We start from the raw sequence: 144,179 nt of genomic DNA, 5'->3' as shown, positions 1-144,179 counted from the left end.
ATAATAGGAGAAATTCGGTCACTGGGGTTTTGCCCTAGGAATACATATCTGGTCCCTGGCACTTTCCTGTCTCTCTTTGCTTTGGGGATGTATTGAGGTGAGCAATTCTCCTTCACTATGTCCTACTGCCACGATTTTCAGCCTTACCACAAGCTCACAGCAATAGAGCCAGCTGACCATGGACTGAAATCTCTGATATCATGAGCCAATATAAACCCTTTCTGCTTTAAATATATTTCTCAGATATTTAAAAAACAGTGATGAAAAGTGGACCAATACAGATGCTAAAGTTCCTACCCTTCTGAACCTAATCACAAGTTCTTTTTTATTTTATTTTATTGTAAGGGTGATATACAGAGGGTTGCAGTTACATGAGTAAGGTAATGAGTACATTTCTTATTGAACATTGTTCCCCCACTCCCTCATACATGTATAATGTTTCTCCAGGAACATACAAGGGGGATGGAGGAGATTCAGCTCTAACAACAAAGGGAAAGTGAAGGCATAAAACTGTGACTGATGGCCTGGAATGTCCAAGCTCAAGATCAAATTTGGAGGCAAGAGAGCCCCTAGGAAGAACCTTACCACACACCACTGGAATCTGCAGAGGTGCGTGGGACTCACTATCAGGTCTGTATCTTTGCTGATCCCAAGGATCTATTACCATGGGAGAGCTTTGGGAAAACGTCTGTGAATATAGAAGTTAAAGGAGCTGTGATATTAAATGGAAATGTGACACTGGGAGACCTTCCTTCCTTCCTTCCTTCCTTCCTTCCTTCCTTCCTTCCTTCCTTCCTTCCTTCCTTCCTTCCTTCCTTCCTTCCTTCCTTTCTTTCTTTCTTTCTTTCTTTCTTTCTTTCTTTCTTTCTTTCTTTCTTTCTTTCATTAGTTGTGGGGCTTGAACTCTGGGCCTGGGTGCTATCCCTTAGCTCTTTAGCTCAAGGTGAATGCTCTACCACTTGGGCCACAGGGCTACTTCGGTTTTCTGGTGGTTAATTGGAGATAAGTGTCTCACGGACTTTCCTATCTGGGCTGGCTTTGAACTGTGATCCTCAGATCCTCCTGAGTAGCTAGGATTACAGGCATGAGCCACTGATGCCTGGCTGACATTTATACTTATAACAGGCTCCACACTAGGCTGGGTAAACTGTCAGGTCTATGCAGTAGGGCTACAAAGATGGATGGCTGTGTGTTGATGGAGGTGGTTACAGGGTTGACAACAGGCACAAGGGTCAGCGGAAGGATGATTCTGTCACAAGCACATGGCTGGATTGTGGGAGTTTTCAGCCTGGTACTCAGTAGCAGTGAACTAGCTTCCACTGCCATGAAATGCTGGAGGTGCAGGCTGCCAGAATGGGCAGAAGTAGAAAGGGCCTTGTCTGCATTTCCTCAGTCACTGCAAGAAATTGGTAATGATGACTAGTCCACAGATGCATTCGAACTGTTTTAGGGCAGTTCTGAGATATTGGGAGAGAGCTGCTCTGGAAAGGACTGAATTTTTAACTAAAAGCAGCTGGAGATTGAAACCCTTGTAAGCTAGATATAATAATAAGTATGATTTCCATTGTATTCAACGGTTGGTAAAATGAAGGGTGGATTCATCACATAGATAAATTCAAGCTTGTGTCTGTTAAATGCCAAGACACATCTTTCTGTGTTAGTCAGGTTTTGATTACTATGACAAAATGCCTGAGATAACTTAAGGAAAATGTATTTTGATCATAGTTTCAGGTCCCAGTCCTTGGGCTCTGCTGCTGTTGGGCCTATGTTAAGGTAGAATATCAAGGCAAGAAATACGTGGTGAAGCAAATCTCTTCACCTCATGGTGGCCAGGAAGCAGAATGAGGAGGAGGTCAGGGACAAGATACACACTTCCAGGGCATAGCCTACTTTCTCCAACTGATCCACAGCTCCTAGTTTCACCCACTTCCCCAAAATCATGATTCCATAGATGAGGTCAGAGCCCTTAGGATCTAACTACTTCCCCAAAGCCCACAAGCTGGCATCAAAGCCTTTGACACATGAATCTTTTGGAGGATATTTCATATAGAAACAATAATCCTCCTAGATGGTCATTTGTGGATGGGACCAGAGTATAGTAAACTGCTACTGGACTCTATGTGGATAAGCCTAGGTGTTTTCAGAGAGTCCAGTAACAGATTACTCTTTTCTGATGGTAGTTGGGTTATGTTCATTCCTGTCAATGCAACTGGCAATAAAGCCTTGTATTTCTGGCTACTCAATCTGTGTGTGTGTGTGTGTGTGTGTGTGTGTGTGTGTGTGTGTGTGTGCGCGCGCATGCGCGCACTTGCGTGTGCATGTGCACACGCATGTGCACATGCATGTGCACCTGTGTGCATGCCAATCCTGGAGCTTAAACTTGGGGTACAATCCTTGAGGTTTCTTCCCCCCCCTAAAGCTAGTATCTTCCATTTGAGTCACAGCTTCACTCCCAACTCTTATCTGGGATGGGAGGGAGGAGGCCATGTCATCTCATGAACTTTTCTGCCTAGCCTGGCTTTGAACCATGATCCTCACTCAGCCTCTTGAGTAGCTAGGATTCCAGATGTGAGCCACTGGCACCCGGTCCCAGCTACTCATTCTAGTGGCTGGCTACCCAAGAATGTATGGCAGTGGCTGCCCTAGGATACTGACCCAGGAAGCCTTGAACATCACACCCATTTCCACCCAGCTCAGTAGTTAACCAAGTTCTTCCATTGTCCCTTTTCCACAGACAGCTCTGGCAAGAAATAACAATTTTTGTCATCCATTTCCCTTTATACTCTGTAGAGCTGAACTATAATAAGCTCAAACCTAGACCAAAAAAATCTAAATTTTCTGACCACAAACTTTTTTATAAATTGTGAACTGGGATTTTTTGGGAAGTGTTGGGCATGATTTCTTTCATCATATTTAAGACTCAGTGAAATTTATCTCTGAGGAATTTGTTGAAGTGGATAGAGACAGAATGAGCCAGAGACTTAATGAACTGCTTTCCTGTCCAATTTCCAGGACTTTTGTAACAAGTGATATTTAAAAGTGCTGTGGTTTGAATGTTCCCATGAAAAGTCCTGCAGCAATTTCGTGCCAGCTCCATGGAGCTGACAGAGCTATTTGGAGGTGAGACCTCTGAGGGGTAATAAAGGCTAAATGAGGCCAAATATTAAAGTAGAGTCACATTCACATTGTGACTCAAGAAGAGGACATCCTCTCACGATGTGGTACCCTGGGCCAAGTCCCAGCAAGAATCATCCCACCAAACGCAAGCATCTGATCCTGTACTTACCAGCCTTCAGAACCTTGAGGTAAATGAACTTTTATTCTTTTTTTTTTCCTTTTAGCATTACTGAGTTTTGAACTTAGAGTCTCATACCTATTAGTTAGACTCTACCACGTGAACTACACCCCCAGCCTTTTTGCTTTGGTTATTTTTGAGATAATGTCTTGCCCTTTTGCCTAAAGCCATACTTAAACTGAAAGAACTAAGATCCTCCTAATCTCTGCCTCCTGAGTAGCTGAGATTCCAGACATGAGCCACCACTCCCAGACCTTTTTTTTTTTTTTTTTTTTTTTGTCGGTTGTGGGGCTTGAACTCTGGGCCTGAGCACTGTCCTCAGCTCTTCAACTCAAGGCTAGCGCTCTACCACTTGAGCCACAGCCCCACTACCAGACCTTTACTCTTTATAACTTACTCGATCTGTAGCATTTAGTCACAGCAACAGAAAATAGACAAAAGAAACAAGTATACAAAGAAAAGCAACAGCTGGGCATTTTCCTTTGCCTCCTATGGAGGCTACTTCATTTTAGAGAAGTTTATTTTAAACCTCGAGCATACACTTGGGAATTTGTGCTTCTGGGAAGCCTTCAGCTCTTCTCCTCAAAGCTGGAAAAAACTGTGACTAGAAAGCATTTCTACATGCGGTGAACGAAGGAACACCAGGGTTGAATGAAGTGAAAGTACTACCTTTTTGCTTGCTTTTTTTCTCTCTCTCAGCCTCCCATCCCACATTTTTAAGTGTCTTTTTTTCCCCTGTGCCTCTACAAGACTGGTTAATAAAATAGAATAATTCTGGATACAAGTCTGAGCGAAACAGTGGAGTATAAAGGAGCTAATGAAAGGCACTTGAATGGATGTCATTGTCTTCCACAAAGCATCGTTGTATCTCATTGTGTGCACCTAAGACTTCTTGCAAAACAACAGGCCTTGCAAGTGCAGGTGGGCTGCTTTACTCTCCAAGGACTGACAGACATTATACCTGCTCCTGCAGGGCTGAGGCTGGAGCTTCAATCATTCCTGCTTTATTTTCTAGGGTTTTCTTTCTTTTTTTTTTTTTTTTACCTACATAGCAGCAGCAACAATGACAGAGAATTCTTAGCTCCATCCACTCCCACTCATGTCAGAAGAATGAAAGCAATGCTTTGGTCAAATTGAAGTACCCTGTTTCCAATGAGCATGTCTGGACAGCATAAGAAGTGGTCATATTACCATGGAAATGAAGAAACTGCACACAACCAGGGCATGATTCTCCTTCATCTAAGAAGATAGAGCCCTTCTTGTGATATTACATTGGGTGAAACAAACAAACTATATACATACATATATACGTAGGTCTTTCCAAAAATAACCAGATGATGTAGGTTTTATTTCATCTCCTTTTTACCTTGTGAGAGTATCAGCAGGCGGTTTGGTAAATTATTTTCACTATGATGCTGTAAGACCCCTGCCTCTCTATATTCACCTATTTAAAGTCCTGGTGATATAAATATTAAGGAATGTAGTTATAGAAGCCAGGGGACTCTTTTGGGGTCAAATGGTTATTTACTTTAAGAGCCTGAATCAGGATTGTTCCAAGAGTCTTGCCTTTCCATCAGTTTTCATTAGAGTTGTTTGTTCTTGAAGCTCAGCAGGAGACGCTAGTGAAAGAGCAAGGTGGTGGCCTTCTAACACACACACACACATACACACACACACACACACACACACACTGTAAGAGAGAAAGTATGGAACAAAACAGATTCCAAAGTCCCATTTTACAGCACTCTCCTGCACTTTGACTGCATTAACACATATGCAACACTTAAATCAGTGGGTGCTCAGTAAGCATTGTCTGTCCCCATCATTATTATAACTTGCCCATGGTTATGCGTGTATGACATGAACATATGGACTAGAAATAGGAGACGTTGTCTTTCAGCCTCAAGGCCGCCAACAAAGCTTATGATAGAAGAGTCTGAAGTGAAGCAAGAAGCTTCCTTTCCATTGTTGTCATATAGACTCAGCATAGAACTTATCACTCCAGACACTTTTAAGTGGGCAGTTCAGTGACATACGCTTTAAATACTAACTTCCCATTTTTCCTCCCCCAGTCACAACCATGATCCTCCCACCTTCTGTCCTTTAGAATTTGATTACCCTAAGTATAAGGAACAACCGAAAAGATGCTTTTTGTGGGTTCTGTGAATTAAAGTCCCCCAACTTTGTATGTGTGCCTTTTTGATCTGAACTATACTCTGTGGCAGTCGCTTTGCAATCACTTGGGTTCCAAGAAAGAGAACATTTACTTATAAACATCCTGTGTGGAAGGCAAACTGCCCCTTGAACAGACCAGGCCTTTTTATCATCTTAAAGGTGACAGCCAGCAACTCAGGAGGCTACCTTGTTTCTGTTCTGTTTGAGTCATAAAGTGAGAATAATTCTCCAGAACTCCTTCAGGGACAAAGATTGAGGGAATGATCAACCAGGCCACCTCTGTGACCTGGGACTGGTTTAACTATGCATATACTTCTCCTCTCCCACCACTGAGTCCCCCTGTTAAACCTGAAGTCAATGTCTGTACCTCAGAAGACAGCTAAAGATGTCCTGAAACACTGCCTTCCCATGATTGCCAGGTATGAAATTTCCTTTCTCTGACATTCACCATGTGTCTTTACTTAGCATATGGGGGAAGTGGCTGGATATAACTTGGGACTCCTGACTTTGGGCCTGGGGGCTAAAAGCCCAGTTTTGTAGGTACTTCCTGTAAGTGGAATCCTACAGTTTATCCTTTCCTGTCTGGCTTATGTCTTTTAGTACAATGACCTTAGAGTTAATTTACATGGCTGCAAGTGTCAGAATTTCATTCCTTTGGAAGGCTGATTAAGGAGGCTTCATCTTAAAATTGAGGTATTTTGGGAAGACCATATGGCTATAGCTCACCTAGACAATTATTTCCAATCCTCTATGCTCTCTTTTGCCTCACTGTATGAATATTATAATGAGATTTAATAATAGGACTCCCAGGTGATGTCTTTCTTCCAGGAATGGTTTTGCCCTTGAACTTGGGCGTTCTGAGTTAGGTAGTTGTATTTGCATTTGCAGCTGAAATCTGACACTTATGAAGTTTATTTCTAGCTAATAACTAGTAATCACTCTACACCTAGTGAACCATATGATATAAGACTATATTTAAGCTATATAGGATTATCTATATTTGATCCTCTTGCATATCCTAAAAGGACATTTCCATATGGTTCCACCTAATTCTTTACCTATCTACCTAGTTCTATAAACTATAAGGCTAAAAATGTGCTTGCCTTGTAGTACTGTTCTAGGAACTGAGTGGCCTGGGATAGATGTTTTGCCCCATCACGGAACTAGCTACTGCTCCCAGTGGAATATTGCCACCTGTTGTTGGGAACAGATCTCTTCACACAAGTCCAGTATCATGCGTTTCCTTGTCACCTTCCTGCCATCTCTCCTTCACCTGATTGGATGTACCTTCATCAACTATCACCAATTTCTTGAGAATTTTAGGGGATTTGGCACAGTGAATGCGAATACTAGGCTCTGTCTTCAGACAGTTGACATCCTAGGTGAGGAGTAAGAAAACAACAAAAGAAAGCATGTGACATGATGAAAAAAAAGTATAAGAAGTGACTGGTGACACCTCAGAGAAAGCAAGGAGGGTGGTCTTTCTCTGTTACCTGAAGCTTAGGCTAATTCAACTTACCTGTTTCTGATGGAGCTTGCCTATGCATATGGCTTTCTGTTTTAGTTGCTTCTTTGATTCTAGTCTCTTCTCAGTGAAATCTCCCTTGGATTTTATTGGTGTCACTCCTGCTTGAACTCTCTGACCACTACTATTTTTCTCATTCCCCTCATCCTGATTCATTTTTAGTATTTCAACCTGATTTTTGTTGTGCATTTTCTACCTGCTTATCATTTGTTCCTTTAGAGCAGCGCTTCTCAAGCTTTGATGTACACATGAACCCACGTGGGGATGGGAGTAGGGGCTTGTTAAAATGCAGTCTGTGTTTCTTTAGATCTATGAGGAACTGAGTACTTCTAATAAGCTGACAGATGCTGGCACTATTTCCAATCTGGGATGGAATTTGGAGCATCAAGTCTGAAAGGTAGGCTGCACAAAACTCAGAGATTTTTCTGTCTTGCTACTGCTTAACTCTTGACACAGTCTTTGACACATGTTGAACACTGTGAAGTGAAAGATTGATTTTTTTAGGAACAAAACTTCCCTCTTTTGAAAGAGAAAAGGATCAATCACTGTAATGGAGGATAGAAGAGGAAAAGGTGAATGGATTATGTGGGAGTTGAGAGTAGAGAGAGATGTCAACAAAGGCATCTAGAAAATTTCAGAAAAGCAGGAGGGGAGGTGTCTTGAGCTGACCTGAAGGACTAGTAAGCTTGGAAAGAAGATGAAGGAGACCCCTAGGAACAAGTGAAAAGAATGAAAGTCAGCTTTTCAGGAATGGTGACTGAGCAGTGAAGGTAAGAGTAGTCAGAATGGTCACAGCAGCACCTTGACCTCTAATGTGCTTCTCCCCTGGCTGCCTCTGCCTGTTGCTTGTTTGCTTGTTCTTTCCTTCTCTTCTTCTTTCACTTCTTTCTTTCTCGTCTTTCTTTTGTTCTTTTTCTTTCTTTCATCTTTCTGTCCCTCCCTCCCTCCCTCCCTCCCTCCCTTCCTTCCTTCCTTCCTTCCTCCCTCCCTCCTTCCCTCCCTCCCTTCCTCCTTCCTTCCTTCCTGCCTGCCTGCCTGTCTTCCTGCCTTCCTTCTTCCCTCCCTGTCTGTGCCCTGAGCACCTCTCTCAGCTTAGTTTACTTTTCAAGGGTAGTTGCTTCTACTAACCCCTGAACTCCATTCAGATGCTCGCTCCTCAAATCCTGCTATAAGCTGCTTCATTCCACCTCTCTAGCTCAGCCTCTATTATGAATCAGGCTCTCTTGTGCTCAACTAGAAGCTAGTGAAGGCCAACATGGAAGCATAATGCTCTGTCTGTCTTCTTCTCTTTCATAACCCATGGATCACCAAACATCTTCTCATGTCCCCTATCTACTGCCCTCAGTCTCCTTGCCAACCAGTCTTCACTGCTGAATCTTGCAGAATTTCAGGACCACACCATCAGCAAAACTCAACTGTCTGTTTCCCAGAATTCCAGCCAGGCCCAATGCAGCCTGATCCAAGCTAATTAGAGAAGGGTGTTCTATTTTCACCCACCATGTAAATGAGCATCTCCAGGGCCTAGATCTTTCTTTACATAAAAAAAATACAGCTATGATTTACAAAAGTGCACCTATTAAAATATGTACATTTCACTACTGCTTTTACACTTGGTGTGTGGTTAATTATTTTTATTCTTGCAAGGCCCATTGTGTAGCAGTGATGCTGTTGTGAGTTGTGGGAGGGCTAGGGGATAGCTGAAGAGACTGAAGAGGCTCTGTTGCCTTCTACCCAAGTAGCCTGGGAACCCTTCTTGGATCTGAGATGACAGTGATGAAGGGCCGTGGTGAGGGACTGGTGCTTGTCCCCCATGCTGCCCTGTGATGCTGCCTCTCAGGCCCACCACTGACTCAATTCTTTGCTCAGAAAACGCTGCCTCATCCCTAATGGCTGCTCAATCAGGAAAATATTATTTTCAGATGTTTTAAATGTGTGCAGCAAGAAACATATGTCCTGCCATATGGAGCACAATAGGAGCTAGTTAAGGCCAAAGTAGAAACCAGGATTGGGAGTTCTCATTATTTCTGTTTTTGAAGTCAGGCCCTGCAGGCCAGATTCCCCTAACCAACAGACTAAGCTGTGCTCTGAATTAGAGTTCACAGAGAACCATGTGCTCTAAACAGGCAAAAAGCTAGCTTCCCTCCTCCCTTCTCTCTGTCTCTCTCAGCAGCACATCCAATTAGGAAAGCTACCATGGTGTGGCTGTAGCTCCATCTGGAAATAAGTCACAGACAACCTTGCAGATGGACCATGACATAAAGTGTTAAATATACCGTCTTCATACTAAGATAGTTGCACTAAAGCTGTACCTTTTGTTTTATAATTTTTTGGAAGTCCTAGGGTCTTGAGTTTGCTAAGTATGTGCTCTACTACTTGAACCATATCTCCAATCCCAAACTACACATTTGATTTGTGCAATTTTTTGGTAATTTAGACTTTCTTTAATTGGAGCTAGAAAAAATTGGGAGAAGGTCTTCATTCACGTAAGACATAAAGGTAAAAGCCGGGTGCTGGTGGCTTATGCCTATAATCCTAACTACTCAGGATGCTGAGATCTGAGGATCAAGGTTCAAAATCAGCCCAATCAGGAAAGTCTCCAATTAGCTACCAGAAAACTGAAAGTGGAGCTGTGGCTCAAAGTAGTAGAGAGCTAGCCTTGCAACAAGGAGATGTACAAGTCGTTACGTTGAAAAACGAACTTTACAACTTTGGTGGGGTGGGGAGGATCGGGTGGGGGGAGTATGGGAAGGGAGGGGAAGGGGAAACAAAGAGGAAGCAACAATGCTTGATAAGAAATGTACTCATTATCTTGCCCATGTAATTGTAACTCCTCTGTACAGTATTTTCACAATAAAAAAAAAAAACAAAAAAAAATAAAAACAAAAACAAAAAATTTTTTAAAAATTAAAAAATTAAAAATTTTAAAAAAAGCTCAGGGTCAGTGCCCAGGTCCTGAATTCAAGATCCACAAATGACAAAATAAATTAATTAAATAAGATATGAAGGGATAAGAAGTGACTTAATTGTGTTTACAAATCATGTGTATAGCACTTGTGCATGTGGCCAAGATTCACACTAAACTGAACGCATGTTCCTTGCAAGTTTGATGATCAAGGGATGGCTTTTCTCTCCCTATATTTTGTAAACTCAGCCATCTGGACAAAACTTACTTTTTAACTTAAAAAGAGTAGGGCTAGGTTGTAGCTCAGTGGTAGCTTGTGTAAGTCTCTGAATTTGATCCCCAGCATAAAGAAATTAATGTATAAATAGATAGCTAAAAATGGCCACCATTACTTACCTTTTTAAGAAAAGACCATGTGTTCATGCTGAATGAAATAAGCCAGTCCCGCCAGTCTTGGCAAATATTGTATGCATTATTCCATTTGTAGAAGCTTCAGAGGTGTGTGTGGGCGGGGGGGGGGGTTGACAAAACCAAACAAACCATGGTCATGAAAATAAAGGGGCATGACTAGAAGCAGAAAGGGGAGAGAGGAGGAGCAATAAGAAAAAAAAATGGAAAGGGTGAATATAATACATCACACTGAAACATCACACTGAAATTCCTTACTATGTACAATTTAATATATGCCAATAAAAAGTAGGGGGAAAAAGACTACTGTGAACTCAGAACAGTCAAGTCACCATAGTCCCTTTATACTTCTGCTAGCCACAATGGTACAAAGACAGACCTTTTATTGAAAAAAAAAAAAAGAAATGTTTAGAATGAATTTGTAGACTTTTAAAAATTAATACTAATAGGCCTTGCGAAGAGAAGTATTCCGAAATTTCACACACTTAAAAAATAGAGCTAAGAAGGAAATATGGAGACTTAAAAACTTCCAGTATAGAAGCCCTGGCAGCCAAAACCCTGATGAGTGGTATAGCTTTAACCATTTGTTTTAAAAATCAAGTTCCTAAAGCCTCTGTGGTAATAGTATTGGATTTCAGTATTTAATCTGAGAAAGAAATGAAAATGACCCTAGAAGATGGAAAATAGCATTAGGGACTCAGCAAGTCCTTAACTTTGTGCTCATCCCAGATCTGGGTCTGAGGAAGAATGCTGTGTCACACAGGGCCCTGCTCGTAAGAAGAGCTTCCGAGTCACCTGGCACTGGCTTTGCTTTCTGCAAATGCTTGGCTCATTTCTTGGACTGCTCCACATTATCAGATGTTGCTCAACAAGTTCTCATAGTAGCAGAGGCAGAGGAAAAAACATAACTGCTTTACATGCCCCAACATCTATGCTGTAGATAATTATGCGGTGTGAAGGGAGCTCAGTGGCAGTCTCAGGATCAGGACACGAGTCAGAGAAGGCTTCCAGAGGGGATGGCACCCACTTTGCTTCTAAAGTGTCCCCACTCACGGAGAAGATGGTGTTCAGCCTGTCTCTATGATCCTGGGTTGGCAGCCTCGCTATGGCAGATTTTCTTTCCCTGGAGCCAGTGGGCTAGAACCAGATTCCTCAAGGCTGCTGTCTATCCTCCCCAACAGAAGGATCAGAATCTAAACTCTGTCTCAAAGGAACACCCCTACTGTATTTCTGTTTCTCATCTACTCTCAGTACCTGTACAGAGCACCCATATTTGGTGTATCTTAAACATTTGCTTTTCCTTTGCTCTGAGTACCCACTCAGGCCTTTTAGGTAATTTGGGTTTCCTGTACTCCCTCCCATCAAAGTTGACCACTCAGAATCCTAACATGATAGACTTAAAATGGAAAAATGGTCCTTACAGACAATCAGAGGTAGCTATTCCCTCAAAGGAAGTGGTAGGGAATGACTCAAGGAATGAAATCAGGGCCCAATGAGGAAAGACTTTTGTACTGTACTTCAAACAAGAGGCTAGTGCTGGTTCTTAACTAGAGGAACAAGAAGATATAATGGAGTTCTAAGAAAATAGTTCAATGATGAGATACGTAGCATGAATTAGATAAGCAAAAGGACCAGACACAAGTAGATAAACTAGAGTATGACATGTTTAGTGACATTACAGTTTGGGCTTGGAACAGAGGGGAAAAGGAACAAAGGAAGAAGAGGAAACATTCGGTAAGGATGGGAGAACATGGAATGGAGAAGAAAGGCAACCAACAGTTGAGCTACCCAATCATATTAAGTATGGCTCTTACCTATTTGATTATTATTTTAAACCCTTGTGCTAATAATGAGTGTTTTCATGGAACATGACCAAATGCTTTAAGATCGAATATTTGGGTTTCCCAGTTTTCCTTTTTTCCTGTCTTATGTTTGTCCAGGCCTGGGCTGTGGTCCCTATCCACCTGGCATAAGGGTAAGCAACTGAACTTTGGTAACAGGTGCAAAGAGGCTGGGTCCTGGAAGGAGCAGATAAGCATAAATAGACTGAGCTTATAAACAAGGGGTGGGCTTTCAGTGGTCTGAACTGCATGCATTTCATAAAACAGATGGCTTTGCTCTAATGTAGAGTTTCAAGGGCAAAATATTTAAATTCAGACTCCTCATTATTTGAAAGTAATGAAAATTGATGTGTGGTTGCTATCACTTTCTTATTCTGAAACAGAATTGCCTTAGCCATTTTTAGTTCTATCCTTAAAAATATCTGTCATGTGTCGGGCAAGATTCTTTCAGAGCACAGCAATGGACTCTTCAAGACCTGTGACCTTAGCTTTATTTTGAAAGGTAAAGCACTTCAAGGCCATCTTGTTAAGAACACGGGCCACTGCATAGAACTCTTTGAGGTATTGCATTGCATTTTGAGTACTTAAAAGCCCATCAAGTGGAAAACTCAGATCAGTCTCAAAGAACCAGCCATTTGTTGATAGCCAACTTCCCCAAGCAACTTTAACCTCTTCTTTTATGTCAGACCAGTGTGAAGCCAGTGCTGAAAAAAGTAAGCTTTATGTCTTTGCTGCTTTTGCAAGTTCTGTTTGGTCCATTGGTGCTGTGGTAATCAAAGACTCATGGGAAATGTAACATCTGGTGCTAGTTTCTAGAGCAAAGAAGCTACAGTTGATTGGAACATGGAAGGCTCCTTGTAGATGCTATAAATTGCATTGTCGGGTTAGTGTAAAGTTACTAAAATAACACCAAAGTCTGTTCTGCAGCCCTTCAAGAGCTGATATCCAGCAGGTGCAGATAGAAAAACTGAGGAGGGGAAGTAGAGGTGGTTCAAGTGGTAGAGCGACAGCCTTGAGCAAAAACAAGCAAGAGCACAAAGTCCTGAGTTCCAGTACAAGAAATAAAATGAAATACGCAATGAAATAAAATAATGAGATAAAATAAACAACTAGTGCAAAAAATATTTAGATCATTCGCTTAGCAAGCATCAGGCTCTAATATCAAAGCTCTAATACTGCCAGAAAAAGAGAAAGAGCAGGGAGAGAAAGTGGGGAGGGGGAGGAAGAGTAGAAGAGCTCAAGGGATAACACCCAGGCTCTACGTTCAAGCCCCACAGTCTACAAAAAAGAAAGTTGTGTTGCCTAATTGTAATTTGGGATAATACATACATTCTGGAAATGTATTAATGCAACAACTACAAGTTTAACCATGTTATTAGCAAAAAAAACCCCAGAATATTAGAACATTAGAGAGAGAGAGAGAGAGAGAGAGAGAGAGAGAGAGAGAGAGAGAGAGAGAGTGTCAAAGAGAGGGAGGGAGAGAGAAGAATAATTGAGAAAGAAGAAAAGAGGAGGCAAAGAATCTTTAGCTAGAACAAGAAATGAAATGCTCTGAATAAATCCCCAGAAAACTTAGTTGGCTAAATCGAATATTTCATGCTTGAAATGTTAAATTACAGATAAGTAGCTGTTTGAAAACATTTAGTAGATAGGATTTTTTTTTATTCAAGATGGTAAAATTAAGCAATTTGAACACAAATTCTTATTGTCTTCTATTAAAACCATCTTTCAAAAGATGGACTAGAAAGACACAAAGGTACTATTCTAAAAGACAGAATTAGACAACTCCTTTTACCTGGTCAATTATTTCAGGGAAAGAGATAAGGCTTCTCATTAAGCATGAGTTTCATAAAAGTGCTTTGAGGAAATTAAACAAGAAAGAAGGAATGGAAAACAGAAAACAGTGGCCAGGGGAAATTTTTCCACATTTTTCTAAGTATTCACTTTATTTCATGGGAAAGAAATGGAATAGCAACCCATTAGTGGGTTGGTCTAGTTTAATATTTACCTAAAAGCATAATTTTATTTCCTCTAAAGTTCTTGAGAAGAAGTAAATGAACATTAAAAGGCATATTTTGCGAGATACCAGTGGCTCATGACTATAATTTTAGCGACTTGGGAGGCTGAGATCTGATGATGGAGGTTTGAAGCCAGCCCAGGCAAGAAAATCTGTGAGACCAATTAACAACCAAAAAGCTGGAAATGGAGGTGTGGCTCCCAAGTTAGAGTACTAGTCTTGAGTGAAAAGCTCAGGGACAGTGCCCAGGACACACACACACAGACACACACACACACAGACACAGACACAGACACAGACACAGACACAGACACACACACACACACACACACACACACACACACACACACACACACACACACACACACCACACTCCCTTTGGCCTTTCTGTGTATCAATGGCTGTGTTAAAGAGAGAAAATATTTGTCAATTTCTTCTCACTTCTTGTGCGTGATGAGAGGTAAACGAAAGGGTAATGCAAACAAATAGAACAGAAAATTCAGGTAGAATCAGAGAAAGCTGTTCAAGTAACACATTAAAAATGTAAGATGGCTTGGGATTTATATAAGAAATAAGTAACATCATTTAAGTTACCTCGATGATGGAAAATCATCTGTCTCCCACCTCTCTGAATCATGTACTTCCTTCCATGGTTATTCTTTTTTTTTTTTTTTCCATGATTTTTCTTCAAGAGTTTTCTATAGATAAGATGTAAACAGTAATCGCTCTTCCCCATCACAGAGGGCAGTGGTGGCACTGGGGGTGATAAAAGGGAAATTTCCAGTTGACATTTTGATAACCCTTTTCTGAAAATCACTTTTTCTTTTCTCTTTTTTTTTTTCTAGGTCGGTTGTGGGACCTGACCTCTGGGCCTGGGTGCTGTCCCTCACCTCTTCAGTCAAGGCTAGTGCCCTACCTTTTGAGCCACAGCACCACTTCCAGCTTTTTTCTGTTTATGTGGTGCTGAGGAATCGAACCCAGGGCCTCATGCATGCAAGGCAAGAACTCAACCACGGAACCAACTTCCTAGCCCTGAAAATCACTTTTTCAATGTGAAGTTTCTGGTGTGGTTGCATTGTCTAAATTATTCTTACTCTTGCCCCATTTTAAATCAAACTTTAACTTAATGTCTGTTTCTATTTCTGTGCATGTGTGTATGTGTGTGTGCGTGCGCGCATGGATGTAGGGTGTAGTAGTTCACCTGGATGAACTGTTACTGAGGTTCAATCACAACCCCTACATCATTGGCTTAGACCTGGATGTTTCAGAAGGAGACAATATATGGACATATATATGAATGAACATCATGTGGATGAAGATGACAGTTGACTCCTAATATCTAGAAGTAATATTAATCAACACTATTATGGGACTTCAATTACTTCTACTTTTAGAGAGCAAGATTTTAAAAAGTTGTATTGTCACCTAGTCCTGGTGTCTCACGCCTGTAATCCTAGCTGTTCAGGAGGCCAAGATCAGGATCACAGTTTGAAGCCAGGCTGGGTAGGAAAGTCTATGAAATTCTTATCTCCAATTAACCACCAAAAAAAACCTGGGGCGTGGAGTTGTACAAAGTGGTAGAGAGCTAACCTTGAGGAGAAAGGAATAATGCACAGGCCCTAAGTTAAGGATCTACAAAAAAAAAAATAGAAAATAAAGTTGCACTGTCTAAATTTGATCTGGAACAATACTTTCTGGAAATGTCTTAATACGATGTCCTAATACAAAAATGTCTTAATACAACAAATGTAAGTAGGTTTAACTATGTTTTTGGACATTGTACTCTACCAAGCCATTGATCTGAATAAAATTAAGCTTTACTAGCAAGACAGCATCAGAACAGAGGCAGGAGAATCCTATGATCTAAGCCCTTGCTTCCTGTTTCTATTTTTGAAATGGAAATCACCAGACTCTCCTATACATGGATACTGTGTTGAATTCACATCTATCTATGATGTTTTATTTGACAATAACAGTGATATTCTATGCCTGATTCACATTGATTGACACGGGAATAACAATCTTAAGTTTTATAGGGAACATTTTCCCATCTTATTTTGTTCTTGTTCATTTAAGCCAATTAGTTACCTCTGGGATGAAAGGCCAGGCTCATGGAAAAAACAGGAGAACTCAGGTGGAATTGCCAAAAAGCCAATTCCAGGCTTTGGAGGAAAGATGCTCTGATGGCACAAAGGGTATGATATTGAACTGACAAATATGCTAAGGTTAGTTCATTACTTTTGGATTTGACAATGATTTTGCCAAGAAATGGGTACAATCAGTGCTTCTCAAGCCTAATAGATTTATGTGGACCTTGTTAAAATTCAGATTCAGCCTCCATGTCTTGAGAGGACTCCAATTTCGCCTTTTGTACAAGCTCCTGGTGATGTTAAGAATACAATAACAAGAGATTCAGTTTCTTCTAGGAGACATTTGGTGAAGGAAGAGAGTGAGTATAAAGGGCTAGAAAGAGAAAAGATCTAGAAAGGATCCTGGATGGAATGTGGAGGCATAGAGGGTGGGATTGAAGAAAGGAAGAAGGGTAGATTCTCAGAAAGCAGATCCAGTGCCCAGTGGGACTTGTGGCTAGGACAGAGTGGCCAGGCTTGTCCTCAAAGCCATCCCCTTGGAGAAGTAGCACTTCTCATGGAATAGGCTGGAATCGCCTCTAAAACTGATGGGAGAAGCCACTCTGAAAATCTTTGTGCCAGTAGATGGGTTGAGTCTGGCTTTATGACTAATTGTTCACTAATTATGAACAATTTCTGGGAAGGTTATCTTCTCTCAACTTTAGGGTTTTCATGGCTAATATGCTATTCAAATGTAGTGGTGGCTATTCAAATGTAGTTCTCTGTCTTGAAGAGATCCTAAGAATCAGGCTTAGTACATAAACTGACTTACAGGAGCTGGACTCCAGGGTGGATTGTATGAAGTCTGCTTATTTCTTTCCTGACTATATTATTTTTTGGATCCTGTCCTTGGAATTCAGGCTTCAGTATTTATATCAACTATGATGCTATTTGACTGAGTAGATAAATATGGCATATAAGCCTATTTTCTAAATCTATAGAAAAGCCCTGTGAATGTGAGTTTGACGTGTTTCTGGGTAAGAAAGATGTTTGGTCTCAGAGAGAAAGATGTTCAGTTTGTCCAAGCAGGGTAGTTAAGAACAAGATGGAATTTGGCCTGAGGGACAGGTGGGGAAGATATTGCATAGGTCCATGTAAACCACAAAGGAGATTTGACTTTTATGTTTTAGATCAGTATGGGGGTTTGAACTCAGGGCTTCATGTTTGCTAGGCTGGTATAATACCTCTGAGCCATGCGTACAGCCCTGTTTTTCACCGGTTATTTTCTCTCCCCAGCCTGCTGTGCCTGGCATTTGATCCATCTACATTCAGTTTCCTGTCATTACTGGAATCACATGACTCATGTCACATCCAGCTTCACTCTGTGGAGAGAGAGAATATGGAAACTTTTCTGTTTTAGGCTGACCCAGTACCGCAATCCTCCCAATCACAGCCTCCTTCTTAGCTTGAGATGACAGGTGCATGTCACTAGACCCAGCTGTGGGTTGAAACGTCTTGCAAATTTTGTTGCCTATGCTGGTCTTAAAATTCTCCTATTCTCAGGCTTCCAATGAGCTAGGGTTACAGACAGAGCCACCAGTATCTGTTGAGGGTTTGCCTTTCTGTTTTCATTCAGTTTTGTATTGTTATGATAAAGCTGATGTACTAAGGGGTTATAGTTTCATAAGTCAGGTAATGAGTACATTTCTTTTTGGACAATGTCACCCCATCCCTCACTCTCTCTCAGTTTTCCCCTCCCAGCTCCACCCACGAGTTGTATAGTTCATTTTCAACATAGTGTCTAGTAAGTACCATAGCTACATTTGTGTTTGGCTTTTATTAAAGCAGCAGGGGTGCAATTGAGATCTTTTAGGTGCTTAATGATTAAATGAAAGTAGTTGTGATAGTTAATGTCTTCAATACCTTATGGAACTCTTACCATAAGCCAGGCTAGGGATTTATATTTACTGCATTAATGCTCACCCATTACATTAACTGTGGGGGGTGGTATCATCATTATCTCCATTTTCTACATGATTATAAGTTGAGGCTTAGGAGGGTAATAAAAATGGCCAAGGTAACTCAGTTTGTAATTAATAGAAAGCAAGATGCTACCACACTGTATACGTTCTAAATCCTCCTACAGTTGATTTCCACCCATTGTTTCAGTGTGTGCTGATTTTATTTGTAATGATTTCTGGTGTTTACATTAGCTGGTGGCTGCCAGGGACACTGATTCCATGCAGTAGAGGTTGTGGTCATCAACCTGATGCAGGTGAGTTGGTTATACCTGAGAGAAACACAAGCATCTTCTCACAGGACATCTTGTACTTTCCCCATCCATATGTTCCTGTGCACACCTGTGAGCAAGTGTGTGTATGCCTCTAACCTCTCATCCCTCAGGCTGCAGCAACTCATTGCTTTTCATTAGATAGTGTGATTAACCTATCTTCCCCTGACACCTCTGAGCTGCATCCCTTTACCATGCACATCTGGTCATATCTGGTCACATCTGGTCCTGTGATGCCACCAAAAGCAGGACCAACCTCTTAGGAAACAGTCTCTAGGAGAGAATCTTTTTTTTTTTTTTTACATCAGCAGTATTTCTGCTGTTCTCTCTGGAAAAGCCAGCTCCCTGTAGGAAGGTTAGTGGGAAGAGACAATATTCCTGAGTACTTAGAAGCAATTTCGAAGAGCATTCATTTGACAGGTCTCCTGGAGTAACAGACAGATGATGACTGATGACAGGTATACATTTTATGGACTTGATCAACCATCTCTTTCACAAATGTAATCCTTAGCGTTTTGTCTGCCATTCCTGAATGAAACAAATATAGCAAACTGTGGCGTTAGGTCACCAGTATGAAGAGAGTCCAGGCTGGTGACTCTGTAGACCACACACGTCATTCAGAAAGTTGAAAGATTTACCCCCTAAATTAAAAAAAGAAACGACAAACCTGCCACTGACAATTCATATAGCATATTTGAGACCCCACTCAGAGTTGTCAGAAGACAGCAGGATCAGATGTCTCTCTTGGTCCCCAACTTACAACAACTATTACTTACTGTATGGGCTCATAGGAATTGGTGTATGAAGAGATTTCAATAATAGTATCCAAACAATGAGGATAAAAATAATCCCCTCATACCTCTGTTTATGAGATGCAGGCACATTTCTGGGAAGTTCGAAGCATATAATAGCCATTGTCCTCTTAGAAATTGCCTTGGTCCCCAAGGGTGCTTGTGGAAAAGAGTTTTAATGAGCTTTGACTCCCTAGAAAAAGGAGCTGAAACAAAATGTCTATTGTTCTCAACAGAACCGGAAAGATCCCTAGGACTTGAAACCCTAGAGTTATGAAGGAAAGAGTCCCCATAACTGGGGAGTAGGAAGTTCTTTCTATTACTAGACTTACTTAAATAAAAAATAATGTACAGTATCTTCAAAAGGTGTAGCAAACATTTCATTATGCAACCATTTACTGAACATGTACTAAGGGCCTGTAATATCTCCATCTGTAAGTATGACAAAAATACTTGCTTTAATGGGCTCTCACTCCAGTAGGGTATAAGATAATAACTAACAGTCAGAGAAGTAAAACACAGAATGCCCAGTGCTTTGCCTAGAATTAATTTAAAGAAGGATAAACGAGGTCCTGGGGTGGTGGGGGAGTGAGCTTCACACTGATAGCTGAACATTGAAGAAGAGGCAAGTATCCTGGAAAATGGAAGAACATTTCCAGTAAGGACACAGCTCTTAGTCTCCAAGGTGAGTGTGATGCATATTTCAAGGCCTGGCCTGGTTTAAGCAGGATAACTAAGAAAGAAGAATGGACAATGTGAGCCTTGGACACAGGAACTGCCACATAGGACATGGAAATATTTTGGATTTTACTACAAATATACACATAATTATAAAAAAAACATAAATGAGGAAAACAAACCAACTGATCAGATGAGAGCATTGTCTTAGGAAGTTTTTATTTGGATATAATTCAAACTTCTAAAATGGTTGTGTGGATAGTTAAAGGGGAACCTAGCCTTATCCATGGTTTACCATTTGTCTCCTTTTATTTTCCTATCCTTATGAGTTCCTATCTATCTAGGCATAAATTCCCAAACCATCTGAACATAAAATGGAGACATTATACACCAAATACTTCAAATATACATTTTGTAGCACCAAAGACACTCTCTTACATAATTGCAATAATAATAATAATAATAATTTCCTAATAAAAATTAGGAAATTTAATACGTATTCTTATTTTTTTGCCACATATTTCTCCTAGTCTACAGTCCATATTGAAGCATCATCCAAGATCCCAATAGCTACTATTTTTGTCAGATTAAATACACAATCCAGGTCCAGATATTGCATGTCCTCATTTATGTATTTTTAATGTCCTTCAATTTAGAATAGCCCTTCAGTTTTTCTTTGCCTTTCATAACCCTGATTTAAAAAACAACAACAATAACAATGGCACTGGGGTTGAAATCAGGGCTTCATGCATGCTAGGCAAGCACTTTATCGCTTGAACCATTCCACCAGTCCTTTTTTGTATTACTTATTTTTTAAATGGAATATATTTTGTCTAGGTGGACTTGGACCATGATCCTCTATTTGGGCTTCCCCATGCAGTTAGAGACAGGCAAGAGCTACCGTACCCAGCCATTGGTTGAATGATTATCTGTTAATAAAATAAGATAATGAAGCACCTCTGATATTTCTGGTCCTTGCACAGGTTAAATGAACTTAACTCTAACCATGTGCTATGTAAAATTAAAGTAGGAACCTGGATAGCTTACAGTAAAAATCATACATAAATTCTATATTTTATGGGACCCAATAACTTTCTTTTATTATATACAATAATTCTGTTGGATTAAAGTAATACAGTAAAAAAATAGTACAGTAAGAACAAGCTTCCCATAGGCCTTTGCTCCTTTAGAAGCTGCCCTTTGAAGAGTTGATGACTGAGGAGAATGAGTTTGTTGGGCATAAGACTCTGGTAAGGATGGCTACCATGTACTTCCCACCTGGCACTCAAGTGCCATGGAGCTGTAAGCATTTGTGATGGTCTACCTTACTGGAGGTATAGAGAACCAGAAACTACAGGGCTAGAGCTAGGCATCGGTGAGCTAGGGGATTCCACGGTGATTGTGGTGCACGTATGCACACTGAAGGTCAGTAATTGCACGTGAAACAAAACTCTTGGGTTTCCTAAACATCCACGTGTATGCATAAATTCATAAGTATATGTTCATTTTCATTACAGTATTTAGGATTAATTTAGTGCCAGTAAAGTATGTGCTCCTGAGAGTTGATAGGAAGTCAAAGTGACTCGATTTTTTTTCTAGCTAGGAAAGCAAAGCATTTTAGAAACTTGTCACAAAGCTAATTATCTGATTAAGAATTTTCAAAAGTAAGCATATAAAAAACCCCTACGTCACAAACAGGATGGTATTTTCCTTAGAAAATTAAGAAGCCCCAAAGTAAGCAGACAGCTCAGTGTTGCCGATGAGAATCTAAGAATGTTCTTGTGGCTGTTCAAAGGTCAGCCTATTACTCATGGCTACAACATGGCTGTTTCAGCTCCGTACATCATACTAAGGAGGAAGGGAAGAGAAAACTACACTAGACTTCTTTTCACCAGGACAGAAGAGCTCAATCCACCTCCCTTTGGCTATAACCATGCCTTCAGCACTATCTTTTTCTGCTAGCAAGGCTGCAAAGTGAGTGGCTTTTTTTTTATTCTACAGAGGAAAAAGAATAGGAAGGAAAGATAGGAAAGGACAGCCAGTGAAGTTTTTTTTAATTTTTATTTTTTTATTGTGAAAATACTGTACAGAGGGGTTACAATTACATGAACAAGATGATGAGTACATTTCTTATCAAGCATTGTAGCCTCCTCCTTAGTTTCCCCTTCCCATCCCTTCCCATCTTCCCCCCACCCCCCTCCTGCACCAAAGTTGCAAAGTTCATTTTTCGACATAACGACTTGTACATCTCATTGTTGCAATGGATCCACCTGTATCCCTATTTGAAGTTCTAGCTGCCTGATCTATCAATTTGCTTTTCTAGCTTTTTGTTTTTTGTGCCAGTGCTGGGGCAAGAACTCAGGGCCTGGGTGCAGTCCCTGAGGTTTTCTGTCCAAGGCTAGAGCTTGACCACTTGAGTCACAGCTCCATTTCTGACTTTCTGGTAGTTTACTGGAGATAAGAGTCTCATGGGCTGGCTTCAAACTGCAATCCTCAGATGTCAGTCTACTGAATTGCTAGGATTACAGGCCAGAGAAGTCATCTTAATATACCTTTCAACCATCCAGACTTTCCTACTTCTTTTACTGCCTTCTCTAGCTTCCCTCCCCAATGTCAACAGAAAATACAACTACCATTTATTGGCTACTTACTATATGCTAAGCATTGTGCTGACTGATCCTGCCAGCTTGCCTCCAAAACAGCTAGATGGGGGAAAATGCTGCCTCTATTTCTCCAATAAGGAAACTAAAGCTCAAAAAAGGGTGCATGGTTTGCTACATACACAACTACATACTAAAAAGTGTCAAGAGTTAGAATTTGAACTCATATCCATATGGCTCTAGAGCCTGTGTTCTTCCCAACACAGCCAATGCTTCTATATCTGGAGCCATAAATAGCCTTGAGAGATTCACACACCAAGTTATCTCAATTTGCATAACAGCTATACGTTCTTTTCATAAAAGGCTCCAAGTATTACTCATTTGCTGCTCCAGTACAACTTCTTGAAGTTATTCAAGAGAGAAAGATGACATCTGACCTTGAAGACATCTCCTGGAGATGTCAGGAGCTGAGCAGATGTCACCAGCTGCCCCAGGATGAAAGCATGATTGCCCCAAGCATCACAGCCCCACTGTGCTCCCTGTCCCCTACAGGATAGATGCACTGCTTGGCAGATCCCTTGTCATCATCCTCCTAGAAGCTCTGAAAGAAGCTCTGAGGTAGATGAGACATCCAATCCAAAATGGGAAGTTCAGGGATTGTATTGATTCTTCCATTAGCAATAGATTTTTCAGGGGCAAGATCAAGCCCAGAACTGGGTAATCCTGCTCTAAGCAGAGAAAGTTTGGTGTGGTTGTGCACAGGGAAGACAGAGAAAGAGAATCATGAGTTCAAGGCCAGCCTGAGCCTATGGGCTAGCATAGGGAGTGGACCCACTCCAGGCAGAGTGGAGTGATCGCCTTGACGTCTGATTCTTGGGAGATGTGTCAAGGTGCAGCAGAAAACTTCCAGAGGCTTTTCACAGTGCCAGCTGCATCCCTGAGGCATTCTTTCTGTTCTGAAAAACCCATGGTGGCATTTTTCCTACTAACTTTAAAATACAAGATCCTTTGGCTTTATAGTCCAGCCTGTCTACACAGTCTAGGATTTCCATATTTCTATATGGCCTTCTCAGTCTCCAGAAATGCTTTTGAGGTCCCTGCTGTGTGGTCTTAACATTCAGAAGGGAGGTGTGGGCGGAGACAGTCTATGAAGGATCTATTTTAAACCATGAAAGGGAAGCCCAGGTAATTATAACAAGATCGGCAGGCTAGTCAGTGCTAGAATTCTCCTGAGACTCAAAGGCAATTCAGAAAACATCTTTCCTGTTTTGACTCTTGCAAACACTCAGTTTTGCTTGTGATTATACATTAATTGCTTGCAATGAAGGAGGCAGATGATCAAAGATGACCCCAGGGACAAAGGTTCTTTTGTCTACGAAGGGGCTCCCTATAGCCTCTGGCATCTTAGATTGGTGGGAGCCACAACCAAGACTTTGTTTCAGAGAGCATAACTTGCTGTTTATCAGGCTTGGATAGCTTTGACAGTCAGCCCCTAAAAAGGACCCCAGAGACCTAGAGCCACAAACACATGTATGCTCTGCTTTTGGCCATAACAAAGAAAGTAAGTCTAGATGCCAATGCCATCTCTCTACCTTAGTTCAAGAGCAAGGAATCCCACCTATCAGGGCTTTCATGTCTACTGGCTGCAAATCTGGAGGAGTGAATTTTTATGCTCTTAAGGTCAGCTCAGGGCTCAGCATTACCTCATAGCCTCATCTGAACTACACAAAGCTGCAGAAGAAGCTGGGCGCTGGTGGCTCACACCTGTAATCGTAGCTACTCAGGAGGCTGAGATCTGAGGATCACGGTTCAAAGCCACCCAGGCAAGAAAGTCCAATACACCACCAGAAAACTGGAAGTGGCTCTGTGACTCAAGTGGTAAAGTGCTCACCTTGAGCTGAAAAGACAATGTCCAAGCCCAGAGTTCAAGCCCCACAACTGACAAAAACAAACAAAAAAACAAAGCTGCAGAAGATTCTTACAGTACTTTGCTCTAATCATGGGATCTCAGTATTTCTAAATTCATATGTTTAAAATATTAGTCATGTCCTTTTCAAAGGATAAGGCTGTAGAGACTGGAGGGTCTTCTAAACTAGTTCTCCAGGCTCAAAATTCTTCTAGGTTTTCCTTAATAGCAGGAGGCTGGGGGCTTAACAAATTTCCCATTCTTCATTTTGTCTCTAGTAGAAGGAAATAAACTGATCCCTACAGCTTCTGCCATTATATCATCCAGTGTTTCATGCATCGCTCTGTCCTGATCCTTTACTTCTCTATGATTCTTTTTCCAAGAAAGTCCTTCAGTTAGAATTGGGAAGCCAGTTTGCTTTTCCTACAAATGAGCAGCCCTCCTTCAGAACTGGAAACCTAGCCTATGGTTTAGGGAGTGGTACATCATTTGTAGTTATTCTGAGTCAATGCATGTTGGGTGTTTTCTTTCTTCTTTTCTTTCCTTTTTGTTCCAGACTTTCCTTCCTCTTCCCCTCCTTCCCTCTTCCCCTTCCTTCCTCTCTCCTTCCCTCCCTTCCTCCCCTTTCTTCCTTCCTTCCCTCCCTTCCTCCCTTTTCTTTCTTCTTTCCTTCCTTCCTTCCTTCCTTTCTTCTTCCTTCTTTCCTTTCTTTGTTCTCTCTTTTTTTCTTTCTTTTGGTGGTACTGGGTATTGAACCAGAGCTTCATGTTCACTAGGCAGGCACTCTACCACTTGAGTCACATCTCTAGTCCTTCTTTATTAGGTAAGGTCTTACACTTTAGTCCAACTGGCCATAGACCATGATATTTCTACACCTTCCATGTACCTAGGCTTAGAGGCATGTACCACTACTCTCAGACACTACTGGACAAGTAGGATCTGAGCACCACCGTATCTGTCTCTTGCCTTCAGCAATTCATCAGAACATTAGCAGTAAACCACTGTCCTACAAATGTGTCAGAGTTGGGATGGAATGGAATTGCATTTTCCATGGACATCCAACAGATGAAATCACCTGAACAGCTGGAATATGACTTATAAACAAAATCAAAGTATAAAGTCCTCTCAAGAATTCTAGTGGTTGGGCTAGGAATGTGGCTTAGTGGTAGAGTGCTTGCCTAGCATGCATGAAGCCCTGGGTTTGATTTCTCAGAAGTGGCACTTGTGGTTCACATGCTAGAGTGCTAGCTTTGAACAAAAAGAAGCTCAGGAACAGTGCCCAAGCACTGAGTCCCAGCCCTGGGACTGGCAAAAACAAAAAATAAAAAACAAAAAAAGAACTCTAGTTGCAAATATAGAAGTCCATAAATCTCTCTAGCGGCAGATGCATTTGGCGATGTCTCCATCTCAGGATGATCCCCCATTCCTTGGAACTGACTTTGACCTTCCCATCCCACTCACAGGGTTGGACTTCTGTTAACCATGCTTATATTTTCTAATGACCAAGTAATAGTCAATTGGACCCAAGTTGGATACCTGGAAGAAGCTGGACCAATCAGAGCTTTTCTCTGTGGATTTAGCAGTACTCTAGGTTGGTCTCTATGGTAACTGAAAGTCTTTCTTAGAGCGTACCTTGTCACTGAAGACTCCTTTGGCCCATGTTAAAATTGAATATTGCCTACCCTAACTCCACTTCATATTTCAGATTTCCCTTATTCCACTCCATTTTTCTTTCTTCAGACTTTCTATCCTCTAGCTTCTACTTGTGATATTTTTGCCCTCTCTCTTTTTTTCTCTCTCTCTCCCTCCCAAATGTCAGCTCCATGAAGGCAAAACACTTTGCTTTGTTGATGCAGCCCAAGCCAGTGCCTGATGCATTCTGTATACAAGAAAACAGTAGCTGATATGAACTCAAGCTTTAGGGTGACCAGATTTTATCATGTGAACCAGAGAAGCAAGAAAAGCCGGAATATACACAGAGAAGAAGGTAAAGTTATATCAAGGGGTAAACAGGAGAGCAAGATCTCTCTCCTTGAATTCTAAACCCTACTGGCATCCAGGCTTCCTTTCTGCCCTTGGATTAAATGAGTTTTTCTAGTAAATTGCTTCCCTTTCTCCCTATGCTGACTGCTGTTGGTGTTTTTGACTTATAACCACAGGTTTTGGTTACTTCATCAAACAGACACACAGTCTTCCTAGAGCTTACATCCTACTGCACACAATTTAGTAAAAGGTCCAAGCGGCCAGTATGGCTATAGCTGAGTCAACAAGAGAAGATAAGATGAGGTCAGAGGCACAAATGAACTGGGGAACTGGGGGGCCTGGAACAAGGCTGTGTAGACATTTTCGTTTCTCACTCACTTTGTGTGTGTGTGTGTGTGTGTGTGTGTGTGTGTGTGTGTGTGTGTGTGTGTGTGTGTGTGTGTGTGTGTGTGTGTGTGCCAGTACTAGGGCTTGAACTCAGAGTCTCATGCTCTCCCTTGGGTTTTTCTAGGGCAATAACCACTTAAGCTACACCTCTACTTCTAGCTCTGCTGGTTAATTGGAGATAAGAGTCTTAGGGACTTGTTTTCCTAGGCTGGCTTCAAACCTTAATCCTGTCAGATCTCAATCTCCTCAGACATGAGCCCCTGGTGCCCAGCTTGTGTGGATGTTTTAAGAACATTTCCTTTTACTCTGTAAACACACACACACACACACACACACACACACACACACACACACACACACACACACACACACACACACACACAAAACGGAAGTCACAGCAGGTTTGGAGCAGTTTTATATTTTTAAAGGCTCTCCTATTGTCTATTGTAAAGCAGCCTAGGCAAACAGGAGTCCCAGGAAGATGCAATAACCCAGAAGATAAAAGGTGGCTCTTAACAGGGTACAAGCCAAGAAGGTCTACTCCCATTGGTCAGAGCTGACACTCCCAACCTGCATCCCCATTCTCTGTAAGCACTGCACTGAGTGGTAGCAGCTGGACACTGGATCCTCTGCATCCTGCCACCAACCTCCCCCCCAAACCTGTCCCCATTCTATTAGCCCTCTGTATCTACTGAGAAGCTTGTAGTAAATAAATCCTGTGCTAGCCTCATGCATTTTCCACCCAAGTCTACTCAAGGGGAAGCTTTATCATACTTGTGGATGTGGTGTGTGGAAACAGAACCTAGGTGGTAAGTGAGTTTGGATCTAGTCCTGCGCTAGGCTCTGACTTCGACCTAATTTTTCTCATCTGGGAAGGGAGGGGTCTGGCTTCCAGGATTGGCTCTGGCCCCTGTAAGCTCTTATAGGCTGTCCTTCTGGAGATTTGGGGACTTGGTCCACTACTGAACTCAGGGCAAGGCCAAGGATGCATCCTAAGGCACAAAGGAAATCCTGAGTCACTGTGGGGTGCCTGGACAGATGGAGGAACTCAGCCCTGTGTGGGGTTCACTGTTACAACTCATGAATATGTGATGTATCATTAACGAGGAAGGAAAGGGACAACAGAACTATAGCTTAGACTAATTTTGACAATCAGGAAGAAAAAAGGTAACACCAGATTGAAATAACAGCAAGGACATTCTTGGGTGACAGATATTTTTCTTGAACTTTTCTACATTTTTCAGATCTTTTAATATGATCAAATATATCCCCCCACTATTTTGACCCATCTCCCTGTAGCATAGTTACCCACTTCTCCTCCTCTTCTTCTTCCTACTTTTTCCTTCTTCTTTGGTGGTACTGACATTTGAACTCAAGGCCTGGCTCTGCTGGTTAATTGGAGATAAGAGTCTTAGAGACTTGTTTTCCCAGGCTGACTTAGAAAGTATCCCCTTAAGGGAAGGTGGCTCAGTGGTAGGGCGCTTGCCTCACATGCATGAGGCCCTGGGTTCAATTCCTCAGCACCACATAAGCAGAAAAAGCCAGAACTGGCACTGTGGTTGAAGTGGTTTTGGGTTCAATTCCTCAGCACCACATAAGCAGAAAAAGCCAGAAGTGGCACTGTGGTTGAAGTGGTAGAGCGCTAGCCTTGAGCTGAAGAGCTGAGGGACAGCGCCCAGGCCCAGAGTTCAGCCCCCACGACCGACATTAAAAAAAAAGAAGAAGAAGAAAAAAGAAAGTATCTCCTTAGAAAGTATGTTTTCTAAGCAGATACTCTACCACTTCAACTATGCTCATCACCCATTTTACTTTAGTCATTGTCCCAACAGAGCCTTGCCTGTTTTTGCCCAGGGCTACCCTTAGACTACAATCCTCTTATCTATGGCCTCCTCCTGGGACCAGAGGCATGTACTAACATGACCAGCTTTTCATCGAGATGGGGCTCCTGCTAACTTTTTTGCCTGGGCTGTTCACAAGCTTCAATCTTCCTGATGTGTGCCTCCTAAGTAGCTTGGATTATATGAGTGTGTGCTGACTTGCATGGGCCCAACACCAGTGCTGCTAATGCAGTCACACAGCACTCATTCACCTATTTTCATTGGAAAAATGACACCAAATCACAGCCTTGAAGCTTCCAGCAAGCACAGGATCATCTTGTTTCTGATTCATTTTTGATGGGCCAAGGAGAGGGGAACCTGGGGAGATTCTGTTTCGTATTTCCTGACAGAGAGTCAAAAGCCCGAGGACTCATAGGTTGGTTCCTATTTGTACAATGGTTGGCAAGATTGGAGTAGCTTTACAGTCGGCTCCAGACTCTAACTGAGGGAAAATCACCACTGGAAATACTGCCTTAAAAGCATGGTTCTTATGCAGGGAATGAGGAGGCTGCATGTATGAGATGGGAACTGGAAGGTAGGCTGACAGCAGGTCAGTTCCTGAATAAAACTGTCCTATTCTTATATAGAAATTGCCAGACCCTTCCACACACCTAAGGGAAGGGCTATCCAATAGCCTAGAAAGCAGGGAAGGTGGCAGGAAAGACTCTCCCACCCCCTTCATACTCCCTCCCACCCTATCCCCTGGACAGGAATGGGATGTAGGAGGAGGCCAAGTGACAAAGCCGGATGTGCACTGGGTCATTTCCTGACAGGAGAGTGGCCGTTGATCAGAGATAAAAACAGAGGATAAAACACCAGGCCACCTCAGCCCTTTGAATCTTTCCTAGAATGCATATGTTTATACATACATATTTGTATATGTCTGTCAGTGAGTGGTTTTCCCCTTTAACACCACTGACTGGGATTTTCGTGTGGGGGGTAGGGGGGGCGGGGAGAAGAGCTCTTATGAATGGAAATGTGTGGACATTGCTAGGTTCCCAGGGGAAGGTCTGAGAAACTGAAAAGCTTGGAACTTCAGTCTATGGGGAAGGAAGTAGATGTAAACATAGTAGATGTAAACATAGCCACTGAGTGCACTGAGGGGACAGGCACCCCAGCCCTCTTCACAGGTGAAGAAACATGTTCAGAAATGCTAAAGAGAAAACCCATGGTTGCTCAGTGACCATTAAACCCAAGCTCATTCTACAAGTGATCTGCCTCAGTAAAACGAGAGAAATCAGCTGGGTGCTGGTGGCTCCTAGCTATTCAAGAAGCTGAGACCTGAAGGTCATGATTCAAAGCCATCCTGAGCAGGAAAGTCTGAGACTCTTCTCTTCAATTAAGTACCAAAAAGACTAGAAGTGGAGCTGTGGCTCAAGAGATAGAGTCCTAGCCTTGAGCAAAATAGCTCAAGGTCAGCTCTCAAGCCCCAGGACTGGCATATACACACAGACACAGACACAGACACAGGACTAGAGACATAAAGGAGACAATCTTCTTTTGTCATAATAAAACACTGCTCATTGATTTCTCCAAGCAAAACTAAAATCGTTATGAGTCCCTTTACCTATCTCCTCCCTCCTTCTCTTCCTTCCATTCTAGCGGTAATTGAACCTAGGGCCTTATGCATTGTACTCTGCCCCTGAGCTCTATCCTCAGTTCTTTTTTTTTTTTTTAATTTAAATTTTATTTTATTTTAAATGTTACTACAAGTCAGTTTCGCACTAAGTTGCCCAGGTTGATCTTGAACTCACTATGTAGACCATAAAGGCCTTGAATTTTAAAGCTTTCCTCCTTCTGCCTCTGGAGTACTAGAATTCTGGGTGTGTGTGGCTGTGCCCAGCTTCCCTTTACTTGTGATCTTCATCCCTTGTGGGTGGGGAAAGTTGGCTCTGTGGCCCAGTTGCCTTCAGATCTATCCTGTGAAGTGAAAATCTTCACTTGTGGTTTAAGATTTTCATTCTTGGGAACTTTATTTGGGGAAAGTCTAAGGGAGGGGGTGTTGGCCTGAAGTACAGTCTTTCAAAATACCTCAAAGAATTGGTTTAAGGACATTACTTACATGCCTGAAGTTTGTCTCCTTGAAGGTTATGAAATATAGTAGGGGCTTTCCTTCTATTTGTATAAATCCACTGCATCAATAGCTTCTGTGTTAACTTTTTTTAATTTAATAATTTACGGGGAAATCTCTTTATCTTAATTTCAAGAAAGACTTTCTTGAATTAGGAACTGATTTAAAGTTGAATGCTTGATAGGAAATGTACTCACTACCTTACTCATGTAACTGTAACCCCTCTGTACAATATTTTTACAATAAAACACTTATTTTTTTTTTAAAAAAGACAAAAGCCCATCAGGCTATGGTGGCTTACACTTGTAATCTTAGCTACTCATGAGGCTGAGATCTGAGATCGCAGTTTAAAGCCAGCCTGGGCAGGAAAGTACATAAGAATCTTATCTCCAATTAATCACAGAAAAAGTTGGGACTGGAGATGTGGCTCCAGTGGTAGAGTAATAGTCTTGAGCAAAAGAGAAAGACAGCAGCCAGGATAAGAATTCAAGCCCTATGATGGGGGTGGGGATGGGGAGAAAGCCAAGTATGATTTTTACTTAATTGATTTTTGAGACAAGTATTAAATCTTGTAATGAGCATCTCCAACTCTTGATATGCAATAGTTAATATTCAATAGGCGTTCATTAAATATCTGTAGGATAATTGATATGAGTATTCTGGAATGCTGTAAAGTCAGTATGTCTTTAGTGGTAATACAAATATCTCTTTATTCTTTCTTTGTTGACTTTTTTTTTGCCAGTTGCAGGGCTTCAAGTTTGCTCAGCTTGGAGCTGGGAAGGTGGCTCAGTGGTAGAGCACTTGCCTTGCATGCATGAGACCCTGGGTTTGATTCCCCAGCACCACATAGGCAAAAAGAAAAAAAGGCAGATGTGGCGCTGTGGCTCAAGTGGTAGAGCGCTAGCCTTGAGCTGAAGAGCTGAGGGACAGAGTTCAGGCCCCACAACCAGACCCCCCCCCCCAAAAAAAAAAGTTTGCTCAGCTTGCTTACTAACGGCGGGCACTGTTCTACTGAGCCCATCTGCAGCATGGATTCCTATGTGGGTGTGTAGGTGAGTAGGTATGTTGGTTGTGGGCACTGTCTTTGAGCTTTTTTGCTCAAGGATAGAGCTGTACCATTTGAGCCATGGCTCCATTTCTGACTGACTTTTTTTGCTACTTAATTGGAGATAAGAGTCTCACTTTTCCTGCTTGAGCTGGCTTTGAATCATCTCTGCCTCCCGAGTAGCTAGGGTTACAGGTGTGAGCCACCAGTACTTAGCCTACCAGCTTGGATTTTTTTTTTTTTGGCTTATTTTGGAGATGGAATCAGCCAGACTTTTCTGCCCAGGCTAGCTTCAAACTGTAATCTACCAGCTCTCAGCCTCCTGAATAGCTAGCAGTACAAGTGTGAACCACTGGTGACTACATGTTTATTCTTTTTTTGTGTGTGTGAAAATACATATAGAGGGGTTACATGTTTATTATTTAAAATATAAATTTAAAATTTAAAATTATTTATTATTTAAAATATAGAGGGGTTACATGTTTATTCTTTACTAAGTAAACAAAAAGAAACAACTGTGAGATTATTACTAAAATAGTTCATCTCTAGAGATAGGCCAGTGGAATCAAAAGATCACAGACCCCAAATTCTCAGAGTGTTCAGGAAATTTTTATTCAGAGCTGCTTTTTTTTTTTTTGTGAGTCATAGGGCTTGGGCTCAGAATCCGGGCACTGTCCCTGAGCTCTTTTGCTCAAGGCTAGCACTCTACCACTTGAGCCACAGTGCCACTTCTAGCCTTTTCTGAATAGTTTAGATAAGAGTCTCACAAACTTTTCTGTCCAGACCAGCTTTGAACTGCAATCCTCAGACCTTACCCTCTTGAATAGCTAGGATTACAGGGTTGAGCCACCAGTACCCAGCTATTGAGAGCTATTTTGTGATCTCCGTTCTCTGAGATGTCTGACTTCTCACACAGTAATACATAGAACATGTATCTTCTTTTTCTTTTCTTTTCTATAAAAAAAACAAGAACAAAAACAGACAAATCCTTTGGAAACATATAATGGGTAGGATAATAAAGAAAACTGTCTTCAAGGTATCCTTAGCTTTGGCTTTCACCTGGCTATAAAAATCTGGTTGATTATCTTCATCCAGACAGCCAACCAACCACAGACTGAAAATATTTGGGGGGAAAAAACAAAAAAACAAATGTACTAAGCATGTAATAGGATTATTTTTCTCATTAGTATTCCCTAAACACTATAGTAAAACAAGTATTTACACAGCATTTACATTGTACTAGGTATTAACAGTAATCTAGAGAAGAGATTATTTAAATTGAATAGAAGGATGTGCATAGGTTAAATATAAGTAGTACAACATTTTGTGGAGGGGACTGAACCCCAGCGGATTTGGGTATTCTGGAGATGAGTATTCAATTCCCCAGGAATATTGAAGCAAGTGCATGCATGGAGGAGCTGAATGTTCCCCTAAGGAATCAGTAATGGCAGAGCTGTGTGCTCCATGTGCAGAGATAACGCCTGATCTCTCCATCAGCAAGAGAGGCATTGGCTGGCTCCTGCCTCCTGTCAGACTCCTTCTTCTCCACGGCCGATTTCCCTGGTGACCCATGGCACCCTCCACTAGGGAGAAGAGCCATGAGGCTATACAGACAGGCTCATGTGTAAACACCCCTTCTCTCTTGGTCTGGATCAGACTATCAAAGAACACGTCTCCCTGTCACAATCACCTTTTCGGTGTTCTGCTTGAATATTGCTTTAAAAAATAATTTGCTTTTCAGAGATGCTGGCCTTTTTAGAATACAGCTTCTGGCATGAACCAAGCCATTTTGTGACCGTGAGCTCTGTGAGAAAGCAGCTTGTCTGGGGAAGCTAGCAGTAGAGGCAACGGTTGCTAAGGGAACAATTGAATTGCTGACACAGAGACGTGTAATGTGACTGAAGCCACGTGGAAAAGAAAGTAGATGAGTCCCTCTCAGGGAATGGCGGACAGTCCTTCCTGGTCCTTTCTGGCTTTTAAGAAAATTAAATACCAAAAATAGCTTATTAGTGAACCTAAAGAAGAGTGTAGTGGCAGCAAAAAACTAAGAAATGCTTAGTGAGTGGAGGCTAAAACCACCACTCCTAGTGGCCTTCCTATAGGAAACCCCCCCCACACACACACCAGAGAATGGGGACAAGGGGAACTAACATGGGGCTTGAACTTGGGGTGTGGACACTTCCCCTTAGCTTTATCCACGTCAGGCTTTACCACCTGAGCACAGCTCCACTCCTGACTTTTTGGTGGTTAATTGGGAATAAGAGTCTCATGGACTTTTCTGTCCAGGTTGGCTCAAACAGTGATCTTAAGATCTCAACTTTCTGAGTAGCTAGGATTATAGGTGTGAGCCACTGGAGCCTGGCCAGGAGACTGACCTTCAGCCACTGCTGATGGCAAGATGCAGAGGTGGCCATATGGAGATCTTTGTTTCTTTAAACTTTGAAATGTTTTTTAATTGATTGCTTCAGGCACTCCATTCAGTTGACATCGTGGAGAATCTTGTTTTCAAATATTTTTGTTAGTATAAATTAACTGTACAAGAGGTTTCACTGTTATTTCCAGACATATATGTAAAGTACTTTGATCAAACCACCCTCATTAACTCTTCCTTTATCTCCTCTTCTCCTTCCCCTTTTAAAACAGTGTTAGTGGGCTTTATTGTGTGATTTCCAAGTATGTCTCTCTCTAAAATTATATATAACATATGTATGTATATATGTATATATACATGTACATATAACATACAGGTTTCATTATGCCATTCCCATATATATTATATGATACATATGTATGTATGTATAATATGCGTTTCATTATGTTATTTTCATATATATATGTGTGTATAATATACTTTGATTATATTTGCCCCATCATTTCTTTTCCCTTCCTCCATTTCACTGGCTCCACAACATTCCCCCTTTTATAATCATGAACATCTTTTTTCAGCTGTAACTGATATACTTTAAATTAATTACAATTGCATAGTCTAGAGATATTGGAGAGGTTAACATTTCAGAGTTCTGTAATATTTTTTCTAATCCAGTTGTAGAATATTCCATCTCAATAAAAAGTCTCTCCCTTTGCTCACTCACAGTGAGGCCTTGCTCCCAGCCCCAGGAAATGCTTATCTGTTTTCTATTCTATATATTTGGTATTTCTAAAAATTATGTCTAATGGAATCACACAACCTGCACTTTCCTGTGTCTGGATAATTTAGTTGGCATTTATGATTATGTTTTTGATGTTCATGTTTTACCACTTAAAATAACTCACTGTATTTTAAATACTAAAAAATATCCCATTGTACAATGTATCACTTTGTCCACTCATCAGGAGCTGGACATTTGGGGTGTTCCTAGTTTGGGATGGTTTAAGTTCCCATGAATACTCATCATAAACATGTTTTCTTGCTTTTTGGGTCCACAGCTTAGATGAGAACTCTTGGATTGGTATACAATTAACCTTTTAAAAATGATCAAGATGGGTGTCTCATGCCTATAATCTTAGTTATTCAGGAGGCTAAGATCTGAGGATCGTGGTTCAAAGCCAGCCTGGGCAGGAAAGTCCACGAGACAGACTCTTGTCTCCAATTAATCACAGAAAGTGGCCTTGTGGTTCAAGGTGGTAGAGTGCTTAACCTTGAGCAAAAAAGCTCAGGGACAGCATCCAGGACCTTGAGTTCAAGCCTTATGACCATTCCCCCCCTCCAAAAAAGATCAAATTTCATACTCTCATCATCTTTTGGAGAAAATTCGAGTTCCTTACCTCCTTCAGCTATGTTTGGTATTGTCAGTCTTTCTCGGGATAGTCATTGCAAGGTATATAGCAATATCTCATTAGAATCTCAAATTGTATTCCTTTTCATGTCCTAAATGTTCATTGTTTTATTTGCATACGTATTTGAAATAATAGGATTTTGGTGGAAAAATCTGAAATCCCAAGAGCATAATGCCTAAATATTCTCCATTGGCATGCATAGTAGAGTTGCTTATTATCGGCTTCTTGAATCAAAATTACCCAGAACATTTGCTAAGATGCAAATTTCTCCTCATCTGCAGAATTTGCACCTGATTTAGGGGTCCCAGGGCCCACATTTTTATCTCTCTGCTTGCTAATTCTCATGTATCCTGGAGTTTGAAAGCCAGCATCCTAAACCCACTACACTTTTGCTTGTCTGGTAACCATAACAATGACTGCAGATCCAAAATCAGTACTCAAGCATCTTCCAAAAATAAGCCATAGTGCATGGGATACTTTTGCTTCACACATCATGAACTTAATATATGAAACTAATTTCAGCAAAGTCATCTTTCTGACCCTAGAATTCTTCCTCTGGAAACGGGTAAGTTATAAATTGACATACTGGAGCCACGTGATCCTTGTGTGCTGCGGCTATACAAAGAAATGGAAGGACCTGGCTTTTGTCTCCATTATAAGGTGGAATAGACCAGAGAAGATATGTATTGAATGTATGTTCAAGTATGCAAATACAGTCTTAACCAAGCTCATGGAAATATTTGACATTTTAGACAAGTAACTGTGTTTGTGTTATTCCCAAAAGAAAAGCTGTAACACTGTAGCAGAAGGCTGTCATCCCTCTGAAGGATTGTGGGTCTAGTGGTTAGGTAGCATACAAGCAAGCATCGAGTGTGAGTGTGTGTGTGTGTGTGTGTGCACACGCACTCATTTGTGTGCCAGTAATGGGGCTTGAACTCAGGGCCTAAGCACTGAGTTTTTGTTCAAGGCTAGCACTCTTCCACTTGAGCCACACTTCCACTTCTGACTTCTTTGCTGGTTAACTGGAGATAAGTCTCATGGACTTCCTGCCTAGGCTGGCTCTTAACCCCCTCAGCCTCCTGAGTAACTAGATTACAAGCATTAGCTACCAGTACGTGCATCTTAATCTTCTCCCTGGCATCTCCAATACTTCCCTAAGACTGAGCCACCTCCATGATCTAAAATCAGCTCTTAGGCTCAGGGTTTATTCCTATTGGTAGGGCATATTATATGCATAAATTGGTAAACATTAGTGTAGTAATCCACTCTCCTGCCTAACAAACACCCATTGTGCCACAGCTACTCCAGGCTTGGGGCTGTGGCTTTACTTTGAAAAGATTTAGGACTTGAAGGGAAGCATGCTCTACGTGAACGTGTTAATAAAACGGGTGGGAAAGGTTCAAAAAGGCTCAGTGTGGAGCTGGGTAAGGGTGACCTAGAATCTTACCCAGAAGCTGCTTTGCTTTCCATATGAAGTCAGTCTTAAAAAGAATCTCCTATTTGTACTCCAAATTAGCTATATATGTTTCCAACCTCCTGCTAGACACCCGCCCTCTGTCTGGTAGCCGGTGGAATGGTCTGTGGTGGCACCCTAGGTAGCCAGTACACCATTGTGCCTCTTGCCATCTCTCCAGGGACACACAGGATACACACACTAAGGACGATAGGACTAAATACTGTCACTACCCGAGGTCTTTGTGGGATTACTCCCCTGCAAATGGCTACTACTAAGAGGCATTGTGAAGTCGAATTGTTTTGTCAGAATCCAGAAATGCAAACATTTATGGAACTACGAGGCGTAAATTACTTGGCACTGCATATTGGAACAATTAGCAAACCTTTGTGACAAAGGAATGCTCAACGTGAAACAACTTGAGAATGGAGGAAAAATGGCCCCATGATTCTTGGATTCAATTAAGTGTGCAGAATATTTTCAATATGCTTTTGCCAAACAGTGTGAGGGTGGGTCTATTCATAAGCAAGATGGCCTAGCCTGAGCTAGCACCAGCTCTGGTTTGTTCCAGTAAAAGGAAAAAAAATGGGTGCCTTCCCATGGAAACTCATCAGCACAGATCCCGTAACGCAAGTCAAATGATGCTCATCACATTGAGTTATTTTCTTGTAATAGCCACGTATTTTTTTTTATAGAAATTAGTGATAGATAGAGAAATGGGCCTTCTGAAATAACACCAGTTAGCAATGTGACTTTTCCCCCTTTGTGATAAGTCCAACTTATGGACATACTGTTCCTAGATTTGCCCAGATGGTTAACTAGACATGTCAGTTGGAAATGAGCTTCAAAATTGGCACATAATTACAATCTCTGTCCTACTAAAATAAAAATATCAAGTGGTCTGTTAATAGAGATACACTTTCACAAAGACCATAAAACCCTTTTCCAGCTCGTATATGTATATTTCAAGCAAGTCATCTGTATAATGTGGGAAGCCAGTAGCCAGTGGTGGAATGCTTTCTTCAGAGGTGGGAAAGTTTGGAGGTATGACCTGGGACTCAGGTCCTTCCCTGCATGTCAGGACATTTTTGGCATTGGACTTCTTGTCCAGTCCTTGCCCTAAAGCATTCAATCTCAAGAACATGAAGAAACAACAACAACAATAAATAAATAATGAAAGAGTAGGCATTTGAGAGCTGGATGGGGCTGCCCCTCTTCTTCTAGCTTTCTGTTATCTCCGCAGGAGCTTCTTTTTGGTGATCCCTTGTTCTATCACCTCTTCGTCTCTCACTTGCTGTATGTTTTCCCATTGAGAGTCATCTTTGTTGTAACACAAATATTCACTTCCATTTCTCAAATAAGCGTTTACTGATTCTTGGCGGTTCTCTTGCATGTATGCTGGTAAAGTTATTTCTGTTTCAACTTGGACATTTTCCATAATTAATATTTTCTTGAAATTTTTAAAATTTTGTAATAATTTCAGGATGAATAGACTATGCAAGAGTAGAATTCTCACACATTCTTTGCCCAACCCTACCAATTGTTACAATTTCCCCACACTTGCTCTGTCATTTTCTCTGTGTTTAGACATATTATTTGCTCTCTGTGTGTGTTGTTGTTGTTGTTGTCTAAACTATTTCAGAATCAGTTTCAGCATAGTTTCTTTTGGGCCTCTACATATTTCAGGGTGTTCTTTATTATGAGAATTATTGCCCACCTTTGTTGAAGAAAGAAAAGAAAAACAGACGAAAGAACGAAAATCCATCTGGAATCTCACCACCCAGAAATCAGCTTTCACTCTGTAGTCTTCCAACTCTTTTCTAGGAATATGTTCCCACTTTTTGCACAAATGTGCTATCATACATATAGTTCGGGCCCTGCGGTTAGAGGCAGGCTTGTGTGGTGGGCTCTGGGGCTGGAGATGGTGATGCAGATACCAGCCTCCTGTGTTATTCCCTAGCTGTGTTCTTTTCCTGGGTCGACCATAACTAACAACCAAACAACCACCACCAAGCTTGAAGCAATGGCAATGGATTTTTCTCACCATTTGGGAGGCCGGAAGTTTGAAGTCAACATGTTGACTGGTTGGTTGCAGCTGGAGGCTCTGAGGGAAAATTGGTTCTATGCCCTCTCTGGCCAGCAGAAATGGTTTTGCTCCCGTTGGCCTGTAACCAAATGACTGCACTGCCCATCTGTGTCATCACGTCTAGCTGTGCCTCAATCACTCTCCTTTCTCACATAAGGGCATCAGGCATTGGTATAGGGCCTTCTCTGAATCCTGGGAGATTTTATCTTAAGATCTTTAGCTAATTACATCTGCGAAGACTGTTTGAAAATAAGGTCACATCCTGAGGTTCTCAGTGGTCGTGTATCTTGGAGTAGCAGTTTATTCTGATCCTGGGTTTATGCATCTCTGGGTATATTATTCTCTCTGAATGTAACTTTGAGGATCAATTGTGATAATATATAAAGCAATTATCACAATACCTAGCATACAATAAACATCCAATAAATGATTGTTGTTGATTATGCTATAATATGATTCGAACATAATTTATTTGTCTGATCACACATTGCTTAATTATGCTTTTTTTCTCTTCTTTTTGACAAACTCCTAGTAAACACTCTGTGAGTATTTTTTGAAAATTTTTTGCATGATTCATGATGATTTCCATAGCATAAATCGCTAGAGGTACTTTACAAAATTCTAAGGCTCTTGATTTAGTAAAGTCTCCTTTTTTTTTGGACTGCATAGTTTTATGATTGATTCTTGTTGCACAGCTGTCTGGAGATGACTCGTTATGATTTGCATATTGTTTTCTGCTCCCAACAATGTAGAGATCAAACACTGGCTCCTCATAGTGATGGCAGAATGGGACCTTTAAGAGGCAAGGCCATGTGTGAGAGTCATAAGTCACTGTGGCAGGTCTTTGGAAGGCCTGCCTGAACTAAGGTAGTTCGCTTGGGACCCTTTGGTAGTTCTCCAGGGCCTGTTATAAAAACCTGAGCTTAGCATACCCCAGCTCTCTGGCTTCCTAGTTTGAGATGTGACCTTTCCCCTCCTGTTTACACTGAGAGGGAAGAAGAGAGAGTCCCCAGTACTTTCTCCATACTATTCACAGACTTCAGCCTCCTAAGAGTGGCGCGAAATAAACCTTTCTTCATCAGTACTCTGTGTTGAGTAGTTCATTATGGTGACACGAAGCTGACTCTTTAGGTCTCCCAAACCAGCATTCCCTAAGTTCTCTAGGCCTTTCCAGATGGCACAAGGGTAACTCTCACCTGGAGGGGATGTGTTAGTGTGCTTGTTATAGTGTGGCACAGGGGTGTGGCTGGTGGACAAGGGAGAGGCACCTGGCTGGATGTTACAAAGCAGTTTGTGTGTGTGTGTGTGTGTGTGTGTGTGTGTGTGTGTGTGTGTGTGTGTGTGTGTGCCAGTCGTAAAAACTGAACTCAGCCTAGGCCTGTCTCAGTGCTTTTTTGCTCAAGGCTAGCACACTACTACTTGAACCATAGCTCCCTTCCAGCTTTTTGGTGGTGATAAAAGTCTCACAAACTTCCCTGCCTGGGCTAGGTTTAAATCCTGATCCTCACATCTCAGCCTCTTGAGTTTCTAGGATTACAGGCGTGAGCCAGTTTGCAAAGCAGTTTTGAACACTCAGGTAGACGGTAAACCACAACAACCAGGGCAGGAAAACAGCTTACCACAAACAAAAGCCTAAAACCCTGATTCAATTCAGTCTTTAGAACAAAATTGCTCAGCAGTTCAAACCTTCTGGCTCAATGACCTCTGTACAAATAAAGGAGTCCTAGGGGCCACTGGTGGGGTGAGCCCAGGTGTCAGATGATTCCAGACCAGCCTTCAGAGGCCACAGAACCTTCTAGAAACTTCCCCTCTCCTTCTAAGTGCAGTAGTGAGGTGGGCTACATATAAGCACAGGGCTGCCATCTGAGGATGCTGGATTTCAGTCGTAATGCTTCTTTCCAACAGGTTAGGATGGGGAGACGTTTGCACATCTGAACTCACATAACCAGCAACCAGGTCATAACTGCAAAGGCAGAGGGCTGCCACATAGGTCAGCTTCCTCCTGGGGCACAAGCAAGCCTTTCATCAGATGCTCTGGACCACAATAGAAAACCTTACCTGTGGAGTTGACCACAATGATATTTTAAGGCACCTCCCTCCCATGGTACAAGGAGTTCAAACCAGACAAAATGCTCCCGGCTTTCATACCCAGCTTGGATCCACCTCCCACACGAAACTATTTTCCTTTGGTTTGATAGCCTTTTTTTAAACAATATTTGAAATAGTTCTAAAAAGTCTTGAATTCAGAGGTGACTTGGTCTATCTGAAAAAAAAAATCTATATTTAGCCCTCCACCCGTCTTGAGAAAACTTGTTTTATTTTGATTGCTGTGGGTTTGCACCCTTGGAGTTTCGTTTTGACTTTTAGGGTTAAACGAGCATCAAAATGAAACTTGTCCAATTGTCAAAATTTCCCTCAATTTTTAATGTAAAGAAAGGGAGCCTCTCTTATTCCACCGATTCTATGTTTCTCCAGAATTCTTTACTTGCCCCTTCCCAGGCCACTGCCCCCTTCCCAGTGCTTTATCCCTCCTCTGTCTACTGCCCTGCTTCTGGAAGCAACAGCAGTGGCCTGGGGAGCTGAGAATATGTGCCAAGCTCATGTTCTTATTCTTGGGTGGTAAAACGAACTTGACCAGATTGGTGCCTCAGTTTCCTCAATGGAGTAAGGTTGGTGCCTCAACTTTCCCAATAGAGAAAGAGAGGACAAAGAATACTTCCTATTTATTTCTTCATTTACTTTTATTTTGCATTAGTGGAGTTTGAGCTCCAGTCCTGGAGTATTTCTTTTGAACTGAGTTCAAGCTCCAGGAATGCAAATAGTAGTTATTTCTCCATTACTTAATAGAGTAACAGAGGGCTTAGCGCTTGCTAGGGAGGTGCTCTACCACTTGAGTCACACCCCCAGCCCTTTTTGGTTTCATAATTTTTCATATAGGATCTCATGCTTTTACCCGAGTTGGTTGAAGGTTGATCCTCATCACCTCTATCCCCCCGTCCTTGGCCTGGCCTGCAGAGCTGGAAATACAGGACTCCCCTTTCTATATTTAGAGTACTGTAACCAGAAAACCAAGTTGACCTTGATTGCCAAGGAAAAATATTCCTTCTAGTTACAAGTTGTCATTACAGAGAGGAATTCAGAGCCAAAACACCTTTGTTCTACACCTAAATCCTCAAGGCTCAGTGTTGGAAACTCTTCTAGGAAAGTACATCTTCAGATGGGTAGGTGCGTGATTGGCAAAGCAAAGAAAATTACTGAACCAATCGGTAAAGAGATAACAAGGTGAATGAGCTGGCCACACTCCATCCTTGGTCTCTTTTCATATTTCCTTGAGATTACTTTTTGAATGCCCATTAAGCATTATGCAAAATATTTAATAAACTAGGGTTACATTCAGCTTGTGTTCATTTCCTATTGCTGCTGTAACAAATTACCAGCAATTTAGTGGCTTTAAAGCACAACACAAATTCAGGATGTTACAGAAGAATTCCATGATCTGTTTCTCCTGGGCTAACCTCAAAGTGTGGCCATGCTGTGTTCCTTCTGGAAGCTCCAGGGGAGAATATTTCCTTCCATTTCTAGCTTCTAGAACTGCCTGTATTCTTGGCTTTGGGTCTGCATCACTGTAACAACCTATGTCTCTGCCTCCTCAAGAGATAGGACCTATCCACAAAATTCAGGTCAATCTCCCCATTGCAAGATCATTTACATAACCACATTTCCACAATCCTCTTTGCCATCTACGGTAAATCTTCACTGGTTCCAAGGATTAGATGGAGACATTTTTTTTTGGAGGGCCTAGGACATAGACTATTATGGTCTATAAATGCGTGGCCACAGTCTTCCAGGCCTGCTAGTTACTTAGGATACAGTTTGTTATGGTTGGCACTTGGTTAATATAGAATAGAATAGAAACTTCGGCAGCTCAGTGCATTGGATGCTTACTATCTATTATGAGCCAGAGCCAGATGTGCAGAGCTGCCCAAGAATGCAGTGTGGTGGGCAGGCAGCATGCACAGCCAGGAGCGCCGAGAGCAATTCTGCCCATACCCTAGGACTTTCCCTCACTGCTGGTTACTGCCTTCTTTGAACACATGGCCTCTGCAAATGTGATTACTTGTATGTGGATTGACTTGCTTCTAGTTCTTGCTCTGCCTGCTAGTCTTGGGAAGTGCTAAGGGTTTCTAATGAGAGTCATTAAATTAATCAATAATTAACTGTCTGCAGAACATCCCATTCTTGCCACCTGCTCAACTCAGGAAATGCTCAGGAGGTTTGATGGTGATCAGAACTACAGTTCAAAAATTCAAAACAGGGTAAATGGATTTCCCGAACTGGCCTGGGAGCCGAAGCAATGCGCTTTATTGATTTTTCTGTACATAGCTTTTACATTTTAAATGGCATCAGAATACTTGGATTTCTCAGCGGTGGGCTGGGGATGTGGCCAAAGTGTAGAGCATCTGCTTAGAAAGAGCAAGGCCCTGAATTCAAACCCTAAGACCGTAAGTAAATCAGTAACAAAAACGAAACAAACAGAACTGTGTACAATATCCAGAAGCAGGAGCTGGATTTCTATTACTCAACTCAGGATGACCGGGAGTTATAGAATACCATAAGGTGCTCTGCACACACATGTACAGATGCAGGAGACAATGATCTACCTTGGTCCTTGTCTCTTTCCTTCCCCTTTTCCTTTCATTTTGCCTTGCTGTCCCTTCCCTTCCCTTCCCTTTTCTTCCCTTCCTTCCCCTTCCCTTTCTCTCTTCTCCCCTTCCCTCTCTTCCTTCTCCTCCTTTACTCTCTCTCTCTCTCTCTCTCTCTCTCTCTCTCTCTCTCTCTCTCTCTCTCTCTCTCTCTCTCTCTCTCTCTCTCTCTCTCTCTCTCTCTCACACACACACACACACACACACAATCTCTCTTCAGTCAGTGTCTTTTCATTCTTTGTCTGGTGGGTAAGCACTCAGCATGAGGACAGAGTCCCGCAGAGGTGAGAGGAGAGAGTTCTGAGCCAGTAAATGCCATGGAGGACAGAGTGGACATGGGTCCTAACTGCTCAGACCATGTCTACACAAAGGTTACACAAAAGACAAGGTATGAAGCCAGGCGCTAGTGGCTCACACCTGTAATCCTAGCTACTCAGAAGGCTGAGATTTGAGGACTGTGGTTCAGAGCCAATACTGGCAGAAAAGTCTGCAAGAATCTTATCTCCAATACACTACCCCCCTCCTCCGAAAAAAAAAAGCTGAAAATAGAGCTGTGGCTCAAGCGGTAGAGTGGTAGCCTGAGCAAAAGAAGCTCAAGGACAGTGCCCACGCCCTGAGTTCAAGCTCTAGGATGATCACACACAAAAAAGCAAGCTCTGTCTGATGTTTGCAAGCCCCATTCCCCTCAAGGACAATGGGCTCTGGCAGAAATACATACTTAGCCACGTTTGAGAGGTTGATGGGTGCTGCCAGTTAAGATGTCCTTTGTGGTTAAATTGTGAACACATTGGGTTCAAGTGCTGTCTTGAAGCCCTTGCCTTTCCTTCTCCTGTTTGTTTAACTGATAACACTCCTGGGCCTGAGTGTGCCTCTGTTCTGCCCTTTGAGGAGGGGATATTGGGGGAAAAATACAGAGTGCTAATCCCACACACCTGCTTTCAATTCTCTCCACATGGGCTTGCGGCAGGCTTCTTTTCTTCCACTATTTCTAGACAGTTTTCAAAACCTGCATCTTTTCATGCAAACACATCTCTTCTGTCAGCACCTAATTGGGCATGCAGGCACACACACACACACACACACACACACACACACACACACACACACACAGATGTGCACACAAGGTGTCAATTTATTGTCTCAAAGGAAAAAGTCAGTGTGTGCGAGCTATAACAACCACTAGATGGCAGCACATTAACCACACCCACATGTGCTTGGGGGGAAAGAAGGTTGAGCAGGGACCACCCAGAGCTAAGGTTCTCAGATTTAGGACTGTAAAAGACGTTTTTAAAAGCTCCGGCATTGGTGGTGGTTCATGCCTGTAATTCTAGCTACTCAGGAGGCTGAGGTCTGAGGATTTCTGTTGGAAGCCAGGAACATCTATGAGATTTGTATCTCCAATTACCACCACAAGGCCAGAAGTGGAACTCAAGTAAAAGAGAGCTAGCTTTGAGCATAAAAGCTCAGAGACAGCGCCCAGACCCTGAGTTCAAGTTCCAGGACCAACACAAATAAAGAAAGAAAAATAGATAAATAGATAGATAGATAGATAGATAGATAGATAGATAGATAGATAGATAGGATACAGGAAAAAATAAAAGAACATCATAAGAATTCCAAGCTTATATATTTTTTTCAGGGAATGTAATCAAAATATAAACACCCACTGATCCCTGGGAGAAGAATTTTAACTAAAGAAAAAATAGGAAAGACAAACTCACAAAGGAAATCACAAATGCAGTTTCATGGAGAATTTCTTATATTATACTCCCATTCTCATTTTGATGCTGGCCAGTAACAAGCATAGAGAACAAACCCTTGGGAAGCCAACCTAGAGAAAGAGCTACAATTCCAAGATGTCTCCAAAAGTGAAGTTAACACCTCTGGCCTTGTGCTATTCTACCTCCAAAGTGATTCTAAGATCTACGTAGGCCTCAGACAGAAGCACACGGGAACAGCAGGAGCCTTGAAACTGATGGTTGAGATCTAGAGGAGCCCTAGTGAATATTTGCACATAACTGCTGAGCACCTGCACTGTAGCCTACTAGTCAGGATAGAAAGTGACCATCACTGAGCACCTTTGACTCTGAGGTGGGTCCGTCTGCTGTCCCTCGGCTAAGCCGAGCTGTGGGAACTTCTTAACAGTCCGATCCTGGTAGCAAGGGCCAGGCCCAGGCTTCCATGTTGACATCTAAAATAGACCATGAACTCTACATACCCTGTTCTGTGGCAAGGTGGGTACATGCACTGTTAAAGACTGTACTGAAGATTTATAAAGTGACACCAAAAAGTTGTAATAACTTTTAATCAGAAAGCTTGGATCAGATTCTAGAATTTGGATGTCTGTTTTACCTCTGCCTCCCTCGGCCTCCACATTTGAAAGTCGAGACAATAACAATCCCCTACCTTTTGCACTTATTGTTAAGATTAAATGAGGCATTCTATAGCAAGCACAGTACATCATCGCAGTTATTGCGTGTCAAATATGTTTTAGGTAACATTGGTGCTTTTGTTTTGGCTCAGGCACTTTTTAGCAAGTGGGCTGAGTTATCCCCACCGAGGCCCTTCTTTGAGAATGCGAGTGCTATGATCATAGGGCTGGAGCTGTCTTGGCATGAAAATATGGGGAATCCAGGTAAGCCTTTCCCTCATTCATTGTGCTCAATTCAGTAGAAGGTTCCATAAATAACACACTCAGCATTTCAGCAATACCATGCACACAACACCTGGTAAACTTCAGGTAACCAGGGTTGTGATCCCACAAAACTTGCTGTCATAACGAGGAGCGGTTGTGGGTAAGCAGCCCTTGGAAAGTCTATGCTTTTACTGTCCCCTAGTGGTCATAAACGGTAAAGCTTGGCCTGGAAAGAGGGATCCTGGACCTGCCGGGGAAACTCTTTTTCAATTATCACCAAGTACCAGAAAAGTTTATCACATGAATACTCTATTAAAAGTTTTGCATGTCGACTTTCTCCTTTAATTTCATCGCTCCCCCCATCCTCTGAAAAGCTTGTGAGACTCAAGGCAGGACTCTATCACCCCTAGGAGTCACCAACTCAAGATTGGAGCAGCAGTTCCAAAGTTTCATCTTAGAACAAATGGAAGTTAGCAATGCCCAGGGTCTGGGAGAAGCTCAGTGGCAGAGTGCTTGCCAAGCATGCACAAAAACCACCTCGATTTAACCCCAAGTCTACGTAGATCGTGGTTAAGAGCTGATCATACAGCTACCTTTTCTCCCCTTTCTCCTATCTTTATGACTTCTAAACACATGCAGTTTGTTGTTCCTCTTCTGTTAATGATCCTACATGAAAACAATCCTTCATTTAATTTCTGGATTCAGAGGAATGTTCTTTTATCTCTAGAAACTTTTTTTTTAATGTGTGTTTGTTTAGTTGAATACCTGGCCCTAAGAAGATCCTACAGTGCTTCGGTGAATAGTTTCCTCCTTCATTCGGCAACTGTGACTACTTGCTCAAGGTCTGCCCAAGATCTTGAATATGAAGTGAGATGTTCCTGAGGGCCTGGCCTGGCCCTCAAAACCCTGTGTTCTATATAACAGGTTTATGTCATCATCCTGGGGTTGTTAAACCTTGCCTTAGTTCCTGTCATCTGAAACTTGCTAATGGTATCAATCTGTTGTAAAAGTAGACACCAGGTACAGGGTATGCATGAGCATACTAGTACTAGTACTCGGCTTGAACTCAAAGCTTGGGCTTTTTCACTCAACATTCTACCACTTGGGCCATATCTCTACTTCTGGCTTGTTGGTAGCCAATTGGAGATAAGAGTCTCACAGACTTTCCTATCCAGGCTGGCTTCAAACCATGATCTCAGCCTTATGAGAAGCTTAGGCTTGTAGGAATGGGCCACTAGTGGCTAGCAAGATTTTTAACTATGGAGCTGTAGAGAGAGTAGAGCACAGGAAAGACACTCCAGTGTCTTTGATCTAATCTCCAGCACTCTAATCCTCAACACATTACTTAAGGTCAGCATCCTTTGGTGAAATGAGACTTCAATAAGAAATCCTGGTCAGAACGGCCAGTAGGAGCAGGTATATCTATACCCAATACAGTCAAGCACAAAGCAGAGCTCGGCTTTGTTACTGTTTGCTATGTTTCTGTATCAATCACAGTGTCTAATGCTGGGTCCCACCTTACCTGAGGTGTACCAGATATACACGCCTCACACACACTGCTACCCTAAGAGCCATTGTGTTTAAACCATTGATGAATCTACCTAATATCCCTTTTGAAGAAGATGTAGTCACAGCCTATGTGGTTTTGTGAGCCAGCAAAGAATAGTTTAATGGTTCAATTAGCTCCTTGAGGAGATCCTCAATGCTTGAGATATGCCAAATAAGCAGCATGCAGCCTCTGTGGGGAAGAGGAGTCAGCCGCCTTCTTGTGAAGACACTGCTTCCTGCAGAGCCAGATGTGGTTTGCATTTTCCTCTTGCTTGTTCCCAATAGCAGTGCTCAGGGGGGATAAACTTTACTTAACCTAATTAATTTTAATCACAGCTTTCAAATCTCATACTGTGAAAAGAATTACAAATTGGAATACATTAATAGGAGCCAGGGTTTATGCTGCAAGCTAATCATGAAATGGGCATTTACATTTTCTGCATGAGTTTGCAATTACCATTAAAATAAAATTCTGGTATGTCCTTTTAAATAATCAAAATGTGAGTCGAAGATTGAGCCTAACACATTTGTGTGTGTGTGTGTGCGTGCGCGCGTGCTTGCGTGCACGCGTTCACGTGCGTGCTGACTTACTAGAAGAGTGCCTAAATTTCTAAGAATTTGATGGCTTCTTTCATTTGAGTTGCAGCAAGGAACAATGATTTTCAGTCGACTGCTCCAGGCAATTTCTGTTTTTAAATAATAATCTTTTAAATTGATGGTGCAAATGTCTCTCTTACCTGCTTTAGCAAGTAGTCCTTTGAGTTTAGCACAGAGGCATAATTATGTCTGAGAGCACGTGTCATATATTATATACATCTATATATCTGAAGGCATGCAATCTTGCTGTAGGTTCTTTATGGACTGTTTTGTTTAATGCATGCATGTATGTCAGTAAATGCCAGCTGGTTCTTCAGAGGATCTGAGATAGTTTAGAAGAAACACAGAGATATAATAATAAAATGTTAATAAAAAGTAAATTTTTAAATTAGAAAAAGAATGACAAGATACTTGCAGAGTAGCATCAAGGCTTTTATGTAGTACCTTGGTAGTTGTTTTAAAAACCTTCTTTTCCATTCTTTCTATTGCTTGGTCTTCACAGTTATGTCCTGTGACAGCTTCCTGGTCATGACTGCCCATTCCACAAAAGAGAAAACAGAGACAGAGTCTTTGAAGACTAGTGAGCATGTCAGCTCCAGGCTAAGGTTCTTTCTATAGAATACTCTGTGTGTGTGTGTGTGTGTGTGTGTGTGTGTGTGTGTGTGTGTGTATGCGCGCATGCGCATGTGGGCCAGTAGTGGGGCTTCTCCCTTAGCATTTTTGCTCAATGCTGATGATCTTCCACTTGAGCCACAGCTTCATTTTTGTTTTTTTTTTTACATGTTAATTGGAGATAAAAGTCTCAGGGACTTTCCTGTCCCCCCAACTGGCTTTGAACCTCAATCTTCAGATCTCAGCCTCCTGGGTAGCGAGGATTACAGACATAAACCACCAGTGCCCAGCTTAGAATCTCGTGTTTAAAGTAACCAGATGAGGAAGAAGTAGACATTCACAATGACCACGTGTCCACTGCATCTTGACATCAGAATGCGAGTGAGGCACCATCGTTCATACCTCGGGGATGCTCCTGTACCATGCAGAGGCTGCTTTGTTTGGGCAGCTGGATGGACTATTATTAGACTGTTGCTTAGGAATGTTTCACCTGTAGTCATGCCTGTGTGTGTTCCTAGCATTTTGCTTACTGGTATTCGAGCAATGCATAGAAGTAGACCATGACAGCAATAATGAAGTCATGCCAAGTGCATGACTGAGACTCCTACAGAAAGACTCACAAGAAAGAAAGAAAAATGAACATTCATTTAGTATTATGTGACATGAGAGCCTTCATAAATGAAGCGTCTAAACAGAAATCTGTACTTTTAGAATTAGATTTCACAAAGGAGCATACAGATGAAAGGGCTATAACCTAACAACTAACTGGGGGCAGTTGGTATGGGCTGCTTGTTCAACTTTTTCTCCACTTCTTTGGGTCTTTTGATCCTTTTCCCATGGGCCCAGTTATGATCTTCTGAATGAGGGACTATGATCTACTTTAGAGGAAGGTCAGCAGTTTCTTTACCATGTCAACAGCAGGAGAAGTTCTGCTTTCTCAAATGTCAGGGCTCCATATTTTGTGGCAGTGTGTTCTGAATTTCACCATCATCCACAATGATAGTAAGTAACAGCTCGTAATTACTGTCCTAGGCCCTCAGTCATAAGAGTGTTCCTTCCATTGAGTTCTCTCTCTTCTTTTTTCTCAGAGAAAGAATTCATTTCTGACAAAATGTCTACTTGGTTGGCTTCAAGAATCTACCCACTCGGCTGGCTTCGTGGAAGAGTGCTTGCCTAGCATGCATGAAGACCCTGGGCTCAATTCCTCAGTTCCACATAAACATAAAAAGCCAGAAGTGGCTCTGTGGCCCAGGTGGTAGAGTGCTAGCCTTGAGCAAAAGAAGCTCAGGGACAGTGCCCACACCCTGAGTTCAAGCCCCCCCAAAAAAGAAAAGAAAGGAAAAGACAAAAAGAAAACGAAAACGAAGAAGGCAATTTACCCACTGGTTTGCATACATCAGTATGTGCAGAGACCATAAGCTGCTGTAAACTGCTGAGCTGGTCTGTGTGGATGCAGGTCGTTTGCTGGCACAGGAAGGGCAGGCCAGGTGGTACCAGCCCAATCCCAGACACTCAGCGTTCTTCAGATAACTTCTCATAACCTGGTGCTTGCTTCGTTCATGACTCATGTCACTTGCTTCTCTGTTCAGGTATCTGAAGACCCCACCCGGGGGAACCTCAACCACCTTTGGGAGGGACAGCAGGGAGTGGGAGCGGCCCCAGAGATCTGGGCTTTTGGATCACACAGATTGGGGCGTGTACCGTTTGATTCCATCGAGTGCCAGCTGCGAAGTCCGACCATGTACTGATTTCACGTTGCTTGTCTGTTGGCAAGGCTTTAAACCTGTGTGCAAGGACCTGATGTAAAGGATGAAATGTAGAAGCATGACGAATCAGTGCCTGGAATAGCAAGGAGGCGTGGTTCAGGGTCGTGGTTTGCAGGCTCTGCTGAGCCCCTGCCTAAGCGTGCAAGTCCTTCTTCTGTCTGGTGGTAGCGGACCTAGTTCCTCCTATTGGGCTCATTTTCTATGCAAGCCACAGCTTCCTCCTTCCTCCTTATTCCACCCTCCAGAACTAGGCCCGCTCGTGGACCTGCCTCGGAGTTGCAGCGCGCATCAGAACAGGATCGCCAGGGATTGCTATGGTGACCAAAACCTCTGAAGCCCTGACTGCACCCCGCTCCCGGGAAGCCAGGGTTCCCTAAGCCCCGGGCCAGGAGAAGTGCAGACAGGTGTCTGTGGTTTGTCCCTCCAGAGGTCAGCGTCCCTGACTGCACACGCTGCAGTATGATGGCAGGTGTCCAACTACACAAACTTATTTATAAAGGAATTGTTTCTCCTTGTAGCTGGTTAAGCCCTTGAATGCCATAATCCACATGGGGTTCTGGATGGACCCTGCTTCAGGTTAGCTTGCTTGCCCTCAAGCGGCTCAATTAGCTGTCTCTGAGCTATTTCACTCAAGGCTGAAGCTCTATCACTTGAACCACAACTCCACTTCCAACTTCTTAGTGGTTAAATGGAGATAGGAATCTCACAGATTTGTCTGCCCTTGATGGCTTGGAATGATCCTCAGATCTCAGCCTCCTTAGTAGTTAGGATTACAGGTGTCTAGGTGCTGTCCTTGAGCTTCATTTTGCTTAAGGCTAGTGCTCTCCTACTGAGCCACAGCTCCACTTCCAGCTTTTTCGGGGTTATTAGGTAATGGGTTCCACGGACTTTCCTGCCCAGGCTGGCTTCAAACTGCAATCCTCAAATCTCAGCCTCCTGATTAGCTAGAGTCACAGGCATGAGCCACCGGTGCCCAGATCATCCATCATCTTTTCATCTCCCATCATCAGCACAATGTCAGGCATGTAGTGGGGGCCTTGAAAATGCTTACTGCATACGAGAGGGAAAAAAAGCTTAGCTTGTTATAGTGGCTTTGCATTTTGTTCTTTGAAGTTTAATTAGAATGAAATAAAATTACTGCAGACTCAAAGCATTTGGGAAATTTCTGTAAAACCTTGCAGCCCAAGCGGGGGGGGGGGGGGGGGGGGGGGGGAACAGATCAAAGAGAAATTAGATGGCAATTTGTCTTTTTTTTTTTTTAATGTGGTGGCATTTTAATTAGAGAATATTCTTCTCATGGAAATGAGGAACTCCCAGGGAAATACTTGAGAGGTTGGAGGATCCCTCTTCAAACTTTTCCTCCAGCTATTACAGGACCTGCTGAGAAACACAATAAAGACTCAGCACTTAAACAGCTATTGGCCATTGTAACAAGTAAGCCTTTCAACCCTCCCCACTCTGCAGAGGAGAGAGTAAGCATTCTGGACTACATTTGCTGGATGAACTAAGAGACTCTGGGAACAAACTTACTCAGGGCTTATTCATGCAACTGGGCTGTCACAGGCATAAGTTAGAGTTTGGGGTTCTCTTCTTATGTCATGAAGTTATTTTGTTTCTTCTTAGAGTTGAATCCTTTCTGTCAAACATTGCTCCTGGAACCTATGGACTCTCTAGTAGGCCACTCAGAGCCAACTGCTGTTTACTAGATTTTCAGAATCCCAGATCACTAAAAATTTCGAAACTATATGTAGAGAGACAAATATAGGATTGCCATCTTTTTATCCTGCTAATTTAGGAATGCTTTAAAAAAAAGATGATCAGAATTATGCAGTAACAAAGTATCTTACACTAAAATTAAGGAATTGTCTAAATAAAGCTTAGACTTAAAAATTTTGACTATATTAGGCTTTCTGATGAACTTCTGGTATTGTTATTTTCTGTTTCCCTGAGGATCAATGCAAAGAAGCAGCTATTTGGAGTTGTGTTTGGGAACCTCTGACTTCCAGAATCTTTCATATGCTCTCTCTGTGTATTCTGATGAAACTCTAAATCCTGGCCTTCATTACAGGAAAGTGGGTTAAGGTTCATGGGTTGGCATTCCCTGGGCTGGCAGTTACCTACTTCTCCTACAACTATAGAGGGATCACTGGATTTTTTTTCCAGAGCTGCTTTGTGCTCACTGAAGAGAGAAGGCCTCAATGGGTTAACATATAATTTTTTCTTTGTACTTAAAAATATATTACCCTTAAGCAATTGTACAATTCAGTATGTCAGTTTGTGATTAAAATACATCTTGATCAATGTCACCCCTTCCATCAGTCTCCCCCATCACTCTCAAACCCAACCATCCCCCTCAAGTTACTGGTCCCATTTTCACAAATGGGCATTGAATACTGTGACTACATTTGTCCACCCTTCCTTCCTTCCTTTGTGGACGCTTCTCCTCTTGACCTTGGCCCTCTCCTGATAACACATGCTCCTGCTTCTTGGGTTTTCATTTTGTTAAACTGTAAGTTAGTTGTTCAGGGGAGTTACACTATTCATTCTTTCATACATACATATTTATAATTTAGATCTAACTTCTACATATAAGAGAAAGCCTTTGTCTCTCTGAGCCTGACTTCACATAAAGTTTTTCAATTCCATCCATTCCCTTGTACATGTCATATCATCATTCTTCCTTATGGCTGAATAAAATTCTATTCTAGATTTATACACGTAGCACATTTTCTTGATCCGTTTGTCTATTGAAGGTCATCTGGGCTGTTTTCACGCCTTGTCTATGGTGCATAGTGGAGCGATGAACATGGGTGTGGAGGTCTCTTTACTGTATCCTGATGTATAATCTTTTGGATAAATACTCAGGAGTGGTATAGCTAGGTCATTGGGTGGTTCTATGTTTAGTTTTTTAAGGACTCTACGAACTGTGTTCCCCAGAGGTTGCATAGTAGTTCATCTTCCCACCAACAGTGTACTCAGGTTCTTTTTCCCCTCTGTCCCTACTAGCATCTCTTGTTTGTATTCTTTGCCATTTGAACTGGGGTGAGATGGCTAGTGTTATAGGAGGCCTTTGATAGGACTTAACTCCTACAATAGGTACCACCAGACCAAATCAAAATAGAATTGTGTGTGTGAGAGAGGGGAAGAGGAGAGGGAGGGAGGGAGGGAGAGAGAGAGAGAGAGAGAGAGAGAGAGAGAGAGAGAGAGAGAGAGAGAGAGAGAGAGAGAGAGAGAGAGAGAGAGAGAGAGTCAAATAACCAAGCAGGATATTTTAGCAGACATAGTAAGGAAATCCTACTGCTTTAACTTTTATTTAAAAAAAACTAATTTGAAATAATTTCCTTTGACCTCTTCTTGTCACTGAATACTCATTGTCATGTTACGGGGATGGAGTTATTCGAGTCTCTCTTCTGCTTCTCAGATTTGTCCAATTCTTTCTAAGCATTCTTTGTTCAATTCAACTTTGTGAAATCGGTTTTGTATAAGGTTTTTCTCTTATCAAGACGTTGCAGAAACGCTGTACTTTTTATTGTTCTTCTGGTACGTGGCTCTTGGAGGTGGCTGCAATACCTGAGGAAATGTAAGCAGCAGCTCACACAGAGAAGTCTGTGTGCAGGCACTGTGGTCACGGGCCAGTGCATGCCCAGCATGAACTACCGGACTGCATGTGAAGAGCCTCGAGGTGGCTCCAGCTCCTGTTTAGTCATTTGTGGTCTTTGAGTCTTCCCAGAGGAAACCTCACAGAGGAGCCATGGCCAGCATTCACCTTCAGACCCTTCCCCCAATTTTTCTGGATGACAACTGTATAATTTTACTTTGACTATAATTTTGAGTACTTATAGGAACATTTAAGTTAAATCAGATAGCATTTGTGACTGGCTTTTTAAAAACTTGGTTGAGTATCTTATAGGTTTATCTCTATTACAGCATATGCCAATTTTCCTTCTTTTCCAACACTAATATTCCATTGTATGACATACTACCTTTATTTCTTTGCTTGTTTGTTGATGCCAGAACTGGGGCTTACATTTAGGGCTGTTTCTGAGCTTTTATGCTCAAGGAACAGCTCTACCACTTGAGCCACAGGCCCCCTTTTAGCTTTTCTTCTTTTTTGGTGCTTAATTGGAGATAACAGTTTTATGGATTTTCCTACTCAAGCTGGCCTCGAACCTCAATCCTCAGACTTCAGCCTTCTGAGTAGCTAGGATAAGTGGAGTGAACTACCAGTACTCTGCAAGTGTCTAAGTTTTCCCAAAGTAGCTGCACCATTTTACATTTTTATTAGCAGGACATAAGTGGCCTACTTTTTTTTCTCCTCTCCTCTCCAATATTTGGTATTTTTCTGCTTCTTTGTGTGTGTTTATATATACACACATATATGTATGTACTATCTATATAAGATATGCTTACAGTGTGTGTAGTAAAATCTTATGGTATTTCATTTTTATTTGTCTTTTGCTAATGATCAGTGATATTGAGTTTTTTCCATTTGCATATTGGCTATTGATAGTATCTTCTTTAGTGAAATGTCTAATGAAGTCTTTTGCTCCCTGACCCCTTCATTTGAGATAGGGCTTCACCATCTTACCAGGTTGTCTTCAAACTCCTGAACTCAGGTGATCTCCCTAACTCAGTCTCTTAAGTAGTTGGGAGTACTGGTGTATACTATCCTGACTGGCTTTCTTTCCCTCTTTGCTCTTTGTTGGTACTGGGGTTTTGAACTCAAGGCCTTGTACTTGTTAGGTACCTGATCTACCACTTGAACCACACCTCCAGCTTTGTTCATTTTTAACGAGGTTGTTTGCTTTTTGGCTTGCATATAAATATTCTTTTAGTGTATATATAAAAACAGGCTGTTACTTCAGAGGGTATATGCTGGGACAGAAAAAGTGAGTCTTCTTTGCTTTTTATGTTGTTGAACTGGAGAGTCTCATGTTATAAACTGAATAAAAAACAAAGACATTATCAAGCTGGGTGCCAGGGCTCACTCCTGTAATCCTAGCTACTCAGGAGGCTGAGATCTGAGGATTGCAATTCAAAGCCAGCCAGACATGGTTCCAATTAACCACCAGAAAACTAGAAGTAGTACTGCGGCTCAAGTGGTAGAGCACTCACCTTGAGCTGAAGCACTCAGGCCCAGAGTTCAAGCCCCACCACCAACAAAAAAAAAAGAAAAAAGAAAAGGAATTGTCCATAAAATATATTGCTTTAGAGTCCTCAAATACCTAACTCAAGATTTTGTATTAGTACAGTCAAAAATGACATGGTTATGAACTGTGGCTCCACCCAAATGTCCCTAGTAAAATTTTACTAATGAGAAGAGAACTTCTTTTCATTTTTCTGGTACTAGATCCTTGGCTTGTCTTTTGCTGCTTCACCCTCTGCTTTCTGGAAAGAACAGAGAGACTAAGAGAAAAACCCAGCTCTTTCTACAGAGACTGTTCGTTTCCATGGTAACTGGCCCTCATCTTCAGCATTGTAAACTAGGAAATTCTATTAAAGGTTTAGCGCAAGGCAGTTGCTTTTGAAATAGTGCCTGATATCGGTTGCTGGTTTCAATCACCTTTGCTGCTCAGTAATCTTTCTGAATTTAGTGACTTGTTTCTGTCTAGTATAGTAAGTACAACAGAACAATATGATGCTGATTATAATAGCTCTATTTGGGAGGCTGGTCAGGTCCTGTGGTGGGGTGGTGATACAGCCTTTGGGGTGACCATGGATCTGTATAGCCCAGGCAGGTCTACCTCAATGCACTGGCTCTGCAGAGCTAGCACACAAGGCTGGGCTTCTTGGAGATGCCCTGTGAGGTCAGCTGTAGAAGACAAAGGAACTAGCTCTGTTGGCAAAAATGATTTTCATTGTTAATGGATTTCAAATCTTATCTATGACACCCTAGTATATTGGATTGATTATAGTCTTTGACTACAACTCTAGTCCAAACAGGTACTAATAATCACCAACTTGTGGTGATAGTCTAAAATTTTCAGGTAGCATCTCTGTCTGCATTTAGAAGGTTGGAGAGGAGCAGGGGTGGGGGGATTAGTTGATCAATGTAATTGGTAGCCATTACATCTGTATCATTTTTAATCTCCTCAGATCCTCAAATAAATGACAATTAAATTATAGTTTATAAGCATAGAAAACATTTGAAAAACACCTTTTCTACTCAGGAAATTCAGTTACTTTATTCCTCTTGAAAGCAACTTCACCTGATTATATTGAATTTTTTTTTCACCTCTTGGTTCTTCTTTTGCTTTTACAAACCAAATTACTAATCTCTAACTTTGAACTTTTGAGCAGAGTTCCTCAGTAAGACACAAATATTTTAAAAAATGCTATTGAAACTGGACAATAAAAATGTTCTGGGGATGAATGGAGGTGAGTGATGGTTGTGTGTCCAAGCCCGTGCACACAACATGACTGAACTTTTCACAGAAAATGGTTAAACCGGTTTACTTTAGGTTTTGCATATTTTAACAATAAAAATAATGTTTTCCAAATGGAAAATGTGAATGTGTCTGCTGTTGTTTTTTTAAAAAAAGTTATGTTAAGCAAAACCAATTATATGAGCATCTTTGGCATGTAGCTTTTCTGGAATGTTCCCTTTCTCCTTAAACTTGGCTACCAGGAATATCCCAAAGCTCCAGTTCCTTCTTCACCTTCATGTCTAAAGCAATTTGAATACTTAGTCATAAAAGCCCTATGTGTGCTAGCCCTTATGTCTGGAAAGTTTCATATTCTTTTGTTCTCAGTTTTCTCATAGGAGGGGACAAAGAACATGAACTGTCAGAACTATCGTGAATCTCTGGGCTTCCTGTGCCTTCTCTAGCACCTCTGACAGAGGGACATTGGGTCTTTGAGAAATCAACTCCAACTCTATCCGTTTCCTCACAAATTGTCCATTTCTCTGTTAAGCATCTATCAGAGTTTGGCTGGACACTGTTTTTGCTATTGGGCAATATCAAAGGGAACACATTCGATAGAGTCTTATTCTCATGAAGTTTATTCCAGAAGGTTATGTTGTTGACCCTTTGTTGAACCCCATTCATTCTAATTACATTTTTCAGAGTCATTAGGATCCATTTAGTGAATACCTGACATGAACAGTCCTGATCCCAGAGCCTTTTATCCTTCTCATGAATCCTAAGAAGAGGGGCCATCCCTGTCTTTGACCATTGTAGAAATTAAGATATAAAAGGTTAAATATCTTGGCCATGGTCAGATAACTTCTGCTTCTCTATTCATATGATTCACCAAACAGTATCTTAGAATCTACTCAGAACAATTTAAAGAGGACTTACCAGCTGCCCAAGAACTTATGGCCGAGTTAGGGAGGTGGATACATGCAAACAGAATGCAGTGTGCTAAGCTGTGTCAGAGCTGTGCCCTGGGGTAAATGGCAGCTTATCAGTGGGTCTCTCCCTGGTTTAGGAGCCCAGACAGACCCGTGATTAGCAAAGTAGCCCTCACTGGTCTCTGTCACATCTGGTCCTCTAATCCATCCAGGGTAACCTAAACTATGAATTAGCCCACTCACACTCATTCATTTCCTCCTTCAGCCAGTGAATATTTTCAAGTGCCACTTCATTAGCCTTTGGGCATGGTCAGAAATTTTACAAAACATACAAGAAAATAAAAAAAGAACAACAAGGAAATGGTTTTGGCCAATAGGGAGAAGTTTTCTTTTAATTTCTGTGTTTCCTCAAAAAGTTAGGCACAAAATTAACACGCAACCAAGCAACTCTGCTCCTAGGTATGTCCCAAAAGCAAATAAAAACAGGTTCTCCAATTCTTGCATGAGGTTTCATAGTCACTCTTTATAGCAGCCAAAAGGTGAAACAACCCAGATATCCACCAGTGGTGAATGGATTTGGGATTTGCTAAGCTGCTAGTTGAATAATTGTAAATGATCTCAATGCCACTGAATCATATTCTTTAAAATGGCTTTTTGTTGTGTGAATTTCACCTCAATTATTAAAAGTCACTACAATCTATGGTAATTGGAATATTAGGTTCAATTTGGACTTGGGCTTCGAAACAGCTGTTTCTCTCAGTATCCTTTAGGTTTATTTAACACAGTAACACTTAGCAGGGCCCTGTATCATACCTGGAATTGCCATCCTGCCATCTCATCTGACAGACTTGCCATCCTGCTGCTCTGTCAAATGCATCCTTGACTCAGCTCAGCAGCAATAACTTGGCTCAAGGACTTTCCTTGTAGTGAGAGGCATTTCCCCAGGGAGCTTGATGTTCACTGTGTTCAAGAGATATTTATTGATGCTAGATCAAGGCAATATTTTCAAAACCACTGAATTTATGTGGACAAAATCATGTCTGTGAGAGGCTTTAGACTCTGTTTTGAAAGGAGGAAGCAACAAGTTCACATTAATTCTATACTCCACCCCAAAATTTTGATCATCCACACTTGACTTAGGTGTGACAGAGGAAAGGAATTAGCCGAGTGGAGAATAAAGGTAACATTACCAATGCTGAGAGCTTATAGGCATTCATAATCAGACTTAAGCCACCTCTGTGTGTGGTTTATTGATATGGACTGCAGCTTTATGGCCAACTAGGATCTGAACCAGTCTTCTTTCCAGTTCTTTGTTCTTTTACAGTCACCACCATCTTTGTGTTCAGACTCCAAAGCAAAACTCATTTGATGACTGCAGCTCCTTGCATGCGTCCTGCAGCAATTTTCTGAATGCTGATATAAGAGAAAGAAGAAGTATACTTGTAAGCTGGCATGCCTCTCTTGGAATTATAATCATAAAAATCCAAGACTGTTGTATCTGGGAATAGTCTACCCTTTTTTACATTATGACAGCTCTTTACTGTTTCACTTCTCTTTTCTAGATAGACACTCACCAACCTAACAAGATAAATGTTAGTAATTCAAGAGAAAAATCAAAAGGAGAAAATCATGTGCTTTCAAAATTAGCTTGAAGTGGATGTCTTGAAGAGGCAAAATGTCACACTTTATGGATGATAAATTGCCTTGTTCCTAGAAGCAGAATAAAGAGAATCTGAGACAAAGGTAGTAGAAGAAATTATTTACCTACCTAATATTTAGTACTTCTAAGTTTCACTAAACAAGTATTAAAATAGGATATTTTCCCCACATCCAAAGAAGAAATGCATTGTCTCTTGGGGCAGATATGACTTTTATTTTGATGAATCTGCCCCTTACCTTTAGCAGAACACTCTGCTAAAACACAGCCTGCCTAAATACTTTGCATTTCAGACCAACCACCTCCACACTTGTCATTCTGACAGGTTGTTATTTACAGAGAATGGCAGCTTGCTCCCGTCCCAGATTAAGCTATAACAATGGTAAGGAACAATGGTAGACAGCAACAGTGCTTAAACATTTCAGGCAGTAGAGCTGGCTCAGCTATGAGCTTGTTTGGGCAAGACAAAGAAATGTGTATTTCTTGTATATTTAGATTTATAGACCTTCCCAGAGTGTGATTTCTGTTATTTTAAGATAAAACCCCTTAAGGTAGCTATCACAGTTTTAACTGTGATAGCATGGCTAGAATGGGAAAGAGAAGGTTCATCTGTTGTCTCCCAAGTAGGAAAATAAGTGAAGCTAACTTTAAACTATCACTCGGCAGTGTTTTTCTACTTTTGGCACCAGTCATTTGTCTGTAGGGCCTGATCAGAAGCACAGCATGAAATGAAGAGTTAAAACTAGCTAAATATACTTCAATAGGTAGATTAGGCAGGGCCTAGGGCTCCTGGCAAACACCTTGCAATAGAGATATACTGCTGATCTCTTTATTCCAGCTCCAGAGAACAGAATACAGAATATCCTGGTTTCATTCCCCTAGTTTGGTTTTTGTTTTTTGGTCTGTCATGAGGCCTGAACTCTGGGCCTGGGCGCTGTTCCTCAGCTCTTCAATTCAAGACTAGCGCTCTACCACTTGAGCCACAGTACCACTTCTTGCCTTTTCTGCTTATGTGGTGCTGAGGAATCAAACCCAGGGCCTCATGCATGCAAGGCAAGCACTCTACCACTGAGCCACCTTCCCCTCGTTTTGCATTCTAAGTCCAGTTAGCTTCTCCATTACCCTGGGGCAGGAATTTGAGGAAGGGACCCGATTGAGGATTAAGGTTTCTGGTCCACTGTGGTATCACATCTTTTCTGATTGATTGTCTTATGCCTCATTTGCATTGGTTGTTACCAATTCAAGTGCAGCACAGGGTATAAAATCCCTTAGACTCATCACTTGGCTGGCAACCTTCTGTTGCGAACCCCTTACACCTGAGAGCTCTGCTTTATGTTGCCTGAGTAAATTCCACCCCACAAGCTCACTCCTTCTTGTTTGTGGATGACATTCTTTGAGAGATAAGGACCCAAGAAGGCAATGATGGCGGCCTGCTACAGAGCTGTAACTCTAACTGGTGTGGCCTGACTTGCTGTAATGTAAATTACAGCAGATACATTTGTATCAAAACTTCCCATTTACTTACTGAAAGTAAGCAGAGTTAAAAGCCACTTCTGAGATGGTAAAGGCATGGAGTATGAAGGCAACTTGCTTCATACTCAATTTCCAGTTTCAGTGTTTGATCATTGATAGTAATGTTTCATGTATACAATGTTCATGAGTCTGTTTATGTTTCTATAAATTTAATGCTTCCAGGGCAGGTAGAGATTGGGATTTTTCACTCAGGGATTACAGAATTTTTAACTCCATTTCTTTGTCAAGACAGAAGACAATATAGGATTTGGTCAGGACTGTTCTCATAGGCACTGAGAGGGAAGAATTAAGGTCCTAGACTGGTCCAGGCAAAAAAGCAAGACAATATCTAAAAAATAGCCTAAAAGCAAAAAGCACTGAAGGTGTGGCTTAAGTGGTAGAGTGCTTGTGTAGCAAGTACAAAGCTCTGAACTTAAACTCTAGCACAAAACAAAAACCCAACTCATCAAAATGGAAAGCTTTTTCTTTTTTGAAAATATCATTAAGAAAAGGCAGATGAGGAGAAAGTATTTACAGCACAACTATCAGACAAAGAGCTGTTAAGGAGTAAATAGATATAGATACTTTATAATTGATTATTAAGAAACAACCCAATCTTTAAAAAGTGGGCAAAGATTTTAGGACACTTTACAAATTATACCCTGGGTTAATAAGCATGAGGCAAAATGTTCAACTTGAATAGTCACCAGGGAAATGCAAATGTAAGATATTTTGAGATAACACACCTATCAGAAGGGCTGAAATGAATCTACTGGCCACCATACCATTGCTGGAAAGGAAGAGACCAGGTGGTTTCTCATATACTACTGTTAGGAATATGTAATTGTACAGCCACTTTGAAGAAGTTTGGCAGTTTCTTAAGAAGTTACACACACACACCTATAATAAAACCCAACAATTCCACTTCTGAGTACTTATTTAACCAAAACATATAGGAAAACACATCTATACAAAATTCATAGCATTTACAAGAGCTTTGATTCACCAATAAATGAGTTAGTTATATCTGTATAAATGGAATCTGGGTAAATACAGTAAGGAACAATGTATGCAACAACTTGGGTGAATATCTAATCATGCTGAGTGTAAAAAAAATAAAAAAGTCTACATCTTGTAAGATTAAATTCTAGATTATAGATCACAGATCAATGGTTGCCTGAGGATGAGGTGGGGGGACCATGGGCTACTGATGGGGCCCAGAAAATTTTTGGGTTTAGAGAAATTCCTCCAATCTTGTTTCATAGATATTTATCAATACTTGTTCATACTTATCAATACTTAGTATCAGATTGTATGATATAAATATGTATATTCTGTATGTAAATTTTACCTCAATTTTGAAATCATTGTCTAAAAAGTCCACTTGCAAATCCATTAGATTCTGTAATTAGAAAACCTGCATGCACACAAATGTATATAAAGATTTTGATAGTCTTTTCTCATTTAGGAAAATGTTAAATTCAGGTTTTGCTTTGTATTCATTGAGACCATGAGCAATTCCTATTACCTATCACATTTCCTTTTTTATTTTTAAATTTTCTTGTTATTGTCAGTTAATATTTCTAAAAATCTTGTTCTACTTCCGGTTAATGGTATTGAGAAAAGCTATTATTAAAGTAGAAGATACAGCCACATTATCAAATTCTTCTCATAAAAATGTTTTTTGATAGTACTGGAGGGTTGAATCAAGACCTTTGCATTGCTAGGCAAGCACCCTACCACTTGAATCACACCTCCAGCCTTTTTTGACTTAGTTATTTTAATAGGATCTCATGTATATGTGCAGGCAAGTCTGGACTGCAATCTACTTATTGCTGGAATGACTGGTGTGTACCACCTTATGGCTGTGGAGTGAAGACTAATTGAACGCATAAACAAGCTGTCTTGAACCATAATCTTCCTGATTTCTGAGCAGAATTGCAGGTGTGAGTTACTATGCCCAATTTCTATTATTTCTATTAGTGTTAAAAGTCTCTATACAATTTTATATTCTGAGAAGGAAGTCTTAATATTTAAAAATTTTCAGCATTTTAGTAATTTTATTAATTATTCTAATAGGAATGATTTTTTTTATCTAGCTAAAAGTTTAGTAATAGAAAGTGCATCTTTTGTCTAATCTTTACTTCAGATTTAACTAAAATAACATTAGAAATTTCAATATTTTACTATGCTGCTGATCTTTATCAAGTCTGGAAAATTCCATTATAAGTATAATAGTTTATTTAACATTATTAATTATCCCAAGTGTTGCTTTATATACTGATATGGGTTTCTGCTTTAAATTGTTTACACAATGAATTAAAGACACTTTTAAAAAACATATTGTGCGCTCCTGTCACACATTCTTAGCAGGTCAACCTTCCAATATCTTGAGGGATTCAATATGGACAATATTCAACTCAATATGGACAACTATTACATATCAATTGTAGAACTATTATCATGCCTGTTAATGATGACTTAGTATTACACTTTAACCTTGGTTAGTAAAGATACATAGTCTTTGTCTTTATTCATTGCTGTGATAAACAAAATTTTAGTATTTTTTTTCTTTTCTTTTTGCAGTGCTGTGGATTGAATTCAGTCTTAAGCACACTAAGCAAGTAAGTACTCAACTATGGAACTACAATCTCAGCCCTCATCTTTTTTAATGTCATTGTATAGTATGGTTTTGCATATTTATTCTATAGGGTTGGGAATGTTGGAAAAGATGCCGTTCATACATTTATTGTTTGTCTTTGTCTGAACTCTGGGCCTGGGTGCAATCCCTGAGCTCTTCAGCTCAAGGCTAGCACTCTACCACTTGAGCCACAGTGCCACTTCTGGCTTTCTCTGCTTATGTGGTGCTGAGGAATTGAACCCAGGGCCTCATGCATGCAAGGCAAGCGCTCTACCACAGAGCCACCTTCCCAGCTCCTAGCTCATATAGTTAAACCCTTTCGATTTCCTTATGTTCCCATTTCCTTCTTCATACAGACAGCTGGTTTCCCCAGGCCTCCACTTATCCACAAACATTTTGCACTACCTTTCTATAGCTTGTGAAAGCTGTCTCAGTGCCTGTCCTCTTAGCCTTCCATGAATGCTCCTACTTCATCTTTCTCTCACATCCTCCCAGCTTTCACAGTGCCAGATGAGATAGGAGCTGGAAAATTTATAAACAAGGTACCCATATCATCTGCCCTACAGTGTACATAGTTCTTTTCTGTGTGTGTGTGAAAATACCGTAGAGGGGTTACAATTACATGAGCAAGGTAATGAGTACATTTCTTATCAAACATTGTTGCCTCCTCCTTTGTTTCCCCTTCCCATCCAGTGTACATAGTTCTCAAAACTTGTGCAACACAATCACTTGGAGAGCTGGAATAAAGTCATGATCTGAGTCTTTATGCTCTCATTTTGAAGCAAAATTTCCCCAGAATGTGTACTTTAAAAAAACAACAAGAAATGTTCAAAGACATTTTTGTTTTGGCTCATCTTCTCATTCCTCTTGCTAGGGACATGCTGGGTGCTTACCCTCCAAACTATGTAAATACCCTGGAACACCTCACTCCCAAATCCATTCCTATCTACAGATCCATATCTTGGGGAATGAATGTCAAGGTTCCAACTTTGTGCACATGGCAAAGGGCCCTGATGCATGGCTTGCTCAGCTGTTTTTCAAACGCCCCAGGTACTAACACTTGTCAGAGAACTGTAGAAGGTTTTCTCCCACCTGATTTTATTTTTACCACACAGACAACAATCAAAAAGGAAAAAGAAATGATTTGCTTTTGTTTGAGATAGGATCTTGCTAGATGTCTGAGGCTGGCTTTGGGCTCAGGATCCTTCTGTCTTAGCCCAAGAAGGGGCTTAAAAATGATGCACAGCTTAAAAGAGAAGAATTTTTTTTATTGTGAAAATACTGTACAGAGGGGTTACAATTACATGGGCAAGATAATGAGTACATTTCTTATCAAGCATTGTAGCCTCCTCCTTTGTTTCCCCTTCCCATCCCTTCCCATTCTCTCTCCCCCCTCCCCGCCCCGCCCCACACCAAAGTTGTAAAGTTCGTTTTCAACATAATGACTTGTACATCTCATTGTTGCAATGGGTCCACCTGTATACACAATGGAATTCTATGCCTCCATCAGAAAGAATGACATTGCCCCATTAGTTAGGAAATGGAAAGGCTTGGAAAAAATTATATTAAGTGAAGTAAGCCAAGCCCAAAGAAACATAGGTCCCATGGTTTCCCTTATTTGCAATATCTAGTATATGTCTGAGTCAAGCAGAAAAGGTCAGATAAGGTGATGTTAGGGAATTGAACCTTAAGATATGTATTCAAATGTTTTTTTTTCTTTCATGCGATTGTTTCTAACACATTTATAAGATTATTTCTTTGTTGCTTTGTATGTCCCTCCCCCACGGTATAACCCCTGCTTTCACTGTATTTGATGTCCGTATAATTTGTGGAGGGGAAGGGGAAAAACAAATCATTTAAATAGGGATACAGGTGGACCCATTGCAACAATGAGAAGAATTTTTAAAAGGGGAAACCTGCAAATCATTCTCTTGTAGTCTTTGCTGGCAATTGTTCTACTCAATGACATCATCACCAATGATCAGGTAAGACATGAGCTTTTCTGTCCTTTCCTTGTGACTGAACTCCAAATTCATAGCTGAGCAAAGGTTACCCATCATGGCATTTCCCAGACTCTGCAGCTAGGCCTGGCCATGTGGCTGGGTGTTGGTCAAAAAATGTGAGTAACCTCTACCTTTACTGCTTTTCCCTTTGGCTGATGCAGACAAGAACTAGTTGAGCATGTCCTACTTTTTTTTTTTTTGTCGGTCATGGGGCCTGAACTCTGGGCCTGTGCTCTGTCCCTCAGCTCTTCAGCTCAAGGCTAGTGCTCTACTACTTGAGCCACAGCGCCACTTCCGGCTTTTTTTCTGCTTATGTGGTACTAGGGAATTGAACCAGGAGCCTCATTCATGCAAGGCAAGCAGTCTACCACTGAGCCATCTTCCCAGCCTCATGTCCTACTTTTTCTAGGAAAAATAACTACCTACTATCTTGTTCAAGCCCTTGCTTTGGGCAGCAGCCAAATTTATGTGCTAATGAAGATAAGAAGGCTGTGCATTGTCTGGACTACTAAGATTATTCAGATACAGCTATGAAAGGGGAACGAATGTGTTGCTTAGGCCAAGGAAACAGGTACCACTTTTTCAGTCTTTCCACATGTTAAACTTAAGAGTCATGAATGGGAAGACAATTATATAGTCAGACATGAGCTTTACCAAGAATGTATTAATAGTAGATCTGTTTTCTAAGTATATAAGTTCCTTGATTTCATATGCAATTTAGATAATAAAGATGTGCAGTGCTCAAAGAACTATTTAAAAGCTTCTCATGGAACATGGACAAAAACCAAGATGTATTTTGCAATGAGTCTATTACATTTGAAGTGGGCATTTAGTTGTGGACCTTTGTAAAGAAATGATTAAAAGCCCAAAGTGATTCAAAGCATCTGCTGAGAGCATCCAACCACACCCACCTTCAGGCTTCTTTAAGTGAATGAGTCTATTTTTGTTCAGAAACAGAAACACAGCAAGTCTGAAAAGTAATTGCCTTTGTAATTGCATTTTTGCTCTTTAGTCGATAAATAATAAGTAATTTTCTGGTGTTTTTAAAGCAATGATTCTGTTGTTCTCTAGCATCTCTGAGGTACAGACCCTTAAATCACATTCTAAAGAATGCATTTTCCCCCCTTTAACTCAGGGTGGTATGCTTTGGGTTGGCTTTTATGCTCAAGGCTGGTACTTATCATGTGAGCCACACCTCCACTTGACTTTTGGGTGGTTAACTGGAGATAAGAACTGAGGGCTGGGAAGGTGGCTCAGTGGTAGAGCGCTTATCTTGCATGCATGAGGCCCTGGGTTCGATTCCTCAGCACCACATAAGCAAAAAAGAAAAAAGCCGGAAGTGGCGCTGTGGCTCAAGTGGTAGAGTGCTAGCCTTGAGCTGAAGAGCTGAGGGACAGCGCCCAGGCCCAGAGTTCAGGCCCCACGACCGGAACCCCCCCCCCCAAAAAAAAGAACTGAAAAGAACCTCTTGGAAGCTGGGTGTACTAGTGGCTCAAGCCTGTAATCAGCTACTCAGAAGGCTGAAATCTGAGGATCACTGTTCAAAGCCAGCATGGGAAGAGAAGTCCGTAAGACTCATCTCAATTAACCACCACCAGAAAACTGGAGGTAGTAGAGTGCTAGCCTTGAATGAAAGGGCTTAGGGACAGTGCCCAGACTCTGAGTTCAAGCCCCACAACTGACCAAAAAAAAAAGCAAAAAACAAAAACAACTAACAACCTTGTGGATTTTTTACACCAGGGCTGGTTTGTAGGCCAGATCCTCATGTCTCAGCCTCGAGTAGCTAGGATTATAGGCCTGTGTCACTGTTCCTGCTAATAATTCATTTTCAGGGATGGTTTAATCTACATAAATCAGTGTAGTCCATCACATCAACAGATCCAAGGTCAAGAACCACGTGATTTGCTGGGCGCTGATGCTACTAGCTACTCAGGAGGCTGAGATCTGAGGATTACAGTTTGAAGCCAGCCTGGGTAGGAAAGTCTGTGAGACGCTTATCTCCAATAAACCACCAGAAAACTGGAAGTGGCGCTGTGGCTCAAATGGTAGAATGCTATCCTTGAGCTGAAGAGCTGAGGGACAGCACCCAGGCCCAGAGTTCAAGTCTCACAACCAAAATAACAACAAATAAAAAACAAACAAAAAACCCCACATGATTATCTCCATTGAGGCTGAAAAGGCTTTTGATAAAATACATCATTCACTCATATTAAAAGCTTTGGAGGAAACAGGAATAGAGGGAACATTCCTTAAAACAACAAAAACCATATACAAGAGATAAATAGCCAATATTATACTAAATGAGGAAAAACTATGACCAATTCTCCTAAAATCAGGAACAGGAAGGATGTCCACTCTCTTCTATTCTTCAATATAGTTCTGGAATCCTTAGCCAGAGCAATAAGAAAAAGACATTAAAGACATTCCTTCCCACATAGGGAAGGAAGAGATTAAACTATCTCTATTTGCAGATAATATGATATTATACCTTAGTGACTCCAAAAACTCCACTCTCAAACTCTTAAAACTTATAAATCACTTTGGCAAAGTAGCAGGATACAAAATTACCCACAAAAATGAGTTCCCTTTCTGTACACCAACACTGTACCAGCAAAAAGGGAAATCAGGGAAACAACCCTATTCACAATAACACCCCCCCAATAAAATACCTAGGAATTAGCCTAACCAAAGAGGTAAAGGACCTATTTAGTGAAAACTATAAAAGCCTAAAGAAAGATATCAAAGGGGAAGGGGGAGGAAGGGGGTAGTTGTGGAGGTGGGATGGAAGGGATGGTAGGGGAAAAACAAAGGAGGCAACAATGCTTGATAGAAAATGTACTCATTACCTTGCTCATGTAACTGCAACCCCTCTGTACAGCATTTTTACAATAAAAAATGTTCTAAAAAAAAAGATATCAAAGAACACACCAGGAAATAGAAAGACCTTCCATGTTCTTGGATAGGCAGAATCAATATTGTGAAAATGGCCATAATGCCAAAAATGAGAAGAATTCAATGCAGTTCCCATCAACATCCCAATGACGTTCTTTACTGAAGTAGAGAAAACAATCCAAAAACTTCATATGGAACAACAAAAGACCTAGAATAACCAAAGCAATTCTAGGCAAAAACAAAAACATGGGAGGGATCAAGATACCACACTTCAAACTCTACTATAGAGCCATAATAACAAGGACAGCTTGGTACTGGCACAAAAACAGACCCAAAGACCAATGGAATAGAAGATCCAGAAATAAAAACACATGCCTACAGTTAGCTGACATTTGACAAAGGAGCTGAAGACATACCATGGAAGAAGCATAGCCTCTTCAACTACTGATACTGGGAAAACTGGGTGGCCACATGCAGAAAACTAAAAGTGGACCCCAGCCTATCACCATGCACTAAGATCAAGTCAAAATGGATTAAAGACCTTAACCATCAAACCTGAAACTCTGAAACTACTGCAGGACAGAGTAGGAGAGACACTTGAACTTATAGGCACAGGCAGGAACTTCCTGAACACAGTTCCAGGGTCACAACAAATTGGAGAGAGACTTGACAAATGGGACTACCTTAAAGTAAAAAGTTTCTGCACAGCTAAAGACATAGGTAGCAAACTAGAAAGACAATTGGGAAAAAATATTTACCAGCAATATATCAAAGGCCTAATACCCATTATATACAGGGAACTCAAGAAACTAATCCCCCCCAAACCCAACAAACCAATTACTAAATGGGAAAGGGAAATAAAGAGAATTCTCAGAAGAAGAGTTAAGAATGGCAAAAAAATACATGAGGAAATGTTCATCATCCCTGGCTGTAAAGGAAATGCAAATAAAACCAACACTGAAATACCACCTTATCCCAGTCAGAATGGCCCACATCCTAAATTCAGCCAACAACAAAGCTGGAGGGGATGCAGAGAAAGAGGAACCTTCCTACTACATTGCTGGTGGGAATGTATATTAATACAACCACTTTGCAAGCAGTCTGGAGGTACCTCAGAAAGCTAAATATAGACCTCACCTATGACCCAGCCATACCACTCCTAACATCTACCCTGAACAACAGGAACCAGTATACAAAGACACATACACCTCCGTGTTCACTGTAGTACTGTTTACAATAGCCAAGATTTGGAAACAACCCAGATGTCCCACTACTGAGAGTGGATCCAAAAATTGCAGTACCTAAATACAGTGGAATATTATGTAGCCACTAGAAAGGAAACTAGAACAAATCATTTTGAGCAAGGTGAGCCAAGTGCAGAGAGATGTTAAATTCAAAATGTAAGGAGATAAGACAAAGTAAACAGGACTCAAGAAACAAAGGACCTCTCCTTAATTTGTCCTATCATTTGTAAATGACTCCATGTTCTTGACCACGTATTACCATATATATATATATATATATATATATATATATATATATGTATGTATGTATGTATGTACATATGTGAGGGAAGCTAAGAGGAGGGCACAGAATCAGAAGGAAACAAAGGAAAATATATAACAGAGGGCCCACCAGCTGCATTGGACATAGATGAAAATGAACTAAGCAACTCAAGGGCAGAGATGGGAGGGAGGAATAGAGGGAAAGAGGGAACAGCTGATACTAAGCAAAAGGAAAGAAATGTACGTATCATCCAACGTGGAAGAAATAGTTGTATTGTCAAAGCTCATAAAATTCACACTTTATAGAGCATGATAATGACAATTTGCCTTGTGAAGGTTAAAATGTGTTTGTGACTTCAGGTATTACTATCCCACAATACTGTGAAATTTGTGAAGTTTATGTAATTACTTAATATCAATAAAAATCATAAAAAAAGAATGCATTTCTTCACTTGGAAATTTAAAAACTCTGATGCAATTCAAATTTACCTATGCATTTCTGAGAAGTTTCACGGAAGGAAGCCTTACATATTTTGGAAGACCCATATTGTACATAGCTAGAAACTGATCTAAAAGGCTGCAAGTGGAGCGCGATGAAGAGGAGGCAGTTCTTTAAACATTAGCTAAGTTTTGTGGGACTGACCGCCCAATGGCAGATGAGGAGCAGAACAGAAGCTAGGCCCTGATGGTAATGGAACACCAGGGACCACATACTCTGAAAAGAAACCACATCTTTCCATTCTCTACCATGCCAGCGAGCATCAGATACAATGTCAAATACTGCTTTTTAGAAGATTACATTCACCATTACTGCATACTGCCCCAAATGTTTTCAAAGACAAGGACACTGATTCAAACTGGCCATATTCAACACATCTAAAGCCTTCTAAATAAGATTTTCTTTTTTCAGAGGCCAACAAAGACTTTCAAGCATTTACTAGAAATAATTCAAATAAAAATTTCTTTCAAAAGAATTTAAAAAAACTATTTAAGGGAACACTTAAGAAGCCAAGCCCACATTCTGTACTACTTTGGAGGTGAAAGTAGAGAACACAAGGCATCTGTCTGTCATTAGAAAGCACATTGGTCAGTCAGTCTGAGGTCTAGGGCTAGTCTGCAAAGGGACACAGAACTTTTAGGGGTGGTAGATGTGCTCAAGACTTTGATTGCAGAATGGTTTTGCAAGTTGATACAGGTATCAAAACTCATTATAACTGAGGTGGTTCTAGGGTTTGAACTCAGGACCTTGTGCTTGCAAACCATTTTAGCCACAGGTTTAGTCATGTTCTTGCTTTGTTATTTTTTAGATAGGATCTCTTCTTTATACCTGAGGCTGGCCTTAGATCACAATCCTTTTAGCTATGAATCTTAACACTTGGCTTTGTATGTTAAGATAGAGTCTTGCTAACTTTTCTTTTTGCTGACTTCAAACTACAGTCTTCCCACTCAGATTTCCAATTGGCTGGGATTATAGATGTGAACCACTGCACTTGATCTCATCTCTATACTTTTAAATGGATACAATTTACTGCATATTTATATTCTAGTTAAAAGAACCCCTCTTAAAATAAGCAAGAACAAGAAACACCAAAATAGGGGGTAGTGCACATGGAAGGGGAGGGTATGCCTTAATTCCCTGTAGAATGGAGAACAAATCTTGTTTGTAGACCAGGCCCCATGGTAGCATTTACTTGGATATCCATTTTTGGTACATCTTTCAATTGAAGGGGAGAAAAATGAAGTAAGTGAACATAAAAGCAGGAGCAGCTCAGAACTTGAAGAGAATTTTAAATTCTAGAATGGCACAGGTTAGAGTGGATTTAGGTTTAAGACACAGGAGTCTTAATGCTGGTTTTGTGGCCACTCTATTGGTAGCCACGAAACCTCTTCTGTTCCTGAAATCTCTTCTCTTCCTTTGTCATTCAATTGAAAATGTTTCCTGTGTTCTTTTCCCAGCCTGGGCTGCGGAATGGCAGGATTTTCATGCTTGAAATTCTACCTAACCCAGATAAGATATAGAAAAACAGCCACAGCAGTAAGCTAGCTATTAGCACCTTGGAGATAGGAATTGTTTGAAATGGGCATAAAATTCTACATTACAAATAGTTCAGCTTCTATAGGTGACCAGTAAACATTTAAGAAATGAGCAAAATAGGGGCTGGGAAGGTGGCTCAGTGGTAGAGCGCTTGCCTTGAATGTCTGAGGCCCTGGGTTCGATTCCTCAGCACCACATCAGCAAAAAGAAAAAAAGCCGGAAGTGACGCTGTGGCTCAAGTGGTAAAGTGCTAGCCTTGAGCTGAAGAGCTGAGGGACAGCGCCCAGGCCCAGAGTTCAGGCCCCACGACTGAACCCCCCCCCAAAAAAAAAGAATTGGAAGGTTAGTTTACAAAGAAGTGAAATACTCACCATAACCTAGGGGAAACTAGGGAAACTAGTTTTACTAGGGGAATTAGATCTTAATGACAAAAATCACTTACATGCTGTGTTGTATGTCATAGAAACACTCCTAAAACTGTGAAGAACACCTACTTAATCCTAAAACCTAATTAGCTAATCATCCAGCATCTCAAAAACCATGATTATAGCACCCCAGTGTTGGATATTCTACAAACACTAGTGTTTTAGCTTGTATTAGGTTCTGTACAAACAGTATACCTCATTGCTCATTTGCTGATAGAAGGAAGCCACCACTTTTGCATACCAGGTTAGAATAACAATCTGAATTTTATTAAAAACAAAAATAAATCTAAAAAGCTTCCTTCCATTACATACTATGCACAAGAGTTTCTGCATTACATCATTTAACATTAAAATGTTCTGAATGACAGAATTAGAACTTACTACCAGTGAAGAGAGGTGCTGGGCACTGAAAGCCACACACATTTAGAGAAAGAAACCGAAGTTTCACAGACCTGGAATTGCTGGCCACAAGCAGGAGCTAAAATGAGGAACATGACAGAAACTTGAAGAAGAAACAACATCCAATATGCTAAAATACTTCAGGAAAATATAGTCAAACATTAGCAAATAATGTTTAAACAAATCTTTCCAATATGCTGTTTTGTTATCAAGTAAACATTCTTAACTGACTTTTTATTCAACCTCAAAAAAGCAATTTTTACTGCCTAGAAGTATTTCTCTCAATTAGATAAAAGCTTTGCTTGCTTTCCCTGGAGGTGGCAATGCAGTGTAATTAGTATTTGTTCAGGGATTGCTTGAATATCTTAGACTAGAACAATTTAGTGACTTGTTTGCCTTTCTGTTATTGCTGCTCCCAAAATATGAGAGTTAGAACAGATGATCAAGTGAGAGTAGGAAAACAAGTTTGGCTCCTTGAAATCATGTCTGAAAGTGTAATGTGTGAAGACATTGATGAAACTGACTGTGGATTCCTATTATGCCCAGTGTCCTTTTGCCATTTAGAGATAATTGGAACTAGAAAGTATGGGACTGACAATGAAACTACTTAAAACCAAACCAGAGTAAGGCTGAACTGCACTTAATGTCCAGGACAACTACAGTACTAAAAATCCCAAGGAATTTATTGTAAACAAATAAGCAACTGCCTAACAACCTTTTGCATTTGGTATGATGCCTAACTACTATTTTAATCCATTTACCTATTTGGATATTTTAAATGAAGTGACTGCATATAATAATAATAATAATAATAATAATAATGGTAATAATCCATTTAACTATGTTATGATAGAGCAAAACACATCATTGACCAGAAATGAAATTTGAAACTTGTAACACTAAATACTGATGGAAAAAGCTAAGCCTTAGCATTTACACTTAAACACATCTAGATATGCCACTTACAGGTGAATGGGGCCCTTCTGGTGGATTGACAGATGTACTCAAAGCCTAGTGCCAGGACCAGCTTGGCTTCGCTACAGTTACTTTCTGTGTCAATTTTATTTCACCACTAATATGTTGGGTTCAATATCAATTTCAGCTAAGTAATACAATTAGTTTGTAATAATAACCCTTCTCTTTCTTAAGCAAGTGATAGAAGACACTTAGTTCCCAAGAGCTACAAATGACACAACTTAATAAAAGATACCTTTACCTTTATTGCTTGTATACAGCAGGGATTCATTATAAAACTCAGGGGGAGGAAGGAAAATAATGCCTTGCTTTAGCATTTTTAATAATACTTTTAATAACTTCAATTTGCTTATCTGAAACAGGGAAAAAACTATAATGCCATCATGATGGAGTTCTAGCAATCTGAGTAATTATGCTTCATTTTTTATTTTCTCTCCATAAAACATGTATATGATAAAAAAAAAAACAAGCCTGATGGTGACTTATTTTAACACCAATTGAAAAAACCAAGCTTGTACAGTTAATATTTCACTGATAGTTTATTATTATCTTTAAGTTACTTTGAAAGTTGGTAGCAAAGTACTGTTAAGAATATAAACATTCTCCTGATAAGTGTTGAAATTCTCTCACAAGTGCTGAAAGGCAACAGGCATTGCAGAATGGGCTTGCCAGAGTCTAATGTCTAGGCTAGGTAGGATATTTATGGATTATTTTTACTTCTTTAACTTTCACTACTAAATAACTTCTCCTGCTTTGCCTGCTTTATTCTTCACTTACAATAACAAAAAGAAATCTAAGCCCAGGCCATTCACCTGGAGCAATTATTTCTATCTTCCATGATCTCAGTATTTTCAAATATATGGTAAAACAATTCATAATCATTACATGATCATTTAAGCTAGATCATGTTCTTTTGCATTTAAACTTCACTTGATTGATATTAACAGTAGCCATAAAAGCCATTGTTTAAATACCCACAGATTTAAAAATATTTGTCTTTAAAAAAGAGCTCCATTTTGCTCAATGTATTACAAACAATTTTTAGTCTAGTGAAAATTAGCAAACTGCTTTCATTAGGCATAGCAGCTGCCACTTACCTGTAAATATTTTATGGGTGGAACCAATGGGACCAAGTTCAGTACTGACCTAGTTAGTGGGATCAAGTTCAGTACTGATGTGCTGCCCTCAAAGCCCTCGCTCACTGAAGGTTCTATATTTCTGCAGTGTCCCACCAATTACTGTAGATCTATAATACCCTGTCTTTAACTTGGTGCATACCACCTTATGGAAAAACAGTGATTATTTCCTTGAGATGAGATACAAAAACCAAACCATTCTTAAGGTTCTACCTCCAATAGGGGAACAAATAAGGATGATGTTTGCATGTAGCAGATAGTATGATTCCCCATGTTTGGTTAGGCTAGCCTCCACACAATGAGCATGCATATACAGCCACAGTTCACTGCATCTGTTCTGAAGTTGAGAACTGCTGTGTATCCAAGTCACAGATACCATCATGTGATTCAATCAGAGAGTGAATTTGCATATAGGCCATGGGAAGAAAATAAACGATGTAACAATGCAGCAAAGATAGGCAGTTGGCATTCAGAACACATCAAAAAAGCTAACCCTCATGAGTTGTCATAGGGGTTTTTCTTTTCTTAAAAAAAAAAGTCTTTGCATATTTTAAAATTTAACAATCCCAGAGAATCATGAAGTGCCTTGTCGCTTTTGCTGTTGACTTCTGATGACCTCTAGTTGTTTTTTGCATTGCTGGTAGTAAGTAGAAAGGCTTTTGTTTTCATCTAAAAGCTTTTTATGTTCCTGTACCAGACGAGATGTGTTTTGCTGGTCCTTTTCATCCTGGTCCAATTCTGCAACTAGTTCTTGCCTAAAAACAAATACCAACAAAAAACATTACACACTATGGAAAAATTCATGGCTTTACCTACTGTGATGATGGAAATGCAATTAATGAGAAGTTTTCTTCTGAGTCTATCATTCTGGATCTTAAGTACACTAGTCAAGTGAGATTATGGGCCAGAATGGAAACTATCACCCACTCTCTGGAGCAACCACACAAATGCCATAATCCTTTCAACAAGTGCCCTCACTTAGACAATTAGTGAAGCAGATAAAGTGGCAAAATAAGTTTCAGAAATTTTCATTTGATATACTTGTTTTGAGTAGGAAGGAAGAAAAGGCTCTAGCTTGTTACAGGGAAATAAAACACTTGAAGTTTTTTGTAATTCATATTCTCTACACCCATGTACTCATGTTCGCATCTTCAAGTCACAATCCTATGAGACTCCAGCACTAGCTAACAGGGCATTTATAAGCTAATTAAAAAGGGATGCTAACCCACTGAGGTTCTTTCCTATTTTGAAACCATGAGGTGAATACAAAGTACCACAACTGAGCTATACAATTCACAAACACTTTTCACAAAAGATCCTCAGAGTCTTTTTCATAATCTGACAAACCTCTTGAAGTCTCTTTTGTTTGGGTGACATTAACCATTAGTTTCTAAAGGGAGGTTATCAGATATAAGTGAATAAATTAATACAAAGCCTCTAAACACAATTACTTCCTAGTAGTTCTCATTTAAGTGATGAAAAACTGTCCCATTTTCACAATTCCCAACCCTTGTCACATTTTCCGGACACAGATTTCTCGTTTCAGATGATTCGAGTAGGGAAGTGCACAGGTGCATGTGTGGAACTAGGACTGAAGGGTTTTCTCAGAGTGCTGGAAATTCCACAATGAATTCTGTTCTTTCCAGACTATAATGTTTAATTTCTTACCTGGGATTAGCTTTAGGATACCAAATTGATTTCATTTAAATCAATAAACTGTGACAAAACTATTTTCTTCTTTTTTGAAGCAAAAAGAGAAAACTTCACAGATCACTTCGGAAAGTAAGCATTTTCATTTAGATTAAAATTAATAAAGGGGATTCTATTACTGTACATAAACATTTTAGTCACTACCCATAAATGTTTCATAAGTAGAACATTTTGTAAGTGACTTACTTGGAAAACAGTTTGCTTTTTTTTTTTTTAAAGCTGTAAGTACATACTATGGGAATTGGACTAAATTGAATTTCTCTCTCTCTCCCTTCCTTCCTTTCTTTCTTCCTTCCTTCCTTCCTTCCTTCCTTCCTTCCTTCCTTCCTTCCTTCCTTCCTTCCTTCCTTCCTTCCTTTCTTTCTTTCTTTCTCTTTCTTTCTTTATCTTTCTTTCTCTCCTTTTCTTCTCTTTTCTTTCTGTTGGTTGTGGGGCATGAACTCTGGGCCTGGGTGCTGTCCCTGAGCTCTTCAGCTCAAGGCTAGTACTGCTCTACCACTTGAGCCATAGCACTACTTTGTTTTCTGGTGGCTAATTGTTAAAAGTCTAACGGACTTTCTTATCTGAGCTGGCTTTGAACTGCGATCCTCAGATCTCAGCCTCTTGAAGTAGCTAGGATTACAGGGGTGAGCCACCATTGCCTGGCTTCTAATATATATATGTTAATAGACAGGTCTTGTTACATAGCCCATACTGGTCTTATAGTTGTGATCCTCCTGCCTCAGCTTCCTAAGTGTGGGATTATAGGTGTTTACAACCACCCCTGGCCTAGAGTTCCTAAGGATGAAAAGAAACCAGTTTCTCTTAACTCAGTAAAACATATATTTAAAAAAACCTATTCTTTTAAACATCCATCTGGAAAGAATATACAAAAGTCTCTTAAGTCAAAGCAAAACTGAACATTAGAAAGCCAAATTATTTTACATATGGCTAAGGAAAATCTTTTTTGGGGGGAGGGGTCACGTTGTGGGGCTTAAACTCAGGGTCTGGGCACTTTCCTGGAGCACTTTTGCTCAAGTCTATTGCTCTACCACTATGAGCCACAGCTCCACTTGCAGTTTTTGAGTGGTTAATAGGAGATAAGATCATGGTCTTTCCTGCTCAGGCTAGCTTTGATCTCAGATCTCAGCCTCCTGAGTAGCTAGGATTATAGGTATTAGCCACCAGTGCCCAGATAAAATAATACATCTTAATAATAATAATAAATCTAAATACCTTTTAACTTGCCTATAAGACACTTGGGTTTGTAGTACTAGTTTACTTCCCTTAGCACTAATAAATACAATATGTCAAAAGGGCTGAATTTAGCATGAAAAATATTTAATATAATTTAATACAAATTTTAAGCTTGAAATGTGTTTAGTGACTAATACTAAAATTCAAGTTTTCGTGTCTTCAATCAAGGCCAATACTTCTGTTTATTTTTATTCAGAAAAAAACTTACTTTCTCTGTAATAACAATGCAATTTCTGTTTGAACTTTCATATATTCTTGTGCCATTTTACAATGCTGTTCAAACACTGCCATAGATTCTTTGGAGTTAGGGCACGGTGCAAGAGGCTGAAAGAAATCAGGAATGTTAAAAATTCATTACATCAAACTCCAGTATCTAGCTAAGAATTAAGAAATAGACTGTTAATATATTTTTATAGCACAAAGCAATACTCTTTTAAAAATAAGGCATAAACCAGGCCCTAGGAAACTGTAGTGTTAACCCAGACTTTAAGTTAACATTTTGCTGTTGTGATTCTTTTTTGTTCTAAAGAACTATGACTAGAGTACTTGAAACCTCTGGTGTGGTATTTCAGGACAAAATGCATCATACTGAATGCTTTTTGGGGGAGACACAGGGCTGTGTTGCTCAAGCTGGCCTTGATTTCTAAGTCTTTTACCTCTGTGCTCCTTCCTCCCCCCAAGTTAGCTGGGATGACAGCCTTATACCACGATGTCTGGTTCCTAAGAGATGTTCATGGCTCTTGTTTCCACAAGGAATCACTGAAATATATACTTACACTTTCAGTCTTAATAGACATGAGAATGCATCAGAAAGTATACTAAATAGGAATGAGCATATGTTAGGAATGCACTCGAATTAAAGAGTGAAAATGCCATGGCAATTTTGAAGATAGAAAAAAATGTTAATATGACTGTTAGAATAAAAGCATATGGTTCTGTTAATTTTATACCTGATTAATTGAGCTAAAAAGCTTTTCATTTGATTTTGAGGTTTAAGGAGGCCAACTAAAAACAAGTAAATCAACATGCAATTGTCAGCTTCAATCAAATCAACACAATTGTCAACCTCATAAACTACCTAAGAAGCAAGCAGCAAACTTCTACCAAGAAAGTACTCCTTTACCTGTAGCTGGTGATCCAGTGTAAGATAAGCCATTGGGATTGAGTTATCTGATCCATTGGTATCTGAAATTCAAGCAGAATAGTAATACTTTGATATGTACGACTGAGAGTGTAAGTTTATACTTCAGTGATTCCTCCTGGGTACATGCAAGCAAGAAAACACATTCATAGAATCTCATTTTCTCCCCTAAAGTAACACATTAAATAAAAGGTATTGCAATTGGTAAGAAAAAGGGTCTGCTTTGGAATCCTAGTGATTAAAAAAGAGGGTATCAGTTACAAAGTATAAGTATATTCTAAAATTTAAGTTGACTGAATAGAACATAGTATGTTAAAGCTTAGTAAGGCCTGTTTAAGCAAAAAACAAAAACAGTCCTGCCCATGTAATTGTAACCCCTCTGTACAATATGTTCACAAATAAAATAAAATAAAAAACAAAAACAGTGATAGGTAGCCTTTCTATTTTCATTTCTTTACCATGCTCAGTTTATGAGAAGGCTTGCTTAACTCTGTCAACCTAAATGTCCACAGGGAAAGGGGAAAACTACTCTCTTTGAGTGGTTCATTTCCAACTTATATAGGTTTTAATATGAAGTCTTTATCCAGCCTACACTGGGAGTCACTGAAGAAAACTGAAGAGTATATTATACATACAAACAGTATGGAAAGAAAATGGAAGTTTAGAAAGAACTATAGCTCAATCTCACATACCAAATAATCACATTAGTTACTTCAAGCATTCGGCCAATCTTACTGAACATCAGGTTGAATGTATGGCTTTTATGTTTCTAATCAGGTAAAATTGCCACAGAGTAGTGTAGACAAGACAAGGTGAGAATAGCAAAGGCGCTGTATTCACTCCAATGAAAAACTAAGGAGATCTGATTATTCACAAATCTTATAACTTATTGATGACTGATATTCTAGGTTTTTCTTTTAAAATTTTGCAGTGCTGGAGACTGGACTTAGTGCCTCTTACTGAGCTATGCTTCCAACCCTTAGGCATTCTTTCAGTCACTGAGCTGGGGGTGTGCCTGTGCACTTGTAATTCTAGCTACTCAGGGAGGCAGAGACAGAACTGTAGGTTGGAGGTCAGCCTAGGCTACACAGTAAGAACCAAATGAAGTCACTGAGTGTGCTAATAAACAAAATTACACAAAATGAGAAGACCAAATGAAGTCAAGCAGGAAAAGGCAATTTATAAAAGGAGTGGTATTCATCAAGATCCAAAGTACTTGTAAGCTGACACGTTGAATAGAAAAGCCTTTGTGCAACCACTTAAAGATAATAAAAATATACGTTACAATTGGAACTTCCCCTGGCTCCTGTGCTCCTGGCTGGCTGGCCCTCACAATCCTCCCATCTCAGCTTCCCAATGGGAATAAGTAATGTTTATTAAATACTGGAATGTGACAGAAAAAAATGGAGGAGAGCCTTGAGGCATCTACCCTAAAATAACACACATGTATTTCCCAAAGTGGTAAACAAGAAATACAGTTAATTTGTTATTTTTTAAACCAACCTTTCCTCCAGCCCTCAAGAACAGTTTCAAACTTACATTGCTAAGCAGAAACTACTTTCCACAAAACTAAAACTGACTAAAAATGATGTCTCTCCTCTGCCTGACTAAAAATTAAGTATCTTGAAAAAGCATTCTCAATTTGACATTTCCACCCCTGTGGTTCTTTACTAAATCATTGACACCTTATATAACTCATTATATCATATACTTATATATATGATATATATGTAAGTATATATATGATATATATACTTATATACATACATATATACACACATACTCTAGAACTAAGTATCTAAATATAATACATTAATATTTTACTACACTGAGATATCTAAATATAAGTATCTAAATATAATACATTAGTATTTTACTACACTGAGGATAAAGCAACAAACTACATTGATTCAAATATGCTCTTCCATGGTGAACTTAATAGAACTTTATTTTTTTTCCCCTAAAACTTCTAAGATTTCACTTTCTTACATGTAGCTAACTTGAAACTAAGCATCCAGCTTCTAATATCTATAACTGGTCACATGATAGCAAGATACAGTAGTATTGGGAGTTTGAAGTCAAGACTTTGTACTTATTAGGCAGGTGCTCTGCCACTTGAGCCCCACACCCCAGCACTTTGCTTTGTTTTGAGGCAAGATCTTATTTTTGCCTGAGCTAACCTGGACTACAATCTGTTTTATAACTTATACCATGGCTGGGATGACAGATGTGCCCACCTTACCTATGCTTTTTTTTTTGGGGGGGGGGGTCTGGTCATGGGTCCTGAACTCTGGGCCTGGGTGCTGTCCCTCAGCTCTTCAGCTCAAGGCTAGCTAGCACTCTACCACTTGAGCCACAGCACCACTTCCGGCTTTTTTTCTTTTTGCTTATGTGGTGCTGAGGAATCGAACCCAGGGCCTCATGCATGCAAGGCAAGTGCTCTACCACTGAGCCACCTTCCCAGCCCCACCTATGCTTTTTTGTTGAGACGAGGTCTTATATATTTTGTACCCTCTCAGCTGGCCTTAACCTGTGAGCTCAGCCTTCCAAGTAGCTAGGATTACAGGTTTGAGCTACTGCTTGGCTGAAAGTATTTTTTCTTTTTTAACGTTTCAACTGTTAATACAATTTAGTGTTTCACTTAAATGTTAAGACTTAGAATGGTTTTGTTAAGTTAGGTAAAATTGTTTTTTCTGTTCTTACCAATACAACCCCTTTTTTTGGGGGGGGGGGAGGGGTCTGGTCGTGGGTCCTGAACTCTGGGCCAGGGTGCTGCCCCTCAGTTCTAGCTCAAGGCTAGCGCTCTACCACTTGAGCCACAGTGTCACTTCCGGCTTTTTTTTTCTGCTTATGTGGTGCTGAGGAATCGAACCCAGGTCCTCATGCATGCAAGGCAAGCGCTCTATCACTAAGCCACCTTCCTAGACCCCAATACAACCCTTTTGCCATTTAAAATGTTTATGGGTGAGTTCCCCTCATGTGGGAATACTGCTTTCTCCCTTCTGTTGTATGACTAATAACCAAAAAAAGGATTGTACAAGATCTGAACTTATCTGTCTCTTGTTAAAACACTCAGCTTGTAAATTTAGTAGTGTAATATTACGAGCACCTCATGAATGTGTGTCACAGCAGTATCACGGTTATATAGACTGGACCATGTTTCTCATGCATCTAAGTACTTTGTCTAGAATGTGGTGAATTCGCATTCTGTGGCTCCCTCTGCTGGTCTAGGTTTTTCTCTCACTAGATCGATACTCTGGGTATGTCGTCTTTCTTTATACTCATTATACATAAATTAAAAAGAGTGCTCATTATCTGCTGATTATTAAATTATGTGTTTTAGTTTTCCTCTCAAAATACATGGAAAACACTGAAATAAAATACATTTAAATACATAGATTTATATAAAAATACCTTATTAAGTAGGTTAACTTATAATAACACATAATTTTTACTGGTTCAATGGAGTTTTCAAAGAAATCACCTTAACTATTTGTTCCTTATACTTTATATTCTATTAGGGACAAATTATTGTATGAAGGGATACATCTGCAAAACATTTCAAAGCAAAGACAAAATTCAGTTGCTATTGCAGCCTGGGATCAGGCATATTTTTAGCTATTGTTGTTTGGCATTTTTAGGTATGGGAAAAGAAAAGAATGGGACAGGGGTAGAAGGGTAGAAGTATACAGCAGTTATGGGAAATAAAATCTTGATTTTACTTCTGTGACTGACAACCCGCTGCATTGTTGATTCATGTCTAGACTAGTTTAGACTGAAGTTTGGAAGCTCTGCCAATTTGAATCCCAGATCTGAACAAATGTTGTAATGTCAGGAAGAGTTCCCTTGGTTCAGGAACCAAAAGGAGCTGGCAGCACCTGAATGTTAACGATAAAAGCTGGCAAGACCATTTCCCTGTTGTCCACCATTGGAGAAGAGAATGTCTATGATGAATTTTAAACATGTGCTGAGTAGCAGTGAGCTGTGATGGGGATGAAACTTAGAGGAGTTTTTCTACCACTAAATTTAAACTTACTAAAACTAGACAGTACGCTGTGGCTAATCATAGTTTCCTCGTACATGACACAGAAAAAAAAAGCCACCCATTTAATTTTTTAAATTAAATTATAAAGTTGATTAAACCATGCCAGTTATCTATAAATATTTGAATTGCATTTTAGTTTCTGAAGACAGAAAGCTGACTTTTAAATTTCAATTTAATTGCAACTATTAATAACATAGCTGATCTTACGTAAAATCTCAAATGGCTTAATTTTCCAAGGTCTAAGAGATCATCTTTCCTCCTCTGATCTAATAAAATATAAATAAAAAATTTCATTTAAGTAAACTGCTAGGTATTTGTAATGATGTTCTCTTAATCTCTTATATAAAAATAACTTATTATATTTTTATATAAGTGAAAGTTAATTTCACTAAATGTAATATTCACTGCTTGTCAACACAAAACTATTCCATCTGCACCTTCAGTCGGGTAAGTTTTAATATTAACATTGTGATAAGTTAGTTGCGTTTGGGAAGTTCTATGGCTCGAATAGGCTTTCAAAGGTCTGTGTAATGAAGTTCTCCCTATCAGTTAAAATGATTCATAACATCAATAATCAGATGTTTGTGTTCTTACTAAGGCAAATGATATCTGTGTCCTTAAAAGATGGAAATGAAGATGATGGTAGTTGTTTTTATCATTTTGATTTATCTGAAGCTCTGACGGTCACCCAGGGGAGTGGCTCATAATAGAAAAATCAGACTGAAGCATGAAGAATATCCTTTCAAACCTAAAAAAAAAAATTAACTAAACAAAACAGGCTTCTTAACTAGGAAAAAACATTCCCTAACTATTTTCAAAAAATAGGTTTAGTTCCTGAAAGCAAAAAAATTACAGAATTGGTCAAGATCGTTCAAAGTACTTAAAACAACATTTGAGAATTTATTGCTAAATAGCTAGTGTTATTAATATAAAATCTAAACCACTGTGTAATGTTTGTCTTAGTAAAGATTAATGCCAGGCCTAAATGCACATGAACATGAATTCGATTTCATAGTACAGTGAGGAAGCAGAAGGTCACCTGTGGAATCATCAGGGGTCCATGGATGACTTCGAGTTGGCTTTTCTGAGGTTGGTCCTGAGGTAGTGATCATTCTGATACTAGGACTGGATGACCTACTGCTCACCTGTAAGGAGTGACAGAAGAAAGAAAATGTGACTTCTTTTTGTTGGTACTAGTTTTAACTCAGGGCTTCCTGTTTAATAACCTTGCCTGCTTGCTCTGCTCGAGCTTTTCCACTTGAGCTATGCCTTTAGCCAGCATTTTTAGAGAAGTGTTGAAGACTTTGCTACCCAGTATGGATTTGAACAATTATCTGGTTCTTAACCTTCTAAACTACTAGAATTACAGGTTCATGACACCCAGCTCAAAATGTGACTTTTAACGTAATTTTCATTTAGAGGCAAAAAGACAGACTTCCATTTTCATTAATAGAGGACCTAAAACATTCCTGAAAACGAAAATAAACCTTTCAAGAATATTTATTACCTATGTATATGTAGAAATTTATATCCACTCATACACAATACTTATTCAAAACTGCTGAGCTTGAAAGAAATACTCTTGAGCCAGAAACAAAGCAAGGGGTTAGGAGACTAGGAAGGGTTTAAGCTGCTGGTCTTACTTCAGCTAAGGGCATCAACTGAACACCAGGCCTTAGAACTTTCATTTTAACAGAGCTTTGGGCTTCTGTAGGATAGGAGGTAAGACTGGAGCAATTGTTAAAGCTAAATCTTCAACAAGTTTCTTTTGAACTTAAGGCCTCAAGTTCTTGCTCTGCTTTTTCAGTCATGGCTGTGCTTTACTACTTGAGCCATGCCTCCAGTTATGGCTTTTGGCTGTTAATTAGATCTCTTCAATTTGTCTGCATGGGCTGGCTTTGAATTTCAATCTTCAGATATCAGCCTCCTGAATAACTAGGGCTATAGATGTGAGCCACTAGTGCCTGATCAGAGTTGCTACTAAGAGAAAAAAGTAAGCTAGAAGAATAATTTACCAACAAAAGCACACAGCAAGCCATGCTGGTAATACTAGCATGTAGAAAGCTGAGGCAGGAGGATCTTAAGTTTGAGGTGAGTGTGGACTATATAATGAAACCCTTTCACTATCCCTACCATCCCCACCCATCACTCACACCCCCCCCCAAAAGAGGGAAAGGAGCATAGTAGGTTAAGTCTTTCTTAATGGTTATTCTAGGTGGAGTGAAGAAAAATGTATGTACTGTATATCTATAAAGTATTCCCACAGAATCCATGGAAGACAACAAATCATGACTATAAAAATATGAAGTATATACAAGAAAACCTACATCCTGAGTTCAACAGAGGACATACATAGTCAAATACAAGAAAGACAAATACAAGATAGAAATAGCATGCAAAGAGAAAAGGCAGATTACAAGTTAAGCAACTCTAATCTCTCAACCTGAAACTACAGAGGTTCTGAAGCAGGAAATTTACAGAATGCTGCCACTGTGTCACTTGTCAAAAACTCCACACCTGACCTCATGTGACAAGTCACATTAAAAATACAAGTACACTATAAAACACTACATAAAATCACTTTCAAGCTATGTGCATAAGGTACATATAAAAAATAAGCTTTGGGGCTGGGAAGGTGGCTCAGTGGTAGAGCGCTTCCCTCGCATGCATGAGGCCCTGGGTTTGATTCCTCAGCACCACATAAACAGAAAAGCCAGAAATGCCGCTGTGGGTCAAGTGGTAGAGCGCTAGCCTTGAGCTGAAGAACTGAGGGACAGTGCCCAGGCCCAGAGCCCCATGACCGACAAAACACACACACACTCTCTCTCTCTCTCTCTCTCGCTCTCTCTCTAAATAAGCTTCATGTTTAGAGTGATTCTCATCCCCAATTGTAAGTATTTCAAAATCTGAAAAGTGTGAAACTGTAAACAACTGGTCCCATAAATACCAGATAAGGAGTACTTAATTCTTATCCTTAGTACAAGTTAGATTCTTCAAAGCAACAGGAAAGCCAGAATAAAGTGAAATAATATGTATTAAGTGCTAACAGAAAACTTGTGGCAATCTCAAATTGATTGGCAAACAAAAATGTGAAGAATATAATCAAAATATCATTCACACACACACACACACACACACACACACACACACACACACACACACACTCTCTCTCTCTCTCTCTCTCTCTCTCTCTCTCTCTCTCTCTCTCTCTCTCTCTCTCTTTCTCTTTCTCTCAGGTGAGCAAAAACTAAGCTTACCATCTACAGATACCCTAAGTTTCTAATTTAACAAAAAAGTTTTTCCTTGAGTGAAGGTCCAAGATACAATTAGGAATATTGATGCAAAGACCTAAGTGTACATGCTGAAAATATTAAGAGACTGAAACAGTGATTTATAGAATTGCCAAACATAGTAAAAACAAAATACAAATAACAATGCTACTAGCAAGAACACTGACTTCCATTTCCTAGTTTTATTTAAGTAATGATATTACTAGTTGGCCATGGATGTTAAAAATTTCTAAAGTATTTAGTAAAAATAGTAAACTAAAACTTTCAAATGTAATTTCTACTGTTGTATCAGACATCTCCAAAATTTAAGTTTCCTTCATACTAACCTTACAAAGGTAATTTGTGTATTATGGTCATCATCCTCTCTCCTAATTCTGTAAAGTCCAGCTCAGCCTCCCTTCAATGTTACGTGGTTGTTCTTGCTGTTCTCATTCTTTGTGCATGGCCAGACCTTGTGTTTGAGGAAGAGTGCCTAACATTATACTGAATGCACTGTTTGCTCATTGGCTGTCACCATTCACTTCTGAAATTTTCACCCAGCAACACACAGCAGATAGATGTCACCCACTTAGACTATCTCTCCTTACAATTCTTTATGCCATTGTTTCCTTCTCAGCTTTTAATCCTGACTCTACATACATTCATTCATGGGCCATATGGTTATGTATGAAACTTGGACCCATATAAAATTTCCATTTTCTGGCTCCATTTTTATCAGCAATTTCACATCTCAATCACAGACCTTTTATAGAGCATATGAGTGGTTAAAATGTACCACAGGATTTTCCCCTTTTTCTTTTGGTTATATATATAGTCAGTTTCTATACAATCATAAACTTGGACATAAAATGCTTTGCACAAGTTTCCAGTTCCTCAACAGTTCTATTTCTTATGGGCAAAGATATTAATAAACACAAAAGAAATACTTACAAATAAACCATAACTTTATTTTTGAATAGCTAAACAAACTACTCTGTAGATACATTTCTGTTACTGCTTTCAAGCAATTATAAAAACCACCTTATTCTTCTAGTAGCTATTTCTAAACCTCACTGGCCAAATCCTAAGGGCTATGAACTGTTAGAACTCATGTAGGTTGTTCTCTTCTTCAAGGCAGTTACAATCACTTTATTCTATTCCATATAAACTGTCAAGTTCACAAGATATAAATTGAACTTGACTTGCCACAGGACTGGATTTGAAAGTTAAGAGAATACAGAAATGCCACACAGCACAGAGCCTAGCAAAGAAACACTAAGCCAAATTTAAACTACAGGGGCAAATGACCATCAGCAGACATGAACTAGAACTGGCTTTTGACAAGAATTTTCTCTCTAAATTTATAAGAAGGAATTAGGAGTTATTTTACAGACAAAAATAAAACTGAGGCTTTTTATGTCTCACCTGCAAGACTGGAGAAATGTTTTCATTAAGTAAAGAACTTCTGCCCAGTGCTACTATTTAAAGCTATTTAATACCCTCAGAACTCTCAGTTGCTAAAATTATATAAGCAAAAATCAGAGATTAAATGCTGACTTACAGTGGCATTTCCATAATATAAACAGTTTAAAAAAATGGATTCACATGGGCACTTTCTCCATAATGGAAGCCACTCACAGGACTTCAATTAAATCTATTCAAGATGGTATTCTTAAAAGAATTCTTACTACTCTAATGATATGAGGTTTGTTTAATTCTGGATCAATTAAAATTCTTTACAAGAAAATTGTAAAATTTTATTATTTAAACTATCAGTAGAAAGGTTATTATGAACCAGGAATTTTTCAAAACTATCATGCTATATATTTCTGATTGAGAGTTTTTGTAGAAAATTTATTCATACTAAAATGCAGACTGACAATGAACAAAGTAGGATAATAAACTGTATCCTTTAAATAAGTAATAGGAATGTATAGTAATATGTGAAAAAGGTAGTGAAAATAAATACTTTTCGTGTTCCTTGATACCAATTCTCTCATGATATAAAGAATAAAATGCCAGTATACTTTTTTGTCCCAGGTGCTATTTTTGTTTTATTTCTGGCTAGTAATAATACCATCATGAGAACAAGGAAGCTGTACTAAGGGCTACTGGAGGCACACCTCTCAGAAGGCAGGGAGATATGGATCAGCATTTACTGTGTATCTGGTATTTTCATGTGTAGGGAGAAATAAGGGGTGGGTAAAAAAAAAAATCTCTATTTGTAGACAGGGATGTTGAAGCTTGTGAGAATTAAGGAGCTTGCTGAAAGTCATGTATTTGGCCATAAAAGTAGGTTTTCAGGGCTGGGAAGGTGGCTCAGTGGTTGCTTGCCTTGAATGCATGAAGCCCTGGGTTTGAGTCTTCAGCACCACATAAGCAGAAAAAGCCAGAAGTGGCACTGTGGCTCAAGTGGTAGAGCACTACTCTTGAACTGAAGAGCTGAGGGACAGCGCCCAGGCCCAGAGTTCAGGCCACATGACCGACCAAAAAAAAGAAAAGAAGAGTAAGTTTTCAGTCCACATAGAAATACAATGTGTCTAAACATCTAGATAATTGTAACTATCATCATGAAAACAGGGTTTTTCAGTGATGGTAGCTGCTTCTGGAGGAATCTTGAAAACAGATATTATTGGATACAATACCAAACAAAACATGCATGAAGGCACACTTGGACTATATTTTAGATGTATAAAAAGTAAATGTGTACAATCATCTGTACAAATTTTGTATCATATCGCTATTTATTAAGGGTTAGCCTTACATAAAGATATGGTGTAGTTAAATACCATATCTTTAAAAACTCCCTTATGATGCAGAATTCCAGAAAACCAAACTACTAAACATTTACAAGGATTACTTTGAACACATATTATACCCAGTTTTCTATGCAACAGTTGATAGTATATACAGTTTCTGAACTATGGAATCAAATTTAGATTTAAAAACTGGTTATAATCCACGTTACTGGAAGTATAAGACAGAGACTTAGTTAAAGTTCTATAATCCTCAGTTTCTCACCTACAATTAAGAAATACAAAGTACTTGTACAAGGTTGATATTTAGACAATTAAGACTTCCAGATCTGCTTGTAAGAAGTTTTGCATAATAAATGGCAAATGTTATTATGGCAGCTCTCTATTTGATAAGAGAATGGAACTCACAACTCCTATCTGCCCCAATAGCTCTCTGGGGACTTGGCTTTATTGGTACTGCCAATACTGCCCAACAGTCTCCCTGGAATATAACTGTAATAGAAAGAGTTGAGTTTAATGTTTGTTGCAGTGAAGGATAGCACTCTTGATGGGGTCCTGAAAGGTTTTAGCAAGATGGTTTCAGAAATAACCTATTAGAGAATTTAGACTTGGGTGAGTGATCTTGATCTTTGGAAGGATCTATAGGAGGGTAGTTCCCTTTAGACTGGCTGCTGTCAACAGTAGGGACAATTCCATACAGAAATCAGACCAGAGTGAGGATGGAGCCAAACTGTGAAGGAGCAGCATATTGGGAAGAGAACAGGACAGCATAGTGGTATCACCTTGTTTTTGTTTAGTTATTATAAAATTGACTTGTTCTGCCTCATTTTGCCATGGTCTCAGCATAATTTTCTTTAATATTGGTGTTCTGGGTGATTATATCTCATAGAACAATAATAAAGCCCAATACTGAGGCCCCAGTGTCAAATCAGTTCTTAGATGTCTAGGGCTGTCTTGTTTGTTTTTCTTTCTTTCTTTTCTCAAAGCCCTGAGAAGGCTAGATGCATTATGAGTGCTTTCAAAAAACTCTGATTAATTATAACTATGTTTAACAGTGAGTTGTAAGGTATGAAGGTATAATCTTCTACATACAGATTTACATTGCTAATTAAAAAGTTTACATTGTTATTCTGCTCAAAAAAATACAAATACAGCAACCAATCAAGTTAATTTTAGTCTACAGAAGGAAGTCCAAGTGATTTTATTAAGATTATGTTGCAAGCCAAGAACCTAAACAAAAACTCCAGTCAATCCATGCAACCATAATGTTAAGTTTTATCAGTAAGGTCCTCCCATTTTCTCTGATAACTGTACTGGATGGGCCAGATTTTCTTCAGGTTCTTTATTAATTGCCAGGGTCAGGAAAAAAAAAAAAAGAAACAAAAGAACTTGAGCATCTGCCTAATTACTGCTTTAGCAACTTTCAGAAAGAACTGTACCAACAAGTTTTAGAAATTCATATTGTAAATACTTTTCCTTTTCAAATAATACATATTGCCTTCATAGTACTTAAAGAGATCTAAATTACTAGTCTTTACCAGAGATTTCAATAGGATTACTGTCTGCCACTCTCATCCTAAATGGACATTGGACATTAACTAGTTAATGCTTTAGTAATGTTGAAAAATACATTGATTTTGAACACCAGTTGTACAATAATTGTGTAATTGATTATATCAACTATTTTTAGAACAGGTGTTAGTGCTATGACAAACTTTCTTTTTCCAAATCTTTTTGAATAGTCTATGACAATTCATGCAAATGACTGTTCTGCAACCCAAGCCTGCCTCTCATGTTTAACTAGATGTTGTTAAACAATTAATAATCACAATTCCAAGTTATACAGGACTTATGAAGAAACGAGTAAGGCCTAGTACAGGGATATCAAATGCTGAATTACAGCAATGCCTTTACTTAGAGTCCTGAGAAGAGCACTCACAGTAGCAGCCACTCCTGCTGTGTCGTAGAGCAAGCTTCTCATTCCTAGTCAAAGGGAAGATACTTGGCTAGAAGTTCTCATAACTGGAATGTCAACAGCAATAGTAAAGACAGCTTAAAAGGCTGAGCTCATGAAGCCTCTACAGAATCAAAGCAGATGTCAAACTATCTGCTACTAAATGAACTGACAAAAAGCTTTCAAGTATTTGTGGGGGAGAAAAAGGGAAAACAGCAGCTGAAAGTTCTGAGGCTTCACAAAGACAGGTATGCTGAAAACACTGAATAAAGAGATAAGAGAAATAAGAGAGAATACAAGCCTTATACTTAAGGATTTCAAGCCACTAATATGACAAAAAACCATTAACAAAATGTATCTGTATCTCTATGTTTTCAGGATAGATGTGTACATGTATGTAGGCATTATGGGGTATATATGAAATGTTCTGTTCTGTAGTTGATGGGTATAAAAGACTTTCAAATTTTTTTTAGTAACTATAAACAATCTCCAAATTTTAAGGTGTTTTATAAAAATGAAAATAAGAAAACAACTTTCTAGTATTTAAAGTACTATACATATTATCACAAATACAATCATTGTTTATATTAAGGCATGCTAAAATTTCCCATAAAATATGGACCATGCTGTGATTTTTACTACTTCAGATGCATTCTGTATTCTTAAAATTACTGTACAACTGAAAATAAAATAATAAAAAACACTAATTAATTCTTCATTTTAGAGAACAAGATTAAAAAATGGTATGTCAAGTGCATTAAGCTTAATAACAGGAAAAAAATGACTGAGCTACTTGTATATAACTGGTAGTTAGAACTGAACTACAGTCAACAATGGCTGAAGTTAGCTCTTCTGGGCTACCTCAAAGTGACAGTGGACGCTTAGAAGAACACTGAGACAAACAGAGAATACAAGCCTTATACTTAAGACCATCCCTTGGCTTAGCAAATATTTTCTTGAGGATATTTCACAAAACACAAATCCAGTGGATATGCTAGATAAAAAGATGTAAGAGTTCTCCAGGTGCTGCTAAAGCCTTGGGGTGACCCCAGAGGAGGGCATCTTACTGGGAAACATTTATTCCCCTCATCAGGAAAAGGATGTAACACTAAGGAACAATGCCCATGACAAATTATTAAACTACAACACTAAATACTTTAAGACATGTGAAAATCATGTATAACCAGCACTACTGAATAATTTACTTTCCCATGCATTTTCAAGCAAATTACCCTAACTTTTGTAAAATTAATTATAGTAGCTACACTTCCTTTTTCATTACGTATGTGAGTGCCAATGAAGTTCTCTACCATATTTTTAGGTCAACTAATAAACTAATTTCACAAAATATCTTACAGTTAATTCTTAATTTCTATCATTAGTCTTCATAGGCAAAGAAATGGAATGTGACGTCTTACCTGACCAGTTTCTGTTCCAGTAACAGTCAAGTCTTGGATAGATCTCCGTCTTGGTTGTCCGTTGCCTTTTAAAAAATAAAAAGTAAAACACTGAAACCTATTCAAATAAGTATTAAGGGTGTAATTGCTACAACAGAAAGTTGTAATTTGGTGCTCCTTGGATCTCTATAAGTTGCTTGTGGGGGAAAAGAAGAATGAGTTTATTGTAAAAAAATTTTTTTAATGTGAGAGAAAAAGGGAGGGATGAGGGTGAGAGAGAGACACGGAGGGAGGGAAAAGGGGGGAAGAGAGCGAGAGAGAAAGAGAGAGAGAGAGAGAGAGAGAGAGAAAGAGAGAGAGAGAGAGAGAGAGAGAGTACTTCAATGCTTTAACTCAAAAGTTGCTGGCATATATATGTCCTAATACAATAACACTCCTAGCACACGAACAGCTATGGAGCTGTCTTCTACCATCTTCTGTCATGTGTTTAAATAGATGAATGCTTGGGGGCTGAGGTGATGATGGCATCTATTTCAGGGGCCTTACGTTACAGTTTTTACAGCAAGTTAGCCAGCAGGTTGTAGGACAACTGATTTTAATGGGCAGTAGCATCTTCTTATAGGGCCAAAAAGGATGCTTAGGTTTAATTTTATTACATGGAGTCACAATTAATCCTATTACTTTTTGTCAGAAAGGAATATTCAACATGTGTGTATAACAGCTCAATTTACTCTCAGAGATGAATGACTTTCTTTCCATTCTCAAATATACAGCTTGTGGAAATGAGCTATTATGTATACCATGTTTTGGAACTTCTATATTAATCATAAAGAATTTAATAAAAAAGAATCCTACACATTAAGTCTTCAACAAAGTAGAATGAATTAAAGAGGAGCTTCACTCACCACCTTTATTTGGGAATAGGGTTGTTTACACAGTATCTTCTAAGATGAGAGATCAGCTGTTTAAAAGGAAACACCAAAATACCTAGTAACAGCTGACACAATACTCAAAATTCTTTTGACTTTGAAAGCTAGATTATGTAATTTCTTAATTAGTGAGAAGTTCCCAGAACATACTCTCTCATAGTTGTGGTCCCATGAGCAAATCATGATAAAGTATAGTGTGACTCTGGTATATTTAAAAAAAAAATCTTATTTTAAAAAACAGTATAACTTAGCATCTTGAGCCATGTGACTTAGTTGTTTTGCACAAAACTAAATGGACCTTAAATGGAGTAAGAATTTTTAATGCAATAATGTGTGTAGTGAATATAAAAAGTAAAATTCATAGCTACTCTTGAAAGTATAAGTCATCATTACTTTCTTCCATTTTAGACTATGCTTTAGAATTCTTTGTAGAATCTGCATTCAAATAAACTCCAAATTTTATTTCATTCCAAAAAATCCCAACTGTTCATTACAAATTAAAACAACAAACTGTGCATATACTGAATCAGATACACTATGATATCTTTATGAATACTTTTAATGATTCTTGTTTCCCAAGGACAAAAAGGATACCTCCTACTATGACTAATAAGCAATTTTAGGCACATTTCAGTTAACACACTCATTCTAAAATTAGCTTAGATGAGACAGTCTTATAAAAGTGTCTGGAATTCTCTTTTCAGATCAGTAGCATTTGTGAATCTGAGAAACCACCCAGCACAAGTGTCTATAAGCCATTACATCATCATCACAGTAACAAAAATGAATTCAAGACTAAAGAGGGGAGGGAAGGGGAAGAGGAGAGGAGAGTAAAACTTTCAAGGAAGCAGGGTAAAGAAGAGCTGACAGTTAACAAATGTCATAAAATGAGAAATCTGCCAGCTATAGCATGAGTCAGAGCAAGCAGTATTAGGCAATGCGTTTTAATTAGCATATCCATGGCAGAAACCATCTGGCAAATGATTCAGACAAAGCAAAGAAGGATTGCAATCAACAAATACTTGTTGCTCCAATACTAAGTTTAAAAGTCAAACAATTCTGAAATATGAATGTAAAATAAATCAATCTCCTATAATTGTGAATGAAAATTGCCGGGTATGTTCTTAAAAGTTGTGATTCTGAATTTTCTGCAACTGCATAATAATTCAGAAATGCACTCCATTTATTATTTTTATGAATCTCTGATAATGTGCAAACCTTAACTACACATGGTAGTGTTAAAAAAAAGGGGGGGGGAACTGAGGGCAATATGATATAAACAGATGCCTGATCATGGAATCTGATACCTGAAAATGTCCTGTATTTTATTCAATAACAGATTCTGGAACTTTCATGGCTTTATAATAGACAAAAAATGTGACATGACTTTTAAGGAGGAGGAACTGAAGTATACTTCATATGGCCTGCCTGTGCTACACATCTTCCCTCATCCTCCTAAAAAGAAAGGAGTAATATCATTCGGATAGAACTCATCTCTTCTGAGAAACTGCTCTTTTAAGTACAAATGATTTTTTTTTCTTTTCTTTCTATTTTTGTCAGTTGTGGGGCTTGAACTCTGGGCCTGGGTGCCGTCCCTGCGCTCTTTAGCTCAAGGTGAGTGCTCCACCGTTTGAGCCACAGCACCATTTCCTACAACTGATTTCTTGATTAAGGATTTGAAAGCCATCATAGAATATATGCAAAAATTGTTGGCTTATATCTCAGACAGCTCACTCATTTAAGAAAACTGATTTACATATTTTCTTTTTTTCTTTTGGGTCCGGTCATGGGGCCTGAACTCTGGGCCTGGGCGCTGTCCCTCAGCTCTTCAGCTCAAAGCCAGCGCTCTACCACTTGAGCCACAGCGCCACTTCCGGCTTTTTTCTTTTTGCTTATGTGGTGCTGAGGAATCGAACCCAGGGCCTCAGGCATGCAAGGCAAGCACTCTACCACTGAGCCACCTTCCCAACCCCTGATTTACATATTTTCTGACATTAACACTTTTTTTTTAAGTACCTAAAAACTCTCCTCATTTAAAAATTAAGTTTTCCTAGAAACTTATCTTACCCACGTTGATGGAAATTTAGAGATTCATGTTGGGACTAGTAAAAATATGATTAAAAACTTTGTACGATGTTATTATACATTGCAGTATTAAATTACTGCATGATAAACTGGAGATATAATTTTAAAATGTTCTTTCCTGCCACAAATTTTATATTCAACTATTAATTTTGATAAAAATCTACTTCTTTTCCTTAGAAGGCAACCTTCAGGTGAGTTTTAAAAATTCTATCAAAGCAGTGCAACAATTACTACCTGGTGAGTGCACCTTGTAATAAACCAGTGTTACTAGTTTAGAGCCTGATTTTCAGATTACAAAAACCATTAATAATCTTGGTAGCCTACAATATGGTGAAGAGACTGCAAAAATCTACCTTTTAAAAGTTAGTTAGCATTCAATTTAATAAAACATATACAAAAAATTCTATGAGGTGTGAAACAGGTATAGCCTATCTTTATATAATGCCTCTCTGCTCCCAGTATCATCCCTAATCCAACGTTTATAACTTCTAATGACATTATCTGTAGGGAAACAATTCTTCCTATTCCATTTTCTCTAGTCTCTTCCGATGCTTCACTACTTAAAGGGAAATATTTAATAATTCACATACTTCTGGTGAAAGAAATGGATACTTCTGATCTTTGAGACAAGGTCTCACTAAGTATGTTTGAATTGACTAAGGTATAGTTCAGGCTAGCCTCCGACTCTTGATCATCCTGCCTCAGCCTCCTGAGTACTAAGATTAGAGGTATGATCCATCATGTCTACATAGCTGTTCTACTAGTTCTTAGACCACACAAAATGTGAGGTTATATTCTCATCCTAGGAAGAGAAAGGAAAATAATGCTATGGTGTCTCTGAAAGGCATCTCTGTCTTTAGCTGTCTGATGTACTACAAAGCCCTCCTCATTCCATCAATACCTGAGATATCTGTAACTTCTGAAAAAGGAAAGTAACATATACGCATCAGAAACCTAGCTATCCATCTATTTTTTTTTGTTAAACATGAACATGTCTTGGCTTTCTTATTCTATTAATCCATTTTACTGCTTCAACATGCTCTTGATAAAACAATAAAAGCCAAATGTTTCAAATGACATTAAAAGTGAATACTGGATTTTTTTTTCAATTAAAAGATCTAAGTATAGCTAAAATCATAAGGGCACTTAAGCATAAGATCTGGGTTGGAACCCCAGCACAGAATAAAAAGAAAAAAAACCCTCAGGTTACTTTTCAGCTTTGAGAATGTTACTATGAACAATATATATTAAATTCAGTCTTCCAGGCAAAACAATTTATATACTGCAATAAGACTTACTCATGACCATCTATACATTCAATTTTCATTATCATATCCTTACAAACACTAAGAAAATCCTCCAATGTCTGTCACTTTTTTTTTTTAAAGTGCCTGTCTTGTAGCTTGAACTCAGGGTCTGGGGTGGTGTCCCTGAGCTTTTATACTCAAAGCTAGTGCTCTACCATTTGAGCCACAGTTCCTTTAATAGCTTTTTGTTGTTAGTTGGAGATAATGGCCTCTTGGGCTGGGATCAATCCATGTTCTTTAGATGTCAGCCTCCCAAGTATCTAGGAATACAGGCGTGAGCCACTGGTGCCTGGCTTCTATCACTCTTAAATGTTATGCCATATTATTTTAGGCTTATGACTAAAAAGGCACAATTAAGTTATACTGTTCAAAGTTTTCAAGTTGTAGCACTTTAAGGCAATGTGTATTAATAAAATTAATCAGAGAATATTCAAGTGTTTTAAATGCAATCAAGTATTATAATTTAGTTGGAACTAAGAAATAAATTTAGAATTATTAAAATTACAGTATTGCAGCTTGGAAATTCATTTTGTTTTATAATAGCAATCAAGCTAGTATAAACTGTGTTGAACTAATTTTATATTAGAATGGGAGGAAGTGTAGAAGCTTAGTGTTTTAGTAAGACCTTTTACAAGTTGTGTGTGTGCATGGGGAATAGTACTTTTTTCCCAGTGAATCTTTTTTTTCCCCCCTCAGTCCTGGGGTTTGAAGGCCACTGTCATTGAGCTTCTTTCCTCCAGGCTAGCACTACTATTGAACCACAGCGCCACTTACAGCCTTTTCTGTTTATGTGGTACTGAGGAATTGAATCCAGGACTAGGCAAGCACTCTACCACTAAGCCACATTCCCAGACCTCCCAGTGAATCTGACATGCATTATAATCGTAGCTGATTACTGGGGTGTACCAACTATTTGCAAAGACTGGAGCACAAGTGCTGGTCTTTGGTAACTGATAAAATTCACTTTCTTAGTTTTTATTTATGCTTCAATCGAGAAAAGGTCATTTCTTATTTTGATTATGTATATATCAGACATCTCACTTATTCATCTTTGACAATGGAATTTTTTTTAAAAGAAAAGTAAAATTTAGATATTGTATCCAATGATATAGTTTCTCAGTCACAATTCTTTTTTTTTTTTTTTGTTGGTCGTGGGGCTTGAACTCTGGGCTCAGCTCTTCAGCTCAAGGCGAGCGCTCTAGTCAGTCACAATTCTTATCCCATTTTGTAGAAAAATGAAAGTGATATTAAAAGAAACAAAACATGAGAGAAAAGAAAGTTCAAACAAAACTAAGATCTGTACTTCATTGTCCTCTTAAAGGGGAAAAAAAGACAAACATTTGTTTAATAATTTGTCACCCATTCTCTTTTCTTCAAACAAAAGTATAATAAAAATATACTGGCTGAAAGACTATGAGTTTAAAAGTCAAGTTTTAATGGAAAACTTTTAAGAAAACCCATTTTCTTGCTTCAAAACCTATTCCATTAGTGAATTTACTATGTTCCAACAGGAGAATTGTAGTGAGAATGGTCTAAATCCCAGGCAAAAAACTTTCATATTTACATTGGCTTTGCTTAGGTAGCAACTGCTAGCACCTGGCAAAACTTTCTACAAATGAAATTAGTTAAATGCCATATATATTTATCAATAATTTGCACTTAACTGTGCATCATCAGATGTAAGTACTTCGCTTGTAAAATAGCTATAATTTTATCTGATAACCTAATTACATAGTTAGAGTGAAGGTCAATTAAGGCTATGGAAACTACTTGTCTTACAAAAAGCCTCCCACCAGCTTTAGTCAGCTTCAGTACTGTTAACCTTTTGGACCAGTAAATTTTTGATGTGATGTGAGGGCTGTCTGTACTTAGCAGGATGTCAAGTAGCATCCCGGCCTCTGCTTACTTCAACACCATGAGACTCTGCCAGTTGTAAGCAAGCATTTCTTCCCTTCCCCTCCACCCCATTTTTTTTTCTTACAGTTTTGGCCATAATGTCATACATAAATTTTTGTTTTTACTGCTTACCTATAAGACATACGTTAATACTGTGCTATCGGTCTAATGTTTCTTGACTAATTCTCTCAAACATTTGAAGTAGTAGCTTAGCAGTTTGTAAGTTCAAGTACTGCCATTTTTTTAGTCTGAGTATCATTCACTCTGATGTATACTTTTCATTATGGAAGAAAAATAACTACAAATACTTTGTCTACTTGTAAAGCAGCCCTTTTCAATAAATAAAAATTGTATGTGAGAAATGGGCTAACACTACTGTTTGAACAGCAATATTGACAATGTTACATAACAAGACCACTTTGATAGAGGAAAATACAAAATAACTTTGTATGAAAAAATTGGCTCATAAAATTGTAGTTTGTACCCTAGTCCCTCACTAAGAAAGATGCTCAACAGTGTTTTGCTCATTTACTTCATAAACACCGACTTATTAAATGAAGATAGGAAGTGCCTGGACTGCTACATAATTTGGTACAAGACATATGCTTCTTATATGCTTCTCATGAGTTGCAGAAACCTGTCTGTCTGTTTAGATAATTGTGTATGGCCCTCAAACACTGCTATAAATATCCAAATGGCCCCTGGCAGAACAAAGATTCTCTATTCCCTGCAGAGTACATTGAATATGTGAAACACAGAACTAGAACTATTGATATACAACCAATAATGATTAATAGACAGCTTCTGTCTATTAGGAGAAAAATAATCATAAGATGTTAACCACAGTATAAACACTGTGCTAAAGTACCATAATCACACACAAAGTACAGAGTACTGAAGAATGCATTGAAGTCTCAGATATGAATGTGGTGGAAAATACTATTTCCTTCTTAAAATTTTAAGGACAGAGGAGGAGGAAAACCTAAAGCAGAAAGGTAAGTGATAAAATTAATATTTGATCAAAAATGGTCAATATGCTATAACATATGAAATCAGAAAAAGAGAACAAAATTATCGATTATTAAAAATAGGGCCAAATATTAAAGGCAGAACCCCTCTGTAGAGAGAAACTCCAGGTCAAATGGCCAGTAGTCAGCCTAAGCCTTTTCTATCCTTGCAAAAAGTAAAAGCACACCTCTCCCTCACTCAAGTTGACCAAGCTGGCAGCTTTGTAGTTTACCACAAACTTTGCTAAAGGCCACTGAAAACCTTGAGGCTTATTATCAGCTGTACTGAATTGCTTTATTAGTCAGGAGCTTATAATAAAAATAATTTCTGTAAAACAGATTACCCCCATCCAAAGTTATGTTTTGACTTCTACAACCCAAGAATATGTTTTGACTTTTTGTAAACATGTATCAATAGTATTAATAGCATTGATAGTATCGGTCATGCTGACCAAGTCAAGATTATGTTTTGCCTATGCTCTTGTGACTCAAGCCTATGTTTTGCTTCTGTAACCTTGCTTGCTTGCTTTGGCAAACATTACCTACATGAAACCCCTTCCTATAAAAATCCCCCCTGAAAAGCAAACGGGGCAGTTTTCTGAAGCTCTGCAGCTGGAGACAGTTGCTACATGGCTAATAAAAGGCTTCCAGCCATATTGACTTGAGTGCTTGGTGACTCCTTTTGCCAATCATGGGTTTGAGTCCCACCGGCCCCAGGAAGTTAGGATACTTCAAGGCTATTGCAGCTTTAACTAAAAATAGTGACTTTTAATCTATGAAATGATTACCATAGAGATATTGAAGCTGTTTAACAATTGAGACAATAAAATACCACATGAAAATGAGGTATAAAAACAATTTGTGAGATCTCTGATGACAGATGAAAATCATGTTCAATTACTTGTTTTGTATGTGTTTTTAAATTTTTGACAAGATATCTTACAAAACAGAAAATCCCATTTTGTTTTACTTTGTTTCTGTTTTTGAGGTTAAGACAAAATTGCATTTAGCAACCTCCATTTGCTAATAGAAAGAAGTGGGACAGAAAGACTAGAGGAAGCACATAAAGGAGTCACTGAGGGAAGAAAGGGAGACAAAGAGCATAGAAAATTTTGAATGGTCATTTCCTCTTTCTGCTGGGTGCAAAAAAGGTACATATTATGTTCAGGCTCATGTATCCAAAGAGGAAGTTCCTAATAGAGATGTGAGGTCATCTTTTAAGTTCATGTCAGTTTAAATATTTCCAATCTGTCTACCTAGTTACTATATGCAAGGTATTGATTTTCATGTCCTATCAAAATTGGAGCAAGAAGCATTTTAAGAGTACCAGGGATCATTATTCCGGTCCCACAGCTATTAGACCAGCTTAGGTGGTCTATGATACCTGATATGACGATCTCAGGGACATCCAGAATGTTGCCAAATGAAGCAGTTTTACGGTGGCCCCGTTTAGGCTTGGAATAGGCTGCAAAAACACATACATACAGTATACATGCAAACAACCACAAATAGTAACATGAAAAACAAGTAACTACAAAAACAGAATAGTTGACAAATAGTTAATAACATTTCATGCAGAATGGCATGCAGAACTATGTAACTTTTTATTCATGCTTAAGAAAGGCATGATTAAAGAGCAAACAACTAACAATACAAGAAGTATCACATGATGATTTTAATTAGCAGGTGAAAAAAAAAAAGACAAAGCCTTAGGGTAATGAGAAAGCTAAATTCCCAATGTGTTCTTAGAAATAATCTACCTAAGTGAATCCAATGATATGTAATGAGGGCAGGAGAGGAAAAGTGGAAGGGAAAAGAGGAGTTATTAAGAAATAAGTTACTACATTTTTTTAAATTACACAAACAGATGAATAGGCTTTAAAATTAGGTATTTCTTGGAGAGTGCTATAAAGTAAAATTCAGTGATTAAGCAAGTTATTGAATCAAAATATAAATGTAAAAGTATGTGCAATAACATTTACCCTACATATAGGAAGAGAAAACAAGGTCATTTTAATGTGTGGTTATTCTCAAACCTAGCCAAATATTATTCTATAAAGAATAATTACAAATTGACTAAAGAAAACAATGCTAGCAAAGATATAAAACTGCTATAATACTACCGTCTGTCTTAAGAGTACCAGTATTTGGAGAGTCCATCTTGATTGACATTTATAGTGAAAAATCCCTCGAAATGTGAAGGTCCGTCTCTATGAAAAGAGCTCATTAACTCCACTTCACAGAAATACCTGTGACTCATGAAGATCAGAGGGCTTAGCAATGGCTGGTAGCCTCTGCTCAACTTGATTGATTTTATAGATCTACCTATAGCAGAAACTACTAATTCTAGCTGGGCGCTGGTGGCTCACGCCTGTAATCCTAGCTACTCAGGAGGCTGAGATCTGAGGATCACGGTTCAAAGCCAGCCCGGGCAGGAAAGACTGTGAGACTCCTATCTTCAATAAACCACCAGAAAACCGGAAGTGGCACTGTAGCTCAAGTGGTAGAGCGCTCGCCTTGAGCTGAAGAGCTGAAGGACAGTGCCCAGGCCCATAGTTCAAGCCCCACGACTGACCAAAATAAAAAATAAAAAAAAAAATAAACTGCTAATTCTTTAGCAGATCTACCTGTGGCAGATTGTTATGTCTGCCAATCTGTGTTTTTTTTTTTTAGCCACAGAATTTTGGTTTTATTTAAGACAGCATTTTCCCCACAAAAATGCTTTCTTCTTTTGAAGCTCTGTGTAGTCATCTAACCATGTTACTCTGGCCACTGCCATGAATGAGGAAGTTGTCGGGAAAAGCTCCTTCAAAGAGCCCCACTGTCAGTTCATTCTTTCCCTATTTCCTCCTCTCTGCTGCCTGGAATTTGGCAATAATGACTCAGACCAAACTGCTGCTTTTGAGCCACAAGGTACGATAAAGAAAGAACACAATAGGGATTATGACATGACCATGGAGTGTACCTCCCATCTTCTTTATGTGTAAAAAATAAAAGCTTGTGTTATAGACAGTTATTTTGAATTATCTGTTCTACATGGATTTTAGTGGTAATTGATAAAATCAGTGGTTAAGATTAGTTAAAGACAAGTATAGCATGACGTCCACCTGGACCACTTAAAGAACTCCACATACAATTAGAATATTCTACCCAGGAAAAACAATGGAGAAAACGAGACCTAAAAAAGAAATCCTCGTTAAGAAAATTATATACATAAATATATATATATATATATATATACATACACACATACACACGTACAAATATATACATAATTATATTCATAAAAATATATAGGTAAAAGTCTAGAGACAAATACATAAAAGCATTTAAGTGTTTATCTCAGAGTAGGGTATTATGGGAAGATTTTTTGTTTGTTTCTTTATACAGTTCCACATTCCCCAGAACAAAAATGTTTACTTTTATAGTCAGCTTCCCTCCACCCTGGGGAGAATCAGAAAAAAATGAAACTCAATAAAGCCAAACAACCCAAATTAAATGAGGATGACTAAAATGAAACCTGACTAGAAAAGGTTGTTGGGTCACTTAATTAATAAAATGCACTGTAATTGTTTTGTGCTGATCTATGACAAACAATTTTGTGCTTAATCTATGATGAACAATTTTAAGAACTGACAAAATGGAATATAAATGCTAATCTTTTCAAGACCCAATAAAAACATCACTGTCTTTTATTTCACCATTAAATGAATTAACCACAAACAGCTTAGCTATCTGGAAGGAAGGAGGAACAGACAGCACAACTGAATCTTATTTAGAGCTGAAGCATATTTTTTGGCTAGCTTTTTGTTTTTTTAAATTATCCTAGTTCAGCACAAAAACCTAGTAGAGAATAATTCAAAATCCCTGCAAACATTCTGCTTTTAGCCACATTTCAATTTCTTACTTAGATTTTAAGTACAGGTATGAGCAGAAAGAATTACATTTGATAAAAAAGCTATAATCCAAACAACATTTGAAAATTGTACTTTCCTTATTCAGAATTTGAGATAAATACATAAAATTATAATTAGAAGTTATTATTAGAAAGCATACTGTAAACCTACTTACAGATTTAAAATGTGTAAGACAAAAAAAGATTAAGATCTTTACTAAAAAAATCCCAACTATCCTGGCCCAAAGGATTATATACATTTTTAAAAACTTTTCTGGTTTAGCAGCTGCTATTTACCTGTGGTCGCAGCAATCCTGGCTTCAATTTCGGACATATCAGCGCTCATCCTTTTGCCCTCAGAAGCTGGGGGCAAGCTTTCTATACTGCTCCCACGGGAGGCTCCCAAGCTTAAACGTCCAGATTCACTCTGTCAAAATTAGAGGTCAATTTGAATTACAGGGTTCCTCTTGAACAGCCCAGGGAAAGGATCCTATCCCTGCCAACTTAGTTCCCTAGCTAAGGGGAAGAGAGGGAAAGCTCAGGTACTATTTTATGAAAGGTAGTTAAATACCCCAATGATTAATGAAATGCCTCAACATGGACAGAATCAATTCTTAAAATATAACAAATCTGAACAGAATTAAATGACAGATTTAACTGGATAATGAAGTCACAATATATTCATTTTACGTTTTTAGTTATTAAAGTCAGATATTGTGACCACAGGGAGAGTAGCAAATTTGGCAAAGGCATAACTATCAGAAGGGGAAACAACTAGTTTTGTGAAAAACAGCAGGAGAATCTCAGTTGCCTATCTTTAAACTCATTTGTCTGCTTCAGGAAGATGCAGAACTGTGACTACTAGTAAGGTACCAATACATTACAAACCTGTTGTTTTGCTTGATTTTTCAACAATTTTGATTCTAGGCGTTTAATAGTATCATTTGTGGCAGGAACTTGCTCCATATTAGTGTCACTTTTATTACTGGTATTTGTAGAAGTGATGTCCATGAATGAGCCTAGGAAATCAGAAATACGTACGACTAGAGATTGAGAATAATAAATGCCTTAACGATTAGCATGTAATTCAAATTCTTTTCAAAGATGGCAAGACATGAATGGAAATAAAAGTGTTTTCACATAATGAAGACACTTAAAACAAGCCTATTTAAAAATGAGACTCACAGATGGTACAAACAGGTATCAATTAGTTTTCTAAATAGTAAAAACATGGATTTTACCCCAAGCTATAGACTGAAGGCAATTAAAAGATGAGGAAGACCAGAGAATCAATATCCTTTCAAGGTATTACCAGGAACTCAGTTGATAGCTGGATTTATCAGTGTGGAGTTAAGGTAGAGGATGAAGAAAAAGCTTAGCAACTGATGACATATAAAGGCATAATAGAATATATTACCAAGAAGTGGACATAGGTGAAAAAGCCAGTGACTGAGCCTTTTCTGACTCTGATATTTATTTTTAAGTTGAAAAGACAAGGAATCATCAGCAAAGAAAACTAAGAACTAACTTGGGGGGTGGGGTAGTGGCTCAGTAGTAAGAGTGCTTGCCTAGAATAAACAAAATCTTGGATTTAAATCCTAGCCAGTGAAGAGAGACAGAGAGTGGGGTTGGGATGGGGGATGATATACAACCAAGAAGAAGAAAGAGGAAAAAGAAGAGAAAAAGAAGCAACTATACAACAAGAACCCAGACTAAATGAACTGAGATGTAAGATGAAACTCAGGCTAGGATGGTATCTAAGAAAGCACTGAAGAAAATGCTATAGAGAGCAATGAGCTATATCAAATAAAATGAGAATTAAAAGTAATTATTAAAATATAGATATAGATATAGATAACTGGTAACCTTAACAACAATTCTGGACTAGGAGTACAACAAAACACTGGGTAGAACTGATGCAATAGAGAATGGCAAGAAAGAAACTAGTGAATGCAAATACAGACTGTATCTGCTCCGGGAATGATCACAGTAGAAAGGCTAAAATTAAGATGTAAAGAGACTGCTTGGAAAAGCAGACGGGTTTTAATGTACAAGCAGTAAACTTGCCTTCGGTAAAAGGATGGAGGTAGTTTAGCCATGATAACAAAAGAAAAGAACAGACGGACACAGATGCAGGTTGGTAGATGGACACAGAAGGGAGATTATGGATATCTTATGATTACTCCATTTTTCTCAATAGCAAATAAGGTCACCTAAAAGTGAAAAGTGGAGGGGGATTTGAAATTTCAAGAGAGGTTAATGTATAAAATTAAGTAAGCTAGGAAAGAGGAGATGGAGTACAGTACAACTGTACAGCAACACTAAATAAGCATAGACTATAGCCAACATGTGTAGTCTCAAATGCATTCAGCTGTATGGGAACAGCCCAATTGGTAAAATTAGTGTTGATAATTTAATAAGGCTTATGATTTAGCCAGGCAAAATTCTGAGAGAGAGTCTAGGCAGCTGTGTACTGCTCCCAAGAGAGTACAATAGGTGGCCAGAATGAAGTGGACAGATGAAGAAAAAAGAATCTAAGAGGGCTGAGAGTCAGTGAAAAGGTAGAAGGACCCATCAGATGAAGGTTGCAATATGGAAACAAAGAGGATTTGAAGGTAAGGGAATAAGCAAATGACAGAATTCTAGAGATGTTCACATTAGAATTCAGAGCAACCCAAAGGTATTCAGTGAAATCTAAGAATAACTGGTCAACTAGTAAAGCAGCTTAAAACAATTACAACTATTTGTAAGGGAACAGGGAATACAGATTAGTAAAAATATTTAACAATAAAAATGAAATTGTATGCTTAGGATAAATATATGCATGCATGCATGTATGTGTGTGTGTGTCTATATATAGACCCATACCTTTAGACGTAATTAAATCATATAATGGCCTATATTTTGAGAAGTACATTTTTCCTAAGTTATTTTATCATGACTACAATTACCAATTCTCATTACCACTTCATATTTTAGAAAACTGAGGAACTTCTATCTGTAACACAGCTTCATAAATGTCTTTTTAGAAGAAAACCAGGAAGCAGGGTGTTTGTAATCAAGAAATGTGTTCTAACATTTGCAACAATTTCTAATATTATTTGAACTAGTAGTGTCCATGTAAAAATTGTTTTTCAAGTTAAGAATATTTACAGCAATACAATAGCCAATCTTTTCAGACTTAACTATGCAAGTTAATTTAAGACTAACCTGAAAGTCAGTTTCAAGCAATTTTTTAATCTAGGTAGCTTCATGAAGAATGATGCACCTGGAAACTCAAATTGCAGTCAATCATAGGAATTGAAAGAATTAAAATGTAAATAAGGACATCATTTGTTGCTTCTTGATTATAATTTCATGGGAATAGAGAACACCTCTAAAAACAGTTTACCTGTACTGGTAGCAGAGTTGCTCTGTCCTTCATCAGAATACTGACAAGGATACTGTAATGGCTCATCTGCTCCTGGAAAGTACTGTATGTAAAAAAGCAAATCACAATTAAAATTCCCATTACATGGGTTTAATCCTATTAAAATTAAGTTTAAGAGTACACTTGACCTTATGCAGCAAACATGCTACTTGATTTTTTTCCTTAGAAATACACTAAACTTGGAGAGTATTAAATTTATGATTTTACAAAGATGATAATAACACACTCCCTTTTGAAAGCCAACTATGGACAATGTCATGTACCTACCTAAGCATCTAATTTACATGGAGTCTAGACAGTCTTGAAGTAAACACCATATTCTCTAGAGGAACATATGAAATAGAATATATCATTCCTCATAATTGTAATAACCACTGATGTTCACCTAACAGTGACATAAACAAACTATTGCAATGATTTATTAGTCTGGTAACTGAGATTGGTATAACACAATAATTACTATGATTAATAAGTTCAATATTGAGAAGATAAAATTATGGCTGTGCTTTTGTGAGTTGGAAACAATATGAAATTATTTGATGGATAAAAAAATTACAGGGCTGGGAAGGTGGTTCAGTGGTAGAGCGTTTGCCTTGCATGCATGAGGCCCTGGGTTCGATTCCTCAGCACCACATAAGCAAAAAGAATAAAGTTGGAAGTGGTGCTGTGGCGCAAGTGGTAGAATGCTAGCCTTGAGCTGAAGAACTGAGGAACAGTGCCCAGGCCCAGAGTTCAGGGCCCACGACCGGACCCCCCCCCCAAAAAAAAAAATTACAACTTAGGAAAAAAGTATTACTCTCAAAACACATGTGAATATAATTAAAAGGTGAACAATTTATACAGCTCACAGTTTTAGGTGAACTTTAATCAGTTCAAGATACTTTGTCTAGGCTATTTTCAATTGACTGAAACTAAACCTTTGATCATTTAGAAATGCTTAGTCTGTATTTTAGAAGAGTGCAAGATTCTTCTGGCAAAGAAGTTCTAACTCATCAATACACAAACTTTTTAAAGCCAGTTATCATGTGATGGCTTCTGGTGGTGTTCCAAACACTAAAAGCCTTAACTACTTCAACTAATCCCCAAGTTTTGATTTGTACAACAGAAAAATTTGACCACTATTTTAAAAGGGTTCTTTTGAAATTAAAATGTTCCATATGTTCTAGAAAAAAATCTTAAGGTTTTTATTGGAGCATGAAAAACCTGAAAATACAAAAAACCCCAACTATCAAAATTCACTGTAATAAATGTATTTGAGAACGCAACCCTTCTAATGCACTGAAAAATGAGGTGACTTTTGATGAAAATCAATCAGAAAATTAAAAATTTAGTTTAGCATTATTAGTCATAATATATGTCTTGTGAAGATTTTCAGTATCATCTAACCCAGTTATCAGAAAATAATTCAGTATCTTCTAATTCAGTTTCCCACATATTACAGATGAGTAATGGGTCCAGAAACAAACACATATGTCTACAATGAAGTACTATACAAAAAGTAGTAAGTCCAGAAACCTTTTCATTACAAACAAGTTCAATTATTTTTTTTCTAAAAAAATGTTTCTTCTGATTTAATACAATATAAATGACTACGTTAACTTGGAAAATGCAGAAAGGCTTGGAAAGCAGAAAGCAGTAAAACTCAATTTATATTTAATCCCCCTAAACCAAAAGCCCCTCAAAAGAAGGATGATACCCGCATCAAGTGAGTCATTATTTTCACAATTTCCTCCATGGAAGGGCGCTGGGAAGGGTCTTTAGACCAACAACGAGTCATCAGGCTCTCAATGGGCTTAGGTAAATTTTTGATTAGAGGTGGTCGAGTACCTATAATTAAAAATTAGAGAAGGAAAAGTTAGCATTTACCCAAAGGATGTTACACTTTTTTAAAAAAATATGCATTTCCAAAGCAGTATTTATACAATACATCTTGTTATTTAAAATGTGTTGTAATATAAATACACATACATATAAAAATTGATCATGGAAAGTACTTTTTCTTTGCTCTTTAATCTATCCATGTAGAGCTTCATAAAGGGAAAGTCTTTTTATTATTTTTCTTTTTATAATTTTATTTTATTGTGAAGATGCTGTACAGAGGGGTTACAGTTACATGAGTTAGGAAATGAATACATTTCTTGTCGAGCATTGTTACCTCCTCCCTTGTTGTTCTCCCACTATTCCTTTCCTGCCCCCCTTTTCTTTTTGTGGTATTAGAGTTTGAACTCGGCCATGATGCCCGCAGGTTTTTGTGATTTTGCTTGCGGCAAATCATCCTATCAATATTTGCCACATAGCTGGAGTTACAGGCATGCACCATGCTAGGCTGATAGAGAGTCTTGCTAACAACTTTTTGCTTGGACTAATCTCGAATCACAGTCATCCTATCTCTGCCTCCCAGGTAGCTGGGGGTTACATGCAAAAAATGGGATTACATGAAAAGTCCACTTTTCAAAAAGTTATAATATTTACAACACCTTATTATAATACTAAGATTGAGAACCATAATATTTGACTTGTTAAATTGCAAATATGTGTCTAAAAACCATCTCCCATTATCAAAAAGTAGTCAGCTAATAAGGTATTGTAGCAACTTGCAACTAAGTCTTTTGTGGGAAACAGACCTTTTGACTGTGGTAAATCAATCACTTCACTAGTTGAAAACTGCAACTTACAATTATTAAGCCTATAACATGATTGGTAATGTCCCCACTTAAAAGGCTTCAAATATAATGGAATTTATGCAATTTAATCAATGAAAAAGTTAGTGTTTTTACTCCTCACTTCATTGACATTTAGTATTTACTGACAAGTGGAGAGATGAGAAAGCAACATGTCTTCATCTAGGCTCTAGTACTGTCTGCAGTGACACCCCAGGCAAAAACATCACTGACGGAAAAGGAAGCTAGGAAAATGACCAAGAGGGTGCTAGAGGATGGTACTGTTTGGCCAGTCTATGAATGACCCAAATAGGCAGACCTCTATCTTCATCACTTGTGGAATAGTGCAGCATAATGCATTCATCAGGATTGATTACCATGAAGTTAAAGAAAATAGATGGATGCCAAAGTCAGCAAAATAATTCTTCTTTATAAAGAGTTTGACAAAGCAAGCATGGGGTAACTTTATTAATGAAGAAAATGCATTTTAAGGGCTGGGAAGGTGGCTCAGTGGTAGAGTGCTTGGCTTGTATGCATGAGACCCTGGGTTCAATTCCTCAGCACCCCATAAGCAGAAAAGGCTGGAAATGGCACTGTGGTTCAAGTGGCAGAGCGCTAGCCTTGAGCTGACAGAACTGAGGGACAGTGCCCAGACCCAGAGTTCAAGCACCATGACTGACCCCCCACCCAAAAAATCCATTTTAACATCACATGAATAATTACTAGCACTATAAAAGGGTAACAGGGATTCAAGAACACAGCCCATAAGTCAATATGATTTAAAAATATGAGTACTTGAGTCTGAAAAACCTAGATTTGAGTCAGCTCTCCAATTACCAATCTTCTGACCCTAGACAGGTCTTGTAATAAAGCTCAAGATCTGTTTCCTGATCTGTGAAACGAGGCAACAGTGCTTAACTCTATAAAAAACGGGTAGTGAAGCATTTTGTGTTCTTTAAGTAACAACTCTACTGATAGTTTTTCTTTCTCTTCTTGGTGGGGCACTCGCCTCCCCAGGAGAAAGAGACTACAGAAGAACTACAGAGCCAACTATCTTAAGGACACAAGAAATTTATTGTTTTAAAACTCTGGGCCTTGTGCTTGTTAGGCAGGTACTCTAACTGACCCACACCTTTAGGCTTTTCTTGCTTTAGTTTTTTTGGGGGTGGGAATAAACCTTGAGTTTTTGTCTGGAGGCAGCCTCAGACTTCAACCCTCCTGTTTCACGCACAGCCTGGATTACAGATGCACACAATTACACCCAGCTTGTTGGCTGAGATGAGACTCACTAACTTTTTGCTTGGGCTGATCACTAAACATGATCCTCCTATTTCCACCTCTAAAGTAACTAGTATTATTTGTAAGTGTGTTCTATCACGTGACCCTTACTTATATATTTGTTTTTTCCAGAGTATAATCCAATCCTTCTCCATACCTAAGTGAAAGACAACAGGCTCTGGATAAGCACTGATGTCTTTTCCCTAATCAGAGCACAGCCAATAAATGTCCTCTTTCCCACGTGGAGACCAAGACTGTTAACCACTGCTCTGCTGGACTCGGGGGCTCAGAACAGAGACTGGAAATACAAAGGAGTCGCGTAACAACAAATTATACATACATACATACATGCTGGGGGGCGGGGTGGAGAGGACATTGAATTAAGGGCTTTATGTTTGCTAGGCAGGCACTCTATCACCTGAGCCATGTGATAGCCTTTTGACCTTTAGGATATTTTTCATATAGGGTCTCATTTTTGACTGGGCTGACCTGGGATTACCATCTTCTACTTATGTCTACCGCATAGCTGAACACCATGCCTGACTTTTTTTTACTGACATGAAGTTTTACTAACATTTTGATCTGGCTGACTTTGATCCAAATCCTTCTATTTTTCTGCCTCATGAGTAGCTGAGATTATGGACATGAGCCACCAAGCCCAGTTAGAATTACATATTTCAATGTAACAGATAAATAAGTCTTCCTTGGGGAAGAGGACAAGAAGAATCTTCCAAATAGGAAACACAATTTTGCTTTTACACACCGTTATGAACAGCCCACATGATGCGGAAAGCTGGGCCACCAATCTCATCAAAGGGTTTCCGACGTGTTATTACTTCCCACAGGATGATACCCCAGCTGAAGACATCACACTTTTCACTGTAATTGCTACCTAGAAAAAAAAGCAGCAGAATCTTGAGATATTTTCCTATATGACTTACAGAAACAATTGCTTTGGTAAATTTTAAGAATGGCTATCTAAAACAAAAACAAGGTATGACCATAGAGTTAAGAAATTACTCCTTCTGAAGTACCTTAAATCTTTAAGAAACACATTTTTAAAAATAAATTAAGTATTACAAGTATGTTACCCAGAGCCATTGGCTCTGGGTAATCTCTACTACTTAGTCTGAAGCCAGCCAGACTAGGCAGAAAAACACTTGAGACTCCATTTCCAATTAACCAACAAAATGCCAGACTGGGGGCATGGCTCAAGTGGTAGAGTAGCAGATGTGAATGAAAAAGCTGAGCATGTGTGTCACACCACACACACACACACACACACACACACACACACACACACACATAACTTCAGAAAATCAGTTAAAAGTCAGCTATTTTCTACTTTTTCATAAAGTGCCACAGCTTTTCTTTCTATGGATGTAGACCCATACTTTCTATGGAGCAGAAATGTGCACATTTCTTTCTGTAATTTTTTTGTTTGTAGTGATGGTGATCAAATCATATCAAAATTCAAAGCACATATACTTTACTACTGAGTTCAAATCCTATGCTATGTAATTTGCTCATCTTAAATTAAATCCTCCATTCGCTGACAGATCCCTATTCCAGTATCAAAGGAAAAGATGGTTCTTTTTGTTGCTTTTACTTCAATAATAAATTCTTAACATTTAAACTTAAAAGTAAACATGTAAGTAATGAAAATTTTGGATAAGAAATTTCAGCAGAGTAAAGAGATTATGTGGCAAAATTCACAGAATTACCACGTTGATGGATAAAGCAGCACAAAAAAAATAGCCAAAAAGTCCTCAAAATTAACTACACAAAACATCTTTCAAAGCCAACTTATCTAAGAATGAGTAATCATGCACTGATAGCAATACACAACAATATAGTATTGCAACAGCAATTGTGCTCATTTGAGCACAAGTGACTTTTTTCAGAAATGCAGAGATTTATATAGCCTAAGAGTCTGGTCTTCGTTGTGTCAGACAAAAGTAATTTTTACTCTTCTGCATAAACAAATCTTTTTTGCTCTCCAAGAGAGCACTGTGACAATGTAGCTCACGAAAATGAATTTTTTTTTTGGGGGGGGGGGGGGCGGTAGGGCTTGAACTCTGGGCCTGAGTGCTGTCCCTAAGCTCTTAGCTCAAGGCTAGTGCTCTATCACTTGAGCCACAGCGCCACTTCTGCTTATGTGGTGCTGAGGAATTGAACCCAGGGCCTCATGCATGCAAGGCAAGCGCTCTACCACTGAGCCACCTTCCCAGCCCACAAAAAGGAATCTTAGTAAATGATTTTCAAAAATTCCAAACATAATGTGTGTGTGTGTGTGTGTGTGTATATGTCTACATATATATATATATAATGTGTGTATATATATATATGTATATATATATACATATATATATATATATAAAATCTGTGTGTGAAACAGAAGGCATTACTTAAATTGTATTGATTGTGTAGTCACTTAACTGAATTTTAGAGTAAAATAACTATTCAAGTGACTAAATAACATTTTTTGCATCTGGGATGGTTAAAAACAACATAATTCACAAAAAATAAAAAATAAAAGACGAAAACCATAACCACAGTCTGTTTTTGGTGGGTATTCAGAGTTCCTAAAATATAAATCAACTCACCTTCAGTTCAAATTCTCTTATTTAAAAGATAATTTGATGTTTCTGTAGAGAAACAGCAAATGAACTATGCTTTTAGAACTTGAGAAATAGAGGTATAAAACAAAGTAAAGATGAGTCTACCTTTTATTATTTCTAGTTCTTAGTTTGCTATTTATACCTGAATTACATTCTTTTTGACTTTAGGGCTCTTATTTTTTTTTTTAAGGTTGGAAACTGGTTGTCTCAGGGCTGCTCATTTTTAATTGGTAGAAAACAATATAAAAGATAGAAAAACACAGCTGATTCTCATTTTTGTTGTCACTTAGGTTTCATTGAGTCATGGTGAACAATGAATCATTGTTCCTACGGGAAGTACAGGGCTGTGTATTCCTGTGTGCCTCTGGTCATGAAATTTTTGTCAGGGAGTCAGTATACAACCTTGTTTTGTTTGTTACAGTTAAAAGACACATTATTTAACATCTGTTACTGATTCACTAATGTTGAACTCATGGCACTGTAAATCATGCCTGAAAGAACATTACCTAAGAGATACATTTTCAGATACTAAGGTACACATTTACAACCTTCTTCTTCTTAGGCAGACTATATTTGAAGCCATTCTGAAAAGCAAAATCACCAACAAAAATCACACAGGGGGAAGTGGCGCTGTAGCTCAAGTGGTAGAGCGCTCGCTTTGAGCTGAAGAGCTGAGGGACAGCGCCCAGGCCCAGAGTTCAAGCCCCACGACCGACAAAAAAAAAAAATCACACAGGGGTAAAGGGGCTCTAAACAGACTAAAAATTAAGAAGGCAAAGCATCGCATTCTTTGACTTCACACTGGGATATGTATTCAGTGAGCAAGTGGGTAGTTTTGCAATTACAGAATCTACGAACAATAACTATGTATATACATGAATCTACATAGAATATGCAATAATATTTAAATTTTGTCATAAAATTTGGGTTTATTAGGCTTCAGTATATATTATGATTAGGTATTATGAAGAAGTAAAGCTATAGAAAAGAGGAACAGTCTATAAATATAGCATATTCACAAGGAGTTATAGGTATCAGTTATATCATACTTTTGCCATATACCTTCAAACACCTCAGGTGCCATCCAGGCAGCACTCCCTTTGTTATTGGTCATGTGTGTCTGAATGTCACAGGCTGTACCAAAATCACAGATTTTCAGAACTGTCCCCCCAGCAACCAGCAGCAAGCTGTTAAAAAATTAAAAAAAAATCAATCAACCAAAAGGCACAAAGCAAACATTTAATTCTATAAAAAGAGACATTTGTGGAGATAGAAAAGAGTTAAACAATATGTTTGCTATGATGAAACTTGACTATGAAATGTTACTTGTTCACTGTAACAGCCTAATGGTTCAGAGGAATTCAGTAAAAACTAATTGACCACAATTTAGAAGTACTTAAGGACCCTGCAGATGAACATTTTGCTGTCTCTATCTTTCCTGAACATTTTTCCCTCCTTCGGTTGTGGGGCTTGAATGCTGGGCCTCGGCAGGCACTGTCCCTCAGTTCTTCAGCTCAAGTCTAGCGCTCTACCACTTGAGTCACAACATCACTTCCAGTTTTCTGGTGGTTTATTACAGATAAGAGTTTCACGGACTTTCCTTCCCCAGGCTGGCTTTGAATCTCGATCCTTAGATCTCAGCCTCCTGAGTAGCTAGTATTATAGGCATGAGCCACTGGTGCCCAGCACTGAACTTCTTTTTGGTTAAAATAAACATGGGCTTTAAAAAGTGTCTTGTAGGTAAACATTACAGTGTCCTAAACCGGGAGTTTAATTATATTATTTAAAAATAATTAACATTATAGAATCTAGTTGAAGAAGCTAAAGTAAAATAAACAAATACAGAAGAAAAATAATACTGTTTATTTTTTCCCTGTTGTAGCTCAAATTGACAACAACGTACTCCATTTGCAGCCCAATGGCCCCCATTTTATTTTCTATTATTGTGAAGGTACTTCAACTTAAGGTCAAATTATTACAACAACTATAATTACCAAGTAGCTTACTTTTACTAAGAAGGTTTTACTTTTGATGACAAAAAAAGAAGGGTAACAGTGCTATAGTAATAATCAGCAGCAGTTAAATGGAGATTCAATTATAAATTTTATATATATATATATATATATATATATATATATATATATATATATATATATATAAGTTCTAAGGCTCTCCAGTTAAGCTAATTGACTAAATGATGAAGGTGAGTAAAAAGTAAAACTTTTTAAATAAGCCTGAGGGAAAAAGAAAAGTCATGTGTAACAATTACTTTCAATTAGGAAGAGAACAGGCGGTAGAATGTGGCATTAGAACTTACTTTGGTGGTTTCAGGTCCCTGTGAATTAAAGCTTTGGGTTGCATGCTGTGTAGGTAAGCCACTCCTTGGGAACACTGTAAACACCAACTCATCGCGTGGGCAGCAGTGTAATATGGCAATGGTTCAGCACCATGCAGCACTGCAAAAGAGACACACAAACTAAAAAGAACTTTATTGCATATAACAAAAGATACAATGTGAATGCAAGTGCTAGCAGAACACATGACTGAGTACTTTTCTACATGTGTTCCCATTAGTGCTTTTAATTCATTTCTAAATAAAAAGATGGAAAAATTTAAAAATAATTAATGACTGTCATTTAACTGCCAGTCCAGTAAAATTAATACACATTACTATCATCTTTCAAATTGATGTCTTTCACACACTGATCTAAATTATAAGCAGACATTCACACAAATAAGAGAGCTGCAGAAAAACAGTACATAAGCAAGATGAGTCTGTCTAGATGTTTGCAGTTGTACTGAAGCCAAAAATTAGTAATTCCACAATGAAATACTAGATATGCACTAACAATAGGAAACATATGGGCAATAAATGCCAACATTCATTTAAAACAATGTTAACTTAAAAATAACTGAAAAATTTAAAATATAATTTGTTTATGACACAATAATACATTTATATAAAAGGACGGCATTTTTAGGACCAAAGAATTTTGTTTTCTGCCAGGCACTAATGGCTCACTCCTGTAAATGTAGCATTACAGGGAACTGGGAGCTAAGAATTATGGCTCAAAGTCAGCCTAAGTAGGAAAGTCTCTGAGGTGAAATGGAAGTAGAGCTCTGACTCAAGTAGTTGAGCAAAAAGTTCAGGGATAGTGTTGAGGCCCTAATTTCAAGTCCCAGAATGAGCAAAATAAAAACAAACAAAAAAAAGAAAACAAACCTCTTTGTTTTCCAACCGTAATAAATGGTGCATGAAGTTTTGCTTTTACAATTAAAATGTTCTGTGAAGTGAGTTTTCACAATTGTAGCTTTTGAAATGAAAGCAAAATAAAGTGGAGTGAAATGGAAGTAGAGCCAGAGTTTTAAAAGTAGGAAGTTCAAAGCTAAATAAGTCTAAAGATACTTTAAAATATATTTAAAAAAAAAACAAATTTTACTTTGCTTAAATGTTCTCTGTAGAATAAAAAGTACTATTGCTTGAGAACATTTACAATTTCTAAATTTCACATACCATTGTTATAACATTTTTCTTATTTAGTTTTTACTCTTTTGTAGTTAAAAAAATAGGGCTGGGAAGGTGACTCAGTGGTAGAGCGCTTGTCTTGCATGCATGAGGCCCTGGGTTCGATTCTTTAGCACCACATAAGCAAAAAAAGAAAAAAAAAAACCAGAAGTAGCGCTGTGGCTCAAGTGGTAGAGTGCTAGCTTTGAGCTGAAGAGCTGAGGGACAGAGCCCACACCCAGAGTTCAGGCCCCACAACCGGACCAAAAAAAAAATAAAAAAATAAAAAATAAATAAATAACTTCCTTGGGAATGGATGGAAGAACATTAAATAACATACAATTTATGTTAGAAGGTTTCAAAGTAAACTAGATAGACAGGTCTAATGACACTCACCATTATATAAAGAGCCCCCCTCAGCATATTCCATCACAAGACACACCTGAAGGAAACGCATATTGAAATTAACCAGAGCTATAACATCGTAAATCCCTGCCAAAGGTAGCTGAATTCAACCAGTGAGGTTATCAATGAACTTAAAATCATCCTTTTGGTCTTTATCATGTCATTGGCACAAAAGGGAATAAAAAAAAGGTACCTATGTCTGGTTTTTTTGTAATTAGATTGAAAAATACCTGGGTTTGTGAGTATTTCCACAGATGGTTAGCTCATGAGGTCTCTGACCTAATGAATGAATTAATATCCTAATGAATTCATAATATGATGGCATTATTAGGAGGTGGTAAAAGGTAGGAATTGGGGAAAGCAGGTCACAGGGGAGCATCACTGAGGATTGTCTTGCCTTGGTCACCTTCTGCATTTGTTTCCCATCTGTTAAGATGTGAAATGCTCTACCATGATGGATCGAGCCCTTGAAACCATAAACAATATAAACCTGTCCTACATTAAAAGAAAAAAGGAACTTATGACCTAAGGCCTGGTCTTCTAGGAGCCCACTAAAAATGGCAATAAAAACATGAAAACAATCACAAGATCTTGGGAGATTTTTCTAATACTCTAGGCTATCAAGAGAAGATGAAGTTACTGAGTAAGACTACCTAAAATAACATTTCCAATGTATTCTTTTCCTAAAAGAGTAGGAACAAATAATTTGCGTAAGATACAACAGTATTTTTAAAAATATAAATATAATTTTAAAATATGATTTTAAATATAAATATGATTTTTAAAAAATAAGATAGCCGATCAAAATAATGCCATAAATTACACACCTCCATACATCTGCCATGTCATTCTTCATAGAAAAGAGGACAAGAGCTATGTTGAAAAATGAACTTTACAATTTAGGCTGGGGGGGAGGGATTGAGGAGGTGGGAGGGAAGGAATGGTAGGAGAAAAACAAAGGAGGAGGCAACAATGCTTGATAAGAAATATACTCATTACTCATGTAACTGTAGTCCCTCTGTATAGTATTTTCACAATAAAAAATGTATTTAAAAAAAAGAAGAAAAAAAAAAAGAAAAGAGGACAAGAGAAAAGTGGCAAACTTACTGGATTCAAGCAGGCGCCATACAACTTTACAATATTAGGATGGTTCACACGGGATAACTGCCGAAGCTGTAACAAATTAAGAATTTTTTTTAAAGTGATCATTTTTAAGGCCCTAATTTCACAGCATCATTAAAATTATTTCAGTAATTAATATAGACACTGTCTATAGACACTGGAACTAACATATGCTTGTCCAGAATGGCCCCAAATCATTGTCCCTCAACAATTTAAATGGGAAAATAGACATGTAAATAACCAAAACAATATGCAAAATGCGGTGATAGGAGTTATGAAGAGTACATAGGAGAAACTGACTTTGCCAAAATCATTAAGGCATTATGTTACCTTTGTCTTCATAACAATGGCTCAATATTCTCCCTACTCTGTGTGTGGTCCTACTTTACTTTACAGATACTATGTAATTATTGTGATCCTGCAAGATAGGAATTACCATTCCATTTTAAAGCTGACGCCTTAAAGTTAAGGTCTAGAGGATTAAATGAGTTGCTTAAAATCCTGCTTATCTAGCTTATCTGACTGAAAATGTATACTATTTGTGGATAGCTGTCTCCAATTCTACTTAAAAAAAAACTCCTAAGGTAAAGGGTCTTATTACCTTAGAACTGCTACAACAATTTATGTAGATTTCTCTTTCTTGGGTCTCTATACTTTGTTTTAAATCTTCTTTGACCTAGTAATTCAGAGGTCAGAAGGAGACTGGCTGTACTCATTTCTTTTGATTTAGATCTCAAAAATTCTCTTAATGTACCCTTGCCCCACTACCACCAGAGCTACCTTTTGCTTTTCTTCTCTCCCTTTTTCCTCCTCTTCCTTATTACTGACCATATGCATCAGACTTACATTAAGACTTCTAAACCTTTTCTAGTTTTATAGTACTAAAAACTGCTATAAAACTCTCTTTACAGACAACATCTTTAGACTTCTGCTTAGTAGAAAATTAATGTAACTATGGGTTTGAACTCAGGGCTTGGAAACTGTTGTGAGCCATCAACACCTGGCTCTTTACTATACTTATTAGACCTCACTAAGATGATGGTTGTTTGCTTTATTTTTTTAAGGTGTAAACGCAGAATGACAAAGGCAACATAAAATGAGAAATAGCACACATCTGGAGGTTGAAAGCTAATGAGCAGCAGTAATTGATACCATACATAAAAGAGCTGAATTATAAACTGGGAGTGAGCAAAACCAAGAGGCAACCAGATTTTCATTTCATTGAATTTACAAGAGACTGAGTAGTGGGTAATTCTAAGTATCTACATATGTAGGTTAATAAATGGGAGTGGGGATAAAATGACTTAAAAAGTTAAGCCCAAAGATCTCTTCCCTGATGTCAAACAGCTCAATGAATAATTTATTGCATCCCAGCAGAAAAGTAGGTTTGTTCTTCAGAAGTTAGACAGCGAACAGCATCTGGATTGTTATAATAGCAAACACTAATGAAGGGTTAAGTTCAAATAGTTATTCTGGGAAGCAGAAAATTAAATAGTATTAGAAATCCAAGTTTCTGTATTTGTACTATGAAATCTTGGATAAGCCCCAGCCTACCACCAATTTGGTTGGTTTTTGTTTTGTGATGCTAGAGATTGAACCTAGGGTCTCTTACGTTGGCAAATACTCCACCACTAAGACATATCCTCAGTTCCTGATCTTCAAATTACATGCATATATAAGTCTTGATTATGTTTTTTTCCCATTCCATTATGATCTTGTTGACTTTTGAATTCTAACATTTAGCACATGCTATTTCATCCAACTTTGTAAAACTGCCAACTGGACACTGAAAGGAAAATATAACCCAGGCAGAAAGTAACCCAAAAGACCACGCGGACAAGATCATGTAGATGGAGCCATCTGGTTATTTGGAAGGCCCTTTTATATCAGGGGCCTGAAGTGGGAGGTGCCTCACCTACTGCGCAGGCGCTGCCATTGAGGGCAGAGATTCGGTATGCAAGGGGGCCATTTCCTTAGAGACATTATATCATCAATGACTTTATCTAGCCATAAACACAAATTATGACTGAGACAGAGCTAAGGCCAGACTCCTTGGATGTTTTCCTTCATGATGGCATTAAACCATTCATCTGCATTCGCCAATTACAGACATGCTATCATTTCATAATGAAGTTGTCATCTCTCTATGTTATACGTTTAAAAATGCCATAGAGTATACTTTAAATCTTAATTAATAAATTCATATTTATAAGGAAGAGGCCATTTATACATTGGACAATAAAATTAAGTGATAAAAAACACTGACTGGAATTTTATTCATCCATTATGAAAAATAATATTTGTAATTTTCAGGGAAATGGATGTAGCTACAAAAATCACATTGTGTGAAGTAAGGCAGGCTCAGAAAAATAAAGGACATAGCAGGGCACCTGTGACTCAAACCTGTCTAGCAACTCCGGAGGCTAAGATCTGAAGATCACTGTTCAAAGCCAGCCTGGGCAGGAAAAGTCTGTGAGACTCTTCTCTCCAATAAACCACTCAGAAAACCGGAAGTGGGGCTGTAGCTCAAGTGGTAGAGCGCTCACCTTGAGCTAAAGAGCTGAGGGACAGCGCCCAGGCCCAGAATTCAAGCCCCATGACTGACCAAAAAAAAAAAAAAAAAGAAAGAAAGAAAGAAAAAAGAAAAGACAAAGAAAAAAGAAAAAGAAAAAGAAAGGACATATGCTTTCTGTTATGGGGAATCTTAGACCTGAAAACATAAACATGGGAAACATATGTAAGATCATACGCATATATAAATGATTCAAATAAATAAAGTATGTACTTTGAGTGAGATTCTATGCTATAATCCCATTGAAAAACTGAAAGACAGTTTAATAAAGTATTAGAAAACTGAAATATGTATTGACTTGGAGCAAGGGAGAGGCAGAGGATAAATAAAGAGAAGAATAGTGGGTGAAGTCGTAAGACTTAATGTATATCTGTGAAAGTGGAACAAGGAAACCTGGTAAAACTGGTTGGGGCAATGTAGAAGGGAAGGAAAAATGACGGAAGGGATCATTCTAATCAAAATGCATTTATACATATAAATGGACATGTTAAGGTGCAACCCCCTTATTGTTACTTGAAAAATAAAAATAAACATGTATTCTCGGGGCTGGGAAGTTGGCTCAGTGGTAGAGTGCTTGCCTTGCATGCATGAGGCCCTGGGTTCGATTCCTCAGCACCACATAAGCAAAAAGAAAAAAGCCGGAAGTGGCGCTGTGGCTCAAGTGGTAGAGCGCTAGCCTTGAGCTGAAGAGCTGAGGGACAGCATCCAGACCCAGAGTTCAGGCCCCACGACCGGACCCAAAAAAAAAAATTAATAAATAAACATGTATTCTCTACAAACTTAATGGGAAAAATATGTTCCTATGCTATTACTCTGATTCAATCAAATTATTGATGTTCAAGTATATAGAAAAATGGCACCAAGAAATAACTCTTTCTCAATTTTAAATTCAGAGTATCTCATGTAAAGAAATCCAGCAGAAATGGCCTCTCAACTTACCTCTACAATAAAAGCTTTCCGCTCGGATTCACTTTCTATTTGTTTAATAGCAACATCTTTTGCTCTCCACTTAGCTTTGCAAACTACCCCAAAGGCTCCTCTTCCAACAACCTGCATTAAAAGAAAAACCCACAAGAATTATCAGAAGCAAATACATTCAGTCCAGTGTACAAAACTAAAGTTAAAATCTTATTATTAAATACACTAAACTGAGGAGACAAACATACTTTTTTAAAAAAAAGTTTATGGCATAGATACCTTTTTCTTCACAAGTACAACTAAAAACAAAAAAGACAAATCAAGGCATAAGCAAAGCAATTTATCAATTGCAGAAAAATATTTAAAAAGAAAAGATAATTGGGTCAGAAACTAATTCAGAAAAATATAAAGCAAGAATAAATAATAAATATAAAAATTCTAAGCTATTATAGGTAAAAAGTTAAATTAAAAACAGCTTTCAGTAACGGTAGTATTAGAGAACTGAGTGGAAGGAATAAAACAATAGCTAATAAAAGAGTACGTGCATGATGAATGAAAGACAAAATATACTATCTCTTATCTATACAATGGAATATTGTTATCATTGGTGTGTGTGTGTGTGTGTGTGTGTGTGTGTGTGTGTGTGTGTGTGTGTGTGTGTGTGTGTGTGTGTGTGTGTGTGTGTGTGTGTGTGTGTGTGTATGCTAGTACTGGGGCTTGAACTCAGGGCCTGAACACTATACCATAACATGTTCACTTAAGGCTGATGTTCTACCACTGGGGCTTGAACTCAGGGCCTGAACATTATACCATAACATGTTCACTTAAGGCTGATGTTCTACCACTTAAGCCATAGTGCCATTTCTGGTTTTGGGACATTAAATGGAGACTTTCCTGCCTGGCTTTAAACTGTGATCTTCAGATCTCAGCCTCCTGAGCAGCTAGGGTTACAGACTGGCATAAGCCAATGGCATCTTTTTTTTTTTCTTTCAGGTAATGGAGGCTTGAACTCAGGGCCTGGGTTCTGTCCCTCAGCTTTTGTGCTCAAGGCTGGCACTCTACCACTTGAGCCACAGTACCACTTCCAGCTTTTTTGGTGGTTACTTTTTTGTTGGTGGTGGTCATGGGGCTTGAACTCTGGGCTTGGGTGCTGTATCTGCACTCTTTGGCCAAGTCGAGTGTTCTACCACTTGAGCAACAGTGCCAATTCTGGTTTTCTGGTAATTTTATTAGAGATAAGAGTCTCACAGACTTTCCTGCCTAGTCTGGCTTTGAACCGTGATCCTCAGATCCTGAGTAGCTAGGATTACAGGCATGAGCTACCAGTTCCCGGCTTGGTGGTTACTTTTATATTAGAGTTTTACAGACATTCCTGTCCAGGCTGGCTTCAAACCATAATCCTTATATCTTAGACTCCTGAGGAGCTAGGATTCTAGGAGTGAGTCACTAATTCCTGGCTTTATTTTTATAACTTATTGAGAACTTAAGTTTTTGGAGATCATGAAATTAATCCATCTGATGTACATAGTTTAGTCACTTACAAACATACACAGCAGCCAGTTATCAAAGTGATAGGTTTTTTAAAATTTAATTTTATTGTAAAAGTGATGTACAGAGGGGTTACAGTTATATAGGTAAGGTAGTGAGTACATTTCTTGACAGTGTTCTGCCTCCTCATTTTCTCCCACTTTCCTCCTCCCCAAATTGTAAAGTAAATTTTCAATATAGTGTCTTATGAGTATTGCTGTTGCATTGGTTCACCCTTTGTTCTCTGTCTTACTATTTTGTTATTCCCTTTTCTTCCCCAAATCAGATAAATGTATATACAAGATACAGGATACCAAAATAAAAAAAAAAAACAACAGTGACAACAGGGGATAAACCAAAGGAAAAATGAGAGAAAGAAGAAATAATTCCATATAGTACATTAAAAACAACAACAACAAAAACCCTTTAGTTTTCATATCTTCTTGCCTTGACGGATGCCTACTACACATTTACACTAATATCAATTTTCACCATCGGCACTAGCCTACCACCAGTCTATTCTGTTTTTCTATAGATTTTTTTTTTCCTAGACATTTTGTATCAATGAATTTCTAGTGTCTCGTTGCTTTCATTTACTCTATTTTTTAAGTTCATCATGTTTTTGTATGTATTAGTAGGTTTTTTTTTATTTGTTGCTGTTACTTTCTTATGTTGGTGCTAGGAATTGAACCCAGGACTTAGTGCATGCAAGTCAAGTGCTATACCACTGAGTTATGACTCTAGTGTAGTAGAGTCATAGTAGTAGTAGTAGCAGTAGTAGTAGTACAAAGCTTCCCTTGAGAAGCTTTCACTTTAGACAAACCCACACAAAACTCATCAATAATAAAGCTGGCTATCACTAGAGTGAATGACTTATTATCTATATTGAGTTACTTCATAGAGTAAAAATGGGGCATGAAGGAACACACCAGGACAGTAATTATAATCTGGGATACATGAACACTCTAGTTATGACTCAAAAAACTACTTCATAAATCATACAAAGTAGTATGAACATTTCTCATATTGTTTAATGTGTAAAGCTACCCAAATTATTAAAATTTACTGAATGTTATGTGCCATGTAGTATTTCATGGGCTTTTTGTAAATTACTATATTTACCCCTCTTCCATTTTAAAGGTCAGTAAAAAGCAAGTAAGGCTCTGAGTTCAGTAAACTCATCTCTAATTAACCACCAAAAAGCTGTAAGCAGAGTTATGGAACAGTACCCAGACCCTTGAATTCAAGCCCTAGGACCAGCATGAAATAAATATAAATAAATAGATATCAGTCTTATACTATTGTTGAAGCCTATGTGTATCACCTGGGTTTGTTGTTCTGTCAAACTGTTTTATTTCTAGAAATGCTTAAAACAATAGAGCCAAACAAAAAATTAGCTTGATACCTGTTAGAACAAATTCATTAGATTTTTATCACTGTATAGGATCCATCTCACTGTATAGGATTCCATCTCTCACCTTTCAATTTATCTAAGCCCTGTATCAAGGCCTTTATCTCCCTGTATTATACTTTTATATGTATCTTCTATACAGTAGGCATTGGGCTAAGTGCTTTACATTGATTGCTTCATTTATACAGTGTTAGAAGGCAGGTGTTAATGCTAAAATCATTTTACAGCTGAACCAACTACTTTTAAAGAAGTAAACTAACTCTCATGAGTAGAGAGCTAGCAAATGATAGAGTATAGTTTAATGTTAGGCAATTTAAAACAGAATGTTAGTAATTCTAATTTATAATACATATCATAAACGTGCTTTTTACATCAGAAAACAGTTATGTCTTCCCTTAGAAGCTTTCACTTTAGACAAACCCACACAAAACTCATCAATAATAAAACTCATCAATAAATACAGCTAGACTGAATGACTTATTATCTATATTGAGTTACTTCATAGAATAAAAAGGGAGCACAAAGGAACATACCAGGACAAGTAATTATAATCTGACATGAACACTCTAGTCATGACTCAAAAACTACTTCATAAATCATAAAAAGTAGTATGAACATTTCTCATATTGTTCAATGTGTAAAGCTACCCAAATTATTACAATTTATTGAATGTTATGTGCCATGTAATATTTCATGGGCTTTTTGTAAATTACTATATTTACCCCTCTTCCATTTTAAAGGTCAGTAAAAAGCATGTAAGGCTCTAAGTTCAAATCCCACTACTGTCAAAAGTATTGGCAATGCAATAAAATAAAGATAAGCAACTTACCCAAGATCACTTGGTCAGAAAGTATTCAGAGAATACAAAATCCAAAATCTGAAACTTAGAGCATGGAATTACCAATGAACTCTAAATTCAACTTCTGTCATTTGCATTAACAGTCACTTTGGTATGAAGTCACTAGTTACCATGAGAATAACATATGGAACATTCCCTGCTTCGACATGAGTTTGGATATAGCTTATCTACTTATTAGCTCTTAATACTGAGTAGTTAATGTCTTTGAGATTCTTTTTTCAAAGTAAAACAGAGATGCCTATATTCTTCTTAGTTATTATCTACAGGGTTCTTAAGTTATAAACAGGAATTTCTGTAAATACTATAAAAGTGCTCAGAGTTGGGTATGACTCAGAAAAAGGAGTTGTAGTACTGATTTCTCTTGTAAGAAATTAATAATTAATAGATTCTAAAACTTAACTTTATGCTCACATTTGGCTGAGACTAGCCTACCTATTGTTATCATCACTAACTACAAGCCAATGATTACAAAGAATTTAATATATTCTTCAACTATGTGGAACTTTATTAAAGCAACTGGTACTTAGTAAGCCTCCTTTTGCTGCATTTTTATTATGAAAAATGTCTACACAGGCATTTCAAATATTGTCTAACTGTGGTCTGTGTATGAGTCACATTTGGTACATATGACTACTGTGATCCACAAGTGCCACCTAGTGATGAGATGATGACTTACTCTAAGCTTTCAACTTAAAACCATGAGAATAAAACATGCAACTGTCCAGAATGCCCTGAAATAAAAAACCGGTACATCAAGACACCTCTAGATACCTCTATTGTCATTAGTGATATCACTTTACACACAGTATAATAACAGGATCTAAAATGACAATAAGGCAAAATGTCCTAGATAGTACACATTCACTAAAATATATGATAGAAATAACAACTATAAATGAAAGAAGTTTATGAGCACGGACCCCAATGCTTAGGAATTAAATTTCAGTATAACAAAAATGACTTCTCAGTGGGTATCAGTGGCTTACATCTATAATACTAGCCACAAGAGGCTGAGATCTGAGGATTCAAAGCCAGTCCAGACAACAAAGTCTGGAGAGACCCCTATCTCCAATTAACCACCAGAAAACTGGAAGTGGCATTGTGGTTCAAAGTGGTAGAAAGCTAGCCTTGAGCAAAAGAACTCAGGGACAGCACCCAGACCCTCAGTTCAAGACTGACAAAAAAAAAAAAAAAGGAAAAAAAAAAAAGACTGCTCTCTTTTTCAAATGGCATAAATACAGTGATATCAAGGGTAAAATACAAAAAAAACTTTTTACCTCTTTACCTGTATATCATCTTTATAATAATAAAAAATTTTAATAAAGAATCAAAGAACTGTCCATTACCTGTATGTTGTAAGAAGTAAGGTTAAGAAGTTTAAGACTAACATGGGCAGCCCATAATTCCAGTCCATCTGAGAGTGCTGCACACATCCAGGGCAGGTCTCCTCCCCAACCTCCCTCAGTCCTCTCTGGAAATGCCCTTATAGACACACCCTAGGTGCTTCTCAATCCCATTAAGCTGACAGTCAAGAGTATCAAAGGTAATATGGGAAGACCTGATTCTTGGATGACTGGGAAATCAACCAAGATGAGGAGAACAAACAACCATAATGTAAAACCCTAAGGAGAAATGAAACCATCCCTTATTCAATGAGATCTGGATCATATCTTGGGCTAAGCACTATTCTAAGCACTACTGAGGACATGGCAGTGAATAAAACAGACCCAAATCTTTGCCCTTGCTGTTTTTCATCTTCTCATGGACAAATAATAAATACAAAGCTAAAGATGTTATAAAAGTATGTATGTATGTATGTATGTATGTATGTATGTATGTATGTATGTATGTATGTATGTATATATTTTTTGATTGGTTCTTGGGGTAGAGAACTCAGGGCCTTCTACTATCTGGTCAGATGCTTTACCACTTAAGTCACACACACAGTCAAGAAAAGCATATTCCTTTTAGAAAGTGTTCCAAGAAGGAACATAATAGTATGCACACATACATGTGTATTTGTTTTCTCTCACATTCATTTTAGATAGAGTAATCAGGCAAAAGCCTCACTGAGACAGTAATGACCTAGAGAAATACTCCAGAGTGAGTGGAGTGGCACAGAGTGGGAGTGCATAATAAAAAGTAATGGCAGATAAGGGTGGAGGGATAAGCAGGACCTGGACCGTGGGGCTCTATGCACCAGAAAAAGGAATTTGGACATCAGTCTAAGTGCAGTGCAATGTTAAGCAAATGGAGAATTGCAGGGAAGCTAGAAGACATAAATAAGGGGACTCTGTATTATAGTAGCCCCCAAAAAGAGATAACAGCTATGAGGAAAAGGTTGGGGGCAATATAGAAACTGGACATTCCTGGGGTGTGTTTTAGAGGTAGAGTCAATAAGACTTCCTGAGGATCTCCAAGCCAGCAGAACATGTGGAGAAGAGATGAGTCATGAATGATGTACAGATTTATCTGAGGTTGAGACTGAAGCAAGCAGATTTTTCTTTTCTAAACAACTTGGTTGAATGTCAGTAACAGAGCTTAAGCTGCCTATTTGATATCTAAATGTAGCTAGCAAGTAAGAAGGTAGAAAGGCAAGTTAGGAGATCCATGGAGAAGCCATGTGAAAAGATAGAAATGTGAGAGTATTTGCCATGTTGTTGATACTTCTAATCAATCAATTGAATAACCCCCCCCCAAATAATACCTAGATATTAGAGTCTATAAACTAAGCTTTGGAAAATTCTAACCTTTAGAATACAATAGGGAAGAAATAAATAGTGAAGATTAAGAAGGAACCATTAAAAGGCAGCAGGAAAACCTGAAGAAACCACGAGAAAAAAAATATTTCAAGAAAGCAGATATAGAACAATAAAAGTATTGGCTCTGAAAGGGCAGTCTCTGATCTGGAAGCATCAGCATCACCCAGAAATTTACAGAAGTGTAAATTCTCAGGCTTCAACCCACCCAGAATTACTAAGCCTGAAGAGTGTCCAATAATCTGTATTTTATCAAGTCCTCTAGATGATTGTAATGTTTGAGGGTCACTGTGTTAGGCCATAATACTAAAATAATAAAGACAAGAAACTTCAGTGGGGGGCTGGGAAGGTGGCTCAGTGGTAGAGCGCTTGCCTTGCATGCATGAGGCCCTGGGTTTGATTCCTCAGCACCACATAAGCAAAAAGAAAAAAGCCGGAAGTGGCGCTGTGGTAGAGTGCTAGCCTTGAGCTAAAGAGCTGATGGACAGCACCCAGGCCCAGAGTTCAGGCCCCACGACCGGACTCCCCCCCCAAAAAAACAAAGAAACTTCAGTGGAAGCCATTATATAAACCAAAGAATCTTCCATCTTCTTGTTAATCTTACTTACAACTTTCTAGAGACTTAGACATTCTGTTGGGCAGTAATAAAATCTTTTATGTGATACAACTAGACTTGGAAATAAATAGATAAATCTTTAAATTTCCCAAATAAAAAATTACCTGAAAGATAAATTTTATATTAAGATCAACCACATTATCCTTGATATGGCAACTCTCTACTGAGTTCAAGAGGGAAGTAAATTACAAGTAAATTGTAATCAGTTATGTGGAAGAGCATGTGCTGCTTTTCTGAGCAACCTAAGAAGTAAATAGGTCATAGTAGTAGTTATACACATACACAATGTCCATAATAGACAAAAGACAGAAGGTGCTATGGGACATTACACACACACACACACACACACACGCACACACGCACACACGCACACACACACACACGACATTACAGTATACTCCTCACTCTTTTCAAGAAATGTTTTAAAGTGCAATTTTGTTATTTATATAAAATATTATTACCTTCTATATGCTAAACAATACTCAGTATGCTAGAGTTCTCCATCCACATAGTTAACCAATTGTGAATTAAAAACACTTGAAAAAAGATGTATCTGTACTGAACATGTGCAGAATGTTTTCCTTGTTACTATTCCCTATACAATACTATGTAACAACTATTTACACAGCACTTACATTATATTAGTTCTTATAAGTAATCTAGAGATGATTTAAAGTATATGGGAGGATAGGTGTAGGTTATAATGCAAACATGCCATTTTATATAAGGAATTTTGGAAGCTGTAAGAGATCCTGAACCTAAAACCCCAATACTAAGGAAGGATTGTACTACACTATAAAGTGATTTATAAACTGAATATTAAAACATACTATATTTTAAAGAAATATGAAATGTAAATATCATCATAACCCTGATAATATATTAGATTTTTTTTTTACTCCCACTTCAGAAGAATACAAAGCCCTAAGCATTGAAGTTACTTATATGTGTGTCATGGTAAGCAAATACAGACAGTGTTTTTGTCTAGTGCCCTACTCAGAGGGAACATTAGAAAAGGCTATTGAGAAGTTGAGAGTATATTAGAAATAGCAACAATCAACTTTTCAAAAGATTATAGTCAAAATAGAATTTTAGGCACTGGAATGTGAATTCAAAGCCCTGTGCTTGCTACTTGTACTATATATCCAGCCCTTCAAGAGTTTTTGTTTTGTTTTGTTTTTTCACCAGTACTGTGGTCTAAACACTTACTTGGCTTGCTTGTTTGGCTGGTGTTCTACCACTTGAACTATACCTCCAACCTGGCTTTTGCTGATTTTGGAGATGGAGTCTCATGGACTTGACTGCTAATGCTATCTATGAACAATGATCCTCTGAATATCCTGAGTAGCAAGGAACATAGGCACTAGCCACCAGCACCTGACCAAAATAGAATTTTTAATGACAAGGGTGTCATTAAAAGCCTTAGGTTCTTTAAGAAATAATGATGTGATTGCAATGGGTCATCCTGTGACCTTGTTTCAGCATTTTGTTATTCCCCTTCTCCTCCCCAAATTATATAAATGTATACTCAAGATGCAAGGTACCAAAATCAAATACAGTGACAACAGGGATATACCATAGGAGGAAGAACACACAAAAAGAAACAAACAAACAAAAAAATCACATAGTACATTAAAAAGAACAACAAAGAAAAACCTCTTGTGTCCGTATCTTGGGGTTCATTTTGCTTTGCAACAATGAGACTCACAAGACACGATATTGGAAATGAACCTTACAACGTTGGGGCAGGGGTGCGGGAGGTAGGGGATGGAAGGGAAAGTGGGAGAAAAACGAAGGAGATAATGCCCGACATGAAATGTACTCATTAGCTTACTGACACAACTGTAACCTCTCTGTACAGAATCTTTACAAGAAAATAAAATTTAAGAATGATGTGATGTTAGCAGAAGTATAAAGAGCTTATTGTATGGTCTTCAAAAATAAATGTCATCAAGCCGTCATCAAATCTTTTCTCTGTCTGTCCTTGCTATTCCCTAACTGAGAACAACAACAACAACAACAAAAAAAAAAACTGGAATTTTCTTCCTTTAAATCAAGTTTCTCCTAAGACTGTTTGAACTGTAGTAAAATGGAAGTTTAGGGACTTTCAAAACCAGGGCTCATGAAAGATGAGCTGTGGCTCAAGTGGAAGGGCATCAGCCTTGAGTGGAAAAGCTAAGGGACTGCGCTCAGGCTCTGAGTTCAAGCCTCAGTAGCAGCAGCCACACCGCTAATGCACACATACGCACGCACGCGCGCACACACACACACACACACACACACACACACACACACAGTCTCTGAGTTCAAGCCTTAGTAGCAACACACACACATACATACATATACACACAGTCTGAGTTCAAGCCTCAGTAGCAACACACACACATACACACACAGTCTGAGTTCAAACCTCAGTAGCAACACGCACACACACATACACACACACAGTCTCTGAGTTCAAGCCTCAGTAGCAACACACACACATACACACACAGTCTGAGTTCAAACCTCAGTAGCAACACGCACACACACATACACACACACAGTCTCTGAGTTCAAGCCTCAGTAGCAACACACACACACACACATACACACACAGTCTGAATTCAAGCCTCAGTAGCAACACACACACACACACACACACACATACACACACAGTCTGAGTTCAAGCCTCAGTAGCCCCTCCACCCCCCACGGTCTCTGAGTTCAAGCATCAGTAGCAACACACACAAACACACAAGGACTTTCAAAATCAGGGCTCAACAGGCCTAACACCTTCCATTTCCTTTCCCTTGGAACCCATTCACCATGCTGTAAACACAACTTCTTTGTAAAGGCTACACAGAGGGTAACTGAGCTTTTGGTTGAATGTCCAAGAGAGGTCCCAGAAGACTTTGGCAGCACACTGGCAGACATGAGTGAGCCGTCTTGGATGCTCTATCCTAGCTGACTTGCCAATGACAGTAATAGCTATCAAAATACACTTCAACAGCTGTAGTGTTTTCATTGTGACTGAGGAATCTACTTCTGGAAAAAATTCCCAGCAACAATCAGGCAGGTGTGAAAAAAATGCTCATATTAACTTATAGTAACAAAAATTAGAAAACAACCAAAATGGTATTGAACAAGAAAAGTAACAAAGAAATAGTTTCATCTTCTTAATTCTTTGTCTTCCTTCTGTCCACATCTTAGCTCCTGATACTTTCTAGAGTTCTGTCATTGACCTGTTTTTTCTTAGTTTTTTCTCTAATTTCATGACTGCCAAATCTTCCCAACCAGATGTTTTGCGAAAGCCCAGGACATACTTTAACCTGTCTTTGGAAGCTACAACTTCAATAGGTCCCTCAAGTGCAAAGTGCTAAATACTGACTATTATTATCTGTTTCTTAACTTTGGCATATCAAAGTTCACTTGATTGACTAAGTAGATCAGTAGAAAAGTGGCATGGAAGCCTATTTCTGAGATATGTTGGCAACTTAGGCAGGCAATAAAACACCTAAAATTCAAATTACAAAGTATTTTTTTAAGGGATGGGAAGGTGGCTCAGTGGTAGAGTGCCTTGCATACATGAGGCCCTGGGTTCGATTCCTCAGCACCACATAAGCAGAAAAAGCCAGAAGTGGTGCTGTGGCTCAACTGGTAGAGCACTAGCCTTAAGGTGAAGAGCTGAAAGACAGCGCTCAGGCCCAGAGTTCAGGCCCCAAGAGTGACAAAAACCAAAACAACTTTTTAAAAAAGCCACATTTTACTTGCTATTAAATTTCTAATTCAAACGTCCAAATCAAATGTGCTTTTGAGATTATATCTATATCTGAATATAATATAGTTCATCTGACACATTATCACTAACAATTATTTTGAATTACTTCCCCCAAAACCAATTTTATCGAGAGCAAAAAAGAGAATATATTCAAGTTACAAGTTTCTCTACCATACACATTCATTCAAAATAATGAATCTACAATACTTCAGAGTATTCACAATTTTTCGACTAGATAAATGAATAATACAGTAATCCATACAGGACTTTTTTTTTTTTTTGTCGGTCATGGAGCTTGAACTCTGGGCTTGGGCACTTTCCTTACACTCTTCAGCTCAAGGCGAGTGCTCACTGCTTGAGCCACAGCGCCACTTCCAGTTTTCTAGTGGTTTATTGGAGATAAGAGTCTCAAGGACTTTCCTGCCCAGGCTGGCTTTGAACCGAGATCCTCAGATCTCAGTCTCCTGAGTAGCTAGGATTACAGGCATGAGCCACCGGCGCCCGGCTACAGGACTGGTTTTAAAAGACATCAACCAAGAAATAGGTTTTTTTTGTTTCTTGTTTTTAAGCTAAAATGTATTAGAGTAATTACTTTGTGATAACCCTAACTCTTATCCCTGTACACTTTAGTTCTTAGTTGAGTCTACAACCTTAAGTCATAGAATAATTAAATTTAATTTCTTAATAAAAATATTATAGAAGGATATAAGAGATAGTGTGGAGAATACCATCACATAGCAAAGTCGAACACTGTTAACACAATTACTTGAAAGATGAATTTCTTCAGAATAAAACATTCCTTCATCCCTTCATACAAGGTTAAAAAACAAAACTGAATGAAGGGGCTGGGAAGGTGGCTCAGTGGTGGAGCACTTGCCTTGCATGCATGAGGCCCTGGGTTCGATTCCTCAGCACCACATAAGCAAAAAGAAAAAAAAAGCCGGAAGTGGCGCTGTGGCTCAAGTGGTAGAGAGCTAGCCTTGAGCTGAAGAGCTGAGGGACAGCGCCCAGGCCCAGAGTTGAGGCCCCACAACCGGACCCCTCCCCCCCCCAAAAAAAACTGAATGGAAAAGGATATATATACCCTTATGCTCTTAATTTACTACAAAACAATTAATCTTAAGTGTCTCCAATTTGTATTATTTTTAGTTTAGTTGTCAGTTTGGTTTGGCTCTGTTCTATGGACTGTGTGAATAAGCCACTGGCTAGTCTGTGATGGCTCTGGCTAGAAATCTGGAACATGACAGAATAAGCATAGATCTTACATTTATTAGAGGAGTTGGGGCCTCCAACTATTTCAGAGCTTCAATATCTATTAATAAACTATGGCTGAGCAGAACTGCCATCTGCTGACAAGACAAACTAGATAACATAAAAGTAAAACTTTGATTAGTCTTTTTTTCTGTAGTCTTTTAAAGCTTTCCATAAAACATCTGAGCCATTTAATAAGCCTTTTCTTCAAATACTATGCTCAAGCTATCAGTTAAGCTACACACTTGCAATACAAAATATGATATCTTTTTTTTTTTTTGGGGGGGGGGGTTGGTCATGGGCCTGGGCGCTGTCCCTCAGCTCTTCAGCTCAAGGCTAGCGCTCTACCACTTGAGCCACAGCGCCACTTCCGGCTTTTTTTTCTGCTTATGTGGTGCTGAGGAATCGAGCCCAGGGCCTCATGCATGCAAGGCAAGCGCTCTACCACTGAGCCACCTTCCCAGCCCACAAAATATCATTTCTAAAACTACTTCTTAACTACAATAACCAATCTGGATTTCTATCAAAATCAATGGTCATATAGTTTCACATGGAAAAGTTACTTTGTATGCCTGCAAATAAATAATGGCCAACAATCTACACACTCAGTTTTTTCAGATCACTATAATTTTAGGTTTTTCTCTAGTATCAGTTGTCCACATATTTATAACCAAACTGTACAAAATATACATCACTGCTGAAGTACATTTTAGCTTTTGAAACAAAACCTTTGTGTGTCTTGTAAATGAAGCTTAATAATACTTATAAATGTCTGAGTGGTTATATGTGCCCAATTTGCTTACTCATATACTACAGTTAGGATCAACATTCAGGATCTCTTTTACAAAGCAACCATTGTAAACAGAGCTTTTTAGTACTTCAGTGAAGGCCTACCAATGGTTGGCCCCTTCCCAGGACATGGCTCTTCATAGCAACTTTTACTTTTGCTAAACAAAAGTATCTGCTAAATATAACAGGAATGCAATGGAATCAACACTGGAATAGGAACCAGATTTCATTTTGAGGTACTAGGCACTGGGGTTACAAATATGAAAAGGACACTTTACATTATTCATCTCACACAACTGATTGCTGTCTACCAGGCAAGACAACAGAAACAAGGAAGATCTAGGTGGCTTGGGGGGAAGCCTCTCTAGAGAAGAGACATTTGAGGTAGACTTTACCACTTTCTTCATCAGTAGGTACAAGTCAGCGGTCAAGTTCTGGGGGAAGCACTTTAGGCACAAAGAACAAAAGCAAAGTCATCTTAGTGTCTTTTGCAACCCATGATGTAACTTTATCTGGAATCTAGTTTAAAAATTGTCCCCATTCAATGGAGCTTTTTGTAATTAACTTTCAAATGATGGATTACATGCTCATTTTATTCTTTACTCAACATTAAAAGTAATAAATAGTTCTTTTTATTCTAGTCATGAGTCAGATACTTTTCAGAAGGTAATTCTAGTATTCTTTTATTCATCGTTCATGGAACTTCAGTATTGTGTACAGAGGAGACTGCATGTTAAATGTTCAGGACTAACTACTCTAAAGGAAATCATATTCTGTATCTCCATTCCCAAGTAAAGTTTCATTATAGAGTACTAAAGTGACATTGTAAATCCAGTGAAAAGAGCAAATGACTCATGATCGAGAAATCTCAAGTCCCCAAGCTCTAACATTTGCTTAGACACGCGGCTTCTGGCAAATCAAACTTTACCACTTGTTAATAACAATAAAATGGGCTATCATTTGCCTTGTTTACTCAAAATTAGTCGCCAACTAAATTCCATTGGGAGATCATGATCACTGTCCTCAAAGAACTTTTAAGCTTCTAAGCTTACAGTGGAAACAAACATAAATATCGGAATAATGAATGTGTTTTCATTTTAGAAGTGGAAGAGACCTCAAATGATCTTGTTCACTCCTTCATTTTAAAAGAGAAATCACAAGCCTGGACAACTTGCTCAAAAATTATAGAAAGGTATCAGTACAAGTATCTAAATTTCCTAAATACCCATCCTGGTACTTTTCACCACATTATATTTATTACTCTTTTGCTTTAGCAACTTCAATGTATGTAGTTCACAATTTAACATTATCTACACCCAGATCTAAGAAGCTAAACACTGAATGACTTAAAAAACAAAACAAAACAGTATTTAAATAAATTTCTGAGGCTGTAAACTTGCATAATTTGATAGTCAAATTGAATTTTGAAAGTGTCAAATACATTTCTGAGTCATAATAGTAGAGGTGTACAATGACTGAAAGCAACTGATGTCTAAGAAATATGTATTACTAAGAAATTGCATAGTTGACTGGTTGGAAATTTTCTTTTACTGTTTTTAGTTATGTAATACTGACTCAATTATAGTTATTTGAGAAATAGAGTATACATATACTTTTTAATTTGAGAAATAGAATATGATTTTACTACTTTTTTTTCAGTGTTAGGAAATTGAATTCTGGGCCTCAGGCATGCAAGGCAAGCACTCCATCACTAAGATACATCTCTATTCTATTATTTTCTTAATGTAAAATGCAATATACCTGCCCATATAAAATACTGAAAACAATGTAAAATACTTTTTGGTTGGGTCATCTTTCTTTGTTTTACTATTCATGTTTCAATCTAACATCAGAATATAAGTTAAATAGCGTTGAGTGCCATTTGTGCACCACAGATTACAATTTCAATGTACCCAAATGAAGAATACGAAAGCACGTAACCGTTTTGCATCAGAAAGGTCTGAACTGAATCTCTGATAAAAAATAAATTAGGTACTAAAAGATGAAACACAGAAAACAAAAAAGGACAAAATCACTGCCCAATAAAATAAATTTTAATCTAAACACAAAACCAAAAATCTACTTTTACTTTCCAGGAATGTCATAAATATGCCAAAACTGAGAAGAGGGTTAGAAATAAATTAAAAGAAAGGTCTAGGAACATGAAAGTCCTAACCAAAAGTGAAATAATTGGGGAAGAATAGCACTAAACTCATAGTCTCCTTTGTAACTTGCATTGTTCCATGAAGCAAGAATGTGAAAAAAAGCACTGTGCAAAAAAGTAGAGTTGCAAGAATCAAACCAAGTCTTGAAAGCATTTGGTAAACCATCAAGTACAAGTTATTATTATATAACATCCACAAGCATAACAGTACACCATAGTAGACGTAAATGCTTATTTAAAAACTGCAATTCTTGTATAATGACTCATTGAATTTTTATTCTTAAAAAAGAATGTTAGACATGAAAGCTGGAACTACTTCTGAAAAAGAAATTTATTATGGTCTCAATAGGGTGGAGGGGCTAAGACACCAAAAATGTTCTTCCTCTTCAAAATACAGGTCTTCTTTTAGCAATGTGACCTTAAAGTAGGTCACTGTTCTGATCTGGAACTGCTTCCTAATGATGTATGTCAGGCACTGTATTGAGTGGTTTGCACAGATTGTTTAATGGGATCTGTTACACAGATATATTAAAATAGTCATCATTAGTCTTATTTTATAATTAAGGGAAGTAACTACAGTGAAAGAAACTAAAGCACAAAGGAGGTAGGAAACCTGCTCTCAGATCACATAGCTAATAAGCAGCAAAGCTGATGTAGTGAATATTCTTAACATCCCAAATCTTGTTCTTTCCACCACAGTACTTTCTAAGATGTAAATGTTCTCAATGAAGGATGTTCTATGAAGTCAATTTATGTGATGAAGTATGTAATTCAGTAATATAATTCAGTAATCCCTTATTCCAAAACGTGAATAGGAAAAATATATTCATTTAATGTTAATTGGCTATTTTAAACTACTATAAAATGCTGCTACTACTAAATAATTTTCGTTTTTTAGAGATGGCACTTTCAGTATCTAGTATTTCATAAGGATCCAGTGTAATACAAAGTGCTTTATTTAAAAAAAAAAGAAACAGTAACTGTATGAAGCAACTATTTCCAACCAAATTTTTAAACAACTTTTTAAGTGTCTAAAATAGATGTATACAGTTTTTAAAAGTTATTTTGTTGTCGTTAGAACCGATCTACCCACTGTGATCTGAAAAGAAGCCCATGTATAAAGGCACACTGGAACACCTTGCTCTAATAATAATAATTGCAGAATAAAGAACAGATTGGGCTTTTCTAACCACGATTTCTGGTCTGGCGTTATATTCTGGCTGTCATCGTCATCATTAATTAGTTCTTTAAAACATGCTACTTGAACCATCTCTTCATCATAGACCTATGTGGCTAATAGCGAAATTAAATTAGTCCAACTGGTGTTAAGACTACTCAACAGCACCAGGACTGCCTATGTAACATAAAGAGAACCATTTCGCCCTAAGGGAAACACTTTTATACAACTTAACAAACATGCATCACGCATCCCTACACAGGGGACACTACCTCCTTTGTGCTTTAGTTTCTTTCACTGTAGTTACTTCCCTTAATTATAAAATAAGACTAACGATTACTATTTTAATATATCTGTGTAACAGATCCCATTAAACAATCTGTGCAGAAATCAAACGTTCAACAAAAATTACGGTTCTTAAAGACATCGTGTCGAGCACACTGGACTTTTTCCAGAACGGTCACCGTCTTTGCTGAATTTACCACTTACAGTTAAAGAACTGGTGGACCACTCTTTTGCACCAGTCCATCCTTTTGCTTCAAGTGAATCAAATTCAAACTAAGTATAAACGTGAACACGAACGAACACATACACACATACACACACTCGCTCTCTTTCTCAAACACACACACGCCTCTCATACACACCTCTCACACACACTACTCCTCCCTCCCACTCAGTCTCACACATTCCCCTCCCCCCCCGACACACACATCTCTGTGGAACAGAAAGGACGGGGGGGGAGGGAGAGACAGGGAGAGAGGGCGAGAAGGGGAGAGGGGGAGAGAGGGAGAGGGAGAAGGGGAGAGGGGGAGAGAGGGAGAGGGAGAGAGAGCGCCAGCCTACGAAGCAAGAGCGGTCCAGCGTTGCCTTCTATGCTGAGACCAGGCAGAGACATGGGAAGGCCGGGCCCCGCTCACCTCTTCCACTTCGATCTCCTTATAGTCGATCTCTTCAAAATTAAGGACCTGGGACGGGGCTTCGATCATCTCACTGGCAGAAGACGAGGAGGAGGAGGAGGCGGCGGAGGCTGTAGACATGATCCCCAGCGGCGCCCGCGGGGCCCGGGGCCCGTGCCGCCCGGACCGCCCGGGTGAGACCCGCGCCCACCCGCCTCCGGGACGGCCCTCGGCCTGGAGCCGTACCGCGCTGCCGCCGGGCGACCCGTGGCGGTGGACCGAGGGTGGCCACAGCCGTGTCCCGGCTCCGGCTCAGCAGCGTTTTCCGCTTAGGGCCCTGCCCACAGGACTTCCGGTTCCGGTCTAAAATCGGAAACCGGAGGCGGGAGATGAGTTTGAGGAAGGGGAGGGCAGAGTTCTGAGACTTGGAAAGACAGAGGAAGGGCAGGACGGGGCGAGGGGGGAGTTGACGGGGGGGAGGTCGGGGAGAGAGACGGGCCCTCGGCACCGTAGAACAAATTCCGCGAGATCTTTGTTAAAGGGCTTCAGCAACCGGGTGTTACCGCGAGATCTGGGGTGATGACGTCGTGAAAGTGCGCGGACGGAAGTGGAGCCGAGGAAGCTGGAGAACTCTGTGGGGTTGGTTCTTGGGGAGCCGGCGGGAAAGATGAAACTTGGGATTTCGTCTCTTTTCCTGGACCGTGCTTGACTTGCAACTCCTCTACTCTGAGTGGCCAGCAGACAAACGGGATATAGTGTTTAATTGTGGGGTTTTGTTTTGTTTGTTTTGTCGATCGCGGGGCTTGAACTCAGGACCGTCCTGAGTTTTGTCGCTCTAGGCTAACGCTATCCCACTTAGAACCACAGCGCTACTTCAGATTGTGCGTGTGCGTGTGTGCTGTGGCGACATTTACTTAGATCTTGACCTTAATACTGAGAGATGGGAGAAGTGAGTTAATGCGTGCAACCTGAGTTACACGATGGAAGAGAAGTGCTCACCCACTGTTACAGGTTTTAACACAGGTCATGGGGATAAGATATTTACACGGTAATTTGGCATACTTTAGAGTGTTCATCGGAAGTTAGTGACTTGGTATAGCACCAAAGTAGTGTTACACATTTGTACGTTAATGTGAGTCGTAGTATCTGCAAGTTAAGTATTTGTCACCGTTTTTAGGACCGGAGAAATCAGATAAATTGAAACGGTTAGAGCTCTACAAGCTCAATCAGTGGGTCTCCAAGATGGATAGCATTTCCCATGTTGTCCTTCCAACACACTTTCATTGTGTTTCAAAATGGGTATTGAACTTTGACTTGAAACAAGTGGAAAGTACGCGACTAGAAATGTGGATTTAAGGACTAAGGATTGTTTCCTGAAAATGAAAAGTTCTGGGACTGAAAAGGACAATCTGCAAGTAGGGAAATAAATAGTGATCTGAATGTCACCAGAGGAGAATTTCCAATGAAGAAGTAACCAAACAAGTAAATTGTACAGAAGTAAGTTAAATTGCGGGTAGCTCACTACTTGGCAATCAGGAAGTTTTATTATGAGCTCTTAAAAAATGTTCTTTTTATTTGTATGCCTAGTAACTATGACATTTTGTTGACTGGATGACAAAAGGAATCATTTCTTATTGTATATACTGGATGATTTTTCCCAGGATCGTGGCTTTCCATACAGCATTTTAAATGATAATCCCAATTCCATCCTAATGCTCAGACATTTCCTGAATTCTGGACCACATGGACTTTAGCACTTACATGTGGCATAAACACCTAAACTTTAAGCTGCCAAAAGCAAATTCATAAGTTGTCAGCCACCACAAACATGTTCTTCTGGTGCATTTCCTTTTCACTTACAGATCCTGTCACCTACTCCATGGTCCAAGTGAGAAACTTACATTCAAATTAATGGGCAGTGTATTGACAATGAAATAGAATCAAATAATGTCAATGGAATGATCATTTTTATGTTGTTTCTCTTAACATTTCTGAATTCTAATGGCCACTTCTTGAGCTATCACAGAAGGCCTATATCTAATTTCTCTTTAACATCTTGATTTTAGTACTAAAGTAGCTGCTGCCTACTTTAGTAGACATAATCTGATATATATTTTGGAAAAATGATTAGCTTCTGTAAGTTCTCCTTTTTCTTTGCGTGTAAGACCTGTTTTGTTTTGTTTTGTTTTGTTTTTACACCTTCAGTCTGGAGCTAGAATTCTGAGCGATTAAAATAAAAGGCTAATCACCACAGTCATGAGAGTTTTGCTTGATCTCCCACCTCAAAATTTTGTCGCCTTAAGTGTCATATACAGAAAAGTCCATTTTTATAGTGATCACCTTATATAGCCATCAAGATTTTACCTTTAACATTTTACTATTAGTCTGTCTATTTATCCATACTTATATCCATCTGCTTTTTGTTCAGTGCATTTTCAAGTGAATTACATGATTTTGGACATTAACCCTAGACAACTGCTTTTTGTCCACTGATTTGGACTTCTCCTATTGATTCTAATCTGGAATTAGCTCCATGTGCTGATAACGTGTTTGTTGTGTTTTGTGGGTTTTTTTTTTCTTTTTGGTCTTCCTGGTACTTTTCCCCCTAGGTTATAATAGACCCAAAGTCCAATTAGTAATCATGTTTCTGTCTCCACGCATTTCCAAGGTGCAATACATTCTATGATTTGGTGATGTAAATTGGTAAATTACAATTATTCACTTAAACTGTATGAAATTGTATTTTTTTCATTTGCAATCAAAGAATACAAAGCAATGTCTGAGTCCAGAGAAATAATAGGGAGCTGAGTTCATCTTGGTTCACCTCAGTTTTGATTTTGCATCCCCTTAATTTCTTTAGCTTTCATTAAATAAGGTCAGAAGCTAGATATGGGAGAACATAGCCTTAAGGAATAAAATGGTCTAGATATGCTTAGAGATCCAAGAACTGCCCAAAAGAATTGTAGAAAGCAGCCAGGCGCTGGTTGCATGTGCCTGTAATCCTAGATACTCGAGGCTGAGATCTCAAAGCCAGCCCTGGCAGGAAAGTCTGTGAGACTCTTATCTCCAATTAACCACCAGAAAACCAGATATGGCTCTGTGGCTCAAGTGGTAGAGTGCTTTCCTTTAGCTAAAGAGCTGAGGGACAGTACCCAGGCCCAGAGTCCAAGCCCCATGACCAATCCAAAAAAAAAAAAAAAATTGTAGGAAACAAAAAGTTAATGATGTTGTACAATCCAGGATGAAAAGAATGGTTAAATATTGAATACTGTGATTGCCAAAAGCTAAATCTTAGTGTGCCCATTGGATTTAGGGAGTCAAGAGGTCAGTCATATTTATTAGGGCTATTTTCATATGGGGACAGGAACCAGATACATTGGATTGAGGAATAAATGAAAGATGAGCAAAATGACAACAATAGTGGAAACTTGAGACAAGATACAGAGCCTTGTGAATTAAACCCACAACTAAGCAAGGGAATTTAAAGGTAGATCTTTGGATTTTTAAAAAGAGTATGAACCAGCCAGGCTCTGCTGGCTCACCCCTGTAATCCTAGCTACTCAGGAGGCTGAAATCTGAGGATTGTGGTTTGAAGCCAGCCCAGACAGCAAAGGCTGTAAGCTGTAAGACTCTATCTCCAATAAAACCACTCAGAAAAAGCTGAAAGTAGCACTGTGGCCCAAGTGGTAGAGATCTAGCCTTCAGCAAAAGAAGCTTAGGATCAGCACCCAGGCCCAGAGTTCAAGCCTCAGGATGGGCAAAAACAAAAACAAAAACCAACAAGTCAAGATATTGATAACCTTTCATCTAATTGCTGTTGGGCATTGAGGTTGTTCCTAATTTTTTCCCCATTATAAATATTACTGAGATGAATGTCATATTTGAATCTAATTTTTTACACAAAAGTAAATTTATTTCTCCAGTTATCTTTTATTTTCTTTTTGTTGAAATGATTCTAGTTTCCCTATGCTTTTTTCTTTTCTTTCTTTCTTTTTTTTTTTTTGTCAGTAGTGGGGCCTGAACTCTAGGCCTGGGCGCTGTCCCTCAGCTCTTCAGCTCAAGGCTAGCACTCTACTACTTGAGCCACAGCACCACTTCTGGCTTTTTCTGCTTATGTGGTGTTGAGGAATTGAACCCAGGGCTTAATGCATGTTAGGCAAACACTCTACCACTGAGCCACCTTCCCAGCCCCTCCCTATGCTTTAAAGAGAGATGATAAACTAATTGCTGTTAGGATTTCTGAGTTTAATTTCCTAAACACAGTTCTTATCCTATTTCTGTCATATAAATAAATTGCATAAACACTTAGTGTATTTAC

General features: G+C 38.8%; 1 protein-coding gene across 2 annotated transcripts; it reads right to left on the bottom strand.

Annotated features, from left to right (window-relative positions):
* Positions 1-73,249: 73,249 nt before the first annotated feature.
* On the bottom strand, positions 73,250-140,245 carry Map3k7 (mitogen-activated protein kinase kinase kinase 7). Of its 2 annotated transcripts, XM_070010886.1 has the most exons (17): positions 139,883-140,245; positions 122,671-122,781; positions 119,145-119,210; positions 118,029-118,074; positions 116,445-116,583; positions 115,190-115,314; positions 112,270-112,398; positions 109,265-109,395; positions 107,530-107,611; positions 105,027-105,157; positions 104,436-104,565; positions 101,628-101,708; positions 93,041-93,105; positions 84,683-84,788; positions 79,581-79,642; positions 78,666-78,781; positions 73,250-76,266 (listed from the first exon to the last, which is right to left on the bottom strand). In XM_070010886.1, the coding sequence occupies exons 1-17, from the start codon at positions 140,000-140,002 to the stop codon at positions 76,086-76,088; spliced, it is 1,821 nt and encodes a 606-aa protein (XP_069866987.1). In that variant the 5' UTR covers positions 140,003-140,245; the 3' UTR covers positions 73,250-76,085. The 2 variants fall into 2 exon arrangements, with proteins under 2 accessions (XP_069866987.1, XP_069866988.1); XM_070010887.1 differs by lacking the exon at positions 101,628-101,708 and having other exon boundaries at positions 139,883-140,244.
* Between the last annotated feature and the right edge of the window lie 3,934 nt (positions 140,246-144,179).

Source organism: Dipodomys merriami, unplaced genomic scaffold (genome assembly GCF_024711535.1).
Source record: "Dipodomys merriami isolate MVZ:Mamm:240054 unplaced genomic scaffold, mDipMer1.0.p SCAF_8, whole genome shotgun sequence".
NCBI lineage: Eukaryota > Metazoa > Chordata > Mammalia > Rodentia > Heteromyidae > Dipodomys > Dipodomys merriami.
Note: the sequence above shows the minus strand (reverse complement) of the source record. Positions and strands in the feature narration are given on the sequence as shown.

Coding starts and splice junctions, on each gene's coding strand:
- Map3k7 (XM_070010886.1), bottom strand. CDS start 140,002: ATGTCTACAGCCTCCGCCGCCTCCTCCTCCTCCTCGTCTTCTGCCAGT. Junction 119,211..122,670: donor GGAAAGCTTTTATTGTAGAG/GTAAGTTGAGAG, acceptor AATTTGTTACAG/CTTCGGCAGTTATCCCGTGT. Junction 101,709..104,435: donor CAGGATTGCTGCGACCACAG/GTAAATAGCAGC, acceptor GTGTTTTTGCAG/CCTATTCCAAGCCTAAACGG.